The 121,896-nt window shown below is 33.8% G+C and overlaps 2 protein-coding genes across 8 annotated transcripts; one reads left to right on the top strand and one right to left on the bottom strand.

Moving 5' to 3' along the window:
* Positions 1–856: 856 nt before the first annotated feature.
* On the top strand, positions 857–71,960 carry LOC118203300 (inactive fucosyltransferase B-like). Of its 7 annotated transcripts, none has more exons than XM_035375575.2 (4): positions 857–1,086; positions 61,617–61,716; positions 68,469–68,571; positions 69,698–71,960. In XM_035375575.2, the coding sequence occupies exon 4, from the start codon at positions 69,745–69,747 to the stop codon at positions 70,942–70,944; it is 1,200 nt and encodes a 399-aa protein (XP_035231466.1). In that variant the 5' UTR covers positions 857–1,086; positions 61,617–61,716; positions 68,469–68,571; positions 69,698–69,744; the 3' UTR covers positions 70,945–71,960. The 7 variants fall into 7 exon arrangements, with proteins under 7 accessions (XP_035231466.1, XP_085676249.1, XP_035231462.1 ...); XM_085820123.1 differs by lacking the exon at positions 61,617–61,716 and adding an exon at positions 17,866–17,910; XM_035375573.2 differs by lacking the exon at positions 857–1,086 and adding an exon at positions 42,667–42,688.
* A 26,964-nt stretch (positions 71,961–98,924) lies between these two features.
* LOC146996168 (uncharacterized) lies at positions 98,925–103,228 on the bottom strand. The gene is made up of 2 exons (XM_085819762.1): positions 103,009–103,228; positions 98,925–100,823 (listed from the first exon to the last, which is right to left on the bottom strand). The coding sequence occupies exons 1-2, from the start codon at positions 103,162–103,164 to the stop codon at positions 100,215–100,217; spliced, it is 765 nt and encodes a 254-aa protein (XP_085675888.1). The 5' UTR covers positions 103,165–103,228; the 3' UTR covers positions 98,925–100,214.
* Positions 103,229–121,896: the final 18,668 nt, after the last annotated feature.

The following is a 121,896-nucleotide window of genomic DNA, read 5'->3' as shown; positions in this document are numbered from 1 at the left end:
TATTTTCAATCATCTCGTTTAAATCTTAAAGCGCGCCGAAAGATCATGTGATATGACAAAAATATTACTGGATGCCCATTGGTGCATCCTAGAAGCCACTCCCTTGGTGGCTACACAGATATGCACTTATGAAACATGCGCACCGGAGCCCTAAATAAGAAGGCTCCCTTCTTATTTAGGGCTCCGGTGTCATTTAGTCATTTCTACTGAAAAACAATTTCAGTAGAAATTTGATCTCGAATATTTCATTTTTAGCAATAAAATTATATTAAAAATCGCTTATTAAATTTTAATTTATCTCTTTACATTTTATTTAAGCTTAATTATTTAATTACTTTAATTATTTAAGTAAATAATAACAATTTTATGAATGAATTAAACAACAATTATCAATTAAATAATAATTAATAAATATTGATTATTATTATCAATAAAATAGTTATTAATTAATTTGATTATTATTAACTATTTAATTTTGAAATTATTAATGAATTTAATAGTCATTATATTTATTTATTTACCATTGTTCTTCTTTCCTGACGATCTTTCATAGAGCTCCGGCACTTTTATATATTAAGCCCTGAGCTAGCGTGGGGCAAGCGGGGACATTTGTCCCCGGGCGCAGCAGTCAGGAGGTGCCAAACTGATATTACAAAATTTTAGAACGAAATGTTTTCCATTCTTGGCATACAGAAAGAGGGGAAAAATCTTCAGTTGTCCCCGGGCGCTAAAAAACCTAACTAGGGCTGTTAGCAGAAACCAAAATTTTGTTGCGCGAAAAAAAAAAAAAAATAGTCGCCAAGTTGGCGAGCGGAGCACAGCGGCCGAAAGATTCGGCTTATTCAAAGACGGCAGTCGCGCTCTATCGATCGTACGCACGCGCTGTTAGGGCAACGTGTCCGACCGATGTTGACCTCATGGGAAGGGAACCATCAGGAAGTCGAGTGAGATTTTTCATGCATTCATTTTTCGAATGCCGACTCCGATTTTTCGAATGAGGTCGTCATTTGGAATATCCCAATCACTACGTAGAACTTAACGCTTTCGGTGAACAAGTTGGGAAATTGCAGTTACGCTGGTTACAAGGTGAGTGTGAAACAGTTCATTTCACTTTGTTCATTTGTCTCCGATGAAAATGATCCTTGAAATTGTCGATCACAACGTGGGAAAATAAATCGATACGCTACGAAAAATTTTATTTTGGGAACTGAATGTTACAGCTTGGGTTAGAAAATTGAATGGGCATGAAATATTTGTTTCTTACTTCACGAAGCTAACTGTATATTATTATTGATAATGAGTTAAAGGAAACTGAATTAAGTAAGTTTATTTGAGATTCCAGTTTATGCCTGAAAATTATCATAAACTGTTGTCTTTGCTGAGTAAAAATCCGCGAGCCATCGAAATCGAAATTTCTTACATTGACAAAACTTAAATTTTGCTCTTGCTCGCGCATTTACTCTTGCTCGCGCATAATGATGCAAATTGCGCACGGATTCCAGAGATTCCGAATGCATAAGGTGTGGCATCAGAATCTGATTACTTTGATGATGATGTTATAAGGGAAATGGGACTGAAAGAAATATAAAGAATGATGTTAAAAATATAATGTAGGGTTATCACAATACAGTTTACAGGAACGTATTCATACCTTTAAATTTATCTTAGAGAAGTGACTTACAGTCACTGTGTTCTTGTAACTGTGCGTGAAAGTTTCACATAATGATGCAATATTGTGGCGTCAGTTCGGGAACAAGTAGCATATACCTGACAAAGCTTCACAGAAGAAGGTCTGAGGTTATGAGTTTGGAAGAGTTACTTATCCAATACGAGTACATTTCAAACAGTGAAATCAAGCGGTCCGGAAACGATGATTGTTAACACTGTTTGCTATTCTTGGCCTAGTGTAACACCATCCTGTTGAAACCAATGGTTGACATTCAGGAAGGTCACCAAACTGTTGTCATAGTTAATTCAACACGTTACGCGAAACTTAATGATTTTAAAAGTTGCAGTATTGTAGTAATTATAATGGAAACCATCTTTCTAAGATCTGCATATGATTTAATAAATTGCACCGAACTCAAGATTGCATTAATTGTAATAAAAACTACCATTCTAATGCAGTTTTAAAAGGCTTAAACATGGCATAAGACATAGCGATAAACCCTAGATCACATTAATCATTTCGAACCACTTTTGTAATGTAATTTTTAAAAATTGAATGTATCTTTTTAAATTCCAATAAACTTAAAGTTACATTAATTATAATGGAAGCCACATTCCTAACGTGATTTTAAGAGCATGAATATTTCTTAAGAAATTGCAATGTACCCGAAATTGCGTTAATTTTTATGGAACTATCATTCTGATAAAACTTTTAAGTTGTGAATTTCTTGATAAAGTGCGGTAAACCAAAGATTGCAATAATTGTAATGAAATCATCGTTTCAAATAAATTTTAAGCCGTGACTATATTTTAAACTGCAATAAACCTATTCCAAATTTTGGGATATATTTCTGGCGCATTCCTGTAACATTTTAATGAAAACCGACAGATTCAGAAAGTTATATCTTATCCTGCATTAGCGAGCCAACAGGAAACTCTCATTTTCAGATTAAGTAATCTATCTTCTCATCTGTCCATACTTCGCTACACATCTAGAGTTGTCTCTACGGACGAAGCACACGAACATAGGACAGCAGTTTTTGTGAGATTACTAAGCTAATTTGAACTATAAACACTTAACTTGTATTAATTAATTATCAGGAGGGCGGCGAAATATTTTATTGCACAGGATGACAAAACAGGAGCCAAACCTGGTAGCATTATGTGTTACGTAAAGAAACGGATCACTGCATTAATTAACCTGAGGGCCGGCAGGCATTTTATTAGTCTTTCAAGAAATCATAAATTGCAGAATAATAAAATTTCTTTCTATCTCGCAAAGAAAATGCTAAATTTTGATATCAAAATATTTTTTATCATTCTGTTTAATTAAAAAAATAATATCCACTGTACCCATTTAATAAAACTAAACATTAAAAATGAATAAATAAATGAAAAACATCTTGCATCATCTAACAACTTAGAAGAGATTCCAGCTGCTAACTCATCAGGTTTTCTCTAAGAACGGAAGTTTCAACGGTCTTGCGTTAAGACGAACCAGTTGCCAACTGATAACGTCTTTCGTTAAGAACGTTTTAAATAAATAAAAACTGTTACTTACTGTTACCGAACGACGAAATAAAATTTTTATGATTAAATAAAATTTTAAAATTGAACGCAGAAGAATTATTTCAAATGTCAAGCGTTTATTTCTGTATTTCTTTTAAGCAACAACGGAGATTCTAATAAACGTTTTTCATTAATAGCAATATAAAATACATTTGTAGAAATCCGCCCTTATATGTTGCAGGTGTTAAGAAATATGGATTATTTTCAGGGACATACATTTTTATATTTTTGAAATAATTTACTATTATAATTTGGAAGGTGATGTTACATGATATTAACTTACATTATGTGTGACTGACAAGAGGATTTGCGATTTGTATTTTGTTTGTTTGTTTTTTTAATTTTAATAAAATCATTGTCCAGGTTGACTTTTACGCAATTTTAAATTTTAAATTTGCGCATTTCTTTACTGCATATCCAAGTGCTCGGTTTGTATAACTTTCTGGTTAAGCGGATATCACGTCAAGGCAGTGGATTTGCACTTTTCATCGGTTGCGTTATGACTTCATTTCATATTACAGAGCACGCGAAGTGGGAATTTGTTGTATTTGCTAAAGAATGCGGTTGTAATATAAAACAACAGTGTCTTTAAAAACACATTTTAATGAAGCAGCATCTAGTTGTGAGTTCTATCGCAGTCTCCAAAACACAATAAAAAAAGTCTGAAAGAGTTTATACTTTAAACATCACTCAAAAGATTCTTTTAAAGTTTAATGTGGTTTAGCAGTAGAGATTATTGATAAAGATGGGCTGATGGATTCTATAGAATATTAGATGAATATGCATTTAAACTATCATAGTAACATTATATATCTTCTAATGTATACTTAAAAAGTGAAAAAAATATGTAATATAATTCTATAAAAACATTTAATATTTTTAATTTATAAGATATTTCTCCCGCTTTCTTAGCATGCCTTCGTGATGTAGTAAGTAGTCAGCAAGCTCGGCGCGTATTCGAGAGGTCCGTGTTTCGAGTCCCGGCGTGGCATTGCTCATTTTTTACGTCTCTTAGCATCAAAAATCCTAACGTCTCTTAGCATCAAAAATCCTAATGTCTGTACAAATTAGATTTAAAAGTATTTTTTTAAAGTAATAATAATAATAATACTTTTTAATGACTTCATCTATAGCTTTTAAATAGCTGAATTTGTTAATTGATAAGAGACAGATTAAATATGAAAGAATAATATCTTACATTTGTCCGAATGGCAACAGACTCGAATGAAAAGTGAAACAACATAAGATCGTGTTTTGAAACTAGTAACCCTTTTGGACTAAAAAGCAATTAGTGTACCGAATTATATAAGGTAAAGCATCATCATCTTTTGCATTCGAGCATTGCGTGTCATTCAACAGAAATTACCATTTCATGAATTTCAGCACTTTATTTACTGTTTAACTTGAGGCTGTTTTTAAAGTATTATCCTCACGTATGTGCTTCTCACTGTGTGATATCCATAGTATGTAGGTTATCAAAGATCTCTTTCCTTTATTTTATTACCAGTTATTTTATTTTCTCAATAGCAGGGGGTCTTAATGAGGAGGGAATTTCATAGTTGCAGGGGACAGTGCGTTCAGCATTTTATATACCTGCTAAGTATAGTTTTATTATTATTATTATTTTATTTTTTATAAAGGTTTAAAAAAAAAGGGGGGGGAGAGATCTCCAACGGACCCTTTTTTTAACGTTTTGTGTGCTACCTTGCAATATTTAATAAATATAGTGTTCTTCGCACATAAAACACATAAAATTCAATTCAACAGCAATATTTAAAATATTTAAACAAAATATTTTAAAGCAGCATATCTTTAGAATTTCGGATACGCAATCTCGCTCGGTGGAGATAAAAATGTTTTTTCCTTACGGTATTGTTATTGCTCGCTCTAAAATCGTTGAGTCTGTTAATCAAAAATTCATTAAAGTTTTACAAAATTTGAAATAGATAATAAAACAAATTCGAAATTCAAAATTCCCACTTCCAAGTGACCCTGCTCAGTTGGAAGACTACGTTATTCAGCATTTGTTGGCTGTGGGTACCGTTGTTTTTTCACAGTGCGAGACACATTTATGCATTAATGCAGATTCTTCATATTTAGTTTCTTTAAATATAATACATGGCGATAATATTTGGTGACAACAGTTTGAAAAGTGATTCGACGCAAAATGCCATTTTGAAATCAACAGCTCTTCTGGGCAAACGCTATTTGGTCTGCAAAAAAGAGATGCTTTTATTCAAGTTCTGTATCAATTAACATTTTCTATAATTTATGAAATCCATTAAAAATAAATCTAAGTTTAAATAAATGTGTATGCATTTGAGTTTGGAAAAGAGAGGGAGGCGAATGATTTTCTACCAGTGGTGAAAGGAGTGTATGTAGAAAAAGCGGTTTAGAAACATTGGACTATACAATGAAACCTCCTCTATGTTGGAAGGGGTTTAGGTTAGATTATTAGGTTTTATGATTTAAGACAAAGCACTGGAGGACTGCCTACCTAAGGGAAGAGTTGTTTCATGAAGGATTTCCCAAAGTAAAGTGGCTTAAATTCGCATTATACATGTTTAGAAGATATGTTCTCTTTTATTAGTCACTCACTATCATCTCTTTCTCTTGCAGCCGGATAAGTGAAGCATGTTGTATAGATGAATATTTGAGGCAGTAGACTTAATGAGGCGCTAACTGTATTAAAAAATAGCTGTTTAATTAACTCTATGAAGCTCGTCAGGGACACTGTGTCCCTGGTGAGAGAAAGTGGTTTCGTCCCGCTTTTTTTTTTTTAAATTTTTTATAATACTAATATTTTTATTCTCTGAAGTGTTTTGTTTGATGGGGATCAATTATTTCCTTTTTCTATTCCAAATATGACATTTTTGTGTGCACAGAAGTGTTTCTTGTATTAATGACGCCTAATTTCAAAAGGTATTGTGACTTTTCCACAATACCTTTTGAAATTAGGCCGAACAATATATTAAAGAAAATAGAAGATACAGCACACGTAAGAACAAAAGTGGGCTGAATTACAGATTTACATGTTTGGTGATTGAGTTTAACTTACCTGTATGTCATTATGAAATATTAGGAATGTAGCATAAAAGCATGAGTAAAGAAGGCAATGACAATCTAAATCATTGTAATCTAAATGTATATCATTATCAGTATCTGCTATTAATTTCAGTACTGCTGAAAAAATTATATATGAATTATATTATAAATCACATGAACTCGTTGCATTATAAATTACAACAGTTAGAAATATTATTAGCGTGATTTAGCGACCTTCTTTGTTAACAAATAATTTCAAGTAATTAATTTTACAAATAATTCAGCCTGAAACTAGGTTGGAAAATAAGCTACATTCTGAGGATTAAGCTTTGCCAAGGTGTTAGAAACATCTTCTATTAACTAGAGTTGTGATGCAAGAATTTGTAAAAATTATCATTTAAATATAAATTGGCATAAATACAATACAAAGTACATAAATTCTACATACAATGAAAACTTGAGTACAGTGCAACAATATGTGAAAAAGGAATGGATTAAAAGGGAGCTGAAAATCCCAGGATATGAATGTAAGGGAGTTGGATTTTTTTTTTACTTATTTATTATTTATTATTATTTTTTTTTGTTAATTATGAAAATTCTGCTGACGCTCATAATTATTAATATATTAATTAAATGTGTATTAGAAATTAAATGTATGCCAAAGTACATCAGGTGGAAAACAGAATAAATATTTAAACGTTTCTAGTATTAAAATATGGAATTTGTAACAAAGTTAAATAACCTTAAAATAACTTCAATGATTAAAAATGGAAAGCTTAATACGGGAATATATTGCAATAATATTAGTGTGAATTTAGAACGACTTAAGAAGTCCAGTTTTTAGATTTAATAAAGATAATTTTTATAATTAAATTAGAACTGTTTACCTAAAATGGTAAATTTGAAAGTTAAAACCATTCTGCTATCTAAGAAGATTTGTTAATATTTATCTAGACAAGAAACTTATTTAAGTTGAGCTACAAATCCGATATTTGATACCTTGATTATGTATCAGTTTTGTGTATGTCATTAATCTATCAATTTTACTATTCAAATCTTATATATATGTATATATATCAGCGACTAAAATCTACAACTTGGAAAGTTTTTAATTCTTACAGAGAATAAAAAAGAATCTAGCTCATCATTCCTTTAAGCATCATAAAACTTTAAAATGAGTGTAAAAGAAATTTATTTTTTAGCACACGCCAGACTTTAAATTAATATTTGTTTTACATGCACAATTTTTACAATATTGATAAACGAAAATAGAGGCTTGCAGTCTCAATAGAATGTCCCATTAATGGCGATAAACGACTTTTTGTAGCACCCAATCTTCTTGGAAAGAAATGGGGGACAGGAAACGTCACGCAGTTCGTGGATTAGAAAAGAGGGGGACAGGGATTTTCGATCAAATTTGGCACAGTTCGTACTCTACCCTTTTGAAGAACTCGTAATATATTGTGCATTTAAATATTTGTGAAAAGATAATAAAACAAACCTAGATTTTCAAAATGGAAAAATGCCTAGAATTGACTAAAGAAAAAAGTGATGATTTACAGACGATGATAAATAAAATTTACATAAAATTATTTATTTAGTGAATTATGTTTGGTGCTTTTTAACATATTTCGCTGATATTTATGGAAAGTTAAATGAGATAAATTTGGGTTTACAAGGACAAAATGTTAATTTGTTTACCATTAGAGATAAAATAAATACAATTATAAAAAAAAATAAATAATAATAAAAAAAACTCGAGCTAATAAACAAAGAATCGGATAATAATATTTTAAGCTTTTCACCACATTTAGAAAGATTTCTAACAGAAAAAAATTTGAAAATAAAAGAAGAATTAGCATCTGACATTAAAAATCATTATTTTCATCGCTAAATAATGAGCACGTTCTTTCCCGACGATTATGAAAACAAAAAATTGGATTAGAAATCCATTCTGTCCAAGCGTACCTGAAATTTTATCTCGTGAAGAAAAAGAACAATTGATAGAAATTTCCTGGGATGAAATTCTAACTGAAGATTTCAAAAATAACACACCTGCAAACTTTGGCTGAATCGAAAAAAAGAATTTAAAGGCATTTCAAATAAAGCTATTAAATTTTTATTGCTTTTTTGCACAACCTATTTGTGTGAACAAGGATTTTCTTTCATGTTATATTTAAAAAGTAAATACAGAACAATATTAAAAGTGGGTCCTAATTTACGGTTAAAGCTAAGTGAAATAAGATCAGATATAAAGAAACTAAGCAAACAGAACAACTCTTAAACAGGCCCACTAAATTTTAGGATTCCACACTAAATTTTAGGAGTAAAGTACTATAACTTGAATTAAAATCTTAAAGATAATTAAAATGGCATACAATATTTAATCTAATATTTCTTAATGCATCTCTAATACAAATAGCCAAAAGGCTGTGCAAATGGCAAAATATATTTAAATATTTCTATTGAAAAATTAAAAATTAGTGGTGGTACTACAGATTTTAAATTTTTGCTTAGATGGTACGCGTCAGTCAAAGGTTGAGAACCGCTGGTCTAAGCAATAAAATAAAATGTGTTACATCAACAGAACTGTAACATTTTTTAATGCACCAAGCATGTCACTCAGTAGTTCATGTTTCCGTTGCGACATCAAATTTAAACTTTTATAAACATACATACGCATTTTCATTATTTAATAGTATAGATGTGTGGCAAAGAAGGAAGAAAAAAGTAGGAAAACGTACATAATTGAATTGTTGATGTTTTTAATGCAGTTGAAAGCCACGCCTAAAGAAGAGAAGATTTTTAATTTTTCATTAGCATACTTATAGATAATTTTACCAGTAGCGTATTCAAGAATTTACCTCCCCGCGGTGGAAAAAGGGAGAAAAGGAAAATTTCTGAAGGAAGAAGTAAAAAAAAAAGAAAATTTTAAAATAATCCCAAAGAACTTGAATATTATACCTACATTTGCATCATTTCGGTAAGCCAAAGCTTTAGATCCGTGTGGTAATCCATTATTAAGTTTCGGTAAACGAAAGAATTTATTTCAACAGAAGTAATTTTCTTACGAAAGTTTTGACAGTTTGTCATTTCATAGAAATTTTTTGCTTCCTTATTCGAAACCCAAAATAAACGTTGTTATGAAATAATATTTGTCTCATTAACTTTTCGAAAAAAGAATCGAAAAATAAATTTTACATTACGTCCAAAGGGGCTTTTTTTTTAACGTTTTGTGTGTTATCTTTATTTAGTAAATACCATGTTCTACGTACTTAAATCATAAAATTCAGTTCAGTAGCAATATTACAAAATAATTTTAAAAGGACAATATCTTTAGAATTTCCTATACACAGTCTCGCGAACTAGAGATAAAAAGGTTTTTCTTTTTTCCCCGTTGAGTGTTGCCATTGCTCGCTTTGAAATCGTTGAGTTTGTTAATCAAAAATTCGTTAAAGTTTTACAAAATATGAAATAGATAAGAAAACAAATTCCAAATTTGGGCTTCCAGATGCCCATATTCAGGTGGAAACGTACGTTATTCAAAATTTAAGGGCTCTATGTACCGTTGTTTTATCACAATGCGAGAAACATACCTACATTTATGCAAATTCTTGATTATTTTATTTCTTTAAATATAATACAGGGCGATAATATTTGGTTGCAAAAATTTGAAAAATGAGCCGACATTTATAGTGAAGCAACGCAAAATGCCAAAACGAAATTAATAGTCCTTCTGGGCAAATTATCCCTTTGGACTAAAAATAACGTGCGTAATTATCTGCAGCAGCAGGTAGCGAACTACTCAGCCCCTTGTGGGACAATCTTTGCAAACGTGGGAAATTCGATATTTGTCCATTAAAATGCCTGAAAATGAGAAGGATAATTAAAATACAAAATGCTTTTTTATAAGACAGATGCATATTTATGGGTTTGTTGAAATGTGTTCTATTAGAAAAGTAATGAAGTTAACTAAATACTAGAAGAAATTAATAAATATGCTTTGATCATTAAATTAAAAAAGTAAGTAATAATATTTTTAATATTAGTCTGCATATCTAACACAAATCAAATTTTCATTTTTAAAGTATCACCTTGTAGTCGGTTATAGTTAATTTTTAAGAATAGACGGGTAAGCGGTGTATTAAGTTTCCTGGTAATCGTTGAAGGTAGTGTCCCTTAAATTAACGCAGCTTATCATCCGTATTCATTAATTTGTTTATAGCATAATAACGAAATTTAAAACAAAGCGTAACATCATCGTAACATGATCTCTTGTAGTTAGAATCTTCTTGTAATTTTTTCATGTGATTCATGATTATTGTAAATTTAAGATTTTTTTTTCGACGTAGTAAGTAAAAATGTCTGAATTGCTTCGATACGCAGTGTTCATATATTCGCCGTATTACAAATGCATCGCAGTTTTTTTTTTTTTTTTTGGTTTTGCTATTATTATTTTTTTTTTATAGAATTTCTCGTGAGTTGTTCGAAAGTTTTGTATTTTGCATACGTATTGTTTGAATATTACATTGGATAATGCTCCTCCCCCCGAAAAAAAAGGAGAAATTGCAGTTTTAAAGAGGTATTACATTCCGAAACCTCAAAGAAGAGTTCTTTAACGAAAATTTCTGAAAATTAAATATTTAAAGTATCATATAAATTACAAGTTCTTGAAAATTATCAGAAGACATATTATAAATTAAATGAATATCAATTTACATCAGTTAGATGTATCTTTTTAAAAAGATAATTAAAATTATTGACAACTAAGTTTATTGCTTATTGCACCTTGGGCAACCTTCCCAGTGATGAGACGCCTAAACGTTGGGTGGGTATTGGATATTCCAACACGAAGGTAGTAAGTCCCAAGTTTCCGGCAGAAACAGCAACAACTTTCGCAGATGACACAGTCTAGTTAACATAGTTTTAAACTCAGAGCCGGATTTAGACTTTAAGGCCCTAAGCTATTTGAGATATGGGCCCCTTTATAAGTCTCTTATACTATATTTTAATACTCTATTTATACGATATTTAACAGTGAAGCGCAAGACTCGCCGCCCGTAGGCTTTGAGTGGAAAGTGAACGCTGAGTGAGTGTAGATATTCACAGAAAGAAACTTAGAAACAAATTTCTTCAAAAATGAAAATTCAAAAATGAAAGAAACAAAAGCCTTCATTTTAGGAAAATAATTTGCGAATGAAATAAATAACATGAGAGTGGAAAAAAGTCAGATGTCAACACCAGAAGAACTACCAGTGGGCATTATAATGTATCACTCTTGGTCTCTTGACAATATAGTCAGTTGTAGGATCATAATTAGTAACTGCGATTTTGGAATATATTGAGGTGAATATATTATTAAAAAAGTAGTGAGAATACATTAGAATATAATCACGAATATTTGGTATCTCGCAGTGATTTTTAACAAATCAAAGAACACTGACCATGGTGCGATGGTATTCTGTATAACTTTTGTTTTTTACTTCTTTTTTTGTGGGCAGGTTACTATAAGTTTTGGGGGGGGGTTACTATAAGTTTTTTCATAAATAAGATCTAATTCTTACTTATGCAATTCATGCGCAGTAGTTTATGCAGAAATTGCATAAGAATTGGATGGATGAGAATTGAGTAAAGAGTTCGCTTGATACAAACATGCAGTTTGGATTTTCTTCCGATTAGACAGTAAATAGCCATAAAAACTGCTCTGTCTTTATTGACAGCATAAATTATTTTATCTTTAAAGGTAAGTTTTTCATGAATATAACACCTAAATATATTTGTGACGAACGATTAGAAGAACAGTCCAGTAAAAAGCAATTTTTGGCTCAATCAATCGATTTCTATAATATCTTCTAAAAATAAGAACATTACATTTAGTTGCATTTAACTTGATTTTCTAAACTGAACAAAAGTGAGAAATAAAATTAACAAAATATTGTAAGTTTAGTATGGAGTTTTGAATCATTTATATAGATGTTAAAAAGCAGAGGCCTTAGTTCAGAGCCTTGCAGAATTCCAGCCTTGATAACGTTTGTAGTGGATAGAGTATCGCAAATACGAACTTGAAAAATCCGACGTGTTAAATAACTATGGATCATCTTTATGTGATGAAATCAAGTGTGGCCGTATATGGAATTTTGCAAGCTTGTAAATGAGACCTTGATGCCAAGCGCGGTTAAAGTTCAGAAAACATGCCACAACTGACTTCTTTTTGTGAAAAGATACTGTGATAAATTCAGTAAGATACAAAATTCGATGGCATATACTACATGAAAGCCGAAATTAAGCCCTTTATGAAAGCCGAAATTATTCAGAAGAATAATGTGATATTTTTCTAGATATTCTGCAATTCTTTTTTGAATAACTCTTTAAAATACTTTGCTAATACAATGTGAAAGGCTAAGGTCGATAATTGGAACGGTATTTTGGGTCTTTATCATGTTTAAGAAATAGGATAATTATAGCATGTTTTCATTGCTGTGGCAAATAAAGTATGCAGAGACATGAGATTAAAATAGTTGTAAGCAATACAATACAGTTTCTTGGTAGCTCATTTAGTGCTCTATTGGAAATTAAATCTGACCGGTGGCACAGCGAATTCACAATTTTTTTATTATGTTAGAAATTTCCGCTGGAGAATTTGGAAGAATATATTGGTTAACATTTCTGGCTAGAAGGGCTTGAGTGGAGGACACAATCTCAAGATCTTCTTCCTCTTCATTGACACTCAGGAGTGAAGAAACTTTAAAGTACATCTGCAAACATTTAGCAATCTCTTATTCTGAATGGGAACGCAAATTGTTATGTAGTATCGGTCTAATGAAATTCATTGTGTCAGAGCGAAGAAATTACCTGTTTTCCAGGAGCCATATTTTGTAATTAGAAAAGAAATTTCGTGTCGTTTACTTTTAAGTTGAGTAACTGGATCTCTTGAAACTTTCCAGCGCTTGAAAAGGGGAATTTTTTCTCTAATGACTTCCACAATATGATTGGGCAGTGAGGTATAAGAAGTCGAGGGAATAGTTGTTGAGGATTGAATAATTATTGCATCTTGAACTTTATGATAAGGGTGAGGTAATTGCATATTCAATATCTTCGATATTATGAAGAGAAGTATTTGCATTAATATATTAAAAGATCTTTGAACTTCATTTAATTAAGAACTTCATCCTTTTGCGTTGAGTGGCATAGTGGGTACATCATGGACCTTATAAGGTCCATGGGGTACATGCCATAGACAGTAGATAGAACGGCAGGTGATGAGATGAAAGGCATCTTTAACTTCCAGGTGAGAAATTTGTGTAATATCTTTCAGAAGAATGTCAACTGAGTATCGCCGTTAATGTGATATCTTGTAGGAGCTAAAGGACCAATAATTTTAATTCTATTTTAAAAAGCGTAATTTTCCAGAATGTTTCGCTGGCATTATTGGATTCTTGAGTTCCAAAGTCGGCTTTTGGAATTGAAGCAACCTGCAATAATAGTGGGAGAAAAAACAGATAATATTATTAACAAATTGTTAAATAATTAGGTTAGATGGAGGTTTATAGACTGAAATGATAACATACTGTTATTTAAATTTAATATAAATAAATGCAGCATTAGCATCAAGATTTGAGGGAAGTGGAATTGAATAAGTTGTGGTTTTGTTCGGTTTATTATGGCAAAGCACTTACAGGCTGTCTGCCTAAGGAGAGGGAGGCTTTTGTGGAGGACTTTCTAAAAGAAACTGACTCGTATACATGTTGCACATGGGGGGAAAACCACGTAAACGTCCATACAGCCGGCCCATTCGCCGACATTCGAACCCCGAACAGAACTACCAGTTTTCGACGACTTTACCTCTTGGCCTGTGCTAGGTCGGAAGTGAACGTGATAGTATTTTTGATAATTATGGCTGTTCCTCCGTTACGGTTGTTAAATCTGTCATTGCGAATAATATTGCAGCCTTGGCTGAAGATGAGTTTCATTAATCATAATAATACAAATTTTTTGTGTCTTGATAAATTTAATAAGTTCATGAGTTTGACGGCGAATGCTATATTCATTAAAATAGACGATATTAGTGAAAGTTTCCTGTGTGATTTGAATTTATAATGAACTGCTCAGATTGATTAAAATTCTTAATCTAATGATGTAATAAATTCTAAAACTTCGAGCCTAATTTGAATTTTGTGTAGATGGAATTTATCTGCCTTGAATTTTATAAATAATTTAGCCCTCGTGAAGGTAAAAAAAAAAAAAAAAAAAAAAAAAAAAAAAAAAAAAAAAAAACCTTTTTTAAATCACCAGTGAGGACTTTCCTCTCTTTCCGTGGCAGTGTTAATGTTGGAATATGCTCTGGAATTTCGATTATCCTTCTGTTCCGGATTAAAATTGGAATTATTGGCCTGTTGTGAGGAATGGGAATTGGTTGATTTTGATTTAGTTTCAAGGGGAGAAAATTGATTTTAACCATGGGTGTAAAGATTCGATTTTTTCAGTTCTGGTTTTATGTATTTGGGTGCTTAGGACAACCTTTATAACTTGACATATGGTCTGATCGACACTTTGCGCAGGTACTTGGAACATCTTCTTTCTTGTGTCTATAAGAAATTTATTAAATTTATTTATAATTATTATTTTATTAAACTATTTATAAGTTTCGTGCGGTCCGGCACATTTCATGCAGCGAGCTAGGTTGTGACAAGAGGATTGGTTAAGACCAAATCGCTGTCAATTGTGACACTGCAGAGGTTTTTGTTTTGAATTGTTGAGTTCCCATTTATGTTAATTCTCTGAATGTAAGTAATTCTGTAGATTTCTTTGTTTTTATAATTTCGTTTAGTTTCAACAAGAAATAATGATAAAAGGGTACTTTCGTTTGCTTAGTATTTTGTTAGTTGACAAACTCTGATTACAGGAATCTCTTTTTCACTGAGCTCCAGCCTTCTTGAGATGATAGATGTATCAAAGGGTAGATTTTTAATTATACCATAATTGGTCTATCTTTGTGTATCATCCGGTGGTCTATCTTTTGTATATGTATGAAATGGAGCATCTTTATCGAGAAAGAAGCGTTGGAGTTTTGTAAAATGTGTAATTCGCCATATGTGAGTTGGCTTTCTGTTTTTCCTACTCCGAAACCTCGCAGTTGTTAAGTGTGAAGCATTTTACTTTGGGCTCTGTAATTATAGAAGAGAAGATTTTCCCCGCTTCTTTGGTAGGATGCTCAAAATCCGAGTCATTGTCCCCATTTGTGGTACCCATGGTTATTCTTTCTGCTTAAAGGCGAAAACTTGTTGTCAACGTTCGGATTGCTGTGTAATCTCTTGAGTGGATTTTTTAGAATTTCCTCTCATGTTTGGAAGCTGAGGTTGAAACAGCTGGTTGTGTCAGAGAAATTATTTGTTTTTGTGTATTATTTTGAGTTGAAATGTTTAAACTTTGGAAACTGCGGTGAATCTGGTCCAAACAAGTTTGTAAATAAGCTTTTAATTATTATTACTTTATCATTCATTGATTAACTTTATCATTCATTGATTAACTTTATCATTCATTGATTAACTTTATTATTCATTGATAATGTAACTAATAAGTTTATTTCATTTTCAACTTTCAGATCAGCATCTCTGACTTGTTCGATGAAGAGCATATCGAGTAAATTCGGAGTTAAATCCATAAAAACTGAAAAGCCATAATAGTAGTCGAAATCTGGAAGGAAGAAGAGAAATAGTATCCGCTAATCACCACGCCGGCGTCATACTTTCCAAAAACATCAGAAATAAAGCTTAACCTTCCATACAGTATTAATCATCGAAGATGATACACTAAAAAAATGCAGTTACATCAGCAATAAAAACACCGAAACAATAGGTGACCAGTACTTTAACAAAAAAAAAAAAAAAAAAAAAAAATTCTCTACGGCGACAGCGTTCTTACGAATATGAGGACACAAAGCTACTCTACTAGCATGAGGATGACAATAATGCCACCCTAGTTTAGGTGCTATCGTTATTTATTTCATGCAGAATAAAGAAATAAAAATCGAAAGGAGGGGGTGAGAAATAGCTGCGTGTCAGTAACCTTGCCATTCGCACGAAATGCAGTGAACAGTGAAAAAAATATTTTTCCTTTATATTTTTCTGGTAGTCGAGGTATTTTATGAATGGTAAGAAGGATAAGGATAATTTATACATTTATAAAAGATAATTTATTTACGTTCTGTTTTTGTGTTGGAGTAGAGAAATGAAGTCAATTTTTCTCCCCCTTTTTTCTTTGATATATTTACTTTGGATTTTCATCCGCAGAGAACCCGTTGGCGCTTCGGGAAAGAACCCGTTGGCGCCGTTGCATTTTTACTCGCCAACCTCGCGGTTCATAGACGATGAGCCGAGTCGTAAGCGTGATATTTATTATTTTGTAAACGTGATTTTTAGTGTATGTAAATTCAAGTTAGCAGACAAAACAATATATTAAGCATATGGTAGTAAAAATTCACAGATAATACGCATGTAGATGTAAAACTAACCGGTTAAACGTGATATACAGAAATAAATTTGTATTAAATTCAAGTTAGCACAGAAAATAATATATTAAGCATAAGACAATATATAAGCATTTATAACGGAAATAAAAAATATAAATTAGTATTAATGTACTGAAATTACCCGGTTAAACATGATAAACGAAAAAAATGTGTCTTAAATTCCAGTTAACACGGAAAACAATATATTCCTTACTCCAGCAGTGGTTTGCTAATTTTGATGAATCAATCATATTTTTTATTTCAATTTAATGATCTATTTATGTCACACCTGCCATCCTCTGAAAGGTTATTGTTAGAAAAGCATTAACAAGATATTATCTTGTTAAAATTTTACGCCATAAAAATTGATTTATTCTCATAATTTTAGATGACAATAGCCAATAATAAAAATAAAAGAATTACTTAATTACTTAAAATGCACATGCATATTTTTGCGGCCTACGAAAACAAATTACTTTAGGGGTTAAAAACCTCATAGTTCTGCATGCTTACAGCTGTTAATAATTAAGAACACAACGTGAACAGCGGTGTTACAAATTAGCATTCACCCCTCCCGCTGTATTTTCCTTTCATCCCGAACCGAGAACCGGCATTTATCTACGAAAATATTTCTATCTATTCGTTGTTAAAAAATTCAGAAAAAATAATAAGAAATAAGAGAAGAATAATATAAATCTGCAAATGCGAACAACGACAGTGACACGGAGTATAATATTATACTCCGTGGACAGTGATAATTCGACAAAGTGAACGCAAGAGGAATGGTTGCAAACTTCGAACAAGCGAATAGGATAAATCTGCGGGGTTACCAGGTTTGAACTATTATCGCAAAAGTTGGCGATGTTTACATTTACCGGGTTCTCTGAGGAAGTACTTATTATGTATAATTTATTTTCAATGTTCAGGGGCGAATGAGGTTAACAGCATTTAAAATTTAAAAATTTGGCAGAAACAGTTTAAGTTGCTTACCATTAATTTATTTTTCAGTTGATTCCTCTTTGCTAGTATTATTAAAACTCTTTATGTATTTTTCCTCATGAATTATTCTCTTATAGGTTTTTAAATCATCGATATCAAGTGCAGGAACGGTGGCATAGCAAGTAAGACCGGATTTTTATGAATTTATGGTAAAGACCGGATTTTTATGAACACGATGTATATTCTCGAAAAATGTCAGCTGAACAGTTATAATACCAAAATCTTATTTAAAAGGAGTAGAAAATAAAAAGGTAACCTCACAATGATGTAGTTAGCGGAGTTTTAGCTTTGAGTAGAGATCTGAAAAGTTGATCAAATTACAGGGATAAGTAACAGATATCTAAGGTTTGAAAACTAGTCAGAAGTGGAATGATTTCTTCTCCAAGTGACGGTTGAGAAAAGTTAAAACATATTTCATATATAACAAAATTATCCCATTTAAGAATTTAGCAAATGAAAGAATATTTTGTATTAAAAACAAGAAAGTAATGACAACATTTAAGTTTTGAAACTGTGATAATAGCGGGACGTTATTCAGTATGATATCACGTCGTATTGAATTCTCTTCACATTACGTCATGCGCCCTGAAGGAAGAGAAGGTTATGTTTACACACCGTGATGTAACCTTTCTTTCTCTACTTCTGAGTGGAGAAATCAGATTGAAAAAACTGCTTAAAGCGGTATGATAGAAAGAGCTTATACTTTCATGCGTTACCTCAAAGATTTCTATGAGAGAGTCATCAAATGGATAGTCGCTTCCGGAGAATGCTGCGGTCATCATTGTTAATGGTTTTGCTGCGGTGATCATTGTTAATGGTTTCAACTAGTAAAATAACCTGCAACCCCCATCATCTGTTTCTGATTGAAAAAGAAGTCTGTGTACCCGTAACATTACATTGCGCAGTTAGGGCGTTTATCATCATGCGGCCTTGTTTATCAGTTCTTGAAGATGTTTCTATTCGCCGTTCCGTAACTTCTATAGTTTCGAAATTAAATTATAAAACTTATTTAACTAACGATAGGATTTAAAATCAGTGAACATACTTCTTAATAATTTTAATTTTTTTTCTTCATATATCTGATTGATACATTTTGATATTCCACCGATGCAAATTTTATATATCCATAAATTATAGTTTTTAATTGCTGAGTTTATTAAGAAACTTTAGTTATGATTTGAAACATAATTAAAGATTTTAACCACGTCAAATGGCAATTTTCTTGGAATAACAGCTGTTGTGATCCGGTGTTTTATGGTAAATTTTCTGTACTGTAGCGTAACGTAGCGGCCGAAAAGTGAAAAGATACTGCTTTAAAAATTCCTAACAATATACATATTCGAGGAGGGGGGGGGGAAGAAGAGTCCTTAGATTCCACTTTTGGGGTAACAAAATTGCACTTTTAACGATCACGCTTTTCTTCCCGAAGTAATTAAAAAATTTTTTAAAAGGTAAATAGCAACATTGAGTTACATTTAATTCATATATTTTGTCACAAAAAAGACAAGATGCTATAAACTTTCGAAAATAACATAAAAAAATTTAAATTCTCGAAATTTTAAACCGTACAACATGGTTTATTTAAAATAAATAACTAGTCTTCATTTAGCTAACTACATAGCTTTATTTTAAGAAGGAGAATCATATCATAAAAGATTTTGTTTAGAACTGTCCACTACATACAAAATCGTCTGCGATATATACATGCTTATGTCGCGATTTTGAATCAAAACAACGGGCAACATTGTTGATAAACTGTCTTCTCACAAGTCTTAATAAACCGTTTTAAAATTTAATTTAATTTCATTTTTTAATGGCTAATTGAAGCAAATCCATGAAGAATTCGCAACTCTTCATTCACAATTATAAAATTTTTATTCTTAATTTAGAATAATGAAAAGGGCTAATTCTATTGAAAAATTACTGAAATGCTGAATTTAAATCATTCAACGATTTTTGATGAATAGAAACATTGTTTATAGCTTCTTAAGAAGCAGAATGAGAGAAAATTTGGGAGACTGTCAAAGACATCTTGCGGAATACACATATTATTGTCATAAACAATAAAATAAGGGAAAACCTAATGCCGAAACTTGAAGTAGTTCTATATGAATCATATGGAATATCTATTTATTCAGCTACTGTTAAAATAATAATACAGTCTGCTGAATATGACACATTGCTGATCATTAAAACTGCATCGGCAGAATTCTTACAATACACAGATGAAATCATTAAAACCTGTGATATAAAGGACAAACAGAATGTACAGTGAAAAGAATGTGGGCACCATGAGCATCTATAACTACTACTATATGATGAGTCATAGACGAAGATGAGTTTGGATGGCATTAAGGAATACTTAGTTCTGATAGCTAGAATTCCTTGCCAGGGTTCATGTGTTTTAGCAGCTGATGGGTTTTGTTATGCCAGTGTGTGTCACACTTCAGGCAGACGTATTCAATCAGAGAAAGGTCTGGTGAACGCGCTGGCCAGTTGAATGCCACCGTGTAGTCACGCATTATCTTGCTAGAAGAAAATTCTCGGCCGTTTCTGAAGGTATGTGACGACCACAGGCCTTAACACGTTTGTTGTACAGCACTGACAGAGTGTCAGATGTTATATACCAGGTACGAAAGGAAGTTGTATTCAATCGCATCTCCTATCGCAGGCCGCGCTAGCCCCATAGACGTAAAAGTGAGATTTGTTAGAGAAGATGCCACGTTATTCATGCATTCCATGTCTATCGTTTAATGTACTATTGCATCCGTAGATGCCTGCGGTGTACCTTGAAAGATAGGCGAAGCAGTCGTTGCCAGGCAACCATCGATGACATTCAGACGACATCTCATTTTATGGGTATATGATTTTTGCCATACTATGCACCGTACTTCCTGCGTTAGAGTGCGTGATGTTACTATATGGTCAGTATCAGCTATTCGTATAAGATACCTATTCCTTTGCTCATGGTGCATCAGCATTATTGTCAGTTTGTATGTCATTCCATCCGTTTCTTAGGCATAGTGGTTTTCATATTAGCATGCTAGTAGTCATAATTCGAACAAAGAGAGCAGCAGTTTGGCGGTATGATATGATAACCGCAATCACAACGCAGAGCTGTTTTCTCTCGATCAAATTCAGACGCATTCTGTTGTACGTTCTGTCTTCTTACTCAAGGCATGCAAATAAGTAAAACAGTATAGGTACAGGTAGAAGCTAGCATAGGAGACAGAGATATTGCTGAACCTAACTAACTGTTAAACTTTCCCCCAGCTTTGAGACGGGAAACACCGGGGAATTGTTCGAGGGTATACCATGCTGAAAGTACCTATTCTTGTCCGATCACTGCAATAAAACAATACATTTCTAGTTAAACAAATAAGGAAGAGACAATAATTCTTGTATGGAAAACTAGTTCACTCATCTGTTCTATACTGATTATATGATTGCGTTGTTTACTTATACATCGCTTTCGTAATCATTTTCATGCCCTACTATGTGTATCTGTAAGGCAAATTTCACGTTGATCAGCTGCTTTTTGTATGATATTGCAGTTTTGATGGCCAGCAGTGTAGCTGTGTTACACTAAAAGTGTCCACTTAAAGAAAATAACAACAAACTTTCACAAAAACCTATAAGGAATGGGAATTTTGAATATCAGTGCAAAGTAATATCAGTGCAAACATGTAAATTTAATGTATTTGATATGAATGGCCAATTTATTGTATGTAGAATGCGCAGGAAAGAATGTCGGAAAGAAAAATGATTAAGTAGTAAAATATGTGTATGATACGAGGGTATAATTATTGTTCATTGAAACTGTTATTTTAAATTAATTGCTTATTTAATGGATGAGTAATAATATATTGGTTTTTAATATGAATTTTGAAATTGCCATCATAAAAGTTTACTTGCATTTCAAATTCTACAAAGACCATATGAAAATGTTTAGCATTTTACTGTAAGTGTGCAGCTTTGGATGCTATATAATTGCCTTGAAATAATCAAAACACTTTTTAGCAAAGAAGATAAGTGGAGCAAATCTGAAACAGCAGTTAAGATGCTAATTGAATCCAACTGAATCTAAACTTAAACCGAGTTTGAAAAGATTAGTAATCCAATAAAATATTTTTTTAAAACATCCGGAACTGGTTGTCATCAATAAAGTTTTGTGTTGCCACTCTGCAAAGCGTAAGATATTTGTATTTCAAATTTAATCATAATACTCGGTGATATAAAAGAAATATACTACCACTCCTAATATATTTGTCTTTCGAATTGAATAAACAAACTCAGCAGTTTAAAAGAAATGTGTTGCCCCGAATTAAAATAATTTTAATCTTCCACGTGGCAGTGTTTTATCGTTCAGCAAAACGTAAGATATTTAACTTTTCTTTCAAATTTATTCTTTTGTTAATTAACAAAGCTATTTAAAAGCAATAAACACAGATCCATTTAAATTATTATTACATTAGGCGTCGATTAAACGTGATCACGTTTGTCCTCGGCTGTATAGATAACATTAACCGAATTAAACATGTAAACAAACATTCTTCCAACTGAAATAGAATTTAATTAATTTAATATAAATATGACTAAAGCATATAAATATATATTTTAACAGCATTTTAATCAGAAAAATGGAAAAGTTTATTTATAAATTGTTCCTAGCGTTTTTGGAAAATATTTGAAATATTTGAAACAATTTGAAATTTTTTAAGTCAAATATTTGAAAATATTTGACTGATGCTGTACCCCTAAACTTAACATTCGGAAGGGAATATATTGATCTAAAATTTAAAATTATGTTGTTCTTATCTTCCGGTTAAGGTTTTTATGCCTTTAGTTAACTTGCATGCAATATTTGTAGAATTATCGACAATTTAAAAGTTATTTAAGTACGGCTAAGTCTTATTTTTTTTACTATAGCAACCATATTTGTTTACATTTGAAACTTAGCAGAATAGTGAATTTGTTGCCAATGTAGATAAACTAAGCTTCAGAACAACAAAGTAATGTCTTAAGACACAATAACACGCCGAATAAATACTAATTCAGAAGTCAAACAACAAAAATCAGCGTTATATTTACAAAATTTTCACAGTACTGAAGTTGGATGTGTTACGTGTGACCAGAATGTCGAGAAACGGAAGAGAATTGCAAGTCTCAAGTTCAAAAGTGAACTGAATAGCAGGATCAATAGAATTCATTGTTGAAAGAACTTTATTTAAATCATCTTTATTACCTTCAAACAGGGTAAAAGTATCGTCTACGTAGCGGAACCATGCCGGGAAGTTTAAAGTTTCAAACAATTTTGATTCATAATAATGCATGTAGATATCAGCCAGGATGGGACGGAGGGGGCTTCCCATGGCTAATCCCTCAGTTTGCTTGTAATATTTATTTTGGAAAACAAAATGTGTTTGTTTCAAACAGAGTTGAGTGAGAGAAATTAGCTCATCAATTTCGATGCAAGAGAAATGAAATTCGCGAAGTCTGGTTTCTAGACATCTTAATGCACCCTCCACTGGGACACTGGTGAATAATGATTTTACATCAAAAGAAACCATGAGTAAATTACTAGGAGAAATGTTTTTAACCTTTTTTACAAACTCTTTACTTCTTTTACTTAAATTTTTTATCGTGTAAATGTTATTGTCTAATAGAGTGGAAAATCTAGAAACTAAATACTTAGCTAATGGATACGAGGTAGTACCTAAATTTGATACAATAGGGCGGAAAGGAATACCACTTTTATGAGTTTTGGGAAGAGCATATAATCTGGCACAATTCGCAACAGATGGGATAAGCGAATGTTTTAAGTTGCTTGAAATGATTTGCGAAGATTTGATCGCAGTTTTTATTTTGGACAAGTCCGAAGGTGAAGGATCTTTAGGGATCGGATTATATGATCCTTCGTTTAAGAGTTTAGTGACACCATCGATGTAAGTGTTCTGATCCATGACGACTATCTGGCCACCTTTGTCGGCCTTTGAAATGATAATATCCGGGTTAGAATGAATTTCGCGCATTGTAGCTCTTTCTCTCGCAGTTAGATTTGGTTTCAAAGGTTTATTATTGAATTTCACATTATGAGCGATAAGATGCCTAATCATTTCTTTCTGTGAATCTGAAACTTTACTGAACTTGAAAGCTTTTTCGATAGGAGCCAAAATCTTTGGAATCGAGGGTTTACAGGTTTGTGAGAAGTTAAAATTATATTTTAGAATTCTCTCTTGTTCTTCTGAAAGACTAACATTAGAAATATGAACTATTGGCTTGATGTTTACAATGGGAAGATTTTTTGAACTACTTGAACTGGAAGACTGTAAAAGAAGTTTTTCGAATTTAACTGCAAGGGTGTTTTTATGACGTTTAACTAAATTCTCCGTTCTAGACCAAGACTTTTGTTCAAGGGCAGTGAATTTTGGATATGATTTAGCGAGTTCCAGATGAAGCTTATAGAGTTCATGTTCAATTTTGGACAGTTGTTGACGTGTATCCCTTATCACGGACCGAAGTAAGGCAAGCTTGCAATTTAACACAATTCTTCAAACACGACTCGAAGGTTTTTGATTAGATTTGATTTGAATAAAATTGGGGATCAATTTTTTACATTTACTTTTAAGTAAAAAGTCAAGATGATTCACCATCGATGTAAGTGTTCTGAACACTTACATCGATGGTGTCACTAAACTCTTAAACAAAGGACCATATAATCCGATCCCTAAAGATCCTTCACCTTCGGACTTGTCCAAAATAAAAACTGCGATCAAATCTTCGCAAATCATTTCAAGCAACTTAAAACATTCGCTTATCCCATCTGTTGCGAATTGTGCCAGATTATATGCTCTTCCCAAAACTCATAAAAGTGGTATTCCTTTCCGCCCTATTGTATCAAATTTAGGTACTACCTCGTATCCATTAGCTAAGTATTTAGTTTCTAGATTTTCCACTCTATTAGACAATAACATTTACACGATAAAAAATTTAAGTAAAAGAAGTAAAGAGTTTGTAAAAAAGGTTAAAAACATTTCTCCTAGTAATTTACTCATGGTTTCTTTTGATGTAAAATCATTATTCATCAGTGTCCCAGTGGAGGGTGCATTAAGATGTCTAGAAACCAGACTTCGCGAATTTCATTTCTCTTGCATCGAAATTGATGAGCTAATTTCTCTCACTCAACTCTGTTTGAAACAAACACATTTTGTTTTCCAAAATAAATATTACAAGCAAACTGAGGGATTAGCCATGGGAAGCCCCCTCCGTCCCATCCTGGCTGATATCTACATGCATTATTATGAATCAAAATTGTTTGAAACTTTAAACTTCCCGGCATGGTTCCGCTACGTAGACGATACTTTTACCCTGTTTGAAGGTAATAAAGATGATTTAAATAAAGTTCTTTCAACAATGAATTCTATTGATCCTGCTATTCAGTTCACTTTTGAACTTGAGACTTGCAATTCTCTTCCGTTTCTCGACATTCTGGTCACACGTAACACATCCAACTTCAGTACTGTGAAAATTTTGTAAATATAACGCTGATTTTTGTTGTTTGACTTCTGAATTAGTAAAGTAATGTCTTCCTTTAAATTTGCGAATTAAATTATGCTTAATTCATTCTGGATTAATCATTTAAGTTATTAAATTATCTCATATAATAACTCAGCGTCCACAACAAATAAAGTCAGTTTCTACACCTTCAGTGTCTTTTTGACGAGTGAGACCAAAAGTTAACTTTCAGTTTTGTGCACCTAAAAATCTACCTTCTTGTCCGCTGGCCGAATTGTTTTTTTCTTTTCTTTTTTTCTCTTTTTTTCATAGCTACTGTAATTTTAATTGTAATTTTTTTAAAAATTGTTTTAACCGTATTTGGTGTTTTATGTTTTTCTATATCTTTCAATTTTTAATATAGATATTTTTTGTGTATTTTTGTCTTGTCGCGAAGTGAGAACTGAATTAATTTAATGAGAAATATATCTCTAATGAAATTCGAGGAAATAAGTTTAAATGAAATACATGAAAAAGTGCGTATAATTTAATATTCCGTACAAGGAGGCCATGTGGTGTACACATCAGATTTTATATTATATATTAGGTCTGTTAAATGACTCAGATGCCTTAAGTCTTTATAAAGCCATTTTGAAGTAGTTTCAAATAAGCTCTCGAGGTACTCTTTTACACCTCCAGGGAGTTGATGTCTAGATAAGTGAAGGGGGGGGGCGGGAAAATACCTGCCTACTTCTGTTAGATATCAGGTATCGGTGTTTTCTGTCACTTGAATTTTACTTCCCCCTTTTTTTCGGGGGAAGGGGGCTGTCATGTTTCATGTTACAAGTTTTAAAAATGTTTACTAGAAGAGACTGGAAACAGTTTTGTTTTTCGAAGTTTTGTGTGTGTTATGTAAATTTGCAAAATTTTAGGTAAGTAATATCTTTTTTAATAACTGCATAGAGTAAAAAAAATTTCATCAGCATAACCGAAGTGTTGTATTCAAATTTCTTAAGTAAGATTATTTAATTATACCTAATCAGAAAATGACATTTATCTCTTTGGATGCTAAGATTTGTGTGTAAATACATAAAATTCATGCAAAGATATTTTGAAAGATTTTGATATATATATTTTCAAAAATTAACTTACTAGCTATCGATCTTCACAATCGGAACTTATTTTTTATTTCATGATGTACATTGTACATTTTCGACACGATATTTTTGGAAATATAGTTACTCTGTAGAAACATGAATGGGTGCACTCTTAAAAGTAGTTTCTTTCAGAAGCAGACCTTCGTAAACAACTATTTTAATTGAAATTAATCCGAATGAAATATCGTAATATCTTGCATTTATGTACGATAATATATCGTTGAAAAATGAATGTCACGCAGATGTAGAATGTATGAATCATATGTGCGTATTTTGTTAATCTTGGTTTTCGAGTACCCTTATGAAAATTAAAAATACACGCTTTATTGAACCATTAAAATATAGCTGCTCTTTAAATAAATGAGAACTAAAAAACTGCCGCGAACGGAATTCTGATGGAAATTTTCAAGGTCGGCGGAAGGAAATATCACATGTTCCAACTTTTCGAGAGGAATAAGGAAAAAAAAAAAAAAATGCATGTGCTTGTCATAGATACCAGAACTTGGGAAATCTCAAGGTAAACTGATTTCTGGTTTAGTGAAGCTGCGTTAAAAAAGTATGTTTTGCTTTTTCACTTTTTGTAGAACGACATTTTTGAGTTCTCAAGTTCCTTCCACCCTTCCCAAGTTTGTAAATTTTAATAATTATCATTTGCGATGCTGTTATTATAAATTATGTTTCACCTTGTTTTATTCAATATACAACTGCGTGAAATCGATCTGAAATCGAAATGTATTTTTTTAATATCGGTGTCCTCGGCAAAGAGATGGAAATTTTTATCTTGGCGATATATTCCTTTGTATTATGTATAATACAATACCTTAAATATAAAAAACTGCATGTTTGAGATAAGTTTTGGAAATACACATAAGCTGTTCTGTGAAAGCCGTTAAATTAATTTATAAAGATAACTTTCGATCAGATTTAACCAAGAAATCTGTTTATTTTGAAGTTAAGAAAAATTCAACCTTAGATTGAGATTTAATTTTAAGGAAAATGTCTTTATGCATTTCGAGGGAATTTGTAACTCTTCTGCATTCTTTAAGCCATTAGTCTTTACTTGCATATCATCCATTAACTTAAATATTATTACTGTAGAGAAATACACTGGTTTCCAAAAATTAAGGAACAATAACAAAAATAGCGATAACTCGTTCACAAATAAGCTAATCCGTATAAAATTTGAATATGTTGTCAAACAAGAATTGCTGAGTAAAGCGGCAGTATGCAAATTAGTGGCGCTGCAAGTGAAATACTCATTTGGGAGGAGCATAAAATTGCATAGTTCAGAGCAAGCCTGCAAATTTCCTTGTGATACTGAGATACGAAATCTGCGATAGCCAATTTGTGACAAGACCTCCAGGCATTATTTGCCCAAAGAACTGCGTTGGAGAGCCATTGGGAGACTAAAGAAGGCATATAGAGATGACATCCTTGATGCTTATGTGCGTCTTTATGCCCGGACAATAGGTGATAATTTTCTGCTACAGATTAACAACGCTAGACCACACAGGGCTTGCATCGTGGATGATTATCTTCAGCAGCAAACAATTCAGCGCATGGAGTGGCCAGCTCGACCACTGGGGCCTGAATCTTATCGAACATGTTTGGGATGCGTTAGGAAGACGTATAGCTGCTCTCCATCCTCCTCTTCAAACCCTTGCCACGCTTGCAAATGCTTTGCAACAGCAATGGCTCTCACTTCCTGCGAAACTGATTAACTGCATAATTTACAGCATCGCACACCGCTGTATGTGTTGTATTGCTTCTAAAGGAGATCATACTCCGCACCGAAGAATAATAATCAGTGCATATAATGAAAAGAAGAAACAATAGCAAAATCATCAATCAACAAACTGTTAATCGTCAAACGTAAAGCATCAATAAAATGTAATTAATGTAAAAAATACTGCACTGATTTTAAAGCTTTTTTCCTTTAAATTTTCAACTTTTTTTAATAAATCAAAATCATCAATATTTTTTTTTCAGAATCTATTTGATTATAACTTATCGTATACTGTCGTGTCATAAACCAAGAAATTTTCCCACATTTTTTTACTACTGAAATTTGGAAGTTGACTTATTTGCAAATTCAAAACGACTTACAGATAATTCGTCCATAAAAACAAAGAATCGAAAAAAAATGACAATAAATGAAATTAAATAAAATATTTTTTAAAATTCTAATAAATATCAATCAAATTTAGAATCAAACGTTGTCTTTTTTCTTTAATTTTCGAGAAATTTATTTCCCTTTTCAAAAAAATTATTAAGTAAGTGTTGCTGTCCAGCCGGTGTAGCGGTTAGGGGAGCCTACTGCGATACCGAAGGGCCCGAGTTCAAATCCCGGAGAAGGCATGGATGTTTGTAAATGTATAGTGGCTTTTGTGGCATGGAGGCATCTAAATATGTGGCGAGCCGAAAGCTAGAGATTCTTTGCCGAAAGTGCCCTCGTATGGTTTTGGGGGTAGGGGAGAAGGGTGAGAGACAAATCGAACCTCCTCCCCCGGGTGTTTTTTTTTTTCAAAATTGTGTTGGAAGTAGAAGTGTCTTTTTGAAGCTCTGGCAACCATTCTTCCATAAAATACCTGGTCAAAACAGCAACATTAAAGTTCTAATGCAGTAGAATTTGGAATAAATTTTGTAAATAATGGGAGAAACACAAATTTCCATATGAACTTAGTTCAGCACCAAGAGTTTGCAAACCGCGTATTTCTGTGGCATGATTTAGCTACGATAATTATTTCAAATGGGAAGCTAATTCCATAGCATTTCAATTTAACAGATAGTTAATATGGTATCTTACAATAATTTGTTTTTTCTCCTATACCTTTCTTTAAGCAATTCCTTTGATAGATGATAATTGTTTTCTGATATCAGTAATCCTTGAATATTCGTTAAGTCTGATCCTTTTCAAAAAGCTTTAAGGTAATTATATTTTTCTTGTTTAGATAAACGTTTACTGTAATGAATAATACTCGCAAATTGCGCCCAAAATTCCAAAAATCTTTCGAAATCTTCGTCAGAAGATTCTTGTAATTTTGATAAATTTACTCGTACTTTAGGTTTCTTTTCTTACTATTCCAAATAATTAAAGAATTACTCTTTAACGACATCTATTTTATTCCTAACTGAAAATTCTCAAGATATTTCTTAACTTTAATTTTCGTGCAAATATTGCGCTCTGTATTCCTGATTACTCTCGATTTTCAGCTTCAAGATCCTTTGGTTCATTTATTAAATACCTAGATCTAACTTCAATTATTTGGTCTACTTCCTTTTGTAGATTTACCTCACGTTCTTCTAAGAGTTTTGGATTGACTTATTCTAATAATTCAGAAATTATATTAATTACTTGTGTGGTCAATCTTTTTGTCGTTTTGTGTTTCTGTTTTGCTTTTATCCAGAGCTTTCTGGCATTTTCATCCAAAATAACAACTTATAATATAACTATGTTTCAAAAATTCTAAATTCTGTAAATATTATCTTAAATAATGCAGTATAAATGTTATAACAATTCAGTAATTCAATTTACGTGTAGTCAAATTTTAGAACCGAAACTTGTTTTCTTCATAAAGATTCCGGCTGTGAAGTACGACCAGTGCGAAGTCTAAATTAATGCTCAAGAGGCATAATTCTTCAACGATAAGATTCTGAGGAAATAGTTCAAAATTGCTTATCACTCTAACCATTGCCCTAGCCATTAGGTTTTTTATATATATATATATATTTATATAAAACTTTTTTTTTCTGAGGTGGGCACTAGCCGTTTTAGGCTTTCCTTACTATTAAGGACAGAAGCAGAGATCATTTTATGCATGGAGGCGCGTAATATGCGGCCACCGTTACCTCCTGTGAAGGGACAGACAATTTATATCCATGCAATTTCCGGGATTTGGATCCGGGCCCTTCAGTACGGTTGTCAGAGTTACTAACCAATTTTCCCATCTGCACGCTTCTCTGATGAAACTAAAATCTAACATTAATTGTTTAGAAATGGCTAAATATATACTCACATATATAACAAATATTCTCTCATTCATATAAAGCTAATTTAAATTTTAAATTATGAAAATTTAATTATATACAAATAAAAGATTAATTATTGCTGCGAACTAATTTGCAATATCATTCAAATTCAGAGAACATATTGTTGCGTGCGTACGGGTTCGTTATGAAATGAATGCACAAGTCCGATGAAAAATGAACAAAAATTTATTATTATCACAACAAAAATGCTTAAATTTTCTCAAATTATCATGCAGTATTACAATATCTCACAGTAGTTATCTTTTAACTACTCAAATGTCCAATAGAACGTAATTCAAAACAGCTAAAGAACGCTAATCCGCGAATTCCTTACAATCAACAAGAGCAGTTTTCTAAACAACAACAAACTAAGCAACTACTCCAAACTGAGATGTTTTTCCTCCTTTTATAAGATTTTAAAATCACGCGCTAGAATTTTCCAGTACTTTCTCGAAATCAAAAAGAGATATTTATTTATTTAATGCACGCGCTCTTGTATTTTCAATTTTACGGCTTAGCTTTCTTTTAATATTCGTCACGCGCTGCGCTGCGCGAGAAATAAAACCAATTAATTTATAATTGAACTAATATTAGCTTTTTAAATACCAAATTCGTAACACTGCCCCCTTCCCAAGGACTGCACGTCCCGGGCAGTACAATCCCTGGACAGGAAGCTAAGTTTACAACTGTGGCATAAATGCATTAATAAGCATTACATTACAATAATAAACAACATGAACAATAAATGCAATACATAAAACAAATCAAATGCTATCAAATTCAAATCAAATACTAAATGCAAATCAAATACTAAATACAAATCAAATCAAAGACACATTTAAAAACAAAATGGACCATGGTCTTATACTATTTACAATTATTTACATTATGTACTATGGCCATAGTAATGTGCTAACCTGTCGTAATGAACGACTTTAGGTTTAGAGTTCGAAGACTTACGAATCCGAACCACGACGTCATTCAGCCTGTTTAGGACTGTGTACGGGCCATCCCAAGGTGACTGTAATTTCGGACAAAGTCCTTTCCGTCGAGTCGGATTCCACAACCACACCTTGTCTCCTTCGTGGAATTGATGTTCAGTAGCTCTTGTGTCGTATCGGGTCTTCATCTTCTCCGTCGCCAAGTTGACTCGCTCTCGTGCAAAGTTGTGCATCACTTCAAACCGGGCCTGGAGATCTTGAATACATTCCTCAGACGATGAAGGAGCATCCGGAGGGCGGCCAAACAATAGATCACAAGGCAGACGAAGATCACGACCGAAGAGCATTTGTGATGGAGAATAGCCGGTAGTCTCGTGGACAGCACTGCGGTAAGCCAGTAAAAACAGTGGTAATTTCTTGTCCCAGTCCTGTTGGTTTCTGGAAACCACTAATGAGAGGTTATTAAAGATGGTTCGATTGAACCTCTCTACCATGCCGTCCGACTGGGGATGCAATGGCGTCGTTTGAGTTTTGTCAATGCCGAGTAGTTTGCATAGTTCTTTGATTACTGCCGAGGCAAAATTCCTTCCCTGATCGGAATGTAACTGAAGAGGCACTCCGAACCTGGAAATCCAGTGCTGTATCATTACCTCAGCTACTGTGACAGCCTCTTGATCAGGAACAGGGTACGCTTCAGGCCACTTGGTGAAGTAATCAATGACAACGAGTATGTATTTGTTGCCATCAGCAGTTCGTGGCAGAGGTCCTAAGATGTCAAAGGCGATACGTTCAAAAGGCGCCCCTACGTTGTAACGTTGCAGCTTGCCTCGGCTGCGTCTCTTCGGTCCTTTCCGACCTGCACAGGCATCGCAGGATCGGCACCACTTTTGCACGTCATCCTTTGCATTATTCCAGTAAAAGCGCTCACGAACTCTCTGTAAGGTCTTCATTATTCCAAAGTGACCTCCCGTAGGGCTGTTATGTAGTTCTTTAAGGACATCAGGAATGCGGGATCTTGGAAGTATCAGCTGCCATCGGAACGTCTTCCCATCATCCGATTCAAATTTCCGGTATAAGACGCCGTTTCGAATGTGAAGTGAATCCCAGAGTGCCCAATACTGTTTGGTTGTAGGACTACAGATAGAAATGTCCTGCCAGGTAGGTTTTCTGGTTGATGACTCCATTAAATCAATTATCGGTTTAATGTCGCGGTCTTCCAGCTGGTCTTTCCTGACTTCATCATCACTCCACGGTTCTCGATCAGCCGATGTTGATGTTGTAATTTGTCTTGCGACCGGAGTCAGCAGCTCGTATTTCGCTTCCACCCTGGAACAATATCGGCAGCTTTCTTGGCAAGGTCTTCTAGACAGGGCGTCGGCGTTTCCGTGTGATGATCCCTTACGATGACGGATAGTGATGTCATATTCTTGGAGTCTCTGTATCCACCTGGCTATTTGACCCTCAGGATTCTTGAAATTTAAAAGCCAGGTCAATGATGCATGATCGGTGCGGAGCAGGAATTTTCTGCCATATAGATAGTGATGGAACTGTTCTACGGCTTTGACTATGGCGAGCAACTCTTTCCTGGTGACACAATAATTCCTCTCCGGTTTAGACAGGCACTTGCTCCAGTACGCCACTACACGTTCTTGGCCGTCTATTTCTTGGGACAAAACAGCACCGACACTTTCATTGCTCGCGTCGGTGTCAAGAATAAATGGTCGGTCGAGCTGAGGATACGTCAGGATTGGAGCAGATGTTAAAGCCTCCTTTAAGTTGTTAAATGCATCCTCGCATTCTTTTGTCCACAAGAATCTTTGCTTGCTCTCTGTCAGCTTGTGAAGGGGTCTTGCGATGGAAGAAAAGTCCTTCACGAATCTCCTATAGTAGGTGCAAAGCCCTAGGAAGCTTCTCAGCTGATGGACATTTTCAGGACGTTTCCAGGATTTAACCGCTGATACCTTTTCAGGATCCGTGCACACACCTTCTGCAGAGATGACATGTCCCAGGTAAGTCACTTCCTTTCGGAACAATTTGCATTTAGCGGGACTCAGCTTCAGATTGGCTTCTTTCAGTTTCTGAAGCACCTTCCTAAGATTTTCTAAATGTTCTTCAAAACTCTTTCCGACGATGATGATGTCGTCCAGGTATATCAGACAGCCTTCGTAGGAAAGACCTTTCAAAACAGTCTCCATAAGGCGTTCGAATGTTGCCGGCGCATTACACAGTCCAAACGGCATCACCTTGAATTGCCAAAGCCCTTGTCCCGTAGTAAATGCCGTCTTTTCTCGGTCTTCAGGCTGTATTTCTACCTGCCAATACCCACTCTTTAAATCAAGTGTTGAGAACCACTTGCTTCCAGAAAGAGTGTCTAGAATGTCGTCAATTCTAGGAAGAGGGTAACTGTCTTTCTTCGTAACCTCATTCAACCGGCGATAGTCAACGCAAAATCTTGTTGAGCCGTCTTTCTTTCTGACGAGAACGATGGGAGATGCCCATGGACTCGCTGAAGGCTCGATGACATCGCCTTCTTCCATATCTTTTAACAGTGTTCGCACCTCTTCCTGTTTAGCAAACGGTAGACGTCTTGGATGTTGCTTGATCGGGGGATGATCGCCGGTATCTATTCTATGTTGTGTCAAACTAGTTCGACCCACGTCAGAAGACGAGCGGGAGAAAACAACTTGAAGATCTTTTATGACGCGATCGGCAGCATTCTTCTCTTCATCGTTCAATTGCGCATTCTGCAATAACTCCGATGTAATGCTCTCTGATGAGGACACGGATTCTTGGATATTGCTCTTTCTTTCAACGCTGGTTACTGGAGTACATGCTGCAACCACGTCGCCTTTCTTAATAACTCTCGCCTTCTCAGTTACATTGGCAACTCTCACCGGGATAACCATTGTCGATAGGTCGACGAGTGTTGAGGCTACTAGTACTCCTTTCGGGCTATTACAGTTATTGGGATATTCTATAATGCCGTAGCGGAAATCTCTGTTTTCGGCTATAGATCCAGGGAGTAAAATTTCTGTTCTTGCCGGTATTGTGATATTGTCTTGTGCTATGATTCTGTGGACAGATTTAACTTCTTCATTATTAATTCCAAATAACGTTATGTCCTCAGACGCAGAATGCAATTCGTTATTTTTAAAGTCCAAGGAAAAATTGTATTTCCTTAGAAAGTCCAATCCGAGTATGCAAGAATTAGTGATCTCTGCTACATATGCCGTGTGATGGTAAGCGGCACTTCCAAACGTGATGTTAACATTTACTTTCCCATTGATGTCGATCTTCTCACCGGACACAGTCTGTAGGGTAACGCAGGGCGGCGTCCAGATAAGTTTGCTTTCCAGTTGTTGAGCCAAATCTTTTCGAATGATGGTAACGTTGGCTCCTGTGTCTATCGTCATATTGCAGGGGACTCCGTTAATATGTCCTATTATGAAAAGTCCATTACTGCCGCCTCTCACTGCAGAAATCTGAAGCGCTTTAAACTGGGGCTTTTCATTATCTGGCAACCTCCGCCCCGCGAGATGGCCACTAATTAGTTTCCCTGCTGCTTGTTCGAAGCGGTCTTAACATCCGTACCCTGGGGTATTCTGCAGTTTCGTCGTATGTGTCCTTCAGCATCGCAGTTCCAGCACTTAACGGTCGGTTTCTTCTCACCAATATTCCGTCTCAAGGCGTTCAGTTGTCTAGTTAAATCGTCTAGACGAGCGGTGACTTGATCCCCTGGCTCCTGGACTTGAGCAGCTCTGACTGGGTGGCGGTCTCGACGAGTGGCTTGCTGGGCTGCCTCGAATTTCATGGCGTACACTAGAGCGCTTTTTAAATCTTTTACATCCGCCATTCGTAGAGCTTTTTGTATTTCAGTATCCCGGATGCCATCGATGAAATATTGCAGGGACAGGATTTCCCTTGTTTCTGTCGGGCACTCCGAAAAGGCGTGATGTGACAGCCTTTCAACATCCGTGGCGAGCTCCTGAAGTGATTCAGTGGGCTTCTGTTGACGGGATTTTAATTGAAGCCTGCTGTAGTCTTTTAAACATTTCTCGCCAAAGCGCAGCTCCAAAGCGCCGGACAGAGCTTCGAAATCTAACCTTTTGTTTTCGGGAAGAGTCTGAAGGATATCCGCTGCGTCGGCTCTTAAAGAAGCGGCGAGATGACAGGCCTTAGCTTGGGAATCCCATCCATTCGCATCCGCAACGATAGAAAACTGGGTCTTGTACACTTGCCAGGATGTCTTCCCATCATATGTGGATAGCTTTAGAAATGGACGAGCAGGCATCGGTAAGAATTTAAAATCATCATTCTTGCTCCCTGCCGTCGCTACGAATTTCTTTAACGTTTCCATTTCTTTGGCAACTGCAGAAACTCTCTCATCAATTTGTTGTTCGACTTGGTGTTGGACGGCACAAACTCTTCCTTCAATTCGTTCCTCCACAGCCGAAACTCTCCCTTCTATATGTTCTTTTACAGAAGAAACTTTTTTTTCTATTTCTTCTTTCACCGAAGAAACTCTTTCTTCAATTTGATCTTTTACGAAAGAAACTTTTTCTTCAATTTGTGCAACTTTATTTTCAACTGTGTCAATTTTGCCTTCCATAGCTTCAAATTTATTTTCTATTATGCAGGTAATTTCTCTTTTCATTTCTTCTTGACATGATTCAATCTTTTCTTGACCAGCTTGAACGGCTTTCATTTCGTCCTTAACGGATTCCTGGCCCAATTTCATTTCTTCTTTAAATGAGGCAAAGGCTGATATTAACTGCCTTAATTGCTCTTCCATCGCTCTTGTAATTGGCACTCAAACCCCACTCCTGACACCAAAAATTGTTGCGGGCGTACGGGTTCGTTATGAAATGAATGCACAAGTCCGATGAAAAATGAACAAAAATTTATTATTATCACAATAAAAATGCTTAAATTTTCTCAAATTATCATGCAATATTACAATATCTCACAGTAGTTATCTTTTAACTACTCAAATGTCCAATAGAACGTAATTCAAAACAGCTAAAGAACGCTAATCCGCGAATTCCTTACAATCAACAAGAGCAGTTTTCTAAACAACAACAAACTAAGCAACTACTCCAAACTGAGATGTTTTTCCTCCTTTTATAAGATTTTAAAATCACGCGCTAGAATTTTCCAGTACTTTCTCGAAATCAAAAAGAGATATTTATTTATTTAATGCACGCGCTCTTGTATTTTCAATTTTACGGCTTAGCTTTCTTTTAATATTCGTCACGCGCTGCACTGCACGAGAAATAAAACCAATTAATTTATAATTGAACTAATATTAGCTTTTTAAATACCAAATTTGTAACAATATGTTAAAAAACTGGGAGTCTAAATAGTATTGCTAATTTAATTCACTAAAATTTGAATTTTTAAAATGAACTGTCGTTTTTAAAACAGATACTGTAAATTAAAAATTTTTAATACAGCTTTTTTATAAAAGTTAGAACTAAGTGCATAAAAATTCTTTAAATTTTTTTTTTACCAGTAAACTAAAGAAATTAAATTAAAGAAACCCAAACTATTAGAACATGAAAAAGTCGTTGCTATTTGAAAAGAGAAACCAAACTAGGTAATTAGCGCTAAAAGCTGCTAAGTACAAACAAAATTGTTTCATAAGAAATAACATTCACATATATAAATATAGATAACATTCACATATATAAGTAAAAACAACATTCACTTATATAAGTATATTTATTCTCATATATAAGTATAGATGTCACTTTATGCTTATGGCAGATATTAAGTTTTGCTCAGTTCTTTCTACAGTGAAGTCTATTCCGCATCTGAATTGAAATCTCCTCTCTGTCTAGACAATGTATCAATTCCATTCGCATCAAAAGATTAGTTACGTCGGCACAACATTTTACGGAGTTTGGACATATATTTACATGTGTGATGTATTATATATGCAACGTGAACATTGGATGACTTTTCACATCAACTGATATGTAAGAAAGGGGGAAAATTATTCATTCTCTCTTCCGTGGAGTTGAGTATGAATATTTAAAAGAGTTAATGCAGTTTTTAAGATGTTTCTTATTAATTTAAAATAAAATTATACCTAATTTTTTTAATAATTGGGAACTTAAATATTGTCTTAAAAATGTAAGAAAAAATATTTAAAAAAAAAAAAACTGTGGAACCCTTAAAGAGATTCAGTCAAAACCAGTTTGAATATAACTGCACAAAATTTGCGAAACATAGATCTTGGTTGCAAGGAGGTAAGACAAGTGAGAGAGGAAAGGGTAAACCATTTCAAAAACTTTTCCTACCAACGACTTTCGCTAATTGTGGCATCTGGCGAGACAATTGTTCCCTGACCTTCCCAGAAGTCATTGGGCACACCCAAATGATCTTGAAACAACGACATTAATTGTCAAATGGAACAGTTATCGTTCTGCAGATTATTGTGATTCCTTTCTCCCACGCCTTCTCACTAGGTGAAGAAAGGACTTTGCCACCATTAAAAATAGCGACACTTGAGTGCAACCAGGAGTCTAACGCCAATTTATTCCACAGAAGACCTGCATCGTCGAGCAAAAGATTCTTAAGAATTACTCTGGGAAGAAACCTTTTTCTTCATCAGGGTAAGAGGGAAAAACTATATTAAACTAATTCCGCGAAGCATCCAAAAATGTTAATCATCTTCCTTCTATCATGTGCAATTTTTATGATACAAATAATATTGAAGTACAAAGTGCCTCAGAGCATAATATTCGTAGAGTGGAAAGAAAAGATTAATTGTACTTAATTTATAATAGCTATGTGTTTTCACGCATGAAAGTTATTTTTATACAAGCTGTTGTTGAATGACATTATTCTGACGTTTAAGAAATATTTTGTACAAAATTGTCTACGACAGATTTGCTCTGGAACATAGTGATACAGGTTGATGGCATTAAAGTAACAATTTTATACCTTTATGGAAATGTTTTTCTGGTCCATACTAATTGCACGTAAAGTACTGTAGAAGGGAATGTATTTGTGTGTGCGGCTAATATGTTTTAGAAGATATGCTAATTTTCTGTAATCCTTATCATCCCGATCAGTTAATGGAATCAGTCCTATCCTTATCATCTTGTGGGCAACCGAAGTACAAGAAGTGAGCGTTTTGAATGTCTTTTGCAACTAATATTGCGGCCCACCAGCGGCCGAGCGGTAAAGTCGCTGAACACTAGTAGTTCGGTCCGAGATTCGAATCCCGCGAACGGGCTGGCTGCATGGGTGTTTTCGTGGTTTTCCCCATGTGTAACGTGTATACGAGCCAGTTTCCCTTAGAAAGCCCTCCACGAAGGCATCCCTTCCCTTAGGTAGATAGCCCTAGTGTGCTTTGCCATAATTAAATACACCACACCACACCGCAACTAACATTGCTGCCAGTGACTTAAGTATGAAGAAGCGGCGTATGTAATAGAATACGTTTGATTGTACATGTACGAGATATGGATCTGACTAACGTCACTAGATGAAGAGAAAAATCATGAATTGTCTTTCACAGTGAATAATTTTGAAACAAAACTGAATGATGTATGCATTCTATGCCAGTAAAAGTCATAGTTAAAATATATTTAAGAAAATTATTAAAGTATTAAAACGGTATTAATAATAAATAAAACAAAATAACAATCTTAAAACTATCAAAGTATTATTATTATTCTATACAGATAATACAAATTTTATCCAAAAATGCCGGCGCGCTCTTCTACAAAATCAAGATGTTACCAGAAGCATAGCTAAGGTTTTCAGCGCCCAGGGACAACTGAGATTTTGCGCCCCTTTCTGTGTACCAAGAATGTAAAACATTTCATTCTAAAATTTCATAACATCAATTTGGCGCCCCCCTGGATGCTGCGCCCGGGGACAGCTGTCCCTTCTTGCCCCTCCCAAGTTACGCCACTGGATATTACGAAGAACAGCAGACATATCTCTTATTTCAATATAATTAAACAGTATGTTTCATTTCAAAAGTGAAATATAACAGTGGAGGGAGGATACAAATTGCAAATGGGAAATTTCACATTCTTTAAAATAATATTTTAAAAAATGAAAAATATAAAAATCTTAAGATTGGATTGAAAAGGAATTGCAGTCTGATCTTGGTTGTTTAATAGTTAATCCTACAGAAATTAAAAGTAAAGAACTTGAAATATTACGTTTAAAATGAGCTGTTCAAAGTCAAATGGTAGACAGAAGAAAAGTATGTCGATAGTATAAGAACCGGGAGGATTTGAACTCGATAAATCCATGCAAAATGATGTAATATATGACGTCAGAAACATCTTTTATTAATTTTAATTAAAAAAACATCTTTCTATCTAAACATCTTTTATTAATTTTAATTAATATAAGATGATTTAACGTCATATATTACTGTACATGTTAATAAAGTCAATGGAGATATCATAAATTATGTGTATTTAAAATTACAGTTATGTGTATTTACATTATGTGTTTATTACATTATTTAGAATTAGGTTATGAAAAAAATAAATTGTAGGTTATTTTGTATTTTCTCCTTGCTTTTCGCGGGCTTTCTGGTGTAACTGGAAACACGTCCGACGCGTAATCGTGAGGTCAGGATTTCGAATCTTGATTCTCGAAGGCATTGCACATTTGCATTGATATAACCGAATGATTCTGCAAGGTGACCGTCAAAATCGTTGGTCATAAATTACATACTGTTTGACAATCACTTTTGGTCAACATATAGGTCATGGGTCTAGCATTAAAGCACTAGAGTCACGACCCATATGTTGGCCGCTAACATAAGCGCTAAACTTAAATAGATAGCATTTTAAATTAAAATTAAATTAAAGTGTATCTGTATCCATCAAAGATGCTGATCAAGTTGAAGATCATCGAGATTAGTCCAAAAGTCACAAGTGCACAGTACATATAAATTTACATATTAAATTAAATTACATATTAAATATTTACATATAATATACATATTAAATCACAATGCACATAAATTTAAATCGATTTTAAAATTAAATTTAAATCGAAGGGCAACGGTGCCCTTGAAGGTTGTTTGTCACATGTGACTTCAGAATCATTTGGGATGAAGCAGTGTGCGGAATGCAGTAAATTCGGTTCGATTTTAAAATGCAGTTAAATCAAAGGACGATACAGCATCCTACAAGTTTGTTATTCATCGAGCTTTTAAGACACCAGTGTCCTGTAACTTCAAGGTCACTTAGAGTTAACTAGTGGGTCACTAGGGTAGCGCACTGTAGTACGTTCAAATGCATTTTTTAATTAAAATTAAATTGGAGCATACCGCTATTTCCAAATCTGTTGATCAACAACGACTTGCAGACGGGGAGATACTTAAGATCAATCCCTAAGTTCCTATTATGGGTCATTGCAGTAAAATTATCGAGGTATTTAATTTAAAGTTAAATTTAAATATACAGAAGCTCATCAGGGTTGTTGGTCACCAATCCCCATCATTGCTTGTCAAAGTCACTAATAATTAGTGACAAATTGAGAATCACTTGACAACCAGAGAGTCACCATTATAGGAGAACTGAAGTATATTTAGATATATTTCAAAATTAGAATTAAACCTGGGCATATCGGTTCCTTTCAGAGATGTTGGTCACCAGTAAAATATATATTAAGGGACTCTTGAGATCAACCTATATGAAATCTCAACCGATATGTGACGAAGTGCAGCAAATTTAAAATATATGTTTAAATTAATGTTAAATCGAAGCACACCAGTGCCCGTCAAAGTTGTCACTAGTACTAATCAATGTCTGTTAAAGGTCACTTGAAATGACTCGAACCAGCTAAGGGTCACTTGAGATCAGCCCTTAAGTCACCAATGTGTTGTGTCATTTAGACAGGCATTTAAATTGAGATTGAATCAGAATACATCAGTGTGTGTCAAGGGTGTTCACAGGCAAATGTGTCAAGTGTGTCCTTGGTGATTCACAGGCTAAGGGGCTGTTGAAATCAACTTTCATAGGCATTCATGTTCAACTTCATGTGAGGCATTGTAGGTCAACCCATAGGGTAATGTTATTAGGTACTACAGTTACTGTTCTTTTCATCCAGTAACTCGTAAATATTGAGAGAAATGTAAGTACATATTGTGTCTAAGAGTATTGTTCTTCTTCAGAATTGGCGAAATAAATATGTTCTGCAATTTGTTTAATGGACAAAGAAATAATTTTATTCTAAGGCTTACCTCTCACCCCTTCCTCCGAAAGCAACCAAATTATTTTGATCAGCTCTGATCCCAGTTATTACGGATAATTTAATAATTTAAATTGTTAAGCTTCTCTCTAGTTTTCTGTGTGACTGTTTAGCTTTAAATCTAAATTCCGTCTTGCAGCCTTTTCCTTCATGTGAATTTCGTATACTTTCAGGTGCTAGCTGTCTTCATCTTAACTTTTGATACGTTTGTAAGTCGTACTATCGTTAAGAGTTCAATGTACTATTGTTAAGAGTTCAATGTACTATTGTTAAGAGCGGAAAGACTGCAAAACCTCTTTAGTCTTACCGGAAATGCAAAATGAAGATGTATGTGCTGCTTCTCGATAGGGCAGATGAAATAATTCCCCTTCCAAAATAAATGGATCTAGTAATTACGTTACATCAAATACTATATCTAACCGAAGTGTTTCACTTCTGTTTTATATTATTTGAAATGTAAATGCCTATCGGTATTCTTTTTTAAATTCTGTCAGTAGTAAGTAAGCATTGGCATTAAGATTTCTCGGGAGAAATATATCGATGCCTTACACTCAGAAAATTTGTCTTGTACCCATTTAATCTCAACCAGGGAAATGTTCACATATTTTACTTTGATTTAGTCTGCAGATTTAATTGTAATTTAGATCTTTTTAAAGTCTGATATCTTTCTCCTTCCGACAAGATACGAAAGATTTATGTGCTTAGTGTTTTAGGACGAGAATAATCTTCGGGCATATTTAAGTTACTCTGTAGTTTTAAGTAATATTTCTTTCAACTAGTCACGGATCCTATTCTTTCAGGCAGTTTTTGCTATTTTAAACTGCGACCATAGAGTTTCTTTTACTGCTTGTCGACGACGAAGTGATAATTCGCGATAAGTAACCGTTGAACTCCCGGATATCAAATAAAGATAAGTAAATGAACAAAAAATAAACAACAACGTATACAGTTTTACTTACAATGTTCGTTCTTTCATCTGGCAGCTATTTCTTATTCATCAGATAGATTTCACACTTCGGATTTGATGAAATCCGTTCTACCATCGAGTAAGTTGTTATTAGAAATATAAACGCTAAACATTTTTTTTCTGAAGTTGTTTTAAAAAAATTCGTTGCAAATTTATTTTTAATGTTAACTTTTTGTATGTCCTTCATACCAAATTGAACAATCAAATTGGATGCTTTAGTTATGTTAGCGATGTTCTATCCTTAAGTGAGTGTTAATCACTTATTCCATTTAAATATCAGTTACTATAAAAATAATTTATAGAGTAAGCATAGTGATGCATCAAGTAATTTGAGTGTAGTACTTTAATATTTGTCAATTTGGCCGGAAATTAAAAAAGAAAGTATGAAATAATTCGAGTAAGTTTTCACTTTAAGCTTAATAATTGGTTTGTTAGGTTATTTTTACTTGCGCATAATAAAGCTATTTTCCTTTATTCTTTGTATCAAAAATGTATTGCTAATGGTAGAAAAATAAGAAAGTCACTCTCTAGTAAATAAGCTGAAAATAATTTAATTATAATATAGGTAAAATTATTAAGGGTATTTTTAATTTATATTTTAAAATTACTTCAAATACTAGCACTACTGTTGCATATTTCGTGGCATATTATAGTGTTACGAATTTGGTATTTAAAAAGCTAATGTTAGTTCAATTATAAATTAAATGGTTTTATTTCTCGCGCAGTGCAGCGCGTGACGAATATTAAAAGAAAGCTAAGCCGGAAAATGAAAATACAAGAGCGCGTGCATTAAATAAATAAATATCTCTTTTTGATTTCGAGAAAGTACTGGAAAATTCTAGCGTGTGATTTTTAAAATCTTATAAAAGGAGGAAAACATCTCAGTTCGTAGTTGTTGCTTAGTTTGTTGTTTAGAAAACTGCTCTTGTTGATTGTAGCGAATTCGCGGATTAGCGTTCTTTAGCTGTTTTGAATTACGTTCTATTGGACATTTGAGTAGTTAAAAGATAACTACTGTGAGATATTGTAATACTGCCTGATAATTTGAGAAAATTTAAGCATTTTTGTTGTGATAATAATAAATTTTTGTTCATTTTTCATCGGACTTGTGCATTCATTTCATAACGAACCCGTACGCACGCAACAATATAATGCATAATACGAGGTATTATGCATTCTCGTTACCTGCTTTTATTATGCACGTATTATGCATAACATATACGTATATATTATGCAAAATACGTCGTATTATACATAATGTATTATTATATATTATGTAAGATTATTATTGTACATTATTAAACATTAACATTAGTAACATATAAGTCAAACTAATGTTGTTGATAAAATGGGCACTTTTCTTCACATATATATATATATAATATATGTTGAAATATACAAACGTAATATGCATTGAAAATTGCGTTTAATTTTGTCAAAGAAGTATGCTCTTTTATTTCTTGTACAATAAATATAAAAAGCACTTTTATAAACGATTGTCAATGCAAAAAGTACCATTTTATTGCCGTAATGTTAGCAAACATTTTGTCTATATTGCTATACCTGTTTGAGTCTATTAACTCCTTGACGCATTCTTAATTCAAGGAAACAGAAATGTTTATATTTGACAAAGATCATGGTATTTTAAAGTATTAGAATTGTTTTTCATATTTAAGTTTTGCTTTGCTTTCCTTGTTTACACGAAACGAGCTTCCTGATTATAATAACAATGGTTTCGATATGCCCATCTCTTTGTGCGAAATATGCCAAATAAATGGATTAATTAATTCTCGTTACCTGCTTTTCTTGAAACTCCTTTAAACTAATGTTGCTTCATAAGGATCCATTGTTGAATATTATGGCGATAGTAATAAAATTACTCAATTCCTTGTCTGTTGCCAATAAATATATCGTTCAAAAATCATGCACGCAACACGTGCCAAAAAAAATCGACACCTTCGATTTAACATGCTTAGTATTTTATGTCAAGAACTTTATATCTCTGTGTATTTAATGCATAAATAGCTATTCATCTAACGAAATAAAAATTTATTTAAAGTTTTTGCGATAGTGATGTTTATTGAAATTAAATATGAAAAACGGAAAATTAAAATTATCTGAATTTCATAAGTCCTACATTACTAAGTGTGCATTATATATTTTCCTTCCCAAGAAAAGCTAATCTTAATTGGTTTCTTCAAATATCACGACAGACGTTTGCATTCTACGTGCTCTTAAATCCCATTTAATCTATATTTTTGGATTCCTGCTATAGTAAATCAGATCTTGTAAATTCAAATTCGGCCTATAAATCTTAGAAACTAGGTCATTCTGATATCAGGATGCTGGACTTTCTCAAAAGTATAAAAAATTAGTTTCTTAGAAGTGCAAGAAACTTGAAGATGCTTCGTTTTTAATCTGTAGAGATTATATAAACACTAGAGACAGTGTAAGATTTACGTATAAGAGACTTACAAAGATTCCCATATCTCTAATAGCTTAAAGCCTTATCAAGTATAAATCCGGCTCTGGCTAGAGAAGATTGGGCGTGATGCAGGACTGACCATTGTAGGACTAGATTAAAATTTTAATTTGACTGGGTCGCTGTCGTTGGAAGACTTGAATAGTGATTTATGTTTAAGTAGACTTTCAATAAATTTTAATTATTAAATGTAATCTTTAATTGCTCCCTGTTTAGCGAGACCGAAACAAAAATTTTGTTAAATCTATTCAGATGAATCAGTTATTCAAGAATGACCAATCAAATATGTCGGGAAGGTACTACAAACGCTATCATTGTAGTGCCATCTTGAAAAACTATCAGTTTTCAAGGGAATGCTTTTCGAATCAGAAGTAAGAGCTAATAGGGTTTAAAAAAAGAGCTAGAGAAAGCTGGAAAACGTTTTACAAATGTGACCTCTTATCAAATGCTTTGGTATTATTCGTAATAAAGAAAAAAATATTGAAGCGGCAGAAAAGCAAAAAGAAAAAACTTGAGGAGAGAATAGAAAGTAGAGGGAAAAAAAAAAAATAATGGTTTCGTCCGAATTTTTTTTTTTTTTATTATTATTTTTTTTTTATTCGAAGGTTCTTCGGTGGCGATACGGTTGACTTGAGAAAGAAACTGATGAACAAGGGAAATCTATCTAGAAAAACCTTAAGTGTAGAAATACTATGTTATTAAAGAAATAAAAAACAGTATAATATAATGTTGAATGATTTAAGTCAACAAAAAAAATTATGACTTTTGTTAGCACAAAAAATGATGATTTTCGTATGCTTATTTCTGCAATACTATAACTTTTGTTAAAGTTCGAAGTGAAAGCTCACCGCCTAATAAAAAGTAATATAAATTTTTATTAAAAAATGGTTTTCTAAGAAAATAATATAATTGCAACCTATTCAGTTCTAAAAAGTTTCCATGAAGTACTGCAATGCAGTTTATCTTTTTGTTATTTTGCATATGTTTTATGCTCATTTATACTAATAACAAGGTATGGGGCAAAATATAAACCTTTTATAAACTTGCATAATTACGACGCCTACGTCAAGGTAGTGAACAATAAGGTACGTCAATAACACAGCATGTGCACTACTGGAAGACGGTAAAATATTTGAATTTTTTAGTAACATAAACAAACATTTTTCTTGTGATTTAATGTAGTAGATGTATGGAATTTAGGGATCATAAAAAGTGTATCCTTGTAACTAAAATTCTGTAATATTTTGACGGAAATTCACTGAATGCTCCTAAGTGGCCCACTATTGTTTAGTTATACTATCGATTTTGGAATGCGTTCGGATTTTGATAACGTTTGATCGGTTAGAAGATTTATGAAATTATATGCAAACAATTTTCAGTTAATATTTATTATGTAAGATACGTTTCACGACCTTTCTTGTGATGCCACACTGCTCGATGTCTTTATATCCAAACGTTTTTCATCACAGCTATCCTGCTTTTTCCACAATCTCGAGTATTAGCTCTTTCCTAAGGGTATACTTTAATATGCTCATTTCCGAACATAAATATAAATCCATAAATTGCGAGTTGTATGCAGCCTAAAATAAAATTCCCGCTATATTTTAAGCTTAAATTGAAATTGTCAGCTATTTTATTAAGAAAAGCAATAACTAAAATTTAAAAAAAATATATTGAAACTGTACTAATTTGCTTATTACTTCACTAAAAGCATTAAGTATTTTTATTGAATTTTAATTAAAGAAAGAGGAAAAATTAAGAGAGAGGTGAGAAGAGAAAATGTGCTCAGTTCGGTAAGCGCCCTTAGATCATTCTCGCCTCTGGTCTTTAGCCATTAAGCCTAAGGAATAAGGAGGGCCTGATCACAGAATATCAAGGGGTGTTGCGTAGAAACGCCAGATAATACTACGCATACGTCCTCTTGTGATTTTAACTTCGTTTGATGAAACAAAGATCTGTAAAAGGTTTATACATTAATAATACTTAATTAAATTAAACATAGAAGTCTTATGACATAAAATTTAAAATATAAGACATTAACAAATATGCATTATATTGACAATATGCAAATATTTCTCCTTAACAGCCGCGGCCTTTTGTATACGTTTTGCGCAGTCAATGCGTAAACTTCTCCGGTCGTTAAATGTATTCCTTTACCAAGTACATTCTTCTGTAATCTGTCGCTGGCCGTATAACTAAGCAAACAGCTTTGTATGCAAAGGCGGGTACCACACATACCTTTGACAAGAGCTCGCTTTGGAGTAACACTGTAGTACTGTTTATACTTGTCAAAGTAGACTCAGGATATATATACAATACAGAAAAGAGTACAATGTTTTATAAAACATTTAATATAATATATAATTTTATGAAACACTTAATATAATATATAATTTTATAAAACATGAATTATGGACTTGCTACAAAATCAGTGATAATGCATGTGGAAGTCACCGAAATTAGCAGACATTCTTATCCAAAATAAAATTAAGGTGTGTGGATCTCTTCGCCCTAATCGGATTATCGATTATAAACTTGACAATGAATGGAGTTGACAGAGATGATCTTGATCTAGTTTGTTATCAAACAACCCAGAAAAAGACAGCAGTATTACATAACAATTTTCCGCCATCTCCTGGACATGGCTATATAGAATGTCTTCAATTTGCAAAAGATACAATTCCCAAACATCGACAGTTATGATTTTCGCATTAATTTGATTGAATGCATTTTTCAGAAATGTCATGTTACTCTTCCACGACCTGCCAAACACAAAAGTTATAGTGTGGCAGTCTTTTTCGACTAACTAGTAGACATTTTCCATAACTTAGTACTATCAACTTCTTCAAAGAAAAATGCAACGAGGAATTGCATAGTTTGCTCCAAGGAAAAAATTCTCCGTGAATCCCGCTATCAGTGTGCTGAATGTAATGTTGGATAATTAATGTATTCCACCATAAATATGGTTGAACACATTGAACAAGCTATATCATATAATAGCAAAGTACTAACTCTTTTTTTTAACTGTATTCTGTATTTTAATTTTGTGTTTTCGGTATTTTTACTGAACAAGAAACAGATTAAACTATGCCTTTGCTTTTCCCCAAACATACAGCATCACTACGCGCCAATCATAGCCCTGGGGAGTGAATCGTGGAAGATTTCGTCCGTAGTTAACGGGTTAGCATTTTTTAATTTCTTTTAATAAAATAAAATTAACATATTTCCCATCTAAATATTTTTGGATAATTTTATATTTATTGAAGGAATAAATTTAGTCTCAGTCTTTGTATAGAGCAGTGTTTCTTAAACTTTTTTTCAGTCGCGACCCTTTTTTATCACTGAGATTTTTTCGCGACCCCACGACCCCATAATATTTACAAAAATTTTGTGGAACCCCATAAATATTGCGCAAATCCGACACACGCTTGAGTGAAACTCAAGTTTTTCACTTGTACTGTAATATACTATTGTAGTTTTAGGTCATCAACTTTAATTTCTAATTTTAAGACATAGAACAATGTGAAAATTTTAAATAAGTAACAGACGAAATGACAGCGTCACGTGCACAGCAAGGAAAATGAACATTTATATTATGAAAAGAATGCGTCGAAACGTTTTTTTTTTTTTTTTTTTTTTTTTTTTTTTCTTTCTCTATATTGTCTATTTTCAGATATAGATTTCTTTATCTATTTTCAGATACATTGTGTAAAAATATTTGGTAATTGTAAAATTATTATAATAAGAAATATCAAAACTACTAAAATTTTTGGCGACCCCTTGTTGCAGGTCCCGCGGCCGCCTTGGGGGTCGCGACCCACAGTTTAAGAAACCCTGATATAGATCACAAGGTATCCTACATAATGCAGCTATTGAAAATAAAGAGTATGTAGGCTTTACTTTTTTCAGCTTGATTATCTTATTTGATTTAACATTTTACCCATACTTCCTGTTACTACCTACTATAATTGATTACTCCAAGGAAATGTTTAAAAACTAATTTTAGAACCCAGTTACGCAGAAATTTGTGTAATTAATATTTTGATGTATTATTAATAATTTAAATATGATAGCAAGAGCTGCTAAGGCACAAGACAGGATTTAGGACTTCTGCTGAAGTACTGCAGAAGCGTTCCGACCAAAGTAGGCTGTCAGTTTCAGTTAATTTAAATTGTTGACAAATTAAGATATATTCCAAACATTAGGGATACGATGGTGCAGCTTTAAATTTCAGAAAGACAATTAGGTACAGAATAAATTGGCTTAATTTGAATTTCACCTAATTAAACCAAAAATTTTCAACATTAAAAATGTTACACTACACATTTTTATTTAAATTGTTGACAGTAAGCTATATTCCAAACATTAGGTATACTATGGTGAAGCTTTAAATTTCATAAAGGCAATCAGATACAGAATAAGCAGGCTTAATTTGAATTTCATCTAATTAAACCAAGATTTTCAATATTAAAAATGTTACGCCGCACATTTTTTAAATTCGTATGAAATATGGGTATTAATTTTGATTGAGCAAAAATTAATTACACTATAATTTAAATTTAATTAATGAAAACTATATTAATAGCTGAATCTTATATAACAACAGAACAAAGTTTTGGAGATTTTTAGTGAAATAGTACATGATTAGGAGAGATAAGGAAAATATTTTCGATATAGTAAACAATAGACTAGAATAGTAAACAATACTTGAGGTATACATAGTAACAATACTTAAGGTGTGTATTTCAATTCCGAAAGTTTTATTCTCTCTCTCCATGTAAAAATAAAAAGTTTCTGAAAAGAAACACGACATTGGCCACTGGCTAACGCTAACTGCTGTGACATCTCGGCCGAAGCGAATGAATGGCTGGCGTCAAAACGTAAACAAAGCAAAGCGAGCGAGTTCGCAAACCTGTTTTATAAACCTCGTGATGAAACAGCATAGTTGTGTGCTGATTGTAACTAGGGTTGAAATAACCACGTGGTGAAATAATAGTAATTGATTGAAGTTAGTAAGTTTACTTTTCTTGGTCGAACGTACTTTTTATTTTCGGTCTGCGAGTGTAATGCGAAATTACTGCGAGAAAACTAGTTTTTATTGTTTGCAGGAACGTATTTGTAGTTGTTATTATTTTGAGAAGAGATGTAACAAGTAACTCCCAAGTTGTACACCAGCGAATTTTTAAAATAACGAATTTCAAGGTATGTATTATTTTTATGATTTATATTTTCGTATTTCATCCTTTATGAGTTCACACTTAATCGATATGAAATATATGTAAGACGTTTCCAGCACGTGTTCTGAAAACTGAATTGCAATAGCCGAAATCTGAGCTTAATTGAATTTCTCATTTTTATCTTTCAGTGTGTAATTTGAAGTGAGTTAATGTAAAAGTTTTAAGAAAAAAATTGAACAATAATATGCAATAGTAATGGAAAAACGGGTGGGCTCCAACTGCGCGAATGAAAAATCCTTTCCCCGTCCTACATAATCCAACTGCGAGAATCAAAATTTCTTTCCCCCCTTGCCTACAAGGTTACAATTTAACTTTTCGAAGCCAATTGTGGCCAAGAGGAAAATAAAAATAAAGAAATAGAATTACAGTGGCTCCCAAAAGTGTTCGTACATTAATGATTTTCATTGAAATAGGGCTCTATCCATTAATTAAAAGTAAACTTTCTGAATGAGATTTTAATAATAAGACTTATAATCTATTCGTAACAAAATTACATGAAATATTTTTAAAATATAGCGAAACTTTATATTTAAGAAATTAATAATAAAAAAATCACAAACATTTTATCTCACATAACTCAAGTATTTTTGGATAAAATCAAAATTAGAATTATCGTGTGCTGCTCTTTTTAATTTGTGCATTGTGGTGGCATTTAAAAAATCGTTTGCTTTAATTTTTTATTGTTTACTTCATAATATTCTATTTATTATTGAAAAATGTGTCTCAGTCGTAAAGAAATTACGAACAGCCATTCGAAAATTGATAATTTTTCACCATAGTAGTGGTAAATCAATTCGAAATATCGCTAAATTAGTTAATTTATTCCATTTTACAGTGCAGTAGCCAAAAACTAAAAATTGGGATGCAAACGTTTGTGTAATATACTTGGAAATATCTGAACATATAATTAATTAGAAACGTACAATTAAATTAATAACAAGATAATTAACAATAACATTAAGCTTAATTTCATTCAATCTAAAACAAGTCTATCAGGAGCTCCGCATAACTGAAGTTTTATTGCTATTTTACGTAGATTTGCGTACAAAAAATAAATATTTGCACTTGTGAAACAAGTGAATAATATACTGATAGTCCACAGGAATTAAAATACAGTGGTTAAATATATAACTACTTGTCAGAAGATATGCAAAATTACCATAGCTACAGAAATTGAATGATTATAGAAAACTCTAATGTGTGCTACAGTGTGAAAAGAAAATTTTGGAATAATCATGTTAGAAAGTTAGAAGGATTATAATTTATTGATATCCATATAAACTCTATGCTTTTGGAAAAGGTTACATATAATTTTGACCGAGGTATCAATCATCGAATCCGAGTTAATTTCTTTCCTTATTTTTTCTTATTAAAGTGTTTCTAATTAAAGTGATTTGTAAAAAGATATTCTAAGGTGAAAGTTTTTGCAATATTTTAAAAATAAATTTAAAAAATATTTTTGCTTCATGAACTGAAATTTTTACACAGCAAATACGTACAAAAAAAGAAAGAGCTAGGGGATTTCTGGGATTAGGAATTCGGGTCGAACTACCAATGTTTAGTGACTTTTCCGCTCTATCATAAGACCTTTTGAAATTAGGCTTAACAATGTACTAAAGAAAATAGAAGATACAGCACACGTAAGAACAAAAGTGGGCTGAATTAGAGATTTACATGCTTGGTGAATGATTTAAACTTTTCTGTATGCCATTATGAAATATTAGTAGTTTAGCATAAAAGCATCAGCGAAGAAGGCAATGACAATCTAAATCACTGTAATCTAAATGTATAACATTATCAATATCTGCTCTTAATTTCAATACTATTGACAAAATTATAAATGAATCCTATTATAAACCACATGAACTTGTTGCATTATAAATTACAACAGTTAGAAATATTATTAGCGTGTTTTAGCGACTGTCTTTGTTAACAAATAATTAATTTTACAACAGGATTCGTAGCGATCCTTACAAGTGCTTATAAGTCCTTATATTTGAAAATAAAATATAAAGGCTCTTATAGGTGCTTACTTTTTCTTTAAAGCCCTTATTTTTTTGCTTTTAGTGCTTTTTTTTTAATGTACCCCCCCGTACCAAAGCCGAAACTAAATAAACAACTTTTCTTCCTTATATGGAACGTCAGATGGTGAATCATACTCCCGGAAATAGCTTTTCCCCTTTCTCTGCATTAAGGTAACCTATGGTGCGCGCGAGAGTACAGACAGATGCACGTCGTTCTATTGGTCAAAGAATTGCGAAAACCGTAGAAAATTCCGATACATTCGGTATTCTTTTCCTCCCACCCAAATACTACACACGTTTGAATTTCTATCAAGATTTTAATAATTTACATTCTCGTTCCGCGTGGTCAGTTCATATTCGTGTTTATTATGATCGTTATGCTTACTACACTGGTGTGCAAAAATTAAGGACGAAGTCGAAAAATTAGCATATCAGCTGAACGAAGAGGCAAAGCGGACAGAAAGACCAATCAGGAGATTAAGTAAGGTGATGTACGGTAACACATGCGCAGATATGCAGGTAGACAGACGTAATGGGGGAGTGTCTGAGTAGTATAAAGCATGTTGTCGGTGTAAGATCAGTATTTCTGGCAAAGAGATTGCACACCGTATAGCAGTTAAAATCATACCGAGTTGCTGTCTCAGCGAGAAATGGCGAATAATCAATCTGTTAGACGACATCTGGATGCTTTTACCCGAGGTCGAATCATTGGGAAGTTGGAGGAAGGCCGCAGTGTGACAAGTGTGGCTGCAGAGTTCGGAATTGCTCACAGCATCGTTTCACGACTTTGGAGACAATTTCAAACTACAGGAACAGTTATTCGGGGGTTTAGTAGTGGTCGTCCACGAGGAACCACACCCGCAGATGACCGGTATATTGCCTTACAGGCTAGAAGAAACAGGCGGCAGACAGCGGGAGAAATCGCTAGACACACGACACAGGCGACTGGACGACCGATATCGCGTTTTACCGTGGCCAGAAGACTGCACGGTGGTGGTCTGTTTGCACGACGCCTTGTACGGTGTGTACCTCTAACGCCTGCCCATCGGAGAAGGCGTTCTCTGTGGTGCCGGGAACACCGGAATTGGAGAGAGAATGAATGGGGACGAGTACTCTTTACAGATGAGAGCAGATTCAGTCTGAGTAGCGATTCTCATCGCATACTCATCTGGAGAGAGCGGGGAAGCCGCAATCATCCCTCGAACATCATTGAAAGGGACAGGTATGGAGGTGGCGGTGTTCTCGTTTGGGGAGGCATCATGCTTGGTAGTCGTACAGACCTTCACATCTTCGACGCAGGTTCAGTCAACGGGACCCGTTATTGTAACGAGATTCTTCTTTTTAGAGGCGCTATGGGTCCGCAGTTCCTTTTCATGGACGACAAAGCACCATGTCATAGCACAGTAGCTGCCGAACAGCTCTTAGAGAGTGAGGATATTGAACGTATGGATTGGCCGGCACGATCTTCGGATCTCAATCCCATCGAGCATCTATGGAATTTTCTAGGCAGACGCTTGGCAGCTCGTACCTTACCACCAGTAACGATTCCGGAGCTTCGATTGGCGCTGCAAGACAAATGGGCAGCAATGCCTCAACAACTCAATGACACCCTCATTCTCAGCATGGGCAGACGCTGTGAAACCTGCCTAGCAGTCAGGGGAGATCATATCCCCTATTAAAGACCGGATGTTTCTTGCTGGACACCCATCACAGGGATGTTTCGGCCTTCAGTCGCATTGCGCTCCATGCTACTTTTTCAATAAAGCTTCTTTTTATCCCTCTGATCCTCTGATTTTGTAAGTGTTGCTTACATTACTCAAGTCCTTACGTATTGGGGATCTTACGGTATTAAATGTGTTGATTTGGAAAGCTTTTGTACAAAGTTATATTGAAAAAACCGTCTCGTCCTTAATTTTTGCACACCAGTGTATATTATGAGCATATGTATGGATATTTATAATAATATAGTTGCAGTAGCTGCTGAAGTGTAGATAAACTTCCAAAAATTTGTTTAGTTTTACACAGATTAGCTTTCTAAGGAATAATATTCCGAATGGCTTAAATAAAATGAAAGTAATCGATAGTCAGAATAATTTCTTATTTTTTTTTTTTCGCCAATACATTATACAGTACGGAGGCTGGGAGGTTCTCCCCTTTCTCCGCAAAATCGCTAATTATTGAAGCAGCGGACTTTTTTTTTTTTTTTTTTTTCTTTCTGTCACTGTCCAATTTGCAATGGATAGGACTAAAATTTTTGCGGTCTACCCAACCCAAGCGAAGAATGAATGATTCTATTCCGGAAATTTAACGGTCTGTTCAAAATTAGAACGAAAACACCCCAGATTAGTGAGTTTCTTTATTTTCCTTTATTTAGTTCTTTATTCTCCGAATACTGGCAGCTGTTGATTCCGATTGCGTAATATCACGTATGGAAGAATTACGCCACACGTATTGCGCAATAACGTTTGCGGTATTTTGCAGAGATAATTAATTTTGATGTTCAATCTGAGATTTATTTATGAATACTTAAAAGAGTTTTACTGTTCTTTCTAAGCAGAATATTTCTCAGGTCCGTTGGTCTATTTTTATATGATGCACATATCGAAATGTCAAAATCCATTTATTTAGCCGAGAAATCTAAAGAACGGCTACAATCTCCAGCTCCCTCCTCTTTTTCCAGTTACACTCGACTATACGGAATATTCGGCAATTTCCGAGTATGCGGGTTAGTTAAGCTTTTACTGTTAAAGGATGACTGCATGAAGCAATTTTCCGCGTTCTGATTTCAGAAATGTTCCTCTTTTTTACTTAAATTACTTTTCTTGGAATGTATGTTGTGCATAACAGTTTTCCTTTAACAAAATTTAGAAAATGTTCAGAATTTTGATTCAAGTTAAATTATTTAAATATTAATATGAGTGGAAAAATAAATTGTATTTATTATTAGGTGCCAAGCGAATACAATTAATATGGCTTATTATTATTTATTTTCTATATTTTGAACTGAAATTTCATCATTAAATCTTGTAATATAGTTTAGTTCTGCATAGTTTTTTCCCCTCTTATTGTAAACTAATTCTGTAAATTGAATTGTCATTTAAAATTTAAAAAAAAAAAAAGTTAATTGTTTTCCATGGTTGAGGTAATGCTCATTCTCTTAATAAATATTGCATTGCTAAATATTTTAAATTGCAAGTCTAATTTTTCTTTTAAGGTTATGCAGTTGTGTATAATGGCGGTTATGCAGTTTAAGGTTATGCAGTTGTGTATAATTTTTTCTTAAAATGTGCTTGAAAAGTGCTTATAGTTGCTTATTTTTTTAACTAAAATGTGGCTATGAACCCTGTACAAATAATTCAGCCTGAAACTAGGTTAGAAAATAAGCTGCATGCTGAAGATTAAGCTTTACCAAGGTGTTAGAAATACTCTTTAACTAGAGTTATGATGCAAGAATTTGTAAAAATATCATTTAAATATAAATTGGCATAAATATAAAATATATAAATTCTACATACATGAAAACTTGAATACAGTGCAACAATATGTGAAAAAGGAATGAATAAAAAGGGAACTCAAAATCCCAAGATATGAATATAAGGGAGTTCGAATTTTTTTGTTAATTATGAAAAGTTTGCAGACGCTCATAATTATCAATTTATTAATTAAATGTGTATTATAAATTAAATGTATGCCAAAGTACACCAGGTAGAGTAACCGGAAAACGGAATAAATATTTAAACGTTTCTAGTATTAAAATATGGACTTAGTAAGAAAGTTAAATAACCTTAAAATAACTTCAATGACTAAAAATGGAAAGCTTAATACGGCAATATATTGCAATAATATTAGTGTGAATTTCGAACCACTTAAGTAATCCAATTTTTAGATTTAATAAAGTGAATTGTTTAAATTAAATTAGACCTGTTTACCTAAAATGGTAAATTTGAAAGTTTAAACCAATCTGCTATCTAAGAAGATTTGTTAATATTTATCTAGACAAGAAACTTATTTAAGGTGCGCTACAAATCCGATATTTTGATAGGTTAATTATGTATCAGTTTTGTTTATGTCATTAATCTATCAATTTTATTATTCAAAACTGATATATATATCAGCGACTAAAATCTACAACTTGGAAAGTTTTTAATTCTTACAGAGAATAAAAAAGATCTGGTTCATCATTCTTTTAAGCATCATAAATCTTTAAAATGAGTGTAAAAAAAATTAATTTTTACTTTAGCACACGCCAGACTTTAAATTAATATTTGTTTTGTGTGCTAAATTTTTTGCAATATTGATAAACGAAATTAGAGGCTTACAGTCTCAATAAAATGTCCCATTAATGGCGATAGATGACTTTTTGGTAGCATCCAATCTTCTTGGGAATTCAAGTTCTTAGAAAGAGGAACCAGGAAAAAGTCGCCCAGTTCGTCTATTAGATATATATCAAATTTCGCGTTCGTACCCCCTACCGGAAAAACTTCTTTTCTTTTTCCTTCCTCCTTAATACTGTTAAAAATGTATTTGCATATATCATTTTACTTTGTCGTATATGTAGGTATTATAAATGTAACTAAAAATTTCCGCAGAACTTAATATCTCAAATTGGACGCACGTATGAAAGCACTCAGGTGAGGCGAACAATAATAAATGAAGTAATAAATAATTCAAATAAATAAAATGTAGAGATAAAAAAGATTAAATTAAAATAATAAATTATAACATTATAAGAATTAAATGAAATTATAAAACAAATAGAACGTGAATAAATTAAAGGTAAAGTGTAACTAAAATTGAATGAAATAATATAACAAATGTAAAGGGAGCAAATTAATAGTGACAGATTATGGTAACGAAAAACAAAAGAAAGTTCACTGTTCTGAACAATATTTTTCGCGGTCGAATAAAACTGCATATTTATTTTGGCTACTACTCTACAGCTTCTTTAAGAACCTTCTTGACTAGATGGGTACAGCCCATAAAAAATCTTTCCTCTTCGTGAGATCACATTTTGACATGGTAGATTTTTCCTCATTTAACTGCTGAAATATTCAGGCATATTTTTGCCCTTCCTAAGGTAAGTGAGACAGAGATTTTGTATCTAATATCAATATCAGTTTTATTAATTGCTAAAGAAAATATTGCAGTAATATCATATTGCAATTTAGCTGTACAACAAAATACCGCAGCTCATCTTATTTGGGGGCTTATTCTTGCTAATGTATGTCAATTTCTCTTAATAGGTGAAACTAGTAAAAATTGTTTTACTATTGAAAACTTAACTTAAGTGTGTGTGGGATTATGATAAAGCCTCGAGGGCTATCTGCCTAAGAGGAGGGATGCCTTCGTGGAGGACTTTCTAAGAGAAACTAACTAAGAGAATACGCGTTACATATGGGGAAAACCACGAAAACGCCCATGCAGCCAGCCCGTTCGCGGGATTCGAACTTCGGACCGAACTACCAGTGTTCAGCGACTTTACCGCTCTGCCGCTGGTAGCCACAACTTAAGAGTATTTAAAAAAATTATTGCAATAAAAAAATGGGTAAATGAACAAAAACTCTGAGCACTAATAACATTTAAAATAAAATTGTCATCAGGCCTAGTTTCAGCAACGCTGGGAGATCAGTACAATTGGCACCCGTTACAAGCTAAACAATAATAATTCAGAGCGGAATGTAATCGATTACGAAGACAAACTGGTGACCTCCGAAAATCGCTACCCTAGGCGGCTGTTTGTATCTGCTACGCTGGCCCTTATTGCCTTACATTCCTTCCATTCTCATTATGTAAATATATTTAATTCTATTCTTAAAATATATTTTGCTTATAAATTTTTTTAGTTTACTCTTTTGAATTCAAACAGTTCGATGCAAATTTTGCGTCACGACTGACCAATTATTGAAACAAATGTACTACTTGTCTACACAATGTGGTGATGATTATTGTGCCAAATTTCCCAGGTTGTGTCTAGCAGCTATGGAATGCCAACAGTTGCTGATTTTGCTCCAGAACTTTGATATGGAATTGAGGTTTAGTATGGAATTGCTACAAATTAAATACTGCACAAGTTTCTGCAAATTAAATTCTGGATTTTAAAGAAATTCTGTACATCTTTTCCGTCAGGTTGAGTTAGAGCTGTTTTCTGTTTTTCATGTTCAAAATTTACTTCATATTGTGTTCAATGCATTCAGTAACGTGGGGGGGGGGAAATCATTTTGCAACCCTGTGCAATTTCAAATAGATAATCCGGCATCTCGTAAAATCCTGAACAGGCCGTATTATCGGACTTTTGCTATATACTGACTGACATTCGCTGGTCTAGTAACCTTAGTGAAATAATGTAAGCGAAATTAAACATCTCTGTGTATTAAAATTTTATTTTTTAAAATTTTATGTGTGTATGCATATTGTTTAAGTGTTGTACGCATATTGTTTTGAACAGTCCCCCTCAAAAAAAAAAAAAGCTCTGTTACATAATATTAATTATTAATCCCTTCCTAGGTCTAAAAAGGTGAATTTTTTTAAAGTATTTTTCTTTTCCTACCGAGACTTACCGTTCTTTCACGGTTTAAACAAGAGTTAGTTCTTTTTATAATTCATAGATGGCAGCACTGGATTACTGAATTTCCTTGATTCCTGTCCGCTTTTTGACCAAGGACCAAGGCATTTGGTTACGGATTGATTACCTTTGCAAAAATAATTGCAATTACCTCCACATTATCATTAATAAAAATTGAAATAACTGAGAGAAAAGTAATCGCTAAAGGTAAAGGGAAGAGCAGTTAAGCTTCAAAAAGTCGCTAAGGAATCCTTATTATTAAGGACGCAGGCAGAGTACGAGCGTTGAACATAAAGGAAGGGCATTTAGCCCCTCCCCCCACCCCGTCATGAATCAACTGCAGGTAACTCAGGTACAAAAGGAGAGAGCAACCGGAACGCGAACAGCGTCTTTTTGATAACCCAAGTTCCGCACCGGAAAAAAGAGCTCTTTAATGAATGAATATATGGTTTGGTTTAAATTAAAAATACTCTATGTGTAATAAAAGGGTGAGACCTTACTTAATGTAACATTTAATAATTAAATGCTAAATTAAGAATTTTTTAATGCAGCTTTTCCTTTGTTATTTTTCCAATGCGTAACCCTCCCTTTTTAATGCCTAATAATATATAGTTCAATCATGTCAAATTCAGTCAAGTGAGCTGAATAGTTTCCTGTGTACTATAATGGGGACTGCAAGGGGAAAATTCATACTTAAAGCGATGCATTAAAAACTGAATAAATACATAAAATATGACACAGTGGATCTAAATAGAAGGAATATACGGAAAGATGGATCTCTGTCGTTTCTTTCTTTGCACACCTGGCCTGTCTAGAAACATGTTGCTAACATTAGCGATTTTAAGAAAGAGATAACGTCAGTAAACCTTTATCTCCTTGAATCTCATTCCTTTTCAAAAGTAAAAAATGTTGTTCCCACGAATATAGAAATCTCGCGGAAAACAAATTTGCGGCTTTCTGAGGACAGTGCAGGCAAGTTTGTATACTTGCAATCAAATATTTTTAAAATTTAGGGGTTCCAACGTAGTGGCAGCATAATTTAACTGTAAGAACTGTTAATTTTTGTAACTGTTAAGAATTGCTGAGTGGCTGCATAATTTAATTCCTTTTCGCAACTATTGAGATTTGTCGAGTGGCAACTTCTATGAAAAGTTTGTTCTTACCAGTTAGCGTTCCATTATTATTGCTTCGGAAATCTTATTCTTTAAAATAACCTATGCTTTATTTTTATTAAAAAATAGTAATATTTATGAAATATGAGAACTTTAATTTTTAATTGCTAATTTCTAAAGGTACCACTTTATTGGTATTTCTTTTTGGACATTCTTCACTCTTTACTTTTGGTTTTGACTTTTACCCTTGCCTGCATGAATGACGAAACACGAATTGAATGATTGAAGACTTAGGTTTGAAGGCAACTTCCCCTTGATAAGTCTGTCTCCTGCCTGCTCAACAGTCATTCACTTATGCATTTTTAAAAAATTTTTTAGATTAATTTTAATTTGTTAAATTGGTGAATTTATTTTCATGGTTTGGTTTTGCACTTGATTTACTTATGCTATTTGAATTTAAATGATATTGTAGATTAGTTCAAAAATTAAATCTTTTATATGTTTGCACATTTTTTAATTATTTTAACTTTAAATTTGCTTTTTTACGTATTTACATGTTTGTTAAAATTTAAATTTGTTTAAATTTAAAGATGTATATATAAAGATGAATATGCTGTTTTAAAGCTTAAGCAATATTTCTTTTAATTATAAAGTCTTAGATGTATTGTTTCTTTCAGTACGTTTTGTTCTCATACACCCAAATAACGTCATTTTGTCTTTATGAATTTTGGATTGCAAAATGCATCAGCTACTTTTTAAAGATTTATACATGAAGTATTTCAAGATTTGGGCTTTACTTTGACATACTATTGATGATATATTCTATTTTACTAAAGATGACATTAGTTGCATCTTTCTCAGCAGAAGAACGCGAACATCACTTGAAGCATGTTTTCGATAGATCAGATAAATACAGTTTGAGAATCGATATTTTAAAGTCGATCATGGGTATTGATGAATTGCAATTTTTAGGATATCATATAATACGGGATGGATCTCGGCCTGTATCAGAAAAAGTCGAAGCAATATTGAACTATAAATTACCAGAGAATATCCATGAAATGCGAACCTTCCTAGGGATGCTTAGTTTGTACCAACCATTCCTGAAAGATACTGCTAGAACACAAGTCTTCATGAACTTCTACTTGTTTTCAGGTATCTAGAAATAGAAATTAATCCCATTATGTTTGAAAGCTACATGGGAATAGACAAATAGCGAATTCAGAAATCGAAACGCCAATCTCTACAAGCAACAAAGTTACCCAGAAAAAAGCTAAAAGAAAGTAAAAAGTTAAATATGAAGCAAAAGGGATCATAACATATAAATATGGCGAGTTTTATTCTTTTGCCTATGGAACACAGGTAAGTATGTTATTTATATACTGTATAAAGATTATTGAAGTATATTCATTAGAATATATTATAAGGGATGTGGCGTAAATGAAATATTTCACTAAAATTTTTCTAAATATTGTCTATATTTAAAAAATTAATGAACATTTCTGTAAAATCCTATTTAAATTCATAGTTTTATATCCCGTCTTACTCAAAAACATGTGTGTTTAATTAAAATTTTACGTATTTTTACAGAAGTGCTTCGTATGGAGGTATATACCTTAAGCTATCCCAGTTCAGATTTGCCTTGGTCACTGTGTACGGATGCATCTTATTGGTGCAGCCCTCAAACAAAGTAAAGAATGGGAACTTATAGCATTTTATTTAAAAAAAAAAAAATTAAGTTACGCTTAGAAAAATTACAGTGCTTATGACCGCGAGTTATCGAGAAAATATATTTTGCAATTAAGCATTTTAAGCAGATATTAGAAGGACGCGATTTAAAATTTTTTACTGACTATAAACCACTAGTATTTGTTTTCAGGCAAAAGAGTGAAAAAGCATCACCAGGACAAATGCAATAACTGTAATATATATATCAAGTTTCTACTAATATATGCCACATTAGCGGAAGTGAAAATATTGTTGCAGATCAGCTATCAAGAATAGTCGATATCTCTATTTTCTTCATTGATTATGATAAAATTGCAGATAACTAAGTCATTGATAAAGAATTACAAAATTTACGAACCATTAAATTTCAAAAATTACTTCCATCCGTAAAAAATTTGTGGTGTGATAAGTCTTCTAACATCAGACCATTTATACCCAGACGTTTCGAATGGATATATTTCAAAAAATACAAGGCCCCGCTCATCCAGGAATAAAATCGATTGCTAAAGAAATGACATACAAATCTATCAAGCTAAATATAAAAAAGGATATACAAATATAGAACCATGCTTGTATTTGTTGTCAAAAAAATAAGGTCTCAAGACATATAAAATCTGAATTGGGAACTTATCAACAACCTGATGAACGTTTTAGTACAAGGTTGTTCAATAAGTTCGTGGAGCGCCATCTATTCGTCAATATTAGACCTAAAACTTCGACGCCATTTTCATATTTGTTCTTTCTCAGGAACACGTCAAAAGCTTCATTTCGATCTGTTAATTTATTCATTGTTTAACCGCCCTTTATATCTGACATGTTGTGCCTTTTTTCAGGTATGGATAAAATTGAGCAACGTGCAGTTATCAAATTCTTTGTAAAGAAAGGTTTAAAGGAAATGGAAATTCATACCGAAATGGTGAGTGTGTTGGGTGAATCTGCTTCTTCAAAAACAATGATTTGCAAGTGGGCTAGTTTATTCAAAAGTGATCGTACCAGCCTTGAAGACGATCCGCGAGAGGGACGTCTGAAAACTGCATCAACACCGGAAATCATCGGAAAAATACAAGATATGGTATTGGAAGACCGTTGATTGACTGAAAGAGATTTAACAGAGGCTTTAGGCATTTCATTGGGCACAGTGAGCAATATTTTGAGTGTTAATTTGGGTTTCAAAAAACTCTGTGCAAAATGGGTGCCGCATTCTCTAACGATGGAGCAAAAACACATTCGGATGCGACTTTGCCAGCAACATTTGGAGCGTTTTAAGAAGAATAAAAGCGACTTTATCCGTCGATTTATCACAATGGATGAGACTTGTGTCTACCATCATGATCCTGAATCAAAACAGGAGGCTAAGGAGTGGTGTGAACCCGGCTTTTCGGCGCCAAAGCGAATTCGTGTGCAAAAATCAGCCAAGAAGGTGTTAGCATCAGTTTTTTTTGGGATACGAAAGGAATTTTGTTTATAGATTACCTTCAAACTGGCAAAACAATTAATTTGGATTGTTATTATAACCTTCTGAATCAATTAGACGAAAAAATTCGTGAAAGAAGACCCGGATTACAGAAGAAGAAAATCAGTTTCCACCAAGATAACGCACCTGCGCACACAGCTCAAAAAACCATTGCTAAAATAACTGAACTGAAGTACGAATTGTTGCAACATCCAGCCTATTCGCCAGATTTAGCTCCCTCTGACTTCTGGCTCTTCCCACACCTCAAACAATATCTCCGTAGAAAACGATTTTTTTCAAACGAAGAGGTAATAGCTGTCGTGAAGGGATATTTTGCAGAGCTGCCGAAAAACCACTACAGTCAAGAGATCCATAAATTAGAAGACAGTTGAAATAAGTGTATTGAAGTTGAGGGAAACTACGTTGAAAAATACATTTTTACAAATAAAAATTGGTTTCTTCTTTTCCGTTCTGCGAACTTATTGAACAACCTGGTATAGTCCACCTTTACTTAATAAGTTTCTTTTTCACCATCTGATAATTTTTTATATTGTTTGACTTCATTGATCGTTGTATTGGTTGGATGGAACCATTCCTTTACGTGACATAACAGCAGAGACCGTTGTAAAAGGTTCTTTATGAAAATTAGGTCAACCGTTTTGTAGTTCCGTACCAAGTTATTAAGGAACGTGGAGCACAATTTACTTCTGAACTCTTTCGAACCTTGGCAATTATATGTGAAGTCAAAATTCAAGGGCAAACGGGCTGGCTGCATGGGCGTTTTCGTGGTTTTCCCATGTGTAACGTGTATACGAGGCAGTTTCTCTTAGAAAGTCCTCCACAAAGGCACCCCCTTAGGCAGATAGCCCTAGTGTGCTCTGCCGTAATCTCAATAAAACAAACCAAAACCAAAATTCAAGGCACAACGTCGTATCATGCGTAGTCCAAAGGCAAAATTGAAAGATTTCATCGAACATTGAAAGCTACTATCAAATGCCATGATTCAATTAAGTCGTCTGAATCCATTCCAACAATCTTTTTAGGTCTTAGGGCAGCACTGAAAGAAGACTCTGTATACTCCATTGCACAAATGGTTTACGGGGGGGGGATTTCCTGGAGAATTTTTTGATAAGCCAGCTGCTCTCCACAACACTTCAAACATTTTTACATAAATCGCAAAAGTACACGAGAAATAGAGACTTAAGCTGTTCTTGATAACTGATCTGCAACAATATTTTTACTCCCTCTAATGTGGCATTATATTAGTCGAAAATTGATATATATATTGCAGTTGTCGCCTAAAGTAATTAAAAGAAACGAAAAATACTTCCTAATATAAATCAAAGGAAGTAAACATTTCGATTGACGGGATGAAGCCAGCTAGTTGTTTATCATCAAACGATCAAAGCCTGAAACTAGAGACTTCTAATACCCAGCTCATGACCGAAATCAAAACACTTTCTTAAAATCTGAGACAAATGACGAACGATCTCGAGTATCACGAACTGGACGACCAATAAAATGTATGCTTAAGTAAAGATGTAAAGTACTTTTCTTAAATAGTGTTGTGGGATGTGTTTAACTCAAATTGTACATATTTATTTATTTAGTATTTTTCTTCACTGTTGCTTAAATATACTGCAATAAAGCTATATAACGATGAATATACTGTTTTAAAGCTTAAGATGAAATATTTCTCATAAGTATAAAACTTCGGATGTGTTGTTTTGATTGAGTATTCTTTTTTATCGAACACCCGTACCCACTTCATAGAATTTCAGCTTTAGATTCGCAGTGAATTTGTAGCAAAATGGCTAGCACTTTCTCAATTTCTGCTAAAAGGGGGGGGGTATAAAATAAGGATTCCTCGATAGATCTGATATCGCGGAACTTTTGTATAAATTAAGTCTTCAGGCGCAGAACCTCTTCAGCACACGTATTATACAAAAAGACACTTTTTGAAATTAATTTGTACTTCCTACAAGTTGGGAAGTGTGTTAAGTCTTCGCTTTTTAACTGTTTCTCCTAAAAACGGTAAACTGCGTAAGAGTATTTTTGCCTGCTTATTCATGTTCATAATGACATGAATGTTTCATGTCATTACAGATCTAATATGTATTTCGTAATATCAACCACGAAAGAAAAATCTTGTAATCGCAAAGCATCCGTCAATAAATTGATGTCTCTAATTTCCAAAAGGTGGCAAATTTCATTCCTCTAGTTCTCCCCCCCCCCGAAAAAAAACCTTTCCATAACTGTGAAGCAGAATAACCTGCTTATTTATGTACTATATATATATATATATATATATGGCACACTCTTATTACATATATATATATATATATATATATGTAATAAGAGTGTGCCATTATTGTGAAAGGTGTCCGCCGATAACATCGCGGATAACATCGCCGATAACATCGCGGACGAAAACGTCGCGGAGAAAACAAAGCAAGGCGAAAACATCGTGATGAGAAAACATCGCGGTACAAAATATCGTCATCGAAAATAAAGCGGTTCAAAAACTTCGCAATTTAAAAATATCGTCGTCGAAAATATCGTGGTAAAAAATAAAGTATCTAGAAATCATCGCATGACGATAACATCGCAGCCTTACTTTTTCAGGTTTTAATAGTTGTAAACGGATATTTCCATAATGATTTGTGAGCGCAAGATGTAAAGAAGGATAATTTTTACTTTCACAATTTTTTATTAACTAATAAATTTTTGCTGAAAAAGTAAGAAGGAAACTTAAGCATAGAAAATTAAATGCAACTTATAGATTATACTTTTCATGAAAAATTACCAGTAAAAACTTTATAAGAAATGATTTATTAATGGCCTTTGTTAGTTAACTATGTCGCTTTAAAATTCTATTAAGTGCTATAAGTTGCATTAATTTTCTATGCTTAAGCATCCTTTTATTTTCTCAGCAAAAATTTATTGATCAATAAAAAATATGAAAGTAAAAATTATCCTTCTTTCCAAATTGCGCTCACAAATCATTACGGGAATATCCATTTACAATTATTAAAACCTGAAAAAGTATGTCTGCGATGATTTGTAGATACTTTATTTTTTACCACGATATTTTCGACGACGATGTTTTTAAACTGCGAAGTTTTTGAACCGCTTATTTTCGACAACGATGTTTTGTACTCCGATGTTTTAGAACTGCGATGTTTTCTCGTACTATGTTTTGTAGCACGACGTTTTCACCTTGCGTTGTTTTCTCCGCGACGTTTTCTTCTGCGATGTTTTCGGCTGTAACCTTGTGAAAAGACTGCAGCATTATTGTAATAAGATGACTTGGTGGAAAGTAAGTGGCAACGAATTGGCGGTAATTCTCGGCATTATAACTGCGTATTTAACAAGATGACACTCGAAGAAATCATTGTTAACGATAAATTCCACACATAATTTAATTTCTGGATAATGCTTATCATCACTATGGGTGCGCTATGCACCGCCTCCCCTTAATTTTACACATATTACATCTTTTTAATGGACGAAATTAGAGAAGTAAACTCTTCGTGGCTAGCGGTAAGGCGACACAAGCGGCTAGAAGCAGAAGTAAAGAGCGAAGAAGGAGGAGTTGCTACACAATTACCTTTTTATACCGAATTCCATTTCAAATCACATGAGAGAGATTAATGCTCAGATGTAGGAACTAGATTTCATCGATAAGTACATCGATAAGATTAGATGACGAATCTTTTTCTTTGATATTTCTCTGATATTTTTAGAATTCTTCTCTGATATTTTTAGAATGAAGACAGGAGTTAAAGGGCTATTATTAATTTATTATTTGAAAATTTTGAAAGATAGATATTTTATATTTTACATATTTATATGTAAAATTATAAAAAAGAGGAAAAGGCATAGCACCAATGTTGTTTGGCGAAGAATTAGATACTTAGAATTCGTAATGACTAAGAAACTTGGCATTCGAGGAGGTTATAAGTCCATTTTCATTTAAATTCATATTTATAGTCACAGCTCACTTGGCACGCTTAATCGTGCCTATTTTCAGAACATTTATATTTTTTAAATACTTTTGCGATAGGAAGAGAACAGAGCGAAATGAAATGACGTCCAAGCAGCAACAGAGATACAAGCGAAGTAAGCATCTATCCAGTATGGCAACTCACCAAAGAGGAAGGTTTCGGTTTACACAGGTTTCAATTCTCAGGTTCCGAAATAACTACCTCATCAGCATTACGCGGGCTTCGTGGCATAGATTAATCGAAAAATGACGCAGTCCAGAAACGTTATTATTATTTTTAAAGAGGAAATAACTAAATTAAAAAGAGGAATTAATGAGCTATTACTAAATTAAATTATAAAGCTGATTTACGTATATTTTATCTTACACACGCACATATATATATATATATCCCTTACACGGCTTAAAAGTCCATACCCGGACTTTATTTTTGTAATCGTTTGTCATAGACATATTTCTAATTACAGACGAAAATATTCATGTTTGGCAGTTGCAAATTAAAAATAATAATAACTTTGCGCAAATGACGAAATCAAATTTTTAATGCGGTCTCCCAATTCCTCTAGTTATATTTGGGAAAGTTTTATACTCATTATGAAAAAATAAAGAAGTTTGACCTTCGTATGAGGAAAACTGACTGGGATTTTTAATTTCAAAATTTACTATTTTTGATGCCGATCTCTCAAGGCACGTTGAAAAATTTGCCTTGAGAGTTCGGTTAAGTGAGTTAAAATATTTCGAGGAAATAATTTGAAATGAGTACAGCCAAAAGAATAAAAAATATGATTTAGTAGACGTAAAAAAAAATGTGGTAAGAATCTGACGAGATCCGACCTGCCTGGTCCCTTCGACCTTTTGATCATTGTGGATCTCATCTTTCATGCCATGAATGACCGCAGCCAGCGGTCCAGCCGTGCCCCAAAGAAAGTCAGGAATATTTAGGTTTTCTAAGCTCAGGTAAACCAAAGTAAGGAGCCGAGTAACAAAAGAGTAAGTATAAAGAAACATAAAATAATACGTACATTGTAGATTGCTAAGCAGAAAATCCACATCAGATTTTTTTTTACAATCAAAACCGGAATATGTTGCCAAAAAATCAAAAGTTATTGAGTGAATTCTGCGCGAGTCATGTGAAATGAGCATGGAATTTGAGACATCCATTAAACTATATAATAAATGTTTTCTTCTTTTACTTTATGAATTGTTTTATGAGTTTTAAATAAAAACTTATTTTAATTTTTTTATTATTATATAGATTGGATGAACAACTCTTGAAAACAGTTACAACTTTCACTACCACCCAGGAATGCAGAAGCTTGTAAAATTCATATTCTGTTAATTACGAAGTTGCCACTTGCGTAAGTTCTTTTCTTTCTTTCTCCGCCCTTTTTTTTACTTTTCTTACATATATTTACAAAATTAGCCGTTTCCAGTCTCCGAAATACAAGATTCATGTCATTTTGAAACCATATAACCTTCATAAATAATCTGCATTTTAATAACATTGCAATATTTTTCGGTGACAGTAAGTTTATTCTGGTTTGTTTGTTTTTTGTCGGAATAACAATTTTTGATGCCATTTTTACTCAGCAGTTCGAAAAGTGCTGTGTTTATGTTTAAACTTTATCTTTGTAAAGTTCCGCATTTAAAAAGAAAAATAAAATGCATAGTTACCGATCATCTTTGACTCTCCCTCCCCTTTTTTTTCTTAGTTTCAACTATAGCGCATGATATTTGAATGAAACTTTTGACACTAATTCATTTTTATTTTTGTTTTATAATCTCTTCTTTTGGCTTATGATAACTGACTGGTTTACAGCTGCAAGACTCTATTATGTATTTACTGTAGTCTTAGTTGCATATGGTGTTTGTTTAACGTTAAAGAAACTTTAGGCAAAATTAGTCTGAATTATAGCCAGAGAAGAGTAGCCTTAAGCGCCATCTAATCAAATTGAAATTTTCTGCGTATTTCATTGGTCAGTTTTGAATTTCCATTTAATTTTTTTTAGTAGTCATTTGTAGCGAAAAATATATTGCCATTACAGTGGAAAATTAGACAAAGTTTCAGCGCAATAAAACATCAAGTCTTTCTGTTTCTCTGTCCAATTTTCTTTGCCCGTCAAGACAATTATTTTTCTCGGAATCAGAAATGATATCTCCTGATTTTTTGTGACTGGTTAGTTGTCCTCTTCCTGATACAAGTTTTGGTATAAAATCGAAGATTCAGAAACTTAAAGCAAATTCTTACGCCGGTTTCCTTTGACGTAACAAGGTTTCGTGCTTAACAAAAAAGTACTTAAGCTGTATAAGTTGTAACTTTTACGCTATACTGTGAACGAACCATTAATGTACAAATAGAGTCGTAGTACTTTTGATTTAAAGTATGTAGTAAACTAAAAGGAATTCCACGTGGAACTCAAAATTAATCTGTATTTTGTTCCGTGTCCTGGCTATCATTATTCATTTATGTATTTCATCCAACAGGTTTCTATACTGAAGATGACAGATGAATCTCTGCTTTGAGAAACGGGATGTGTCATGAATTTCGTGGATGGATACCTCGAATGCCTTGCCGTATTTTACAGAAAAATGTTTGTGCTTTCCTCCTGCCCTTTGCAATAGTATCGCTTATTTTCTTGCTTCTATATTCGCCATCCCAATCCTACAAGACCAGTTACCCACTGAAGTCTGCTGTTGCTGAAGGACTAAAGCCTCAAAAGAACTTCACCATTCACGTATGGCGTCATGGAGAACGGATGAAGAGACGTTTCCTGAGGTCCTATGGCAAAATTGAAAGGAACCCTTTCGAGTTCTGCACAGTCAGTAACTGCCAACTCTCCACAAATGACAGTCTTGTTTATGGCAGCGACGCCGTTCTTTTCCACCTCCATCAGACCAAAGGACCGAAGACTCTTCCAGTGTATCACCCTCAGCACCAAATCTGGATATTCTTCACTGATGAGTCTCCATTGCACACATTCTTGGCCACTAAAATGTATAGCATGAAGGACTATAACGGGCTTTTCAACTGGAGCATGACATATCGCAGCGATTCCGACGTGCCAGTACCGTATGGCAGGACCGTAAAATTGACCGCGACAGAGATGGAACACTTCCAGGAAAAGAATTACGCTCTTTCAAAGACGCGGGGTGTTGCCATCCTCGGCAGTAATTGTGGTGGTCAAAATTATAGGTGGGATTATGTGGACGAATTGCAGAAGTACATACCTGTCGATATCTATGGTGGCTGCGGGACTCGTACGTGTCCAGGACACTTCACGAAAGACTGTTCCATCATTAGTGATTATAAATTTTACTTGGCATTCGAGAATTCGAATTGTAAGGAATACCTCACAGAAAAACTGTGGTGGAATGCATATCACAAAGACACAGTGCCCGTAGTGATGGGAGCACCAAAATCGGATTATGAACGGTTGTGTCCCCCTCATTCTTTCATCCATACAAGTGATTTTCAATCCCCATCTGATCTTGCGAAATATTTGGAGTTTTTAATGGAGAATGACTCTGCTTATAATTCTTACTTCGAGTGGAAAAAGCGTTACAAGGTTCTCAATGAGCATGGATATTTTAATTCGCCATCGTTACATCTGTGTCACATATGTGAGGCTTTGAATCACAAAGCTGGAGTGCCAAAGACTTATCAACATCTAGAATCCTTTTGGAATGCGAAAACGGATTGTTACGAAACTACATGGAAACCACAACTGTAACTTCTGTCTGAGTACATTCCAATTACCTCAGCAAGGCTGTTAGAACAGAGAGCTTCATTGTGTATTTATACATATGCAGTTAAAAAAAAATCGAAGAATCATATCACCATTGTTAAATCACTGAAACAGACCTATTCTTCTTAGCCAATCTGTATTTTCGAAAAATTTAAAGTGAATTATTTCTACTTCACTTTCGGCAAACATTTCGAAAGAAGAAGGGAATCTTCAGTGCACAGCTGTTTCATCAGTGTGTTTGAATCTTCAGTGTGCTGTTGATAAAAGAAGTGCATCTTCAGTGCATATCATCAAAAGTTTATTCGCTATTGCACTTTTTTTTTTCGGGGGATTAAATTTATTAAACATCAAAGTACACAATTGTATTTAAATATCAGTTGAAGTTTGAATTGTAGATGTGCAAACAGTAATTAAATTGTATATAATGTATGCTTGCTACAATATAACATTTCAATTAAAACTCCTGTACGAAGCTCATACCGGGAAATTCCATTGGAAAACCCTGCATTGACCATTTCTACATTTTGACTACTACTTTCCAGTTTTTCGTGTATTATTCTGTATTAGTTTTCCAATTGAATTTCCCGTTGCAGGATTGTTCCAAAATTAGGCCGATTGCTGCTAAACCAGCAAGACCTACCTAATATCTCATAATCCATTTTTTCCTCATAAAAACGAAGAAAGTTAATCTTATAGAAATCTCTGACTAAAATAAAGCAATACATAAAGTATTGCATTATCTTATCAGGGCCTTGTTTCTTTTTTCCTTAAATTTACATAATTTTGAATAATTGTAGTCGACGTGCCATTAAATACCAAAGGAAGAGCTTTAATACTGCAACTAACATCTCACGCTTCTAAATTCTTTATTAGTGTTAATTAGGAACATCGTTTTTTATCTGCGATAATGTTAAATATTTTCAAAATAAAAAAGAAGTAAATATATATTTTTTATGAAAATAGAAATAAATAAAGTGCCTTCATTTTGGCAACGTTCAGTACTCATGTGTTTGCTTAATAAAACGCTTTCTCATTTACTTTTCCTTGACTTCATCATACAAAGTAGTCATAAAATAGCGTTCCTTATAGATGAACCATCAACAACAATGTAGTTGTAACCGGTATGAGACTCGAAATGTAGGCGTTGAAAGCTGTGTGTTCCAGAATATTATGAATACCAGTAGAGCCGTCATAATTGTGGTTACAATTTCCAGTGACAATACGCACTTTTCGTATCATAATGTGAGCTACACAGCAAAAAACGATGAATGGCATTGGAATGGAGTCTATCGCTCGAAAAGTGTTGGTATGAGAGCCCTGGCAAAAATAAGAAGTAGGAGCGACAAACGACGGGAAAAAAAAAAAAAAAAAGACACGCAATTGTGTGATTGCATATAATTTAGGGCAAGAAGTCGCAGATATTATTCACAAAACACAAATGGCTCAAGCAATCTTTGTTGTTGTTGCAAGTAGGGACCCGCGCTTTTGACTCTACCCTGGTCTAATAGCCGATTTTCTATTCTGTGTACTTTACGAACCAAAAGTGATGACATGGTCCATTCAAGAGGAATAAGCACACGTCGGTGACACATCAGAAGTGCTGTCTCACTCCCATGCTACGTTTTACATGCATTTACTAGGCTGCATTCGCTTTTCTTTTCTACACTTGTCGTTTTCACGGACGTTTTCGAACTAAGATACCATTCCAATGCCGTGTTTATCTATCATAAAAAGATACAATGAACATGGGAGTTACTTTCAAAATTTTTTCGCTGTGAACATGATAATGAGAATTTTCCTTTCAAATGGCGGGCACTAGCTTGCCAAAAGCAATGGTCATTATATTATGGGGGCACATATTAGGCGGCCACCGTTACCTTCTATAGAATGAGAACTAAGCTTCTGGCCTTCTGTTGTTATTCACATTATTCTCGTCTGCATATCTTACAACCTATACATCTCGAGTTTTATTCCTATTCAATGAATCTAAAGTGATAGCTAGGTGCTCATATAATGGAAAAATGACTTTATAACCACCCTGCAGATTATGCAAAATAGCCAAAGAAATTTTAAAATCCCCTGTTCCCTAAGACAGATTCTCGAAGACTAAATTTTAAACGAAAAGCATTAAGAGTTACTTTTTTTATGAAAAGGTATTTCTGAGTACCTGAAAGAAGTTTCATAAGCACTTGGCAAATATTAATGCCTTCGAACCTTCGTTCCATACGGAGAAAAGTTTTAATTGCCAATTTTTAACATTCAGAATTTCAAACTTTCACATTCCATTTTCGAAATTAGCTTGTAAACAGAGGAAAGAAAAGGAAAATATTCTTTTAAAAATGCCTGAATCATTTTATAGTGGACACATATTTTTAAACAGACTTTATTGCATGTTTCTTATTAAAATGTTTATGTAATTATATTGTAAATTATTTGTGGAGCGGTAGATTTTAATTCTTTAAGTGGCTGTTTGTTTCTCATTCTCTGAGAACTGTCGTTTATGGGAAAGGTGTAGCTGTCAAATGTAGTGTTGTATCATCAACTTGTGAAGCAGTAGTAGATTTCACCTCTTCCCCCGTACTTCCTTCGCCCTCTGGTGTTTCTGTTCTTAGCCATTTAACAAACTGTTGTAACACTGACTTGCATTCTTCTAATTTTCGTTTCGTTTACTTATATTTCTGTTTTGTGCACCCGACAATTTCGTAGACATTTTAAATTTAAAACTAAACAAAGATATTATTTTTAACACGTTGCCTGTACAAGTATTAAAACTATAAGAAGACACTGCAAATTGAACACATATTAGGCGGTTGTATATTAAAGGTTGTATCATCAACTTGTGAAGCAGTAGTAGATTTCACCTCTTCCCCCGTACTTCCTTCGCCCTCTGGTGTTTCTGTTCTTAGCCATTTAACAAACTGTTGTAATACTGACTTGCATTCTTCTAATTCTCGTTTCGTTTACTTATATTTCTGTTTTGTGCACCCGACAATTTCGTAGACATTTTAAATTTAAAACTAAACAAAGATATTATTTTTAACACGTTACCTGTACAAGTATTAAAACTATAAGAAGACACTGCAAATTGAACACTGACTATTAGTTATAAAGTGAATGCAAACACGTTACGCTATATCGGTTACTTAGTTGCCATTTTATCCCATATTCTCATTTTCTTTCCAATCAAACTTTTTACAGAAAATAATAAAAATTTTAAAATGCGTGGCATATGAAATTAATTATTAAAATCTTGTTATAAAACTAAAATGCTGTATTAAAAGGTACTAAAATAATCATTTAACAAATGCATAATAACCTAACATTGTAAATCACTTCACTATACAAATACAAAATAACAAAAATTCAACCGAGCAAAACTGACAGGGTTACCCAAGCATGTTCATTGCCTGTTAAAGAAATCGTCGAAATATTGCAGTCAAAAAATATTACTTGCATCCTTATCGTTTATCACAAACACATATACGCGAAAACATAAGAGACTGGGTATAGACATAGTGACTAAATTAATGTATTTAACACTGTTTTGGCCTCTTCCTACTGCAGTGATTTTTACCAGAGGGCGCAACGCACAAAGAGTTAATCGGCGCCCTAGAACGTTAAGGGAGCGGACACTAAGATATCACGCGTATTGCTGCTAATGATATAATGCACGTATCTGCCAGGTGGCAGAAAACTAGTATATTGTATTATGTACACTGAGCACTTCATATCTGGAAAGCGCGATTTAGGATATATATTTGATTTGTATATAGCTTTGTTCTAATGTAGGTATTTTGACACAAAATCGGACTTTTTCTGAAATTACATGCAATTTTTTTTTTTCCTTATTTCGATTTTACGACTCAAATTATGCCTAAGTATTAAATTTTGTAAAATTTGGTGAGAAATTTACGGAGTAATTCAAAAATTTATATTGGCGTTTTTTTTTCAGTTTGCGCCAAGAACAATTTACTTGGCGAACTTCTTAATTTATGCAACATATTTTCCTTTCGCTTTTTACACTATGATCACAGTAAAAAAGTCACTTTGTTCCTAATTTCAAATAATTTTAACAAAGTGCGTAAACCACATTAGATGTTATTATCGCTTTCAAGAAATATGCCAAATTTTAAAACGCGCCAAAATATAAATTCACATATATCTTAAGAATTCTGAATTAAAAAACTCTTAATTTTTTTTGCAGGTATGCTAGAAATACATTTTCTTTAAGATGATGGTAAAAATTTTACAGGTTATAATACAAATATTTTTCGAAAAATTTATAAAAAATATTGAAAAATACAAAATTTTAGATATAAATTATAAAAAATGGGTGAATTTTATTTGGAATGAACCTGAATTTCGAATTCTGAAGAAGGAATCAGGTAAGTTTAATAAAAGAAGAGATACTAATAAATATATATCAAATTCAATTAACATTGAGGAGCTAAAATGTTTAGAGCTAATTTTTTAAAAACTGCTTGTGCAATTTTCACAGAACTTGGCAGTTTGCCATAATTTGAGACCTAGAATCGAAATATGGAAAAAAATTGACATGTTATTTTAGAAAAAGTCCGATTTTGTGTCAAAATAACTATATTAGAACAATGCTATATATAAATCTAATACACATCCCAAGTCGCGCTTTCCAGAGATGGAAAAAGCAATTGAACTTCGTCAATCAGCGCAGTAGAACGGAAGATATAAAACTGTCCCCCCCTTTTTTTTTCGCAGTGTACATGCCAGGTGGCATAAAGCTTGTAAATAAATGTACAGTAAAATATCTCGGTGAAATTAATCAAGGAACACGCAAAGGCACATAGCAACAGAACACTACATTTTTTCTGGTGGTACCTGATTATGAAGAAAACTAGTGAGTTCTTTTTAAATGAAAAGCCGATATTTAATGCGAAGAAATTCGAGGTAGCCCTTTTCAGTTTTCCACTTTGAATATAATTGAATTGTTGAATAAAATATTTATTACTTATTGATTATTATAATAGATAGAATTTAATGGTAACATGGAGGCTATGAAAAAGGCAAAGAAGTTTCGTACGGTGACGCGTAGCTTAACTACTAAATTGATCATTAAAATAAAATCTGTATTGTCGGAATATAATGAATCCGCAAATGAAAAATTAAAAGAATTACTTGAAATGTTGCTGAAAAATTCCAGTTATTCAAACATCATTTTGAGATGGAAAACCTCATAGTTACGGAAGTAATTTCCGCGCAAGAATATCAAGAAAGAATGATAAGTTTTAAATGTAAAATTCAAGAAAAACGTGTGTAAAGTTCTAGTGAGGAAAGTGTATTTGCGAAGTTTGAAACTTCTGAAATAAATACGTTAAAATGGTCGAAATTAACAATTACAAAATGTTATGGTGATCATTGTTCTTGGATTGAATTCTGGAATCAGTTTTGTAATTTCGTACATCAAAACGAAAATCTCAGCTCGGTTGACAAGTTTTGTTATTTAAAATCTCTGTTGGGAGGTTTGCCTTTCAATGATATCAGTGGATTACCATTTACTAGTGAAAACTATATGGAGGCTGTTGATATACTAAAACACCGTTTCGGCAAAGGTAACCTGCTATTAATGCACACATGAATAAATTGTTTAGAACCTGTAAAATATTCCGAAAATACGGTTGCTTTGAGGAAACTTTGTGACGATATAGAAATACAGATAAGTAATAATTCTTTAAATGTTACTAGCAGTTCTTATGAACATTTATTATCCCCTATTTTGTTAAAGTTAATACCTGAGAATTTAACTTTAGAGTTCACTAGAAAAAGAAGTGATAAACAAAATTTCGTAGTTAATGAACTGTTAGCGTTCTTGAAAACGGAAGTAGAATGCAGAGAAACATCATTGATATTGGCGCGTTTTAAAAATTTTGATGTAAATGAACCATCATCACAAAACAAAAGTTCTCGTCAAGGTTATCAAAATAAATCTTTCATGCATTCTGCAAGAAATGATTACATTATGAATAAGCAAGGTGCTTCAATTTTAACAAGCGAAACTCCCTCTAAATACTGGCAAAAATCGCGTTTTAATTAAAACCGAAAGTTCTCTATCCCGCCCAAGAAGAAGAATCAAAATGTCTGCATTTTTTGTTTATCTTCTTGTCACATAAATCATGATTGTCCAGTTGATGTAAAGTCTCATCGAAAGGCATTAATGGATAGAGGTTCATGTTTTATTTGCTTTTCAAAAGGGCATCCAAGGCGTTTCTGTGCTCTTAAAGATGAAAGGAGCAGGTTGTGCAATGTCCAGGGAAAGAACTGGAAAGCCGCAAGATAAAAATAAAGCACCTTTAAAAATTGTCCCTGTTATCACAGAAATATTTTCAAACATAAATGTTGACGCTTGTGGGCCTCTGCCCGTGACACCTTCAGGACATAAGTATATTGTAACTGCAATGTGCGTGTCTTCAAAATATCCGGATGCAGTTCCTGTCACAAACCTGTCAACCACGATTGTTGATGTTTTCCTTCAAAAATTTAGTCCAATGGGATTTCCAAAAGAGGTGCAGACCGACCAAGCCACATCTTTTACGAGTGCGCTGACATCGAATTTCCTAAAAAAATTCGGAATTAAAGTTGTACGAAGTTCTGTTTACCACCCACAAAGCAATCCTGTAGAGAGGGTGCCATAAAAAGAATTCTTCTAGTCTTATGTCTAGAATCTGGCTCGAACTGGGATAAAATCTTACCTCAGGCTTTATTTGCCCTTTGAACTACTATTCACGACAGTATAGTTTTCTCGCCCGCGGAATTAGTTCACAGCAGAAAATTAAGAACTCCAGTTATGCTATTGTATGAAAAATTATCTGGTAAAGAAGAGGAAGAAAAGTACTATAGTGTACTATATTTTTGAACTAAAGAATCGAATAAGGAGATGTCAAGAACTCACTGTCCAGCATATGGAAGAAGCCAAAGAAAGGCAAAAACTCTGATATAATCGCAAAGCCGTAGAACGTAAGTTTCAGGAAGGAGACTTAGTTCTAGTTGTAGTTTCATGGAAGGGAAAAAAAAAAAAAAAAAAACTATCAGTTAAATGGGTTAAGTCCTGGAAAAATACTAATTCACAAGTCAAACAACAAAAATCAGCGTTAATTTTCAAAATTTGAAATTTGAAATTCATTTTGAAAATTAACGCTGATTTTTGTTGTTTGTGTCTTAATCCTGGAAAAATAGTTCAGCAATTATCAGAGACAAATTATGTAGTCGAATTTCCAGCGAAAAATAAAAATAAAATTCAGGTGTACCACATTAAATATGCTGAAACCGTATTTTCAACGAGCAGAAAATATAAACTTGCTATGTTTAGAAGACAGGATAAACGACTATGAAGATGAAATACCGAGTTTAAATTGTAGCTCGGATACTGAAATCTGAAGTTTTGCAAAGCATCCAGTTGAATTCACTATTATCTGAAGAACAGCGAAAAGATTTAAAGCAGTTGATGTACAAGTATTCCTGTATTATCTTTAATGAACCAGGATGTATTGACCTTACTGAACATGATATAGAATTAGAACCGGAAAGCGTAAAACCTTATCGGATTTCTGCCGGACAAACCGAGATTTTAAAAGCTGAAGTAGGAAAGATTATAAAGCTCAAAGTAATAGAACCAGGTGAATCGGATTTTACCTCTCCACTCATGCTGGTTGAAGTTCCTGGAAAAGGGGCAAGACCATACATTGATTACCGTCGCTTGAACAAGGCAACTAGGACACAATATTTTCCCTTGCTAGACATTGAACATTTAGTAGAAAAAGTGTCATCTACCAGATATATAGCTGTTCTAGATCTTACTCGAGGTTACTGGCAGTAGTATAAGAATGAGAGCCCGTGGAGCTGAGGGCGTGGCAGGTGCAACGTCATCAATAACATCACACCAAGGGCGTGGTCAATGACGTCACTAGTAAAATTGAGTTGTTTTAGACTGCTGGTTGAGTTGTAGATCTCCTGCTGCTAAGAGTTTTCATTTAAATTTAGTTTTTCAAAACTGGCAAGGGACCAAGTGAATATTTTCTACATCTTAATTTTGGTGATATGCTCATGCTGCCCTCTGTTGACGATAAAGTGAAGTATGTGTTTTAGAAATATGTTTTGAAGTCTGTAAAGTTTATTTATATATTTAACCATTCAATGCACGTCTTTGAAAACAATGTATAAGAGAAAATAATTATAGAAAAAGACTTCCCTTCATTTCTTATATTTTCTTTTGCATAATAACATATTTGTTTGCTGTCATATTTTTTAATACTTAACATTTCTGATTTGTAATATTTTCTTTTAAATTTTCCTAGATGATTTTTCTCATACTTTTCATAATTTTCAACATACTCTGAAATTTAACTTATATGTATATTATATTTCCCAAACTTAATTGTTCTCGCACATGCTCTTTATTTGTTACATTACTTAATTTTAGATGATATTTCACACTTTTTTTAACGCTATAGTGTTTAATATATTCTGAATTTTAACTTCATATACATAACTACTGTTTATTATATCGTGTAATTTTAAACATAATTTTAACATATTTTTTGGGTCTTTTTTTTTTTTTTTTTTTTTTTTTTACCACTTTTCTACTTTTTTATACACACTTTCATTTTAATTTGTTTTAAATTACATTTAAAAAGAAACTTTTTTTCACGATCTTAGTTCTTTTACTTAATTTTCTACAGAATTTCTAATTTCTTTGACATATTTAACAATATCTTCCTTTACATTGTCAAATATATATATATTTATTTAAACAGTTTAAGTCTATAAGTGTTAATCACTTTTCTTATGTTTATGATTTCCCTTCTTAGTTTATATTTCATAATTCTAGTTTAACTTACTTATTGTACCGCTTTCGTGTGTCATAGTCTCGCAATTCATATTTCTAATATTTTATTTTAGATAATAAGACAATTTTTTTAACAATTTGAATTGTTTTAATATACTACGTATTCAGACATTTCCACATAATTTTCAATATATTTGCTATATTCTCCAATCATAATTCATCATCTACATGATTTGATTTGACTTAGTTTTTACTCAGAAATTTCCATTCACAAGTTTACAGTTTAATATCATTTATATATAAATGTAAGTATTTTTTTCTCATATAGTTTTAAGATCTTCAAAAGTTTCTAACATCGTGTTTAGTTTTAAATGCCGATTACCATTAAGTACATTCATAATTTTCATTTCTAATTTTACAACCACATTCAGTGTTTCATCCACACATAACAAAATATTTCTTACATCTTATGATATTTAGTCTACGTCATATTTCAGTATTTCAAATGAGTTTACACCACTCACACCATTACTTTTTCATGTTTTTTAGAGGCACTGACTATGCTACTTTTACCTTTTTCCTATGCTATTTGCATGTCCACGTTCATGGAAAACTTTTAGAAGAAACTAGCAATTTTTTGCATATTATGCATAAAGAAATTCTTAAAACCAACTTTTTCAGTATCGTAACAAAATTATCATTTTTCAAAGGGGAATTGTTAATGTTCTATGGTTTTACTCAGTTGCATCTTTTTAAATTTTAACATTTTGCTTTTAATTCTAACATACGTCTTTAAAATTGTTTTTCTTTTAATTCTTGCATATAACCTTAACTTGTTTATTCAAATTCTATATAATACCAACTTAATTCACTATGCAACCGCAATGTCTTTCACTTACATTCTATTTGATGATACTACAAGTTTCCTTAATTGACAAAAAGCGAATATTTAATTATTAATCATTTCAAAATATAATTAGTATATTTTTCACAAACCTTATCTTCTTGTATTTAAAACACCCCTTAACTTATAACTTAATTAGAGATACAAAAGAGACTCTTATCATACATTGCTCATTTGTAAACATCTTTCGACGTTTCACGTTTTTAGAACTTCTTTCGCACGTATATCAATACCATTAGAAAATACACTTGACATTTTTACTCAATTTAAAGGCGACATACTGTTATAAGGAGATTTTTTAGTTAAATTTATAATGCAGATAGCAACATTTTGTGTTAAATATGCATAAACACTTAGATTCGGAATATTCCTTTTTAATCTGATGTAAGACATAAATTTCATTCATGATATGGATTTCCTACTGAATTATTTGACCATACACAAAAATTTTTGTTTTACAAATTCAACTTTTAACGAAATATAAATACAAATTGCGATACACCTGCTACTTTTTAAGAAAAGGAACATTGATTAACTTCTGAATATGTAAATGCTTCTAGAGTTTTCTTTCCATAACTTCGGTTTTCATTAATTAATTTATTTCAATAATTTTCTTATTAGTTAATATATTTTATTTTGAACGAAAGATTGTCAAAAACATGACGCAGTATAACTCTTACGAATATATTTTATTATGAACGGAAGATTGTCAAAAACATGATACTTGTATAACCCTTACGAATATACAGATTTTTGCCAGCATACATTACCACGTGAACCGAAGAAAGACAGAGTAAGAGATATTTTACCCCAAACTATATTATGTTTCTAAAATATTTAAACTTTTATGCATTCTCGAATAATATAGACGAAAACAGTGTGCTTCCAGTTCCACGAAGGCATACGAGAAGGAGGGAGAAAATACTTTATAAGATATTTTTATATTTGTATATATCAAACAAAATTAATTTAAACATTTTATAAATGATATTTGTAGTAATGCTTAGAGCTTCATAAAAGTTAGAATTCACTATGTTAATACATGTATCATCAGTTATTTGCATTAATCAATGTAATAGCATCATTCAATACATGTATATGTGTTAAAGTTTAATAGTCTTACTTTTATTGTATCTAAATAACTAACTGTTAACAGAAAGAGGTCTATATGTTATATTATTGAGTTCGCATTGAACAACTTTTATCAATACCCACATTAAGCCACGTTCGAAAAATTCATCAAAGCTCATTTTTATTTTTTTATTGCTTCTTCAGTCTCTCTTTCTATATCATGCCCTTTAAATAGTTGAAACACTTCTACGAAAACGTGGATGAATGTATTCTATTTTTCCGTTTTCACACTCACGACTCATTTTAACAGTAACTACTACATACCATTTCAGACACCGATATGTGTCTACATCATAACTCAATTTTTCTACAAGTTGCAATTTTATATATTCAAGAAACACCCAAATCTTGGTCATTCTCTATGTTAGAGAAAATTGACTCAATTGAGAACATACCATTAAGACTTATGATTTTAGTAGACTTACATGCACAACAGGGTCAACTTTTCTTCGTATCTGCAAGGCTGGTGTCAGACCATGTTCCATTCGAATATGGCGTAGCAGATCACTTTCTCTTTTACACACTTGTGAACACTGGGATGAGAAGTTTCATGCTGTTTCAAAGCATCAACGTCAGTAAATCTTTTTGTACAGCTGCTACATTTAACAAAATGTTTCATGGGATTTCATGTGTCTCTTCAAATCCTTGTTACTTGAAAAAACTTCTGAACATTCACTGCAACTTTTAAGATGAGAACATCTTTTCAAACTATTATCTTCACTAAATTTCTTAGGACATACACTACATCTGAAGGTTCTTTCATGAGATTTCAAATGTCTATTCAGATTACTTGTTTTCAAGAAAACTCGCATACATATCGCACAAGTAAAATTTCGGAGATGAATCGCTTCATGAACTCTTAAATTGTCAATACGAGTGAATATCTTGAAGCACATACTGCATTGAAAAGGTGTTTTTTTACTATGAACTCTCATATGTCTATAGAAAGGCATTCCACATTCCACGTACTGAAAGGGACGTTCTCCTGTATGGATCTTTAGGTGTTGTTTTAAATTTTGTTTTAAAGTAAACTTCTTGCCAAAAATAGAACACACCTAAGATTAAACACGAGAAAATCTGAAGTATTAGAATGATATATACATTTCTTAAACTGTAACATTCATCATAGCCGTCATATATCTTAAACATTAACAACCTACTATGCTCATGTTAGATCATTTTACACAAATTTATTTTCCACTAAGAATGCTGTAAAGTATAGCATTCTTTATATACATTCAACCAGTGTAATATTTTCTTTTTTAGTTTTGCATTTAGTGGCAACAGTTGTAAAATGTTATTATTTTGGTAGAATAAACTTGTTTGGTTGTATTTAAATTCTTACAGAGATTATTTAGGTAGAAATGAGTTGATGAATGGACAAAATAGTGTACATTTATTGTCGTATCTAACATTTGGTGACCCTCAGTACCTAATTAAATATAAGAAGTGAGTACTTTATCTAAGAAATACTTAATTGAATTTTCGGTTTTGGTTTGCAATGGGGCATCTTGTTAAGAAGCGATCTCGTTGTCTTAGTCTCGATATGTCTTAGTAAACGAACATCGTTTACTAAGACATATAAAAGTTTAATGTCTCTGTTTGCTGATGAAAATATAGAAATAAGTGATGTTAAGATTAAATTAGCTACTTTATAACGCATTAGTGCTGATTTAATGACTCTTGATAACGAAATTTTAGAACTTGCTTTAAATGCAGACGATAATGGTAAAAGTTATTCTGACGAATTTGAATCTGTAGTAAAGTAAAATTTGATGAAGCTATAGTTCGCGTCAATTCTTTCATAGAAAGTAAATCACAACCAAAAACAGGAATATATTAAGTAATGAGAAATCAAAAATAAAACTTCCCAAACTTGAAATAATGAAATTTAGCGGTGAAGTTAAAGAATGGTTATGTTTTTGAAATCAGTTTAAACGAATTCACGATCATAAAGAAGTGGAATCGGAAGACAAATTCCAATATTTAATACAGTGGTATGTCGCCAGGTACAAGGAATGAGATTATCGATAGCTATCCACCTACGGCAGAAAATTATAAAAAAGCGATTGAAAGCCTCTAAGCAAGATTTGGTCCTGAGCAATTGTTAGTGGAATATTATGTTCGTGAACTATTAATTTTAGTTGCTAAAAATGCTACCAAATTAAGGCTTAGTATCACTCAATTATATTATAAACTTGAATCCCACCTCAGATCATTAGAATCCATTGGGATGACCTCAGAAAAATATTCTGCAATGCTCTTCCCACTTGTGCAGTCGTGTAGTCCAGAAGACGTGTTGAGAGTTTGGTTGAGAAAGTCAGTAAATGAAGAGAAATCGGTGCTACTTTGGTAGACGGTTGCACGGATTTTTGGCGATTTATGTTGGCGCGGCTTTTACAATCGTCAGCCATCTTGAAAAACGCTGTTTTTACGTATTTTACGCATACTAAAGTATTCGAAACTTTAAAAAAATAAATATCGTTAAAAATAATGGATTAATTTTTTGTTGAAAATGTCGTTTTTTAAGATGGCAGGCAAATTTAAATAAATACATATACTATGAGTATAAAATACTAAAGCAAGGTTAAATTATTGCGTTCATATAGCAAAGAAATAGAATAAGAACACCGCTATAAAAACATTGTGCCAACGTTTAATTAGATTAAAATATTACTTAAATTGAATATCGAATTAAAAACATCATACCAACTTTTAAAAGAATTAAAATAGTACTTAAATTTAATATCGAATTAAAAACATCATACCAACCTTTAAAAGAATTAAAATATTACTTAAATTTAAATTCTTTAAAATAAGTTTTATAGAATATAATTATTTAACATTAAAACATATGTGGCAATAAATATCTCGGCAATTTTTGGAAACGGTGTTTTCATTTTTTAATAAAAATTGAAGTATACAATTATAAAGTAAAAGAAAAATATGTACTTACATTTTTTTGAGTATTTAACCTGTCGTATATTGATAAGGACCACAAAAAAACCGGAATCATAATTTAGATATCAATGAAAAAATTTGAAAAATTTAATATAATTTTAAAAATGTAATCTAAAGAATTCGAAGAGATGAATAATGAAATTTTAAAATGGCGCGGTAATGCACAAATAACCAATCAGAAAGCTGATTACAGCTCGTTAATGCACAAATATTCTGTAACCAATCAGGGAGCTGATTACATCACGAATAGAATTGAAATTATTTAAATAATCATACATAGTAAAATCATTTTTTTAAAAATGCAGAATTAAATTGTATTTTAATATTTAACAACCATAAATAATGTTTAAAATATTAGATTAAATTTATAGATATTAAAACCAATTACTTTTAAAGTAATGTGACGTCATTCATTACATCATCCATAACATAAAATATCATAAACAATAAAATTTTTCAAATAAAAATGCAAAATTAAATTGAGAAGCCATAAATAATATTTAAAACACGGAATTTATGCATAATAAAACGCATTATTTTTTTTAATAAAATGACAGCAAAGTATTGGTTACCATAAATAACTTGTCTAGGAATGGGTTTAGCATAAGTCCTATTGCTCGAAAAAAAAAAAAAAAATGCCAAAATCCGTGCAACCGTCTACCAAAGTAGCACCGAGAAATCGTATAGTGCAAGACTGATACAGCTTTTAAATTTTTTAAGGGCTGAGGTCGAAGGAAAAAAAGAATATCTCTAGGAAAATCAGGTATGAAGGAAAGTGATCCCTACAGAAAAATTCATAAGGATAGGGAAGATATTACTATACCTACTGCAAGCAACTTGTTTTCGGGAGCAAAAGAAATAAATAATAACAATGTAGTAAATTGTATATTCTTTGAAAAATCTCATCAAAGATTGCTACAAAGCATAAAATTTAAGTCATGATGAAAAATTATGAAAGAGAAAAAATGTTACTTTACATGTTTGAAAACAAACCATCGAGCTAAAAATTGTAAAAGCAAAGTTCTATGTATGTTTTGTGGTAGGAGGCATTACATTGTTGTCCAGAATTTAAGCAGGAATCAAAAGTTCCTGTCGAGTGCAATCAAGAAAATTGTGAAATTAGTACTCTTTCTTCAACAGGCACTTTAGGAAGAGTTTTGCTTCAAACTTTAGTGGTTGCCATTCAACATGAAGGAAAGAAATTTCATCTTCGAGCTTTGATCGATACTGCATCTGAATATTCCTATATTTTAAATGCTGAGGAACAGTAACTAAAATGGCAAAATGTTCTAAGTATAAAAATACCACAGTCACATAGCACTTCTCTTACGAACGAAATATGTAAGGCAAGCTGGTGAGCACGTAAACAAAAAGTTAAACATATAAAGGCAGTGTGAATCTCAAGGGCATCATAACAAATTTTAAAATAATAAAAAAATCATAAACAGATTCAGTATGCAAAACAGAAAATGTAGGTTCCAAATACCCATCACTTACTGAATTACTAGATACGTGCGAACAAATTATACGCGATATATATACTAAAGATAATTTTTGTATACCAAATGCATACAAAAGTAACTAACTACTGATAACTTCAGCACACAGGAAGCAACCATTGTAAGGAAAGAAATATTTTAAATAAAATTCTCCGAAGTTCTCCCACTGAAGATTTCTTCAAGTACCTTAAGTAATGCAAATACCTTATCAATAGAAGTAGGGTCTTCCCTTATTTCCTGAAGTCTACTAGTAATCATTCTGATTGCATCAAGAATTAAAAATTCGGAAATGATTGCCTTGTTTGCAGACATTTATTATATTCGCAAAAATAACAGATATGCTATCTGAAATTTTAGAGAAGAGGATTAGTTACCTTATAGATTTCTGGAACGAACTTTTAAACTGAATTATTATTTTGAACTGAGAACTTTACTATAGTGTTACGAAATGTACAGGCGCGGTAAGATAGCTTCCCCGCAAAGCAATTTTAGGCAAATTGCAAAAAAATGGCAAGGGAATGCAGGGTTGCTATATTTGGCGACAAAATTGGCGATATGCCATGGACGGATGGAGAACCTTCTGGAACGAATTCTTACCGGTTTAGCCCAGAATGTTCTCCAACACAAGCCGAAAGCTATATAAAACCTGCTGGTCCGCAGTCAGTGAGTGTGCCTCGTCGAGAGGGCGAGAGTGTGTGCATCGCATAGAGTGCGAGATAGTTAGTATCGAGTTGTCTCGTCTAGCAAGTCAATCCCTACAGAAAAATTCATAAGGATAGGGAAAATAATAGACGATCGAGTTGACAGCCGGCCAGCGAGTGCCGAGTGGGTCGCCGAGTGAGTCTCTTAGTGTATCGCGGCTAGTGCATCGTCGAGAGAGTGTGTTGAGCTCCGGGAACGACTGAACCGAAGAGTCAGGAGCTGTGCTCTGCGTGTCGTCGAGTGCATCGCGAGTTGTAGCGTGGAGAATCTCGAGAGTACGTGGAGTTCCGAGAACGACTAAGCAGAGTCGGGAGCTGTACTCTGGTGCTTTGCAGTGAAGCTGTCTCCACCGTGATAGCTTGATAACCTGAAAGCTGTGTCGCTGATCGTGCCAACGTGTTTATAACAATTCGACGACTGTGAACGAGATTATGGAGTTGTCCTGATTAATACGGGCCAATAAAGTGTGTTTCGATACTTCATCAAGTGTCGTAGTTATTCACTCCAAATCTAAGAACCCCGTACGAACGTGAAGGAAGAAAATAAAGCAACAACTGGTGTCAGAAGAAAAAAAAAACCACAACAATATGTTTTGATTACTAATTGCATATTATCATTCAAAAAGGTTGGAGGATTGTCGAGTAATTATTCCACCTTTAGGTAGCCACAAAGCAAATCTAGCAACAAATGTTGTTCCACGCCTATCGAATTAATTTCCAGTTTTTGTTGCCCTGCGTTGGCAAAACGCTTTTGAGATTTGTCGTCTGTGGAATTCGGCCGCTAAAAGCGTAGCTGACCTGTAACGGTTGTAATTCTTATTTTAAAGCTCATCTGTGTTGCTGAATTATTACTAAATATTTACGTGTGAATGTTATATTATTAAATGTATGCAGTTTGGTTTGAATAGACCGAGAGTGCTTGGATTTATTAAGGATATTTAAAATCGAAACTACATCATCCATTTTGGCGCCATTCTAACACAGGAACGTAAACAATTTTTCGAGGCACCGGCCAGAATGGGAATTCGTCAGCAGTTCAAATACAGATAAGTGCTTTTTATTTCGATTTACATCTGAATTTGATTCTTGAAGTTTTATATATATATATATTGTATTAATTTCCATTTTGAACTTGGATACTTCGATTACTTATTATGGATCAAGCTGCTATAATTAGATTGCGTGGTAGGGCAAAAGCGGCCTTCACAAGGCTTCAGAATAGTATTACTTGCGATTTATCTAAAAATGAAGTAATTTTGCATCTGGAGCGCTTGGAAAGGATTTATTCAGATTTTGATAAATTTGATGCCCATTACCGGAAGAGCAGTCAGAGATTTAAGATTTTGAATCGAAGTAGTTTTAAACTTCAGTATCAAAATTTGTTAGATTTATTGAATGTGGCTAATGTGCCAAATGTTCCAGAAAATTCTAATATTAGTAACTTTAAGTTACCGAAGTTGAATATTCCTATTTTTTTGGGTAACTTTAATTTTCTGGATGAATTTTAAAAATTTATTTGTTGCAATAGTGCATAATACTTCTTTATCGAATATACAGAAATTTCAGTATTTGATCGGATCACTTGCTGATGAACCAGCTTCCATAATTAAACATATTCCGTTATCAAATAATTCTTATGAAGAAGCATGGGAAAAATTGCTCGCTAGGTACGCTAAAAAGAAACAAATCTTACAATCGTTAATTGAAGCATTTCTGGATCAAAAATGTATTTCACAGGTAGATGATGTTAATTTACGGCAATTAGCTGATACTTCAGATGAAGTTATCAGAGGTTTAAAAGCTCTTGGTGACAAAGCAACTTCTAGGGATCCATTGTTAATATTTATGTTGCTTCAAAAGGTAGATTCAGAAATTCGAAAGTTATGGGCACAGAAAACAGCGGAAGATGATTTTCCTACACTGGAATCATTTTTTTGAGTTTTTAAATTTAAGGTGTTCTTCTCTCGAAATTATCATAAATAAAGAAGCAGAAGCTAAAGTCGTTCATAAAAATAGTAATGTTTGTTTTAAAACGTTACAGAATTCTAAATTTAATAATACTAAATGTTCGAAATGAAATGGACTTCATGCTTTACATAAATGTGTTAAATTTAAAAATTTGGATGTTACTGCTAGAAACTTTGTGAGAAAACACGGATTGTGTTTTTTATGTTTAAATTCACATATAATCAAAAGCTGTAATTCACAGTTAAAGTGTAATTTGTGTAATTCAAAAACGCATAATAGTTTGTTGCCTGAATATATTAAAGCTAACAACGTACAGCTTTTAACAGCGCCAAATGTAAACGAAAGTATTCCAGAGAGAATTTCGAATGAACCACGCGAGGGTCAAAGTCAGATAGTGACAAGTAACACGATTCAAAATTGCAACTCGATGATTTTGCCTACGGTTCTCGCACTCGCATTTTAGTCCAGCGGCGAAACTATCGAAATTAAATTATTACTGGATTCCGGAAGTAAAATTTCATTTATTTCTGAACGAGCTGTTCGAAGATTAGGGTTAAAAAGAACGAATGAAAGGTTACTTTTGCGTGGAAATGGCGGAGTGCTAGCTTCCAAGACTCGTGGCTCTATTCGTTTAAAGATTGGATCAAGGCTAAATAGTGAAATAATTAGTGTTAACGCATACATTCTGAATAGGTTACTTTTGCCATTTCCGGAACAAGTCATTAATGTAAAGCATATATAATGCATTAAATCTATTCCGTTAGCGGATACTAATTTTGCTCAACCTAAAGAAATTCATTTGATTTTAGGAGCTGATTATTTTTTCTTCGTTTTAAGATGTGGCCAAATATATGGTTTGAAAAATGAGCCTGTAGCTCAAAATACAATTTTCGGTTGTGTGATTGCTGGGAAGGTCGGAAATAATGTGGAAGGCCAAAAAAACAGCAAATTCACACTTCATAAAGTTAGAATATAATATAAATATTGATTACGAACTTAAGCGTTTCTGAGAAATGGAGGATATTGTCGATGTTGGGAAGAAGGAATTTCTGACACCTGAGGAACAATTTTGAGAATCACATTTTCAAAACACTCATTCTGTTAATTCAGATGGGCGATTTGTTGTAAAACTTCCATTTTATAAATCGCATTTGAAGTTGGGTGATTCAAAACCGGCAGCAATTTCTAGGTTGCGTTCCATGGAACGAAAATTCAAAGACAATCCGGAATTTGAAAAACAGTGTAAAGATTTTATACATGAATATGAACAGTTAGGGCATATGACTGTGATTAATGATGATTTATCTAACAGATCGGATGCAGAAAAGTTTTATTTTCCTCATCATACGGTTATTAAACCTTCTAGCACAACGACAAAATTAAGAGTAGTTTTTGATGCGTCCTGTAAGTCTGAAAACGGTATATCATTGAATTCTCTTTTAGGGGTAGGTCCGAAAATTACAAAGAGATATTTTTGAGATTTTGATTAATTTTCATTTCCTAAAATTGCTTTCACAGCCGATGTATATTCAGGTGATGGTGGCCCCTGAAGATCAGAATTATCAATTGATACTTTCGCGATACAATTCCAGCCATGAAATACGCATGTACAAGTTGAAAACGGTTACGTATGGTCTTTCCTCTGCTTCATTTTTAGCAACCCGATGTCTGAAGCAGGTAGTTTTAGATTCTAAAGAGGAATCAGATGTATCTCGTATATTGCAAGAGGATATGTGTATGGACAACTTATTGTCAGGTGCAAATACAGTTGATGATGCAATATCCGTCTGCAAGAAAGTATCTTCAATTTTACATGCACGTGGTTTTGATTTGAGGAAGTGGAATTCAAATTCTGTAGAATTCTTGACTGAATTTAAGGAGCATTGTTCACTGAATTCCGATTTCGAAATATCTCCTAACTCGAGTTCTAAAGTCTTAGGACTTTTTTGGAATTCAACTACTGATACCTTCAGTTTTAAAGCTGCACCGCAACTCGACGCACGTATAACAAAGAGACGCATATTGGCAGAATCTGCTCGCATTTTCGATCCTTTAGGTCTCCTATCTCATTGCATTATATTCGTTAAAATATTCTACCAAAAGCTATGGTTAGTTAAAGGCGACTGGGATTCATTTGTTCCCCAGCATATCTCAGACGATTGGTTTAAGTTTCAAGAGAGATTCAGTCAAATCAATAATTGTGAAATTCCGAGATGTGTCATACTTACAACGGACAGTGTTATCCAACTACATGGATTTTGTGATGCATCTTCTTAGGCCTATGCAGCAGTCATTTACTGTCGCCAAAAGTGCAATGGTACGGTTAAGGTTAATCTTTTGGCATCAGAGACTAAAGTCGCGCCTATAAAGCAAGTATCCATTCCTCGATTAGAACTTTGTGCTGCATTTTTATTGACCAGATTAATGCGATCTCTATTGAACATTTTAAAGAAGTTTAATTTCGAAATCTATACGTGGGCGGATTCCAAGGTAGTTCTGTCTTGGCTATCCGCTCATCCACGTAAGTGGAACACTTTTGTGGCAAATAGAACATCTCAAATTATAGAAGTGATACCTATTAAACATTGGAATCATGTTCCCCTCTAAACAAAATCCTGCAGACGTTGCTTCTCGTGGTATTGAACCTCAACTCCTACCAAATGGTACCTGCTGGTGGAATGGTCCACCATGGTTGCGTCAGGAAGAGAAAAAAACAGCCTAAATACGAATTAAAATCTGAAGATGATACCGAAGTGAAGGCTGAACAAAGATCTGATCCTATTTTTATTTCTCATATACGTGAATCGAATGATTTATTAGCTAATTTGTTCGAGCATTATTCTTCTCGTTGTAAAATTATTCTGGCTTATTGCCAAAGTATTCTGGCCTACTACCAAAGATTTATTACTAATTGCAAGAAGCATCATGTTACTCAGAACATTTCACGTAACTCCAGCTGCCTTATGCCGCTAACATTTCTAGAGATTCGAGTAGCAGAATAGTTCATTATTCGTTGAATTCAGAATCATTATTTCGAAGGTGATTTGCAATGTATTAAGGAATAGGAACCTTTACCCAAGAAGAGCCAACTACGTTCTCTGTATCCATCCGTAGATAAAGAGGGTCTCTTACGGGTGAGAGGACGTCTTTGAAATTCATCTTTAGCATTATATATTATCTTTAGCATCTTTAGCATCAAACATCCTGTCATACTTCCTTCTCAACATAAATTTAATGAATTACTAGTGAAAGAACTTCATATTACTTACCTTCCTGCTGGCCCTTATTTATTATCACACTTCATCAGGCAATCTTACTGGTTAATTAGAGGGAAGAGACTGATACGCAGTTGTGTCAACCATTGCTTAATATGTCATCGATTTAAAGCTGCTTCAACTCCGCAATTGATGAGTGACTTACCTGAACATCGTGTGACTTTGGAACGACGTTTTTTCGCATCTGGTGTGGATTACGCTGGCCCTATTACCATTAAATTTAATAAGTGTCGTGGTTCTAAAACAACGGAAGGTTATATAGCTTTGTTTGTTTGCTTGTCGACTAAAGCTGTGCATATAGAAGCAGTCAGTGACCTGACGGCAGACTCGTTTATCGCGGCCCTTAGACGTTTCATTTCACGTCGCGGTGCACCACGGCACATTTACAGTGACAACGGTACCAATTTTGTGGGAGCATGCTGAAAACTACAAGAGCTAGATCAGATTTGGTCTTCCTTGTATGCAACGGAATCAGTGTCCCGAGAACTAAGTCATCTATTGAATGGCATTTTATACCGCCTGCTTCACCCCACTTCGGAGGAATATGGGAAGCCGGCATTCGCTCAGCGAAATTTCATCTGAGAAGGGTATTGAAATTGACTCTCTTGACTTACGAAGAGTTGTCAACACTACTTACCCAGATCGAGGCTATTTTCAATTCACGTCCACTTACTTACGTGAACGACAAATTATTGATATTGACTCTATTAATGTTTAAACCCCTTCTCATTTTATTACAGGTGATACTTCGACTTCCTTTCCAGAGACACACCAGTCTGTTCGCTCTAGGAGTTCTAGGTGGGAACTTGTACAGAATCTACGACGTGGATTTTGGAATCGCTGGTAAAGGGAATACTTGACTTCTCTTTAGCAGAGATCCAAGTGGCAGCACACCAAACCCAACTTGGAGGTCGATACGGTGGTTCTTGTCATTGAAGATGGATCTCCACCTTTAGCTTGGCCTATAGGGCGGATCATCGATGTCTATCCGGGCAAGAGCGGATTAGTTCGCGTAGCTACAGTGAAAACTAAAACTGGTGTCGTCAAAAGGCCAAGTAATAAACTTTCACCTTTGCCTGTGTATCAGGACTAAACCTGATAGGGTGGGAGTATGTTCACTTCCACGCCTATCGAATTAATTTCCACTTTTCGTTGCCCTGCATTGGCAATACGCTTTTGAGATTTGTCGTCTGTAGAATTCGGTCGCTAAAAGCGTAGCTGACCTGTAACGGTTGTAATTCTTATTTTAAAGCTTATCTGTATTGCTGAATTATTTCTAAATGTTTACGTGTGAATGTTATATTATTAAATGTGTGCAGCTTAGTTTGAATAGACCGAGAGTGCTTGGATTCGAAACTACATCATCCATTTTGGCGCCATTCTAACACAGAAACGTAAACAATTTTCAATCAAAAAATGTAACGAAATAATTTTCTTGATGTGACTGGCATCACTGTTCATGTTTAGCATTAATTGAGGTTTTGAAGAATATGTCCGCTCTCCCAAAAAGAAACAATATATTAGGCTCTAATAACAAGCATTTTCACACAAGGAACTGAGGTGTTCTAATCTTTTAGTTAAATTCATGTTTATTAACCTTTACATCTAAAACCAAATGAAAACTACAACTAAAAAAATCATGGAATACAGATAACATTACCACACAAAGAAACTAAAACAAATCATTAAATGTCTCTAAACTACTTCTCGTTCAAGAGTGACGTTCTATGTGTACTAAAAATGCTAAATCAGATCCAATGCTAAAATTGATGTAAATTGTGTATCTAATACTCAGAGTGTTGGTATTGTTAATAGTCCAAAACAAAAAAGACCTAAAAAATCTAAGCGCAGTGTTAACGATATTAATGATGGTGATGGCTTTAAGCAGCCTCGTAATGTGGCCATACCAACTAAATTAATTAAACCTAATACTAACATTCCTGTTAGTAATAAATTTGAAAGTCTGGCTAACAAAGATCTGGTCAATACTTCTAATGATACTGATAATATGAACATACAGGGTGAGCACGAAGTTATGGAAGTTGTGCCCCTTAAAATTAAGCCTCTTATGGTCAAACCAAGTATTAAGCTAGTTTTTCGGAGTCTCCCCATTGACTGTCCCAAAGATGATATTGAAGAGGAACTACAAAAACTTGGATATAAGGTACTTAAGGTATCACAAATGTACAAATTTAAAACTAAAGTTCAAATGCCACTCTTCGAAATCCAAGTAGAAAATCGACCTGGTATTGATATAATATACGTTTTGTCATTTTTTATGTGTTTCTATGTAAGTGTTACCTCCTTATAACGCCCCTAGTGTTATCAGATGAATGGTGGAAGTGTTGGCAAGATGAATGGTGGAAGTGTTGTGCAGTGTTATAACTGCCAACACTTCCACCATTCATCTGATAGATATAAATTGAAACCTTGGTGCATTAAAAGCGCGGGGTCTTACAAAATTGAAAATTGCACGGCCAAAAGGCTCAAAAATGTTATCTGCTCTAACTGTAAATAGTCAGGACACACCGCGAACTATCGTGGGTATCCTAAATTTTCATCCATTAAGACATTTGTTAATGCAAATACTAAATCTCATATACCAAAATTTGTAGCTGATAACAATACTGTAAACAAAAATGCTCATGTTGTCTCTGGTATTAGTTATGCCAGTATGGCAAAAGGCAAAACTTATGATAATAATACTATAAATTCAAATATGTCAAATAGTTCTGTTCCAAATAATGGTAATATGAAAAAGCAAACCACTAATGTGGGTGTAAATGCAGTCAATGTACTTAAATTCTTCAAGGAACTTCATAGCATATTTAAAGGACGTAATCTCTGCGAACTACAAGCAGCTACTAAATGCTTGAACTACAAGCAGCTGAACAGGCAATCGATAAACTCTATTCTGTTCTCAATGTTTGAAGACATTTTCCGCACCCAAAATACTGTGTAATTCTTGATATGTATTAATAATTTTTAATGTACACAATTGTGAAAATGTTATTTCTTAGAATTTACTGTGTTATTGTTTTGTATCCGATATATACTCATTGCTGTTTACACAGCCCGTGGGCATTCAAATTTGTAAACCAGCCTTTTGTGTATTTATCACAGAGTTGTGTGTTTGTGCTTTTCTATTACTTACTGTGTTATAGCTTAATACTATGTATGCTTTCCCACTCAATTTATTGCATGCAAAATCTCTGTCTGAATTCCTTTTACTATAGTATACCTTAAGATATGCACTTTTCCTCTTTTCTATGTATTAATTGTGTATTAACGAATTTCTTAGCTTGGCAGGTTTATTCACCAGCTCGACAGCACTTCTCAGCTACTCCAGATAGCATTTTCAAGACATCTTGAGTTTTTTGCACGATCCATCTATTCTTAACTTACCTTAAAAACCTCAAGTTTAAAAAAAATGTAATTTGTGTTCTAAATATGTACTTATTGTTTTGTATAATTTATCTTGCTACTGATATCTTCAGTTATTTTTTTTCCTATCTTTCGAAAACTGCTTATGATATTCGATTGAGGGGTAAAGTCTCGGACCCAGACACCCTGGTGTTAAACCAAAAATTTCTCCCTTGCTTTTGCAAATTACAGGTTTTAGAAAGCATTCGGTTATTTTTTTCTGCAGAGGGAAGAGTAGGGGGTCTAGTCTGGACACCGGTCGAGATCGATGTCGGAAACCTAGTCGTAATTCTCTTTTCACTCGACAGCAGCCGGGAGAACGAGTCTGACCAGTACCTCCTATAAACGAAGCCACGGCACGCCGCACACTACGTCACTAAAGTCGTCCTTATGTACAGAAAGCATGGTTGCCACATGAAAGCACTTATCGCTGTTATTCCTTTAAGAGGAGAGAAAATGAAAAGTAGTTTTTATTTCCTTGCATAAGGCTTACTGTATCGTTTGGTTTTAAATATATATATATGTGTGTGTGCAAAGATATATATTCCGATTTGATTTCATCGACTGCATTTTCTAATTTCAAATACCTAACCTTACTTTCCTTATATATTTTTACGCTTAAAATAATAATAGTATAGTAAAGAAATTAATTCAACATACTTCAGATTAGTAGTAATAAATATATACTGAATATCTGGCTGATGCTGGTTTGCTTTCTGAAGAATATATATTTTATTAAATATTTTCTTCCATTATTAAATATATTATTAAATATATTCTTATTAACAAAGAGGATAACGCATAATTAAGCAAGTAACACTAAAAATCCTTAAATTAATTTTAATCAATTTATAACGGCATTTTCTGTTTCTCGTAAATACAAATTTACACATAATTGTTTAGTCATTTTCCGCCTTTTTTTCACTTCAGTGTGGGACTGAATTTCTTAACAGATGAGAAACCTGGAGAATGATTTGAAAAATACTATTTTTTAGCATCTATCAATATTTATTCATTGGTAGTTTTAAAATACGGTATTTCATATATTTAGCCATCTTAAATTAGATCATTATTTGAGAATACATAACTGCATCTTCCCCAATAATAAAAAAAAAAAAAAAAAAGAAAAATTGTAAAAATTCAACAAACTTGACACTTGTTAGGAATTCAAAATTCTTATGTTTCATTCTTATTGTTAAATGTTTGTAACATCCCTTTTGTCTAATTATGTGCATATAATTTTTTTTGTAACTTGTAAATTTTTGTTCCTGAAAACATTTCATTGTAACTTATTTGAGAATTTTTTAGCAAATGATAAATATGAAGTTTATATATGTACTTACTAGAATTTTTATCAGGGTAATCAGTAGGAACTTTTAAAACATCTAAATAGATCAAATGTCCTCAATTCTTAGAATTGAAAGAATAACAAGTTTTATGTATTTTCCTATTAGAAATGAAAATAAATATAGCCTGATTGTTAAGATGTAAAGTAAGATTTAAAATTTTCAAAATAATTCAGATTTTTATTAAAGGAAAGCAACACAATTAGGATGCAAAACATATAAAAAGGATTTTATTTATTTATTTATTTTTGGCCTGAATTTTTTGTACTAGTAAATTTATAACTGGAAGTAATAGGAAATGGCATTGCATACTACAGTGGGAAAAAGGGTGGGATGACTATTTATTTATGTAACTTGATGCTACTTATTTTTTATTACAGTTAAGTCTCTTTAATATCAAAATAGTTTAGTATGAAGCCTTACAGCTGGGAAGGATTAAAAATATTTTTTTACTCAATTTATTTTTGATAAGTTTTCCCCTGTATATGTACAACCACATCATTAGAAATTTTAATTCCAAAGTATTTCATTTTAGTTTTGACAGAATTTAGCATGTATTACAATGAAAATATTGTATAAGAATACAGTGAATTTCCTCCATAAAAATGCATGAATATCTATAAAAATAACTCATATGGAATTGTAGGTAAAAACAAATTGTATTTATTTTCTTCTTACAGTGTAAAATTAATGTAATAAACATGTCTGCTTCAATTAAAATAATATTAAAAAATTGCAAGATACTGATTTCAAAATCTAAACAATAGTAATATTAATTGGCAAAGTATTTTATCTTCAAAAATCAATATTTCTCTAGTTTACAATAAATACACCTATTTTGCACAAAATGATATTATATAAGAGACTTAACAACTTTAGCACTTTACTGTCATAATTAGTTAACTATTACAAATGCTTTTTTTTTTTTTTTTTGTGCGTGTGCATGCATTTTGAAAGAGTTGGTAAAGATTTCACAACACAAATAGAAAAAGCACTATTTTTTTATTTAACATACTATCTACATTCTGCAAAAAATATTCATTTAAATAAAATGAATTACAAGTTAAGTCTGAAGATAATAAGAAACAATAGATTAGTGTCACTATCTTATTTTATAAAGTTTACTAACTTATAAACATAGTATATGTCATTTCTGCTGTATGCATAAATTATTTTTTTAATGTTTTCAATTTCCGTTGCTTATTTAAATTGTTACTTAAAAGATTATCATTCAACTTTTTGCAGTAATTATTTAGAAAAATATTCGTTGATGCTTGTATGATGTTTTTCAAAATAATTTGAGGGTCATGAAGTTTAGGACAGTCATTCAATCTAAAAAAAATTTTTCATGAAGTAAATTTAGAGTAATTTTATACACTGTAACTCGTGGATTTGCCGAAAATAAAAATTTTTGCTCATATTCATCTGAAATAAGTTTCTTAACAACAATAAAATTGTATATAACAGCATGTAAAATATCAGGATGAGGATACATAAGACCTCTATCAAAAACCTTAATCCATGAATGAATATTTTCGTTTTCTAAAGCTAACTCCTTATCAATAGTAATATTGGATTTACATACATCACATTTTAACTTTTTTAGCATACTATAACAGCAATATCCAGCTATATAAGTCAAAATAGGTACATCCAATTTTATGTCGTGTATATCACTATCTTCAACTGTTATTTCATCTATGAATGTTTGTACATCAGTGTCATCAAAAGTTTGTTCTTCGGTGTCTTTAAAATCAGATACATGAAGAGGAATATTTCCAAATTTTGAAGAATTTATTAGGGTTGATAATGTACTCTGAAGTCTTAATTTACCCTCTATTTCATAAACCTGTCTGATAGAAATATTATGGTGAGCTCCAGCCAGTTGCCTCTACTTACCAAATCTAGCCTGTAACATATCTGTTTGTATTTTTCCAAGGTATTTAAAACCCAACTCATTTATACAATACCTTGATATCTCAATTAAAGCATACGTTGTATGGTATACTGCAAAGTGAGTTTCTTTGGTTAGGCAACCAGAGGTTAAATTCAAATTTTTCCAACTATCTAGCCAATTCAAAAAGTTATTCATAAAAACATATTTTTCATCATTTTCTGCCACAGTGAAAGGTGTTTCAAATACATTATTTTTATGAACCCCTTTAAAAATAGATTTCACATTTACAATTGACCACCATGTGTTTATTATTTTAATAAAGTTTCCAGTTTCTTGGAAATTTATTATTTCTTTCTGCTGCCCAAAAGAAAATAATGCTTCAACAACATTATTATTAAAAATCTGCAATGCAAGCTTTACACTTTGTTTTTCTAAGTTAGTTGGATATAGAGCTTTTATTGTCAGACCATAAGCATACTTTAATAACTTACCAGTTTCAGATTCATGTAATTTTTTAATACAAGAAAAAGATGCAGTTTCAATATGTGAAGCATCATCAAAACTTGGGAAAAACATACTCTGATTATTATTTTTTTGATTTATCCAGTTATTTCTAATGCATTTTAAAATATGCACTGTATCAATAATAAAAAACATTGGCCTAGATTTGTCCACAGGGTTTTGATAAACAATACTAACTTTAGGTGGTTCTGAAAACAGAGACATAGCCTTTTTATTAATCGAATTATTGTCAGTGACAATAGCAATAATTTTAAACCCAATATTTTCTAATCCCACAACAATTTTTTTAATATAAATATGCAAATTATCCGCACTAAGTGTTTTCACCGGCAAAATATGTACAACATCCTTATAAACAGATAATAGGCTGCGAATCATGAAAACATATGCACTAGACGCAGCATTTTTGCAATTATATGCCATTCCACACAAATTACCACCTTTATAATCAAATGCTTGATTTAGATGAATTTCATCAATCATTAAAATAACAAACAGATCTTTTTCTGATAGTTCTTAAAATTTAAATTTTATGTAGCTTAGGAACTTTTGGTTGTATTGTTCATTTATTGGATATATATTAAAATCTGAAAAAATTTTCTGAATGGTCCGTGGATGAGGCATAATAATATTTTCTGAATTTCGAATAAAATTATATGCATGTGGTGAAATTGTGCGAAGTAAAGTGGAAAATATTAGAAAGTCTGCAGAATACCTATATTGTTGTTTTTCTGAATTCAAGTTTGATAGTTGCTCAAGGAGAAAATTTATTTCATTGTTTTTATGTGGAATTTTCTCTTTTAAAATTGTCATTTATTCATTTACAATTTGTAAATAATTTTGAATACTGTCTTCAGATGAATCATTTGAGGCAAATAGGTCTAATTTCTCTAAAATACTTAAAAGATCTTTAAGATTGTTAATTTTTGATGGGATTACATATTGCTTCAGTGATTTAATAGGTATATTTCTAATTGCTACAGATATATTCAAATTACAATCAATAAATAATGATTTTAGAATTCTTGGATGATTGTCATTAGAAATATTAAGAATCATAGTATGTATAGGCCTATGTATAACTATCCAGTTATCTGGTAAATTCACAGTATTAAAACAAATTTTTAGTTCATCTAAATTATAAAACATTTGTTTTCGTTCATACTCTTCCTTTTCAGCTAAGCTACAGGCTAAGGCTTTTTCGAGTGCATCTTGTTCTCCTTTGAGTCTTTTATGCTCTGCTGTTTCCCTTGATGAAACACTGAAACTAAGATGACTCGAACCATCAGGAAACAGACTTGGAATTGCACCATTCTTTAAACGAGGATATGACAATGGTATAATGATCTTCTTTCCAGTTTTCTCATCAAAGAATTCAGTTTGCCTCAGAACATCCTCTTGCTTGAAGTGAAGTTCACACACCTTTTAATATGAAAAAGAACAAATAAATAAACATGCATCAAAAGGTTAAACAATTATAAAATCGTAAGCATTCGCCATCCTTTAAATACATGCACAGTCTATTAAGGGTTTTATTGTATTTTTATTTAATCATGGCAAAGCACTCAAGAGCTATCTGCTTAAGGGAAGGGTTACCGTTGTGGAAAACGTTCATCATTTAATTTTTTTAAAAATAATACAGGGCGATAATGTTTGGATGGTAACAATTTGAAGAGATATAGCCATTTAAAGTTCACAACGCAAAAAAGTGATGCAGCCATTTAGAGTGAATAATGCAAAATCTTAAAACAAAACTATTAACTCTTTTGGGCTAAAACGAGCCATGGATGCTGTCATAAAGTTTTGAAAAGTGCAAATAATTAGCACATGTTTGTTGTCATATGTCAAATGCATATAACATAAGTAATATTTAATTGATACATCCTCAGGTAACATACAATTGCTCATGTAATATATAATTGCTACATCCTAAATATTTCTTTCTTCAGTTATTTGAAAACAACACTTGGTTATGGAATTACATTCAAAATGGTGATAATACAGTTATAAAAAGAATAAGATTAACCATCAGTTGATGGATAAGAATAAGAATAACCACATTCATTCGTACCATTCAAATATAAAGTTACTGGCTCTTTTTCTAAACACTTTTACAAATGATATGTTCACAACCAGAAGTACAAATTTACTTGTGTGCCTATGAATGTTTAAGAGCATAAAACATCATTAGTCATTAAAAAAATTCATTTTTCTTGAATTATTGAAAACAAGTATAAGTGCTAAAATATGATACACAAAGAAAAAAACAAGAATTTGTATATTTAACAGTTTATTTGCAGTAATTAAATATTTTAGGCTATTCTTATGTAATTTTGGAGTGAAATATTCACATTCATCAATCGTGTTTGACATTGGAAGGCTCACTAGATTGCTTATTTTCCATATAATTTTCTTAACATTTTTCAGAAATTTTAAAAGTTATATAACTTATTAATACAATGAAACATTTTCATATTCCACTGCAACAAGTATAAATAAACAAAACCCCTTATATAAGTGGTTTTAGATAAGAAATTAATGTAAATTTCAAGCCCACAAGAACTTACTGCCAGTAGCAAGTGAACCACTGTAACAAGGTAGGTGTTATTGGCATAAGAAACTCGTACTTTTATAGATGTGTGCGTGCATGAAACAATTTAATAGGCTAATTAGGATTTATGCTAACATGTAAACTAGTAAGCTATGTAACATGTAAACTAGTATATGAAAACTAGTAAGCTTACAATCTTAGGCAATATTATTTGAACAAGACAGTTTAATTTAAACACCTTGTAACTTATTCCAGAAATTATAATTACTGTCAAAACTAGTCCATTTATACGATTGTTTTCTTTTACATATATTTCATAATTTTTTTAAGGATTTTAGAATTAATAAAGTTTAGAACATTGTATAATTAGCATTAATTTCCTGTTCACATGAGTTACGAGCAAAATGCATTCTCAAATGCTCCTAGCATATAATAAAGGGGCATTGCATACATTCAGTTTTAAAAAGAAAAAAAATAAAAATAAAATAGGTGGAACGAGACTTACCTAAATCAAAAGAAATAGTATACCCAAACAGTTAAATACTTATATCTAAAACAACTTTAAATTAACGGCTTTAAAATTACGACTTGAAGCATTTTATATTTATCTACTTAAAGTTATAATATGAACATTATAAGGTTGGTGGATTTTCTATTGACTAGTTATTGAGAAAAGGGTCCATTTTATAATCACTTTACAATTCAGTATAAGCTCTGTATAACATAAATTCCTGAAAGATTAATCAATCCCAAATCAATGTGCGTGTTATAAAGATCCCGACGCCGAAAATATAAATTACTGAAAGAATTCATTAATAATACTCATTCATAATGGGATAAGAGAAATTTCTGCCTAGTAAATAAATATATAACTATGCTTGTATAGAAAGTAATTAAAACTTCCGTTTTATTTTCTATGGTTGAATGCAATGGAACTTTAGTAAATTATTTCCCTTGCAATCAGAATTTTTTGTTTTCACATTTTCAAGTCATGTTTCTTTCAATGACATTAATCTTTCAGGAATTTTCTAATTTAAAAATGAAATGCATGCTTACCTTTGAATGTTTCGTAGGCTTGAATCCATCTTTTCGTTTGCAGTTCCAAATCCATTGTTTTCTCAGTTGTTCTTCCGTAGGAAAACTAAATACAGCCACCTTCGGGCCATTCTTATAATTTCCTTTGCATGTTGCAACACAGCATTTATGTGGCATAATAAAAAATAAATAAAGTAATTTAAATGAAAAATGTTCTATTAGGCTACGCTTTCAAACAAGAGTCAGTTCACTACGCTACGACACCGAAGTATATTCTTTCATTCTTTGCCGCGAGGAAGATGGTAGGAATGACGACTTAGATGACGTCAGACCGTTCAAGCAACCCTAGAGCCTTGGCTTCGTATATAGGAGGTACTGGTCTGACCCCTTCAAATTCCGTTGGCGGAAAATGAAGTGGAAATTCCGTGCGGAAGCGACGTCTATTGCATAGCACCAGTCTGTCTCACCTCTACATTGCTCGGGGCTCAGGGGAAGGGGAACAGTTTGTTTTCAAAAGTGCTGTTTCGCACTTGCTTATCACGAAAGATGGCTTGAGAAAAAAAAAAAAAAATACCAAACAGTTTGAGTAAATGGTGAAAATTCTCGAAAACTTCCGCTGCTGTTAAGCGTTAAACTGGATAGCGCAATTAGTAAAGAGCACAGAAAAATAAATAAAAAGAGTTAATAGATAATTTAAATGCAAAAAGAAATGCCTTTCCAAAGCTTCAGGTATGTGAAGGAACGTAAGCGTAATTTTACGTATGATTTTTTGCCAAATGGAAATTTTCTAAACGGTTACATGTTTCTAAACTATTTGTGAACAGGAATTTCACGATTAATGTTTTTTTTGTCTTAATCCATATAGCACACTTAATTGTTATAACGTTGCAGTAACATCTCAATGTTACATTTTTCTCACATTACATTTATGACTACTGTACAACGTCGCAGAAATGTCACATTGTGGTTTGGATGCGAATGTCGCACGGATGTCACATACACAAAACAGCAAATGTTTAATGTGATCCCAAGAAATTTCTCAGTCCCCCCCACCATGACCTTTCTTGACCTCGCTCACGTAATTCTGTAACAGGAGGTATTCTTAAGCGCTGACTGTGCTCTCCCAACTTATTGTTAAATGTTTAAATAAACCTTTCTACGAATAAAGTCTTCTTTCCGCTAATAAATTGTGATATTTATTTCTTTTTTAATTAAAAATACTGATAGTTTAGAGCGTGTTTTTGCTTTGTATGATATTACGAAATCGTGAAATTGTTGTTTAATTAACAACTTTTTAAAGGTACGCATTGTAAAATATAATATATTCATATTCAAAATCGCAATAACAACCTTGTATTTCGCATACATTTATTAAAACACTCAATCGATTTCGAGGGCAGCTACAGGTACCTCCTCATCAGGAAAACGAAATTACTAGAAAGGGAAAGCATTCCATTCCATTCCATTTTCCGCTGTTATACTGGACTTAGTCTGAGTGGATTGCAGGCTTTTTGCCAGTTGTCGTCCAGTATGGGTTCCTGGAAGTACAAAAAACAGAACAAAAGTGTCGCAGAGACAAGATGTGAAAATGTGGCACTTTGCCACTAAAGAGTGTAACATCGTGGGGTGGTGTAAAATACAAATCAGATACAAATATGCATAAAAGTTGAAATGATGAAAGTCAAAAATAAAATATAGTTATTCCGATAGAAGTTCCATAATTGAATCTTGGTTAAATATGAGTATTTACAGAATATAAGTCAAAAGTGGAGCCATGTCATGTGATGGCTAGGGGTTCACGGCATTGGCTGGGGCAGTAAATTTGTGAGAAAACTTTTTTTTTAATATTTTTCATTCAAATAATGAAAACATATTTTTCTCTGAAGGGTAAGAGTCCTAGTCAATGGATTTCACAAGAAGTTTTCACTAACAGTTCGTGAAATTGCTGCAAAGCCCAAAATTTATGAGCACTGGGCGTGGCTTAGCACAGAGTTCATCAGTCTCACTAGTGCTCAGTTGACAGAAAATATGCAGTTGTAAATAGCTTATTGAGGAATATATACACATTGAATCGAATAAAAATAAAGTAAAATATGTACATATATGTGCAGTCATTTCAGTAGCACTGAATGATCCAAAGCAGAGATAGAAATTTTCGAAGTCCTAGGTCACGTGAGGGGTCACCCCTCCCGAACTGTGGCTTCGACGAATGCTGCTTGATTTTGGGAAATTAAGTAGGATGATTATCGTCTGCATTTAATGAAAATGCAGCAAACGGGCGTAGAAATTGGTCTTCTGCAAGGGTTTCACAGTTGAAGGTTTGAAAAAAGTTTAACTGACTGCAGTTAAATGCTTTTTGAAAAACGTTTTCGTTGCTCTTGTGCAGGAAATCTTTTAAGGTGTCAATACGTAGATCACTATGCAACACAGAGTTCCTTACATAGTAAGGGGCGTTTGTAGCGATTTTCAAGAATTTATTTTGCACAATTTGCAGTTTATTAACGTCGGCAGGTTTTGCCGCAGTCCATGCAGGAGATGCATATGTGAGGATGGATCCACAGCAGTCAAGTAGCTAAGTCGTTTCCTGCGTAGATCAAGATTGGAGTATTTTCCTAAGATAGGTAGGAGACAATTAATGACTTTCAGGACTGATTCCTGACATCGTTAATGTGCGTTGTCTAGGTAAGCTTATCATTAATATTGACCCCGAGGTATTTGGCGTGGCGAACTATGGGAACAATTTCGTTAAACAGGAGAAGGTTGTTATTTACAGGGCGGTTTCGTTGTCTTCTTCTGATGAGCAATAGTTGTGATTTACTTGCATTAATTTTGATCTTCCATTTACCACACCAGTTTTCGATGTATGGAGTAAAATTCTGTAGGACTTTGATGGCGTGGTTGAGGTTAGCTGATTTCACGGCAATAACCGTGTCGTCGGCATAAAAGGCAGGGATGGAGTTGGTAGAGCTAATTTTGGGAAAATCAGCAGCGTAGAAAATATACATTACAAGACCAAAACACTACCTTGAGGGATGCCGCTTTTAATTTTCCTTTCAATGGAGAGAGCATCGTTGACACAGACTTTAAAGTTCCTCTCAGTGATGAACGAGTGAAGGATGCGAAGTAGTTCGGGCTCAAAGTTGTAGCTCATTAGTTTGATAATTAATCCCTCATGCCAGACGCGGTCGAAGGCTTTCGCCATGTCCAACATGAGGATAGCTACATTTTGTCTATTATGCAGAGCCGAGCCTGCGAATTCGATAATGAGTACCAGTTGTTTAGTAGTTGAGAGATTTCTTCTAAATCCGAATTGCTCCGGAGGAAGTGCATCCAGGTGGTATTGGATTCTGGAGAGTATGATGTGCTCGAAAATTTTACTGAGGACCGGCAGGAGACTAACTGGTCTGTAACCATCAGTCTGGGTGTGATTTTTTCCCGGCTTCGGGATCATGACAATTTTTGCAGTTTTCCATGCGGTCGGAAAATAACAGTTAGTCAGTGCTGCATTAAAGATACTGGTGATTTTGCAGATAAAGTTAAGAGGCAGTAATTTAACAGAATGAGTAGTAATTCCATCAATTCCTGGAGCTTTTCTGGGCTTGAGTTTCTTCATTACTGTAGATACTTCTGCCGGAGTAGTGAGCGGGATTAGGTTATTAACAGTAGGGGAGTTAAGCCATTCTTGAATTTTAATGAGAGTTTCTTGTTCAAATTTTTGCATCACAAGGGGTTAAGTTAGGCGAGAATTGTTCTTCCAGATGTTTAGCGAAGGAGTTCGCTTTTTCTTCATTCGTAATGGCTGGGTTTCCATTGTGCATAATGGGTCTGTTCGTTGCGTAAGTATTTTTAAAAATTTTGACAATTTTCCAAAGATAGCCATCCGGAGTATTGAGATTAGAGATTTTTTCTGACCAGATTTCATTTTTGAAATGATTAACTTCGTATTTAATTTCTTTGCCAAGTCGATTAATCGCTCTTTTGATTTGCGGGTCCTATTGCGTTGCCGCATCTTATTACGTGTGCTCTGGGGGAGGCTAAAAGCATTTTCCTTAGCGCTGAGATATTCAGTAGCCTCCGTGATCGCCGCCTGGATGGACTGCGTTACGTCACTGATTGCTTTATCGATGCCATTTGTGTCATTAGGAGAGCCAAATTGCTTGTCACTAAAACGTTTTGAAAAAGCGTCCAATCAACTTTGGTGCGATACTTGCCATTAATTGTCTTTGTGATTCCTAAATATGCCAGTACAGGAAGATGGTCAGAGGAAAGCTCATTTTTCACGTCTAAGACCATAGGAAGTGTCGTTGGGAAAGTGCAATATCCAGTATGTCTGAAACCTCTATGCGTTCCGGACGATAGTTGAAGTCATCTGGCACATAAATGGAAACTGGATTATTGATAATAAAGTTATGTAAAACTTTGCCGTTTAAGTTGGATCTTCGGCAGTTCCAAGCACATTTTTAGCGTTCAAATCTCCAGCTAGAATTGTAGGTAAGTTGGAAGGTAAGAGGTTATTTAACATTAAATCTGTAAGCTTATTATTAGGAGGATTGTATCACGCAGTAAAATACAATTTGTTGAACGTAGGTAGCACTACACATACGGTGACAACTTCCATATTAAAGTTTCTTGATACGCTAATTAAACATGAAGGAAAGATATTTTCAACATATACACATACACTATCAGGTTCAATGTTTCTTCTAACCTTCTTCGGAAACATACAATGACCTGACTAGAACAGAGAGCTTACTAAAGCTATGTTCACTAATTGTAGTAAGTAGACAGGATACAGACGAAGGGTATACAAAACCCTTTATTTTTTTTCTTTATATACAATGACTTCCGTACTTCGGAATACAATGACCCTCCACTCGGGGTCTAACTTAAAAGATATCAAAATAAAACTAAACTCTAATTTAACTTTAGAATAAGATTGGCCTTATAATAACAGAAAGCGTATGTAGCACAGAGACTGTGAACACTACAATACGTTTAATTTATCAAGAGGATTAAAACCTCTGGCCTGGAAGGCAAAGTAGCAACTGCGTAACTTCTAAGGTAAGCGGCCTGCTTCGAACTCACGGCTTCCTCTCTTCTGCTTGGCAAAAAGGCCACACTTAAATACTTGGCGTTCGCCAGACAACTTTGCATAAACTCCTTCACGCTTATAATTCTGGCCGGAAGTAGAAAATAAGAAGTGATAGTAAAGATTTAAAATAAAATAAACGTTAGTAAAACTTAAGATCCTTACATACTTCCCGCCAGAGTTAATTAGTTTGAAACTGAGGTCTAAAACGACCTTGTTGAAAACTTTTAGCTCTAGAAACTAACGCGAGGCCAACCTTTAACAAAAAATGCTTCGCTAGAAACTAGAAAAATTTAAAAGAAAGAAATTTGTTACAATAGCAGCTCCCGGAATATACAACAATCTTTTTTCTTTTTCATCTGTACTGCATCAAAACAGGAGCTTTATTCAATTCTGGTTCCTTCCAGAGATCTGGAAGGAAAACTAGTTTAATGAAATGTTACAGAATGACATTGCAAATAACATATAGAATATACTTTTCTTAACATTCTTATTTCATTCATGACTATTTTAATTATCTCTCCCCGTGCTCTCTGACATGTGTTGTAAAAACACCAAACACGAATGTGTTTCTGTCTATGTGTTCAACACTTCCTCCTACAATCAAAACACTAACGTGTTAAAATTCAACATACGAGACCTCTTAACACACCCTAATTTCAACTCTAGACCCTGAGGTACTATTCTGAAAGTGGCTAACTCTAAAGTGTAGCGTCAGAGAGCCTAACTACATCATTCAACCTTTAACACATATTCAGCATGATTTAATCTTTACAGTCACACGAATAACAAATTTTTTAACATTACTTTCACTTTTACCATATCACGGTATTTCTAAACATTCAAAATAACAGTTCACATGTATACAAGAACATATCAAGATGCCGTTAATTTTACACATTTGAAAACATCCATTAGTAGTACATTGTTAACTTCTATTCTTTTCAAAGCAAGTGCCAATTCTTTCTACATTGAAATAATACTACATTTCAAAAAGTCTTTCAGACTAAAACTTCTTTCTTGTTAGAATGTTTTAAATAAAATTTATACAATAACTTTTTACAATATTTAAGTCTTTAGACAACGCTATTATACATCAACTTTAGTTTTACGCGCGAGTAATTGAAAAACATAATAAGAAAATCGGTCACAACTCATTTCTCGCCCTTTTGGCGATAAAGGTAGACCTCGCATGAGGTAAAACTTCTTCAAATCTGCCACTTGCAGTAAGAATGAAAGATTAACTTAAGTTTGTAAAGTAACACAAAATTTTACTTATCTTTGTAATATTCAGACATCCTTTTCTGGGCCCAGTCTTTAAAGGTGCTGCAGACCGTTGCTTGGTTGATCCTCCTTCTTGTACGGGCTCGCCCTTCAGTGCTTTCCTCTGGAAGCTTCCGTTTTTCACCACTACGGCCACCCTTGAACATCTTCCTTCTGTCCTCTGCTTGTGGTCTTGGCCGTTTGAAGGCAGCTGGTCTTGGTGGAACCGGGAAACTTCTGTCGTGATCCTGCTTGGACCTCGTTGTTGGCCGTTCAAATTTTTCTTGTACTTTTTCCTCCGCCGCTGATGGCCCTTCCGCAGTTCGGCGACTTTTGCTGCGGAGAGTTCTGTCGGATGAGTCAATCTTCCGTTTCACAGCCGGGTTATAGTTGCCGTCCTTTCTCCCGGTCTTTTCCACATACGTCGTCCTTCTCCCTTCTTCATTCTGGGGGTGTTCGTGAACTCTGTTTTTTGGACGGTGGAACGACTTCTTTTTCTTTGTACCTTCAATTTTTCCGCGGGGCAATTTTCTTTTCACTTGCTTCTGTCTCTCATTGGCTTGCCCTTGTACTTGTCGTTTTCCCACCTCTGGAACTTGTACCTGCGGTGTCTGCCGTACCGGATCCTGCAAAAGATCTGAAAAGATTTGCATTTTATTACGGTCATAGAATGGTTTTATCTGGTCAATGTTTGCGGAACAGGTTTCACCATTTCTTGCCTTTAATACTACAACAGCGTGAGTTATTTTTTCTATAACATATGGTCCTTCAAAGCGTGGGAAAAATTTGGCAGTTTTATCTTCTGGTGCTGAAGAAAGTGAATGCTTAATTTTTAGTACTTCATCCCCTACTTTATAAGTTACTCCCCGTCGTTTCAAATCATAATAGAGCTTCTGTTTTCTTTGTGCTACTTCCGTATTCTTCTTTGCTTCCTTAATTAGTTTTTCTATATCACCCATTTTAAATTCTGGGGCTCTTTGTTGCACATAAAATAATTTATCTAACGGTGTTATAATCTTTCTGCCTAGAAATAACTCAGCAGGAGTTTTGCCCGTTGTATCATGTTTTGCGGTCCTAAGGGCGAAAGCAAATTCATTGACATAGTTATCCCAGCTTTTATGAAAATTTTTAACATAACTACGGATAATTTTCACTATATTTCTGTTGACCCGTTCCGCTATATTTGATTGCGGCCGATACGGGACCATTTTTAAATGACGTATGCCCAGTTTTTGGCACATGTCTTCAAATATATTACTTACAAATTGAGGACCATTATCCGATATAACTTTTAGGGGCGCCCCGTATTTTAAAATATATTTATTTAAAATAGAATCGGTAACTAATTTCGCGGAGGCTCGTTTTAAGGGAACAATTTCGGTCCATTTACTAAAATGATCAACTATAACAAGGAGATAGCGACTTTTGTTTAACTGACTTTTTGGGAAAGGGCCCAATAAATCGATACCGATTATTTCATTTGGAAATTCGGATTTAATACTATTTAGAAACCCGGCCGGGCGGAAATTAATATAATTAACGGCTTGACATGTTGGGCAGGACTGGACATACGCCCTTGTTAACTTTTGCAGTTCAGGAAAGTAGACTGCCTCGCGTACGCGTTGAGTAGTTTTTCGAATACCAGCATGAGAAGCTAAAGGGCTGTCATGGAGCTCTTGCAGGATATTTAATCTAAGACTAGCTGGGATAACAGGTCGAAATTCGTTGTTGGAATTCGTAGTTTTTGTATAAAATAATAGACCATCTATTAGTTCGTAATGGGCCGCCCTATTTCTTATCGCCACAATATCTTGGTGGCTAAAATTTTCAGGATCCTTCAAATACTCATAAATACTTCCAAACTCAGGATCCTTACCCAGTTCAGTTATTACAGTTTCTCGGGAATTTATTGTACACGCTGTCAGCATTGCAACTTTTACGGTATTACCCTGTTCGTCTAATTTAATTCGTGACAGGGCATCTGCTACGATATTTTCCTTTCCGGGGGTATGCTTGATTACCAGATTATATTCTTGCAGCTTGAGTGCCCATCTTATTAACCTTGGGGATAAATTTTTTCCAGAGTACAATCTAGTTACCGCCGCATGATCAGAATATACTGTTATCGGCGCCTTTCCAAAATAGACTCGGAACTTTTGCACTGCTAACAGAACTGCAAGTGCCTCTCTCTCGGTCGCGGAATAGTTTCTTTGTGTTTGATTTAAAGTTCGGCTAAAAAATGCTACTGGCTGCTGATTTTGCGAAAGTACCGCTCCTACCGCATAATCCGAAGCATCCGCTGAAATTTCTAAATTTTCATCCTTTTCAGGAAATTTCAACACAGGGGCTTGCGTTAATGCTTGTTTTAATTTTTCGAAAGCACTATTGGCTTCGGCCGTCCACGAGAATCTTGCCTTTTTCCTTTTTAATTTTAACAATGGCTCAGCGATAGCCGCAAAATCTTTTATAAAGGACCTATAATATGAACAAAGTCCTAGAAAAGAAGAGAGCTTCTTTGCCGTGTTTGGAGTCGGATACTTTTGTACAGCGATTATTTTTGATTCATCTGTCTCGATCCCTTTTTGCGATATTTTGTAACCTAAATATTTTAATTCAGGGGCTGCAAATTTGCATTTTTCGACATTAACTTTTAGACCGGCCTCATTTAATAAAGAAAACACCTGTCTTAAATCCTGTACATGTTGGTCTAGATTATCACTAGTAATAATGATATCGTCTAAATAGATAAATGTGGACTTTCCGAGAACAGGTCTTAACACAATGTCCATGCATCGCTGAAATGTTGCTGGGGCGCCTGAAAGGCCAAACGGCATTCGCAAAAATGCATAAGTGCCAGACTTGGTTATAAAAGCAGTCTTAGGCACGTCCTCAGGCCTGATCCCTATTTGAAAATAACCATTCGTTAAGTCTAAAGTTGTCATAAATTTGGTTGATTTTATGTTCCTTAAAATTTCTTCTATAATCGGTAACGGATATACCGGATATTTCGTTATGGAATTTAATTTACGGTAATCAATAGCGAATCTCCACCTTTTTGGATGCTCCAAAGGATAATCATTATTTTTCTTACATAAAACCACCGGACTAGCATAACTACTTGAGATAGGCGTTACGATCTTTTTACGTAGCATATCGGTAATATGCCATTCTATAATTTTTTCCTTATTCTTATCATACCGGTATGGTTTTTGACGAACCGGCAATGCATCTCCGGTGTCAATACTATGGTTAGTAACCTGGGTAAATCCTGGAATATCACTAAATAAGGAAGCAAATTCACTTACCACTTGTCGGATTCTATCTTGCTCGTCATTAGGCAGGTGGTCGAGATTTACCCTTGGCGGTTCAACCTTTTCTACACACACTGGTTGCATCGTCAGCTTAAGAGACGCTTCATTAAAATCCAGTGTAGCTTGTGCGTCTGAAAGAAAGTCTATTCCTAGTATTAAGTGTGCTTGCAAATTCTTTACTATAAAAAACATCACCTTTACTTGTTCGTCCTTGATACGGATGTACAAAGGTACTTTACCTACGCACTTACATTGTTCTCCTTGCGCCGCTAATACTGTTGTATTATCCGCATTATATATGCGGTATTTGCGAAAATACTTTCTAAAAAAGACTTCTGCCACACAGGAACACTGCGCGCCGGTATCCAGGAGTGCGGTGGCCGGGATATTATTTACCAAGACTTCAATCTTCGGAAGAGTTAAATTTTTCACCATTACTGTATTTAACTTGTAGGAAGAGGGGTTTTCGTGGCCTTCGGATTTCCGCACCCTCTCGTCAGCAGAAATCCGTTTTAGTTTAAATTATTTTTTCTTTCGGTGCTTTCCTTCTTTCTCCACTGGCCTTGAGACTTTTTTCCTGGGTTGCTATTGAACTGTCGACGTTCGCCGGCTGTTTTTGAATGCTCGGGTTTCCTTGCCCACTGATTCGCTTTTTCTCCGTAGCCATGTGCTTGAGTTTGCTGTAGTCTTGGCGTACCAAATTGGTTTCGCTGTTGATATTGGCGTCTTCTTTCGACGTCCGCCGTTCTTCTACTTTCAAACTGGATTGCTAGCTCAAATAATTTTTCCAGTGTAGTCGGATTTCTCAATTCAATAAAGTCTTGCACTTGGGGTAGTAACCTCGGCAAAATCACTTGAATTATTTCAGGATCCGGACGGTTTCCATACAAGAGCTTGAAAACGTGAATTTTTCTTAAAATAAACCTGGAGAGGTTTTCCATTCTTTGTTGATATATACTGAAAAGTTCTGTTTCTAATTTCGCACGATCCCTTACAACAGGGAAGGCTTTTAGTAGGGCAGTCTTGAAATTTTCGTAGGTATAGGTGGGACTTCCTGCTTGACCCAAGAGACTTCTGCCGATACATTTGAACCAGTTAAGCGCTTGGCCCCTCAAAGCGCTGGTAGCTAAGGTAACTTTTTGAAACTCGTGCACGGGGTAGAGCATGAAGTGGTCATCCAATTTTTCCAAAAAACTGGTTACCTGTGAGTTTCCATTAAACGTTGCTTCTGGTTTCATCGAAGCGCGCATGGTCTGGACAATATACCCAAATCCTTCCAGGGCGGCAGCTGGCATTTCTGGATTCTGAGCTGTTTCTGCAGGCAGCACAGGTTCTTCTTGAAACTCGGCCATGGTTATTCTTCGTCGGGCGCCACTATCAGGTTCAATGTTTCTTCTAACCTTCTTCGGAAACATACAATGACCTGACTAGAACAGAGAGCTTACTAAAGCTATGTTCACTAATTGTAGTAAGTAGACAGGATACAGACGAAGGGTATACAAAACCCTTTATTTTTTTTCTTTATATACAATGACTTCCGTACTTCGGAATACAATGACCCTCCACTCGGGGTCTAACTTAAAAGATATCAAAATAAAACTAAACTCTAATTTAACTTTAGAATAAGATTGGCCTTATAATAACAGAAAGCGTATGTAGCACAGAGACTGTGAACACTACAATACGTTTAATTTATCAAGAGGATTAAAACCTCTGGCCTGGAAGGCAAAGTAGCAACTGCGTAACTTCTAAGGTAAGCGGCCTGCTTCGAACTCACGGCTTCCTCTCTTCTGCTTGGCAAAAAGGCCACACTTAAATACTTGGCGTTCGCCAGACAACTTTGCATAAACTCCTTCACGCTTATAATTCTGGCCGGAAGTAGAAAATAAGAAGTGATAGTAAAGATTTAAAATAAAATAAACGTTAGTAAAACTTAAGATCCTTACAACACCACCACCACGATGAGTAGTCCTATCACATCTGCAGTCACTAGCGTTTGCAATTTTGAGCCGGTGACACATTTGTGCATGAGTTTCTATAACTAATGAAATGTCCACATCATGCTCTTGAATGAAATGTGGAAATTCTAAAAAATTAGTATTAAGTCTATTTGCATTCCAGATGCAGAGTTTAATTGCGGTAACATTCGTGGGCCGATTGTCCATTATTTGGCTTCCTCTTCGGTGCTATCTTCAGTTGTGCTTTTTATCATGTGCTAGTTGTTTAAAAAGTAGGGGTAATCCTGAGTCCTTAATAAGTGCGACGAAAGTTTTCAGTTGTAGGGTTTATATTTATTTTAACTAACATTTATTTTAAGTTTAAACTATCTTTCCTGTCAAGCCTTACTTTCCCCTGGAATTGCCAATGCCAGAGTATGTAAATTTTAGTAGAACGCGCAAGGATTCAAATTGTCAGCGGAAGTAATCTGAGTTAAATAGAAGGGAAACGAGTTCGAAAGTGTGCTTTCTTGCTTCACGAGCGTGGAGGTGGCTAGTTAGAAATTGAAGAACAGCGCGTTTCGGCCTGTGTGCTTGCCTTGGCAGATTGTTAATCTTTCAACGTAATATTCAGAAGTTTGCTGAATTATCAGCGGTATTTTAGAATGCGGTGAGGTTAGTTACGTTTAGAGAGCCTCGTAGTTAGTCACTTGTTATTATCACTTTTTAGTTTCTTATTTTTATTTTACCGCCGGGTCGGCGTAGTTTGTGAGCGTCAAGAGCACGCATTTGTAATTTCTAAAGTTGAATAAAAAGGGATTTAAACCCTTCTCAAGACTTTGTCTACTTTCCAGTTCTTAGCAGTCACCACTATTGTTGCGTGCAGGTTGGAAGCGCGCAACATTACATTGGCGCCCGAACACTTGTCGAACTGAAATGGCCGAAAATTGGATGGAAGCTGCGGTACAACAACAAGAAATGGCAAGCCAATTGGAAGGATTTGGATACCTGGTCCAGACGATGAGAGCGTCAATCAAGCCAAACGTCAATTTCGACGGAAAAAATTCGGTGGCGATATTTCTAGAAGGCCTTGACTACCACTTCCAGCTCTACCCTGTGCCTGAAAGACAAAAGGTTGCCATCGCCACATCTGCACTGAGAGGACAGGCCTCGCTATGGTGGAAGAATATAGGCAAATTTTTATTAGGGGAATTCGGAGGCCAGACATATACATTTGAAAATTTCAAAAAATCGTTATTAAAGGCCTTCCCCATAGTGAAAGATTGAGCAAGGCTAGAAGTCGAACTGTATAGTTTTATCAACGGAATATAGAAGAGTTGACGGACTTTATTCTGCGAAAAATTAAGCTGTCGGATATGCTGTATGGGAAGAAACCCGACGCGGAGATTATTGAAATAATCTTACCAAGATTGTTACCTGCTGTTCAAGACTACTTCGAAATTAGAAACCCAAGCACATTGCAGGAGCTCTTCGAATTGGCGGTCAAGTTCCAAAATCGCAGAATAGCGGAAAAAGCTAGAGGGGCATCGTATTCTCAAAGTATCCGAAGGCAATCTTCAAATGAGCAGACCAGAAATGCAAACCGCTCTTATGGGGGAAAGAGCTATCAAGCTAACTCATCGAAGCTCGAAGGTCAAGGCCCAAAAAGGAAATTTGAAAACAACCGTCCGCGTACCCAGAAGGCAGAAGTTGAAAGGAAAGCTTTAAACGAGTAGAGGTGCATGTGAAAGCGAGGGTCCAAACCCCGGAAATTTTGAAAAAACCCTCAAGAAGACACTTAAATACGGTCATCGTAAAGAACTCACAGTTACCAATTATACAAGTCCTGGTTGGCGATGTACCAATAGAAGCCCTCATCGATACAGGAGCAGAAGGTAATTTTATGAGTGATATTTTTTAAGAAGAATTTTAATAGGTTTCGATTATTGAAAAATAAAAACACAGAAATCATAGCAGCGCAAGGACAAACTTGTCATTGTATTAACAAACTATCTTTAAAAATACAAGTTCAGAACGAAAGCCTTAAAGTATTAATTTTTGTAGTAAAAAACTTGCAAAATCCACTTATTTTAGGTATGGAGTTTTTAAGGGCCGCGAGGGCCAAACTCAATTTTCAGGAAAGTTCTATCGTGCTGGAGATGGATCGGAGGGTGATGGAACCGGTGGAACAACCGCAAGTTGACCTTAGCCATTTGAATTACCATGAAAGTCTAGCCATCCAGCAAGTGGTGAGTACTTTTTCAAACTTGTTTTCAGAACGGCCTGGTAGCTGTCAAATAGTTACGCATGAGATACAGTTAACTGCCGACAAACCCTGTAGGACGAAACTTTACCGCTATGATAAACAAAAAGAGCAAATCATAGAAGAACATATTCAGGAAATGTTAAAGAACAAAATAATAACGCCCATAAATAGTGAGTACGCGAGTCCAGTCGTACTATGTAGGAAAAAGAACGAGTTTCCTCCTTCGGATAAAAGGGCTTGGAGGTTTGCTATCGATTACAGAAAACTTAATAGTATTACTAAATTCCCAGTTTACCCTTTGCCGGTTATAGAGGAAATTATTAGAAAGATTAAATCTACAAGATACATGACTCCTTTGGACTTAACGTCTGGGTACTATCAAATAGCTATGAGACCCGAAGACATACATAAAACCGCGTTTATAACAAAATCGGGCACTTATGCATTTTTACGCATGCCCTTTGGGTTGTGTGGTGCCCCGTCAACATTCGAGAGAGCTATGGACATTGTTCTAAAGCCTGTCCTAGGAAAATCGACTTTAATCTATCTAGATGATATAATTATAACGAGTAGTTCGTTGGAACAACATATTAATGATCTAGAAGAAGTTTTTAAATTATTAAAAGAGGCCGGTCTTACAATTACGCTTAAGAATGCAAGTTCTAAAGAACTTAAATATCTGGGTTATAAAATTTCGCAAAAGGGTATAGAAACTCAAGATTCAAAAATAAAAGCAATCAAGAATTTACCACCTCCCAACAGCGCCAAGAAACTTTCTTCTTTCCTTGGGTTATGTTCTTATTATCGGTTATTCATAAAAGATTTTCCAATCCTTCTTGGCGGTGTGATTTCCTACTTGGCGGTGTTGGGATCAAAAGACCCCAACACCGCCAAGAAACTTTCTTCTTTCCTTGGGTTATGTTCTTATTATCGGTCATTCATAAAAGATTTTGCTAATATTGTTGAACCCTTGTTAGTAATTATAAGAAAGAAAAGTAAATTCACGTGGACAGCAGAAGCAAATACCGCATTTGAAAGGTTAAAAGAAGCGCTCATGAATGCCCCTGTTTTGAAATTCCCGGAGGGGGACAAAAACCTAGAAATTGCAGCAGATGCGTTATACAGCTACAGAGAGAGAAACATTAGCCGTATTAATGGCTGTACACAAATTTCGAGTTTATTTCGGCAAAGCGCCAGTAACAGTCTTTTCGGATCATGCGGCTGTTGGTAGACTTTACTCGGGGAAAAACCTAACGCCCAGGTTAATAAGATGGGCTTTAAAACTCCAAGAATATAATCTAATAATAAAATATAAACCGGGTAAGGAAAACAATGTAGCTGACGCACTTTCTCGTATAAAACTGGACGATGAAGGAAATGAACTTAAATGCGCTATGTTGACTTCAAAAATTTTAGATTCTAGAGATACAATTATCGCTGAACTGAAAGCTGATCCTGAATTTGGAAGTATCTATGCATATTTGAAAGACCCCGAAAGCTTTGAGCACACAGATATCGATGCGATAAGAAATAGAGCAGAAAACTATGAAATAATAGATAATTTATTATTTTATACGAAAACAACTAACGAAAATCTTGAGTACAAACTAGTCATCCCAGCCTCGCTTCGATTAAGCATTTTGAAGGAATTACACGAAGCGAAAACAGCGGGTCATTTATGGGTCAGAAAGACTTTAAAAAGGGTACGCGAGGGGGTATATTTCCCGCAGTTATACAAAATAGTAACTGCGTATGTCAGGTCCTGCAATCAATGTCAGTTAATAAATGATATTAAATACAGCCCGGCCGGGTACTTAAATAGCATTTGCGCTACATTTCCGAATGAAATTTTAGGCATAGATCTTCTTGGTCCTTTCCCCCAGAGTGAGTTCAATAAAAATCGTTTTCTTTTAGTAATTGTAGATCATTTTTCAAAATGAACAGAAATTGTTCCACTTAAACGCGCGTCAGCCAAAACAGTCGCAGATGCATTCTTACACAGATACATTTTAAAATACGGTGCACCGATTAGCGATAACGGTAAACAATTCGTGAGCCAAATATTTGAAAACATATGCACTGGACTTGGCATACGCCATATCAAAATGGTTCCGTATAGACCACAGGCAAACATAGCAGAAAGAGTTAATAAAAACATTGCAAAAATAATTCGAAGTTATGTTAGCACACATCACAAGCGCTGGGATGGCTACATAAATGAGATACATAAATAAAATTATTCTTTAAGAACGGCAAATCACGATACTACGGGAAAAACCCCAGCAGAATTATTTTTAGGACGAAAGTTAATTACGCCATTAGATAAATTATTCTTTGCAACAAAGAGAGCAAGAATTTAAACAGAAAGACGTGCAAACACTTATTGACCAGGCGGTTAAAAGCTGGGACACGACAAGAAATAGACAAAAGTTATATTATGACAGAAAACGCCGTGAAGCAGATTTTAAAGTTGGAGATAAAGTGTTGAAGCGGAAATTTTCTTTATCAAGTGCCCCAGACAATTTTACTACAAAGTTAGCTCCAAAATTTGAAGGCCCCTATGTAATTCAGGAAATCAAGGGAGTCGTATTGTACTTTAAGAACGAGAGAGGGGAGATCTGTAAAGCAAGTCCCGACCAGGTGAAAATATACTATAATCCAAATGATTTTGAAATACTTAAAAGTTTCTTGCAGCACTCAAGCGTAAAAGAAGTAGATGGTCCAGAAGTAACGTCACCCGTTCCACCACCCAAGAAGTAGAGAACTGAAGAGAAACCTAGCCCTTCTACAAGTCATGCGACGGTACCGAAAAGAAGAAATGAAAACGGTCAGACTCCAGCATTTAAGAAATACAAGAAAGCAAAGCCGCTGCGTAAAGAAACTTTGGTAAAGAGGGAAACACCACTTACAACGTACCGCAGTAGAAATTCTACATCGAGGAGAACGCTTCCAGGGCCAGAGAGTCAGGTGCAAACAAGGCCGCCGTTCTCGAGAACGAAAAGACAGCAGGAGGAACGAAAAGACCACCACCAACAGAAGAAATTCAAGCATGATTCCAGACCGGAGGACGCCAAGACCAGCCGTCCAGGGGCAAAACGGAAAAGACAGCAACCCGACAACTACCACTCCAAGAGGCCAGCATGCAGAGGGCGAAAAAGAAAAAGCAACGTGGACGACACTCGAAGGACCCTAAGGAGACGACTGACGTCGATGAAACCTATAACGTGGGAGCAGTTCTGCCAGAAGAGGATGTCGGAGTTCCAATCATCGAAAACTCAAAGATAAGTTAAAATCTTCTATAAAATCTTTTTATTTTGTTCCGAAATGGTATGCGTAAATACGAAGTTCTATGTTTTGACGGAAGTCAATGTGTCTCGGTTGAGACTTAGTTTTGTTTTACTTTATTTAGCTAAGGCAAAAGTATTATTTTCTTTAAGTATAAAATCTAAGAACAAGCAGTTTCCGTTGGTCGAAAGACTAATTCTGTTATGTTAAAGCCAAAATTTGGCCGAAGATAAAAATAACTTCGTATTCTTGTATTAAGAAGAACTTTAGTTTCAGTGCCGCCAGCTTGGCGAAGAATGAGTAAAGTAAAAATTTATTTTTCTCTTATTCCTTTTATGGTAAATTGTAAAAATCATATGTATTAGAATTTTGTAAATATACGTAAATACTTGAAAGTTATGTAAAAGTAGAATTTAGTCTAGAAGCATGAAATTTTAGATGCTAAAAGTAAATGCTCAAAAGCAATGAATTCAAATTGAAGTACAGAGCGAAAGCCTGCATGTCTAAAGATGAATGAGGGGGAAGTTAGAATGAATGTGTTTTGTAGGGTTCTCCACCTACACTTGAATTTTAAGAATGTTAAAGTAGCTCATCGAGTTGCAGAACGTCGAGTAAGGTCTGTCTATTTGGTCGTTGAATTCTAACAGATCATTGTGGTTAGGGGAAGTGTTGCAATACTAAAACACGAATATTCCCGTTTGACACCACACGTGGTGGAGAGCCAGGGTAAGGTTAAATTGATGTTTCAATACTTGAATGAATGTGAATTAAGCAGTAACTAAGGAAAATAAATCGTTCAAAAACAAAAACTTATTCAGTGTCAAGAAAGTGTAAATTATAATGTATTTAGAAAGATGCTGATACTTATTCCTTCCAGATGCTGGAAGGAAGAGAACAGATTGATTGATGAAGTCCAGGAAAGGTTGCTGTAAGAAGAGAGAATTAAATAAGTATTTATAGAAATTTATTCTACTTTTTGTGAAAAAACAGTTTTTTTATGTAAACAAGGCTCTTAAAATTTAGTTCAGAATTGTGGAAACTTTTCAACAGGTCGTTTCTAGGACCTGCTTCCAAGTTTACCAAATTCTGGCAGCGGCAAATGTAGGGTTTATATTTATTTTAACTAACATTTATTTTAAGTTTAAACTATCTTTCCTGTCAAGCCTTACTTTCCCCTGGAATTGCCAATGCCAGAGTATGTAAATTTTAGTAGAACGCGCAAGGATTCAAATTGTCAGCGGAAGTAATCTGAGTTAAATAGAAGGGAAACGAGTTCGAAAGTGTGCTTTCTTGCTTCACGAGCGTGGAGGTGGCTAGTTAGAAATTGAAGAACAGCGCGTTTCGGCCTGTGTGCTTGCCTTGGCAGATTGTTAATCTTTCAACGTAATATTCAGAAGTTTGCTGAATTATCAGCGGTATTTTAGAATGCGGTGAGGTTAGTTACGTTTAGAGAGCCTCGTAGTTAGTCACTTGTTATTATCACTTTTTAGTTTCTTATTTTTATTTTACCGCCGGGTCGGCGTAGTTTGTGAGCGTCAAGAGCACGCATTTGTAATTTCTAAAGTTGAATAAAAAGGGATTTAAACCCTTCTCAAGACTTTGTCTACTTTCCAGTTCTTAGCAGTCACCACTATTGTTGCGTGCAGGTTGGAAGCGCGCAACATTACATTGGCGCCCGAACACTTGTCGAACTGAAATGGCCGAAAATTGGATGGAAGCTGCGGTACAACAACAAGAAATGGCAAGCCAATTGGAAGG

The sequence above is a fragment of the Stegodyphus dumicola genome, chromosome 7, assembly GCF_044657685.1.
Source record: "Stegodyphus dumicola isolate Sdum_Otavi_A_Nest chromosome 7, ASM4465768v1".
In the NCBI taxonomy this organism is placed as follows: domain Eukaryota; kingdom Metazoa; phylum Arthropoda; class Arachnida; order Araneae; family Eresidae; genus Stegodyphus; species Stegodyphus dumicola.
The sequence above is the reverse complement of the archived record's forward strand: the minus strand, read 5'-3'. Positions and strand labels throughout refer to the sequence as shown.

What these genes read in the sequence shown, in the direction of transcription:
- LOC118203300 (XM_035375571.2), top strand. Translation starts at nt 69,745, where the DNA reads ATGTGTCATGAATTTCGTGGATGGATACCTCGAATGCCTTGCCGTATT.
- LOC146996168 (XM_085819762.1), bottom strand. Translation starts at nt 103,164, where the DNA reads ATGCCACATAAATGCTGTGTTGCAACATGCAAAGGAAATTATAAGAAT. An exon ending in AGCCTACGAAACATTCAAAG is followed by an intron (nt 100,824 to 103,008) that starts GTAAGCATGCAT and finishes TCATATTAAAAG; the next exon opens with GTGTGTGAACTTCACTTCAA.